We start from the raw sequence: 144,179 nt of genomic DNA, 5'->3' as shown, positions 1-144,179 counted from the left end.
TCTCTTTTGTAGACAGTACATACAATGAATATAAAAGTCTAATAAAAACAGTACAAGATTCTGGAAACACACCTCTCTGCTCGTATTAAGTATGATCTCTGTCATAAACTAGCATCCGAGAGGGAAATATGCTTCGGGTATATGGTCTTTGCCCACTGAGGAAAATGCATTGAATGCATCTGGTTTGTCTTTAAAATGGTTTAGATTATGCTGGCAAAGACTGGACAACATGGAAGGATAATGTGGCACATTTTTTATTCTGTTTTATGAAATGCTTGCAGCTTGTGGTCTCAAATGATTATTTGTTTTGAACCTTTTGGAAAGGTAGGACAAAAATTATAATAAATAAATTTTACTATGTTTCTCCACTAGCTAGGCATGCCAGGTTCAACCCCAGCCAGTCTTCTACCTATTCCACCAATGGGCAGACCTTCTTTCTGCAGTATGGCAGTGGAAACCTTGCAGGATTTTTTGGCTATGACACTTTGACAGTAAGTGCTCCTATGGTTCCTTTTCCGAATGCTAGCATACAGTTCTCGTGTTATCTTTTTGTTAATGGACACCCTTTGGTTGCAGAGTGCCAAGGGTTTTACGATCTAAGACTGAACTGTAAATACAGTATAAAGTTAAAGATCACTTTTTAAATGCTAAAATAAACATACATGGCCACTGTTTAGACTGACTGGATCAGTACATATGGCTGTGGGAGATTTGAACTTTCTCCAAGTCAGAACTGCACATGCTTATTTTAGAATAATAAACAAGTGATCTTTAGCTGCATGTTGCCTGCTTTAGCATAGTATGAAATCTGACCCTGAATTCCAGTGTTATTTGTCCCAGTTAACATGTAAGATATAGCCTTACAAACTAGAGGCCAAGGCTCCTTCCACAGAGCTGAATAAAATCCCACATTATTTGCTTTGAACTGGAATATATGGCAGTGTGGACTCAGATGTTCAAACCAATTGTGGGATTTTCTGCCTTGATATTCTCGGTTATATGACTGTGGGCCCCAAGGTTGTTCATCAAAAGCCTATCTGTCTAGCATAGAGCTGGAGCAAATGTTCACAAATACAGTAGAGTCTCACTAATCCAAGCCTCGCTTATCCAAGCCTCTGGATAATCCAAGCCATTTTTGTAGTCAATGTTTTCAATATATCGTGATATTTTGGTGCTAAATTCGTAAATACAGTAATTACAACATAACATTACTGCCTATTGAACTACTTTTTCTGTCAAATTTGTTGTATAACATGACGTTTTGGTGCTTAATTTGTGAAATCATAACCTAATTTGATGTTTAATAGGCTTTTCCTTAATCCCTCCTTATTATCCAAGTTATTCGCTTATCCAAGCTTCTGCCGGCCCGTTTAGCTTGGATTAGTGAGACTCTACTGTATATGAAAGCTACCAATTTTTCTCAAATTTAAACTCAATTTTTGAATATGAAATTCCACACTCATTTTTTTTGTCTGAATTGTGGGACTGACAAGCTGGCATTTCTTGATAGATTTCCCAGGCATCAAATATACATTTTCATTACTTATTAGCTGTCAGATATTACAGAATCATAGAGTCAGAAGAAACCACAAGGGCCATCGAGTCCAAGCCCCTGCCATACAGGAGGAACATACAATCAAAGCATTTGCTTACCATCCTGATGTTTAAGTGAATCCTCTTTTCCTGTATTTTGAATCCATTGGTCTGTGTCTTAGTTTCTGGAACAGCACAAAACAATAATTACAATAATTACAAAATTGCAATCAGTATATGCTATGTATCAAGTGCTAGTCCTCATATACTGCCAGATACTAAATTGCACTGCATATCAATTATCAGATATACAATATTAGGAGAAGAATTTGGCCAAAATACTGTGTCTCAATTCTTCATGCTCAACCTGTCTCCAACAATAACCGTCAAGGTATTTCTGGAAGCTCACAAGCAGATCATAATGATGATTGACACCAGTTGAAAATACACCTTAGAAAACTCATTTGGAATAAAATTTTGCAGAATACCTCCCATTAGCATGGCAAAGTTTGCTTGCAGAATCTGGAGATATTTTAATCTTTTGACTCTTCCTGACATTTTCTTTCCATCTCCTTAGCTGCAGAACATTGTCGTCACTAACCAAGAGTTTGGTCTGAGTAAAAACGAACCTGGTGCCAACTTCATTTATGCGGAGTTTGATGGTATTCTGGGCATGGCCTACCCCTCTCTGGCAGTTGGTGGTGCTACTACAGCATTAGAAAGGATGCTGCAGGAAAACTTGCTATCACAGTCCGTCTTTAGCTTCTACCTGAGTCGGTAAGGAGCACAAGCTGTCTTTCCCAAGGTATTAAACCCTGTGCTGTATAATGTCTCTATGAAGCTACTGTGTGAACTCATTAGGAGTTGAGTGTCATCACCAAGCTGATGACACATAGTTCTACATCTCCTCATCATTGGAATCATTTGGGGTTCTGCAGGTACTGGATCAGTGCTTGAACACTGTCATGGGCTGGATGGGTGCCAGGAAAGAGAAGATATATAGATCTTTCTCTCTTGATTAGTGGTTTCTGGTCCAGATGTTGGCTGTTCTGAATGGGATTTTACTTGCTATAAGGGAGCAGGTGCACAACTTGGAAGTACTTCTGAATCCATCTCTGTCACTGGGACTCAGGTGAACTTAGTGTCTTGGTCAGCCTAGGGCAATGTTTGACTGGTCTGCCATCTACAGCTTTTCTTGGACTGGGGTAACTAAACCATAGTCATGTGCTGGAAACTTCTCACTTAGATAACTATAATATAATTTATGAAGGGCTGCCTTTGAAGACATCTTGAAAGTTATTGTTAAGGGGAGGTCATTGCACAATTGAGGTGCCACAGCAACTAGTTTTCTGACTCAAATGACATAAAAATAATAGCACTGCTCATAAGGGAATTGTACTGACTGCCAATATTATTCTGTTCTGAATCCGGGCTGCTGGTAATAATATGTAGACCTAATAATATGTAGACCTAAAAGCCTTGGAATTTCAACACCTGAAGAAGCCTCCCCCTATAAACATTGACCTCTGTGCCCCAGTGAGAAGAATATAATATGAAGGGTCTGGAGGAAGATCATCTCTGCTGTTGCACTCTGGTTGTGGAATGCCTGCTCTTTGGAAGGCCAGCTGAATTTAGAAATGACTGCCTATTCTACTCAGGTATTCTTAAATTTCTTAAAAGTGGCCTAGGCCATATCTACACTGATTATATGGCAGTTTAGACTCATATAATCCAGTTCAAAGCAGATAATGTAGACTAACTGATTTGATAATCTGGGTTATATGGCAGTGTAGAAGGGACCTAAGGCCCCATCTACACTGCCATATAATCCAGCATCTGATCCCAAATTATCTGCTTTGAACTACATTATATGTGTATACACCGCCTCATAATCCAGTTCAAAGCAGATAATTTGGGATCAGAAACTGTATTATATGGCAGTGTAGATGGGGCCTTAAACCCCTTCTACACTGCCATATAATCCAGATTATCAAATCGCTTAGTCTACATTATCTGCTTTGAACTGGATTATATGAGACTAAATTGCCATATAATCCACTTCAATGCAGATAATCTGGATTTTATATGGCAGTGTAGAAGGGGCTTCTGTTTACAATTACACACCTCCCCACACACCCACACCCACACGACTCCTTCATACAGGCAGTCCCCAAGTTACTAACAAGATAGGTTCTGTACGTTTGTTCTTAAATTGAATTTATACATAAGTAGGAACAAGTACATTTTAAGTGTAGCTCCAGCCAAATGTGTGTGTGTGTGTAATTTGGATAGCATAGGGAAGGGTTAACACCCCTGTGGTGTCTGTTTTGCTGTCTATGCTCCTGTTCAGAAAACCTCACCTCACTTTCTGTCCCTGTGATAATTGGATTTTCAAAAATTTGGCTTGTTGTAGAAAACGGAGAGAAAGGTGGGGTAAAAGTGATGTAAATAAAATAAAGCTTCAGTGGAAACATCTTTCCCCCATGATAACGCTTCCAGAGTGAATTTCACTTCTTAGGGGTAGATTTCCCGCACTATCTGTTGTCTCATTCTCGTTCTTAACTATGAGTCATTTGTAAATTTGTAATTTGGGGGTTGCTTGTACTATGTGCTTTATTTCTGAGATTCTTGAACAATGGGTAAACTATGAATGTTTAACTTCCTTTTTGCATTTGCAGCCAACCAAACTCACAGTATGGTGGTGAGGTCGTGTTTGGAGGTGTGGATACTCGTCTTTATTCTGGAGAGATTTATTGGGCTCCGGTCACCCAAGAACTTTATTGGCAGATTGGAATTCAAGAGTGAGTAGACCTTATTTGATAAAAATATATACAAGGATGCTGTGAAGAATTTCCCAGAATGTTTGCAGAGGGCTCAAATTCTGAGTTATTAAGAAAGCCTGAACTTTCAAGGCATGCTTAGAAGGGAAGACAAAGGGAGAAATCACCAAAGAAGAATTCAAATGAATAGACAACTCCTGTAGGGAAAAGGTTCGCAAGGCTAAAGTGCAAAATGAGCTCAGGCTTGCCAGAGACATTAAAAACAATAAAAAGGGCTTCTTTGCTTACGTCGGTAGGAAAAGGAAGAACAAGGAGGCGATAGGGCCTCTGCGAGGAAAAGATGGGCTGATGGTGACAGGGGATAGGGAAAAGGCAGAACTATTTAATGCCTTCTTTGCCTCAGTCTTCTCACAAAAAAAAGCCAGCCTCAACCTCAGCAGCATGGAATGGATGAAAGATTGGGGGAAATCCAACCCCAAATAGGCAAACAAGTTGTCCAGGAACACCTGGCCGCTCTAAATGAATTCAAGTCTCCAGGGCCAGATCAACTACACCAAAGAGTATTGAAGGAACTAGCGGAAGTTATTTCAGAACCACTGGCAATCATTTTTTAGAGTTCTTGGAGAACGGGAGAAGTCCCAGCAGATTGGAGGAGGGCAAATGTGGTCCCTATCTTCAAGAAGGGAAACAAGAATGACCCAAACAATTACCTCATGTCAATACCAGGCAAGATTCTGGAAAAGATAATTAAGGAAGTGGTCTACAAACACTTAGAAACAAATGCGGTCATTGCTAATAGTCAACATGGATTTACCAAAAAAAAAAAAAAATCATGCCAGACTAATCTGATCTCTTTTTTCGATAGAGTTACAAGCTGGGTAGTTGCGGGGAACACTGTGGATATAGCCTATCTGGATTTCAGTAAGGCCTTCGACAAGGTCCCCCATGACCTTCTGGGAAACAAGCCAGTCAAATGCGGACTAGGTGGATCTGTAATTGGTTAAGCGAACGAACCCAAAGGGTGCTCACCAATGCGTCGTCTTCCTCTTGGAAAGAAGTGATGGATGGAGTGCCGCAGGGTTCCGCCCTACGCCCGGTTCTGTTCAACATCTTTATTACTGGCTTAGACGAAGGTTTAGAAGGCACAATCATCAAGTTTGCAGACGACACCAAACTGGGAGGGATAGCTAACACTCCAGAGGAGCAGAATTCAAAACAATCTTGACAGATTAGAGAGATAGGCCAAAACTAACAAAATGAAGTTCAACAGGGACAAGTGCAAGATACTTCACTTAGGCAGAAAAAATGAAATGCAAAGATACCGAATGGGGGATGCCTGGCTCGACAGCAGTACGTGTGAAAAAGATCTTGGAGTCCTCATGGACAACAAGTTAAACATGAGCCTACAATGTGATGCGGCGGCGAAAAACGCCAATGGGATTTTGGCCTGCATAAATAGGAGTATAGCATCTAGATCCAGGGAAGTCATGCTATCCCTCTATTCTGCCTTAGTCAGACCACACCTGGAGTCACACTGTGTCCAAATCTGAGCACCGCAATTGAATGTTGACAAGCTGGAAAGTGTCCAGAGAGCGACTAAAATGATCAAGGGTATGGAGAACAAGCCCTACGAGAAGCGGCTTAAAGAGCTGGGCATGTTTAGCCTGCATGATAGCCATATACAAATATGTGAGGGAAGTCATAGGGAGGAGGGAGCAAGCTTGTTTTCTGCTGCCCTGCAGACTAGGATGCGGAACAATGGCTTCAAACTGCAGGAAAGGAGATTCCACCTGAACATTAGGAAGAACTTCCTCACTGTGAGAGCTGTTCAGCAGTGGAACTCTCTCCCCCAGACAGTAGTGGAGGCTCCTTCTTTGGAGGCTTTTAAGCAGAGGCTGGATGGCCATCTGTAGGGGGTGCTTTGAATGAGATTTTCCTGCTTCTTGCAGGGGGTTGGACTGGATGGCCCGTGAGGTCTTTTCCAACTCTACGATTCTATGATTCTATATAATTATTGTTTAAATACATGTAATATTAGCTTTTCTGGGATTTCTTCAAAGAAAGTGATAATAATATTATAGCTCTAGAATCGGAGAATTAGGATTAAGTTGACATCTTCTGTTGCTACTATGTCTTTGTCTTTGGAAAATGTGCACACTCTAGTGGCTAGCCAGTCGTACAGGGCACTCTTGTGTATCTATATCTAGGCAACAAACAAACATACACACAAAACCCTTTCTCATGCATTGTATCTCAACTTTTTATTATTACATAATGTAAGGTGTCTGTGTCCCCAGTTTAGAAAGACAGCAGCTCCCCTAGGGAAGAGGACATTGTATACAAAAGCAAGAAATTACTATTAATCAATAAGTAGATAAAGCATAATATACAGCTGACAAATGAGTAAGAATACCAGTGAAATTGGTCTAGTCTGTCTGGAGTTTGAATCTGTGATCTCCAGTTACTTGATCTATATTTCATGGGGTATACAAATCTCTGTGACTTCTCCCAGTTTCTCATGCATCAGGATTGGTATACAGCAGGGGTCCTCAAACTTTTTAAGCCGAGGGCCGGTCCACAATCCTTCAGACTGTTAAGGGGCCGGATTATCATTTGAAAAAAAATACAAACAAATTTCGATGCACACTGCATATGACTTATTTGTAGTGCAAAAACAACAACAAGAACAAGAACAATGAAAGAACAATACAATATTTAAAAATAAAAACAATTTTAACCAACATAAATTTATCAGGATTTCAATGGGAAGTGTGGTCCTGCTTCTGGCCAATGAGATAGTCAAGTTAATTAGCGTGGTTGTTGTTGTTGTTGTGTGCTTTCAAGTCATTTCAGAAATTTATTTACTGCATTTATTTACTACATTTGTATCACACCCTTCTCACCTCAAAGGGGACTCAGAGTGGCTTACAAATTATATGTACATACAATATATTATATTATTAGCATAGCACAATATTAGCATTATATATTACTATATTGAACTATACCACTATACTGTAATATTATTAGTAATATTATATGTAATATAGAATCTATAATTAATATTATATAGTATTATTATTAGTGTTATATTGTATTACATTATAATATTATTATCAATATTATATGTGAGGGCGGGGGCCAGGTAAATGACCTCGGAGGGCCGCATCCGGCCCCCGGGCCTTAGTTTGGGGACCCCTGGTATACAGTATTCGTTTCACCCATCATACAATCAAGACTAACCATGCTGGGTATTTGGGGTTTTCAATATGTCCTTCCTTCTTAGGTTTTCTATTGGAGGACAAGCAACTGGTTGGTGCAGTCAAGGTTGCCAGGCTATTGTGGATACTGGGACCTCTCTCCTCACCGTTCCCCAGCAGTACATGAGCAATTTCTTGAGTGCTGTGGGTGCCCAGCAGAATCAGTATGGACAGGTAGGTGGGATTTAATATTTTTGTAATGCTAGAAGAGTAACACAATGAATGAACTGATTCTAAATAGAGATAGGCCATACTGTGTGTGTGGATGACCTGAAAGCCTCCAATGACCTTTGCATGGAAACCTGTTGTATTAATTCATCTTTGTGAGTTGTATATAGTTCCAGAAGTCTGTTCCTTTGGGAGATTAACAATTCACCACATTCCTCTTTCACAGTATGCTGTTAATTGCAACAATGTTCAGAACCTTCCCACCATCTCCTTCACCATCAATGGAGTTTCCTTCCCTCTGCCTCCCTCTGCCTACATCCTCAATGTACGTATCATGGGCTTGCATGTCAACATCTTTTATGTTTTTTTAAAGCATTCAAACAGTAAAGAAAACTAGAGACAGGGTTCTGGAGGAAGAAAATTGTTGTTTTCCTATTGCTGTGGGTGCTATAATAATTATTGTTGTTGCTAATATAATCCTCATTATGCAACACGATCCCCATACCCGCTGTTTTGCTTATATGCATCTGACAAAATATGTGATCTCTGGGAATTTTCTAGATCTTACCATGTGATTTTATGATATGTTTCTGCCAGAAGCTACCATAGAGTTCTGTTTTAGAACCTAGCAAATTCCTTGAAATGAGACCTCTCCAGGATTTTTTTCTAAGCCCTCCAGGGTAATTCTATGGTAACTTCCAGCAGAAGACATCCATTTCAAAGGAGTTCTCTGTTATCCACTGTTTCCTTTTCCCACTCTAAGTTCAGGATGTATCCCCTGTGGATACGGAGGTCATACTATAAATATAACATGATGATAATGATGTATACCCTCTTCTCCATAAGAGCTCAAAGCAGCTAACAAGCCTCATAAAATGCACAGTAAAACCACAAATTACAAATATCTTTAAAAATCTAAAAAAAAATACACGTTTAAATAACAAAACTATAAATGCCTACTTACTAAAACACAATACAAAAGTGCAAGAAAGCAGCAATGAAAGACAGAATCAGCACTTGCTTATTCTTCAAAAGCTTGCAGAGACATGTATATTTTTCACAAATTGCATGAAAGGCATACATTTATGAGACTGGATCTGTAAGCAAAGGAAGTTACATAATTGTGATGCTGCTGAGCAGCCTATACGTTTCCTGATATGAAATCTGCCTTTGTCATCACTGGGCTTCCTTCTTTCTGCCTCCCACTCACCAAATCTCATGCTATTCATTATTTCACAGAACAATGGCTACTGCACAGTTGGGATTGAGCCCACATACCTTCCTTCCCAAAACGGACAGCCTCTCTGGATCCTTGGAGATATCTTCCTCAGGGAGTACTATTCCGTCTATGACATGGGCAATAATAGGGTTGGCTTCGCCACTTCTGCCTAAGCCTGCTTGTTTGTTTTATTATTACCTGCCCTGGAAAGGATTCTTTAAAACATGCTTGGCTTCTTCAATTAGAGTGCCTTTCCTTAAGATTCTTAAATAGTGGTTTAAAGCCCCCACACCTCTGTTCTCCTTTCTTCCTTTCAAAGCTTGTATTGGACAAGTCCTTTTGAAGTCTCTGTATTCTGGGAGCCCTGAATTTCTTCTTCCCTTGAATCACTGGGCAATACTCTAATCATATCTGTGGCAGACTGGAAAATAAATGGTTAAAAGTAATACATGTGTTCAAGTCTACTCATTGGTTGTTTTGCTATCCATAGAAGGCGTTAAAGAGGAACAATCTCAACTGGAATCTGTACACCTAGATTTAATCTTTTGGCTAAACAATAGCAATTGTGCAGACACACCTCACTTTCCACTAATAACATTAGGAAGAACTTCATGACAGCAAGAGCTGTCCAATGGTGGAATGGATTGCTTCATAAGTAGGAGTTTTCAAAGAGGTTGGTTCTTCTTTGGCTATTTTTGAACCGCTGTTGGACACCCATCTTTTGGGAATGCTTTAGCTGTTGGATTCCTACATAACAAGAGGTTGGACTGGCTGACCCTTGAGGTTTTTAACAATGTTATGAGTCCTAGGATTTTTTTTTTAATATATGGGAAAGGGTGAGATCTTCAGGTATCCAAATCAGTCTCTAGGAGGTTATATGATCAGTTCAACTTACAGTATACCAGAACTGTCTATTGGCTGGCTGGCAGCAGTGATAATACCAGAAAAAATGGGGTGACAAAAATTAGGTAGTTTTCAAAACTACTTATCATGCTCTTTTATTTGGAACGGTCTCTAACTGAAAGCAGAAAGAACTGTTTTATGTCCCAGGGCTTTTAAAATACAAAATCTGGTTTTTACTCAGATTTGCCTCCCGATGTTTACATACCTCCAACTTGCTTGCTGACTCAGGCCCTTTCTACACTGCCATATAACCCAGATTAACAAAGCAGATAATCTAGATTTTATATGGCAGTGTAGAAACGGCCTCTTTGACTTCATGAATGTAAAGGGGTTTCCTTAAACAAGGAATAGTTAGAGCAGGATTTGCTAGTTTCTTCCTATAATATGTAATCAATAGCACCTGGTATTCATTGGTAGATTCCCATCCACCTACTAACCAGGCAGGGTTAATTCTGCTTAGCTTCCAAGATCAGACAGACGTCTGTTGCTTTTAAGGTATTTCTCTCTGTTCTTGGATTAAACACATATGTTCTTTGATCAGTAAAAACAGAGGCACTAGGCAGTATTTTATATTAACAAAGCTGCAAGTATTTTTAGATGCTGTTATTCATCAAACCATTTGCGTACAAAAGCCTGCTTATGTGTCTGCATTTCCTTTGGCAGATGGGGCAGCAATCTGCAGCCTTTTTCCACAGAGGAAGTTACAGGAGGATCTGTATCACAGTATTGCCACCTGGTGGGCAGTGCTCTCCTTGCCCGACTACAACTTTGATGCTGGCATGCTGGATGTAGGGCTAATTCCAGTGTAGTGCTTAGGAAAAATAATAATAATAATAATAATAATAATAATAATAATAATAAAACTTTATTTATACCCCGCCACCATCTCCCCAATGGAGACTCGGGGCGGCTTACATGGGGCCACGCCCAAAACAATACAATGTAAACAGCATATAAAAGAACAGCACAACACAATACAATAAACAATACAGTAAATAATATCCATTACAAAATAAAACAAGGAGACAATAAAAACAAGGGCAGACCACATGAACATTAAGTTAAAACTCGGGGTGAGAAAGACATAAAAATAAAAACCACAGCGAACAGGGTCATAAGGGAGTGGGGTATTCTGGAGGATAGATATTAGGGGGAGCAACGGAAAAGAAATATAAAATGGTTACTCTCCAAAAGCGCAGCGAAAGAGCCATGTTTTCAATTCTTTCTTGAAGGCTGCTAGTGTGGGGGCTTGCCTAATCTCCGCGGGCAGAGAATTCCACAATCAGGGGGCCACAGCAGAAAAGGCCCTCTAAGAGGATTTAGAGGAGGAGGATAACCATATAACACTCTCTGAAAAGGAAGAAGAGACAATGGAAGGTGGAAAAAGAGAAGAAATACTATGAGAAGACACCTGAAGATTTATTGTTGTAATGTGAATGGACTAAACTCCCCCCAAAAAAGAAATAAAATTTATAACCCCCTTAAAAAATCAGATTATGACATAATATCTTTCCAGGAGACACATATAAGGCGGGACCAAGCAGAACTTCTATCGCAACCAAAATTAGGTAAGGAATTTTATTCTTCAGACATACAAAAAAAAAGAGGAGTAGTAACTTATGTTAGCCCCAAATTAGAAGCTCAACAATCTTTTAAAGATACGGAGGGTAGAATACTGGGAATTATTATTAACACTGAAAATTTAAGAATATTAGTGATAAATATTTACGCTCCAAATGAGCCTAAATCCAAATTTGTGAAAAAACTGAAGGAATTAATACAAGATAAGGAATTTGACAAGATAATTTTAATGGGAGATTTCAATGGGGTGATGAACTGTGAAATTGATAGAAATCCGGGGAGAAACAGCAGGGACAAGAAATTTAAAGGACTCTTATCAAAGGACTTCAGAAATTTTAAAGAAGAGTACGATTTAGACGATGTGTGGAGGACACACCATGGTGAGGAAAAAGATTATACCTTCTACTCAGCAAAAAATAAAAGCTGGTCCCGCATAGATATGGTATGGACCTCCAAATCCCTTTCCCCCCTAGTTCAAAATATTAAGATACTACCAAGGACAGATACAGATCATAACCCCATAGAGGTAATATTAAATAAGAAGGAAAAACACTGGAGATGGAAATTGGACAGTAACCTTCTGAAAAGGAAAGAAGATATAGAAAAAAATAGGGCTCTTCTGGAAGAATTTTTTAAAATAAATGATAACCAAGAAACACCCCTCCACATGGTATGGGATGCCAGCAAGGCTACTATGAGAGGCTACCTAATAGAACAGGGAATTTGGAAAAAAAGAGAAAAACAAAAACAAATTAAAATAATAATGGAAGAAATAGCAAAAATTGAAAAAGAACTTAAAAGGAAACCTAGGGACTCAAACTTGTTGCTAAGATTAGAGATGACACAAAAAAAGAGAGAATACTTTGAATTAGAAGAGAGAGCCAAGCAAATGAACTACATTAAACAGACCCATTTTGAATCGGCAAACAAACCAGGTAGATGGCTATCTAGGAAATTAAGGAAAAGGAAAGAAGCAACATACATAAAAAGAATAAAAACAGGGGGAAAATACCATTATCTGGAGGAAGATATCTTAAAACAATTTGCACAATACTATAAACTATTATATGGGAAAGACCCGATAGAAAAAGAAAAGATAACCGGTTATCTAGGGAAGTTAAAATTACAAAAAATCACAGAAAAGGAGAGAGAAGATCTCAATAAAGAAATTTCTAAAAAAGAAATTCAAGCAGCAATTAGGAAACTAGACAGCTCAAAATCGCCAGGCCCAGATGGCCTGACGGCAATTTACTATAAGGTATTCGAGGGAGAGTTAACACCATATCTGCTCAAAATAATGAATGAAATAAGAGAAAAAGGAAAGATGCCAAACTCATGGAAGGAGGCCCTGATCACCGTAATACATAAGGAAAACTCTGACCCAGAAGATATAAAAAATTATAGACCTATATCGTTATTGAATGTAGATTACAAAATTTTTTCCAATATAATTGCAGAAAGATTAAAAATATTTTTAAAAAAATGGATAAAGGAAGAGCAATCCGGCTTCCTACCAAATAGAAACATCAAAGATAATATAAGACTAGTAGTAGATTTATTAGAATATTATGAATCTCAAAATCAACAGGAGATATTACTCCTGGCCGTGGACGCCGAGAAGGCTTTCGACAGGGTAAACTGGGACTATTTTAAATTGTTAATACAAGAACTCGATATGGGCTATCACCTTCAAAACTCAATTGAGGCCATATATCAGAGACAAAAAGCAAAAATCATGGTAAACGGGAAGGTAACAGAAGAGTTGGAAATTGGAAAGGGAACACGGCAGGGGTGTCCCCTGTCGCCCCTAATCTTTATAATGACCCTAGAGACCCTATTAATTAATATAAGATCGAATGAGGAACTACAAGGAACAACCATCCAAGGAGTACAATATAAGATACAAGCATATGCAGACGACATTATTTGTTTTATAGGAGACCCAGCAAAGAAGGGAGAAAAATGGATTTCGATTATCAAAGAATATGGAGAAGTCGCAGGCTTAATGATTAACATGAATAAAACAAAGGCCCTGGCAAAAAATATTAATAAGGCAAAACAGAAGTTGATATCAGAAAAATTAGGCATTGAAATAACACCCAAAATTAAATACCTGGGAATATACATCTCTTCAAAAAACTCCCAATTATTAAAAAACAATTACGAAAAAACCTGGAAAAATATAAAAATGGATTTAGAAAATTGGAATAACTTAAAAATCTCCCTAATGGGTAGAATCTCAGCGGTAAAAATGAGTATCCTACCGAAAATGTTATTTCTATTCCAATGTCTGCCTATATTAAGAAGCCAGAAAATTTTTACAACATGGAATAAAGATTTGAGTAGATTTATTTGGCAGGGTAAAAAACCCCGAATAAAAAGGATTAATTTAATTGACGATAAAAGAAGAGGCGGCTTCGCAATGCCTGATTTGAAGACTTATTACGAAGCTTGCAACCTAATTTGGATAAAGGATTGGATACAACTGGAAAATAAAAGAATTCTGACAGTAGAGGGTTTTGATTTAAGAGTAGGCTGGCATTCATATTTATGGTATGACAAAATTAAAATAGAAAAAAACTTTGGCAATCATTTTATTAGATCGACACTTATAAAAACGTGGGATAAATATAAATTAAGAATGTACAATAAAACCCCGATATGGATTTCACCCATAGAGGCAGTCCAGAGAAGACTCCTAGGTTGGTCACAATGGCCTAATTACGAAACATTAATAAAATTACATGGATCGGAGCTTAGATTAAAATCCCAGGAGGAATTGAAAGCAGAAAATTTAAATATAACATGGTTACAATATGGCCAACTGAAGGAATATTATAAAAAAGACAAAGTGAAAGGATTTATGGGGAAAAATAATCTATGGGATAGAATTTTATTTACAACAGGCCGCCTAATTTCAAAAATTTATAGGATATTACTGGAATGGAATACAGAGATAGAACAGGTAAAAAACAATATGAGTAAATGGGCCAAAGATATAGGAAGACCCATTCAAATGGAGGAGTGGGAAGCGTGCTGGGGAAGGAAACTAAAATATACCTACGCATATCAATTAAAAGAGAACTGGATGAAGATGTTCTACCGATGGTACCTCACCCCTAAAAAATTAGGAATAATTAACAAAACTAAGAATGGTAAGTGCTGGAAATGTGGAGTAAAAGAAGGAACATTCATCCATACATGGTGGAAATGCAAAAAAGCGAGAGAATACTGGTCTAAAATACATGAAATTATACAAAAAATGATGAATACTAAAATTAGGAAAACTCCAGAACTCTACCTATTAGGAATATTCAATGAACCCCGAAACCCAAATGAGGAAAAATTAATGATATACTTAACCACCTCGGCTAGATTAACATACGCTAGATATTGGCGACAAGAAACAATCCCTAAGAATGAGGAATGGTTAATCAAAGTGGTGGAAATAAAAAATATGGATAGATTGACTTACTTAATGGCAAGGAATCAGGGCAGATCAAGGAAAGAAACGGACTGGCGAGGAATAGAAAAATATCTAGAGGCCAATCTGACTACAAAAAAGAGCTCTAAACAAACGAATAATTAAAAGATTATATAAGAACTAAATAAGTACATATTTATATATACATAGGTAAATATACAAGGAATTAAAATGAATAAATAAGGGTACAAATAAACAAAAGAAATGGATATAGATTAAAGATTTACCAAAAAGAGATAGGAATTATTAGATTTGAAAATAAACTAGGAACTCGGCACCCCACCCAGTGAGGTGGAAACCAAAGCACCAACAGCAAAGAAGCAAGTGAAGAGAAGATGGATGAGTTTTCAAAAGGAGAAAAGAAGCTTTACCGTCGGGAGCAGTGGAAGTCGACTCCCCCCCCCTCACTCCCTATCCCCCCCCATTCCCCCCCCCCAACTGTGTGTATTTATTCGTTTTTTTTTTTTTTTTACTACCACTATTTATTAAACTCACGTTTTTTGTTTTTTTTTTTGTTTTTTGTTTTTTGTTTTTCTTTTGTTTTTTTTTGTTTTTGTTTGTTTTTTTTTTCTTTTTCCCTCTATGTATATGGTGTTTTCTTTCCTTTCATGTACATGTGCAAAACTCAATAAAAATATTTTTAAAACAAAAAACAGAAAAGGCCCTCTCCCTTGTTCCCACAAGGCGGGTCTGGGATATCGGGAGTGGGGACAGGAAAGCTTCCCCTGATGAGCGAAGGGATCGTGTAGGCTTGTGGTAGGAGATACGGTCACGAAGGTAGGTGGGCCCCAAACCGTTTAGGGCTTTATATGTGATGGTATACACCAGGGGTCCTCAAACTTTTTAAGTGGAGGGCCGGATCACGGTCCCTCAGACTGTTGGGGGGCCGGACTATGATGAAATAGTCAAAAATTAGGATTGTTTTTGTGTGCCTTCAAGTCATTTCAGACTTAGGTCAACCTAAAAGGCCAGGTAAATGACCTTGGAGAGCTGCATTCGGCCCATGGGCCTTAGTTTGGTGACCCCTGATCTAGATAATCTCATAAGACCATATGTAAGCAAAGAGACCTCCAAAGACCATCTAGATGGTCTCATAAGACCATAGGTAAGGAAAGGGACCCTCAAAAGCCATCTAGATGGTTTCATAGGACTATAGGTAAGGAAAGGGCCCCCCAAAGACCATCTAGACAATCTCATAAAACCATAGGTAAGGAAAGGGACCCTCAAAGGCCATCTAGATGGTCTCATAGGACCCTAGGTAAGGAAAGTGACTTCCAAAAGCCATCTAGATGGTCTCATAAGGCCGTAGCTAAGCAAAGAGACATTCAAAGACCATCTAGATGATCTCGTAAGACCATAGGTAAGCAAAGAGACCTCCAAAGACCAAGTAGACTTAGGTCAACCTTAAGTCTAAAGTTTAGGATGGGGCCAGGTAAATGACCTTGGAGGGCCGCATCCGGCCCCCGGGCCTTAGTTTGGGGACCCCTGGTATACACCTTGAATTGGGACCGGAAAATAAAAGGCAGCCAGTGGAGCTCCTTGAACAGGGGAGTAGAAAAATAGGCCTGATCTGCCCACAAGCCAGGCCTGAGAGTTGGAAATCATGTTTCAGTATCACATACATATCTATAGATCCCACAAACCAGACAATTCAGGTTCTCTGATTATAGTTGCTGTTTGTATGGGTGCATGGTATTGAAAAGGTATTGATAATAAACTGAGAAGCACATCATTCCATCCTCTATTATATCACACATTCCAGCATTAAAATCTAGACTTCGGAAAAGGTTTCAGTATGTAACCTTGTTTCAAATTAAGCAGAAAAGAAATGGCTAATGTTTAAATAAGCTTTGGAGAAACCCAAGTCCTTGTGATCATAGAATTGGAAAAAAACGTCAAGGGCTAACCAGTCCGATGCTCTGCCATGCAGGAGAAACACACAATCAAAACAACCCCAACAGATAACCATTCAACCTCTGCTTAAAACCCTCCAGAGAAGAAGTCACCACCCTGAGAGGCAGCATATTCCACTGCTAAACTGCTCTTATTGTTAGGAATTTCCTCCTAATGTTTAGGTGGAATCGCCTTTCCTGCAATTTGAATTCATTGCTCCTTATCCTAGCTAGGCTCTTCCACACAGCCACATAACCCAGAATATCAAGGAATATAATTCACAATATCTGTTTTGAACTGGGTTATCTGAGTCCACATTGCCATATAATCCAATTCATAGTAGATAATGTGGGATTTTATACAGCTGTGTGGAAGGGACCCTAGGAGACCGAAACAAGTTTGCCCCCTCTTCAATTTGACTTTCCCCCCCAAAGATAGGTAGAATCATAGAGTTGGAAGGGACCACACAGGCCATCGAGACCAACCCCTACCATGCAGGAAAAGCATAATCAAAGCACCTCTGGACAGATGGTTATCCAGCCTCTGTTTAGAGGATGATGGACTCCAACCCGCATCATCCCTGTCTACTCAGAATGCTGTCCAAGGCTGATGTTAATTGGAATCCAACACCTGAAAGGTTCCAAATTCCATAGCCCCAATTTAATCTATTGGCTACTACTTCTAGCACACACAGGCTCCTTTTCCCACTCTTAGGGTGCATTACATAAGCAGGAGCAAGCAGAGTCACATGAATTACCCACCCTTCTCTCATGTCCATGGTGGAAATATTGTTCCCAAGTAGTCATCTAACAGGGAGCTCCTACTTAGTGTGTCAAGTTTCTCCATAAAACAGGGGATGTGACTTGGCAACGGTTTACGTATCTCTTATGTGGAAATCTCTCTATATATACATTAGTACACTTTGAAAGTGCCATGTTTAATACGGAAGTCATCATCTAAATATGCAGACAACAAATAACCGTTTTTGCTTTCCACAACGGACACCCATCCCCTGTAAAGGATTAAAAAATTTTTTCCATCTTGTTGTTTGTCCCACAGCACTTTATAACAATATTACTGCACTTTAGTTCAAACGTCCCCTCCATATTACCCCCCTCCATTAACCTGGTGGTTCATTCCATTTTACTATGTCTGTACTCATTTTATGCTTTTAAATGAGTTTTATGATCATTGTAATGTATTGTTTTATAGTGTCAATTTTATTGTGGTTTTATTTACTGTAATGTGTTTTAACTGTTGTATTTGTTTTGTTAGCAGCCCCGAGTCCCTGTCGGGAGATGGTGGCGGGGTATAAGAATAAAGTTACTTACTTTACTTACTTACAAATATCGGTGGTAGTGGTAGACATACGATTTTCATTATTTTCATTTCGCATTTTCATTATTGGTGGGGAACAGTGGTAGCTAATCCATATGTGCCCATATCCTCCTCCCACATTCTCCCAGCATATCACTAAGGAAATAGTTCCAATTAGTTAGTTCTATTGTCATTATTGACAAACTGCCTATGGTGGCATCATGAATTTCTGGCATATTCCCACTCAGTATTTTAATGTTTCATCATTTAAATAATGCCCATGAAAAGCATATTAGCAAAAATTATTCCATTTCACCCTAGAAGCTTTATTAGCCCAACATCACCACGCATATTCAATAGTATTTTGTTTAATTGGTGCACATAATTATGGATGGTATCTATTGGAATAAAGACAATATAGAACATTTATTTAGCTATTGAAATGAATGAGATAATATGTTAAACTGGCTGCCCATCAAGAAGAGTGAACACACTCTATAAACTACTTAGAATTTTCCACAGGATTGAGCTATGTATTTTTTAGAATTTTAGTATGATGTAAACATTGAAAGAGTGTGGTATGGCTCAAATGACATCCTTGCTCATAGGGACGTCATTAGTTTGATAATTATTTTATTGTACTGACACATTGTAAGTGGACTGTATACAAGTATGTCATTATTAATGCTGTTACCTGATTAAGACATGTTAATTGGTCAATTAGTGCATGCTGAGTTGATTTTATCTTCATAGGTTTGCATGAGTCAAACCAACACTTTAGAAGTAGATTTTTAAAACTCTCATACATTTTATATATCCATGTTACTGTGGACACTATTTTAGAAGAGGAGGTTTGTCTTTGCTTGTATCAGATTTTCTCTTCTGTGATGTCTTCTGTTTATATTTTTTTCAAATAAGTTTTTCTCTTTAAAGCAACTCTTAAAAATTGCTGCCTCACTAACAAGCAGCGCTGTTCTAAACTAGTTAAAGGATTTCATCCAATTAACCTGTATGACTATATTATGTTGGCCTAATAATTGCGTCTTCCACCTCATTTTCATACCTTGCATAACATTCAGACGGATTCTATCTTAGTCACACTTACAACAGAACCATTAAAATAAAAGGGACTTAAGCTTGTCAATTTTGTGATGTAGTTTCGAAGCACAGTATGACTAAGTGAGAATTCATCCTATTTTGATTTAGAGGTGCCACGTTTTATAACCAAAGACTCACTATTCTGGCATGTCAACCACTGGGATTCATTATTGATAACATTCATGTGCTGGGATCTCGTTGGTGCATTAGGCTAGTGGTTACATTTTTTCAAGGGGTCATAGGGTGCATCCAAACCATAGAAGTAATACAGTTTGGGGTCACTTTAAATGCCATGACTCAATGCTATGGAAACCTGAGAGTTGTACTTTGGTGAGGCACCAGCGGTCTTTAGCAGACAAAGCAAAGGATTTTTTAAAATGACAACTCTCACAATGCCATAGAATATTTTTGTGTGTCCGGAGCAACTTGAGAAACTGCAAGTTGCTTCTGGTGTGAGATAATTGACCGTCTACAAGGATGTTGCCCGTGGGGACTCCCGGATGTTTTTTTGATGTTTTACCATCCTTGGGGGGGTGGCTTCTCTCATGTCCCTGCATGGAGCTGGAGCTGACAGGGGGAGCTCATCCGCGCTCTCCCTGGGTTGGATTTGAACTGGCAACCTTCAGGTCAGCAACCCAACCTTCAAGTCAGTAGTCTGCGACACAAGGGCTTAATCCATTGCAGTACCAGGGGCTCCATACTATAGCATAGAGCCACGACAATTCAAGTGGTGTCAAACTGCATTCATTCTGCAATGTAGATGAACCCATGGAGTGGTGGGCATGGAAGGCAAGGAAAATCTACCACCTTTGATTAACCTTTATTCAGTGTCTGGTGTCCTTTATGGCAGATGGGCCTTCAGTTTTTTTCCTACAATCATATATACTGGTGAAGTTGTAACTTCATAGTACACCAACATAATTTGGGCCATGGTCTTAAGAAATAATATTTGTGGGTGAGTTGGTGTTGGACAGTCGCTCACAAATAATCAAACTATGATGGCCTTTGCCTCCATCATCTCTCCTATGAATATGTGTAATTCTTTTTCAAAAGCCACCTTGATTGCCATCCTATAGAGTAAGTCCAACTGAATGTAATGGGACATCATTAAGCGTATACCTGTATAGGCTTGAACAGGTAGACTAATGGTCATGCTATGCTTATGGAGTCTATACATGTATGAAGTATGTGTGCCTTTACATTTGGCCCACCACTCCTTAAAATAAGATTTCAATATAATATCAAGACAAATATTTTAAAATCCTTTTAAAATGTCACATGTTTCCCCCCCACTTTCCTACTTCATCCTCATCCTCAGTTAGGAAATCAGGGTTTGAATTCCCACAATCTCTCGGCTTCAGAGGATGCTTGCTACAAAACCCCCTCCAAACAAATATTGCCAAGAAAACTCCATGATTGGTTCACTTTAGGGTCACCATGAGTCCTAAACCACAAAGGAACACAGCAGTTATGGTCATGATTGATGCTGATATTAATACAGTGTACTCTTAAGCCCCTTCCACACAGCTGTATAAAATCCACATTGAACTGGATTATATGGTAGTGTGGACTCAAACAGGCCAGTTCAAAGCAGATATTGTGGATCATCTGCCTTGATATTCTGAGTTATATGGCTGTGTGGAAGTGCCCTCAGTTAACCAGCAGCAACGGTAACTTGTGTCTCCTGATATTTCCCCTCCCTCCCTCCACCCTCTGGGAACAGTACTTCCCTTCATTCAGATATTATTTTAACTGATCAATCGTAAAAAGAGAATGGTTCAGTTCTTTATATTTTCATTTTCCTTTGACTTTTTCTATCTTCCCCATTTCAGATCCCAATTCTCTTTGAAAGACTATTTTAAATCTCCCACGAAAGGACATGATGTGAGTTGGTGCAACTGATCACATTGTACATATGTTATTCTGGGTTTAAGAAGAATAAACCACGTGCTCTTTATTGTTCACCTGTGTGGCACATATCTTCTTTCTCTGGCAAGGCAGTGCATGGACTACACATTTTGATTTTTCATTACATCACAAGTGTGAATGTTGCAATTGGCCACCTTGGTTAGCACTGAATAGCCTTTCACCTTCAAAGCCTGGCTGCTTTCTGCCTGGGGGAATACTTTGTTGGGAGATGCTAGCCAGCCCTGACTGTTTTGTGCCTGGGATTCCCATGTTCTGAGTCTTGTTTGAGTCTGGCTTATCTTTGTGATTGCATTTCCTATTACAAACCTACACGATCTTTGAGATCTCCGGGGGAGGCTCTCCTCTCACTCCTGCCACCGTCTCAAACACGGGGACGAGGGAGAGGGCCTTCTAGGCAGCAGCCCCCTGGCTCTGGAACTCCCTCCCAAAGGAAATTAGATTAGCCCCCACCTTGGCCATATTCCAGAAAGAGCTGAAAACCTGGCTATTTTGATGTGCATTTGACTGATTCAGCACCAATTGACTGTGTGCTTTCACTTCCAACTATACCCAGCTGTTGCACTTTATTCTGACCCAGCACAGAAGTTCCAAGATATTGCACATAAATAAATCATATTGCTTTACCTTCAATCCTGATTATGCTCACTGCACCTAGAAGGCTAATGGTTATTGTGAGCATGTTTTTATTGTACTTTATATGCCTTTGATTTTATATGTTTATATGTTTATATGTTTTAAACGTACCTTGTTGTTGTTGGTTATTGTGAGTATGTTTTTATTGTATTTTATATGCCTTTGATTTTATATGTTTTAAATGTACCATGTTGTTGTATTTTGTGGTGTATTGTGGGCTTGGTCCCCATGTGAGCCGCCCCAAGTCCCTTCGGGGAGATGAGGTGGGATACAAGAACTGTGGTGTTAGAGGAAAATCCTGAGAGTGCCTTGGACCGCAAGAACATCCAACCAATCCATCCTCCAAGAAATAATGCCCGGCTGCTCACTGGAGGGAAGGATATTAGAGGCAAAGTTGAAGTATTTTGGCCACAGAATGAGAAGACAGGAAAGCTTGGAAAAGATCATGATGCTGTTGGAAAATGGAAGGAAAAGGGAAGAGGGGCCGACCAAGGGTAAGATGGATGGCATCCTTGAAGGGACTGGCTTGACCTTGAAGGAACTGGGGGTTGTTGTATGTTTTCCGGGCTGTATGGCCATGTTCTAGAAGTATTCTTTCCTGATGTTTCGCCCACATCTATGGCAGGCATCCTTAGAGGTTGTGAGGTATGGAGAAACTAAGCAAGGAAGGTTTATACAGTGTTCCCTCACTACTTTGCGGTTGACTTTTTGCAGATTCGCTGTTTTGCAGTTTTTCAATAAACTCTAAAAGGCTATTATAAATCATAAAGATTACAATTTACAGCCTAAGGAAGGGAGGAAGGAGAAGCCAAAGGGAGAGAAAAAGGAGCCCAAGCCGCATCAGGAAGAGAAGGAGACGATTTATCAACACATGATTGGTTGATAAAGACTTAAAATAGTGTATAACTACTAAAATAATGTATAAACATTAAAATAAATATAGTATCCCTACTTTGCGGATTTTCACTTATTGTGGGTGGTCCTAGAACCTAACCCCAGCAATAAGTGAGGGAACACTGTATAAACCTTCCTTGTTTAGTTTCTCCATACCTCACAACCTCTGAGGATGCCTGCCATAGATGTGGGCCAAACGTCAGCTGTAGCGCAGGCTGGTGAGCAGCCTGCTGCAATAAATCACTCTGACCATGAGGTCATGAGTTCGAGGCCAGCCTGTGGCGGGGTGAGCATCCGTCAATTAAAAAATAAAAAATAGCCCCTGCTCATTGCTGACCTAGCAACCCGAAAGATAGTTGCAGCTATCAAGTATGAAATAAAGTACCACTTATAAAGTGGGGAGGCAAATTTAACTAATTTACGACGTTGGAATGAGAAGTGCTGTCACAGTGCATGATGAAGCAGCTGCTCCCCCCTGTGGCCAGAATCGAACATCCCCTCAGGATAAGGTTAAATTGCCTCTGTGTCTGTCTCTGTCTTGGTTCTATGTATATATGGGCATTGAATGTTTGCCCTATATGTATATAATGTGATCCGCCCTGAGTCCCCTTCCGGGTGAGAAGGGCGAAATATAAATACTAAATAAATAAATAATAAATAAATAAACATGGCCATACAGCCCGGAAAACATATACTGTGTTTCCCCAAAAATAAGACAGTGTCTTATATTAATTTTTGCTCCCAAAGATGCACTAGGTCTTATTTTCAGGAGATGTCTTATTTTTCCATGAAGAAGAAATGAACATTTACATATTATATACTGTACAGTAGTTGTCATCACAAACCAGCATAACCAGACAAACTGTGAATCCTATCAAGAATTTCTTGTATTACCATTATTTCCATGTACAGCAATCTATGGTACGTACATTTACCGATCCTGCATGCTCTGGTGTTCTGTTTGGTGGGCATGCTTCCAAACAAAATTTTGCTAGGTCTTACTTTCAGGGGAGGCCTTATGTTTAGCAATTCAGCAAAACCTCGACTAGGTCTTATTTTCAGGGGATGTCTTATTTTCGGGGAGACAGGGTAACAACCCAGCCATGAAAGCCTTCGACAACACATTGAACTGGGGGTGACGAAGGCCGCCAGGAAGCTCTGGCGTGGGCTGGTTGGAAGCGACTAAACGAATAAACAACAACAAGAAGAATAACGTTATTATTTTATTATTATTCTTTACCCACCGGCCTCCGGTGGTCTAGGAGATAAAAGCCTCGTGACTTGAAGGTTGGGTTGCTGACCTGAAGGCTGCCAGGTTCGAATCCCACCCGGGGAGAGCGCGGATGAGCTCCCTCTATAAGCTCCAGCTCCATGCGAGGACATGAGAAAAGCCTCCCACAAGGATGGTAAAACATCAAAACATCCGGGCGTCCCCTGGGCAACGTCCTTGCAGACGGCCAATTCTCTCACTCCAGAAGCAACTCCGGTTGCTCAAGAAGTGAGGGAACACTGTATAAACCTTCCTTGCTTAGTTTCTCCATACCTCACACCCTCTGAGGATGCCTGCCATAGATGTAGGCGAAACGTCAGGAGAGAATACTTCTAGAACATGGCCATACAGCCCGGAAAACATACAACAACCCTGTGATCCCGGCCATGAAAGCCTTCGACAACACATTAAACTGGTGGGGTTTTGTTTTGTTTTGGTTTTTTTTTTCGTGTCAGGAGCAACCGGCGTTGCTTCTGGAGTGAGAGAATTGGCCGTCTGCAAGGACGTTGCCCAGGGGACGCCCGGATGTTTTGATGTTTTACCTTCCTTGTGGGAGGCTTCTCTCATGTCCCCGCATGGAGCTGGAGCTGATAGAGGGAGCTCATCCGCACTCTCCCCGGGTGGGATTCGAACCTGGCAGCTTTCAGGTCAGCAACCCAACCTTCAAGTCGCGAGGCTTTTATCCCCTTGGCCACCGGGGGCTCCTCAACTGGTGGGGGTGACAAAGGCCGACAGGAAGCTCTGCCGTGGGCTGGTCGGAAGCGACTAAACGAATAAACAATAAGAAGAATAAAGTTATTATTTTATTATTATTATTTACCCACCGGCTGTTTGGAATTGTGTGAGTTGAAGTCCAGAACACCTGGAGGGTTAAGTTTGCCCATGCCTGCTGTCGACGAATTCCTAGAGGAAAGAAAACGAAAGCACCCAAAGTTTCTTCTTACCCCAGTTCTGCCTTCCACTCCTGCTGGGTGAGGAAGCGCCCGGAGGGGGTGGAAGGCGCTGGGAACTACATTTCCCAGGGTGCCACGCCAAGAGAGGGAAGGGGGCGTGGCCAAGCGGCGGCGTAGTGCTGCCCTCTTTTGGGAACACCTAGGAAGTCGGAGGGAGCGCGAGAAGGTGACAGCAGCGGCCGCAAATGAGGCGGAGGGCGCGCGGTGTGCTTTTGCGGGGCTGAAAGAGGAGACGAGGACAGCTTGCAGGAGCGCCTGGTTTTGCCCGGCAGCGTCCAGCGAAAAGGCGAGGGGGAAAAAAAAGCTCCAGGGAAAAAGGCTCAAAGTTGAGGCAAGTTCGCGGAGCGGCTCTCTTTCCCTCCCTCCCTCCCTCTCGCCGCCTTTGAGGTGGTTCCAGGAGGCGCTGACCTTCACGGCAAAGAAGAAGAAGGTAAGGGAAGCCGGACCTCAGAGACTTCCATGTTGGGAGGTGGGGTGTCTCCTTAAAAGTGGCGGGGGTTATACAATAGAGGGCAGTGGGGGCAGCTTATATGCACCTTTCCCTCCCAACTGAGCAGGTGAAAGGAGGACAGCGCCGTCCCGAGAAGTGGTTTGACCCCACTCCTCAGTGCAATGGCTTTACAAGGTCTTTCGTTTTCCCTGCCAGAGAGGCTCCAAGGACTGGTGGTGCGTTTACATCAGGCATGGGCAAACTTGGGCCCTCGCTCCAGGTGTTTTGGACTTCAACTCCCACCATTCCTGACAGCCTCAGGCCCTTTCCTTTTCCCCCTCAGCCGCTTAAGCCCCGCTTCCAACGTGACAGTCTTTCAAATACAGTAGAGTCTCACTTATCCAACATAAACGGGCCGGCAGAACGTTGGATAAGCGAATATGTTGGACAATAAGGAGAGATTAAGAAAAAAGCCTATTAAACATCAAAATAGGTTATGATTTTACAAATCAAGCACCAAAACATCATGTTTTACAACAAATTTGACAGAAAAAGTAGTTCAGTACGCAGGAATGCTATGTAATAATTACTGTATTTAGCAGCAAAATATCACGATATATTGAAAACATTGACTACAAAAATGCGTTGGATAATCCAGAACGTTGGATAAGCGAGTATTGGATAAGTGAAACTCTACTGTAGTTAAAAGCATGGCTCTGGGGTCCCTTCTCGCCTCTCTTTTTCCCAAGCCTCCTTGGAGAGCTTGGCGCCCAGGCCGTTGAAGTTTGTCGAGGCGGAGAAGGCTCAAGAGACCGGTAGTGACAAACTACAATTCCCAGGATTCTCCAGCAATGAGCCAATGGCGGTTCGATCGGTGTCTAAGTGCGTTAAATATGCAACAGTGTAGCCGGAAGCCGAGGTGCAAAACAAAGTCGGGGACTGAACTCTGAGGTGAACGGAGGCAGGAGGGAGATTAGAGGGGAAGCGGGGTTATGTAACCGCGGGAAGCGGGGCTCGGCTGGCAAGTCTTTTCGGCCTTCTCGGAGTGCGGAAGTTCCCGGTGACAGGCGGGCGCCTCAGTATCTCTCGTGAACCGCGGCGGAGTGGTTGTTGTTGATGTTGTTGTTGTGGCGGGCAGTCTCGGGGAGCTCCCACGTGCCGCGCCGGGGAGACTGGGGCGGGAAGGCGCGCCAAGGCATGCCTGCCCCGCGCGTCACCCGCGACACCCGTGGGAAGCAGGCCCTCCTACACGTGTCGCCTGGCTCCCTCTGGGTGCATTGCCGCCGTGGAATGGACCGCGTCAGTCACCTGCCGTGTCTCAGCGCCGTGGGAGTTGTAACTTTATTCGTTCTTATGTTGCATTTACCACCCCGCCTTTTCTCCTAACAATGCGGCTAACAATCTCACACTTTGGTCCCCATTTAACACAAAAGTAAAAGAAAAACACGATTACATAGTACTGTGCGGGTTAGGTTATAACGCAAGTAACATATAATAAATACAGTAGAGTCTCACTTATCCAACATTCACTTATCCAACGTTCTAGATTATCCAACGCAGTAGTCAATGTTTTTGTAGTCAATGTTTTCAATATACAGTAGAGTCTCACTTATCCAACGTTCTGGATTATCCAACGCATTTTTGTAGTCAATGTTTCCAATGCATTGTGATATTTTGGTGCTAAATTTGTAAATACAGTAATTACTACATAGCATTACTACGTATTGAACCACTTTTTCTGTCAAATTTGTTGCATAGCATGATGTTTTGGTGCTTAATTTGTAAAATCCTAACCAAATTTGATGTTTAATAGGCTTTTCCTTAATCCCTCCTTATTATCCAACATATTCGCTTATCCAACGTTCTGCCGGCCCATTTATGTTGGATAAATGAGACTCTACTGTACAACTAAAATGCATTCCGAAAAACAATCCCACCCAAATGGCTCCAAACTACAGGAAAGGAGATTCCACCTGAACATAACTGTGAGTGCTGTTCAGCAGTGGAACTCTCTGCCCCAGAGTGTGGCGGAGGCTCCTTCTTTGGAGGCTTTTAAGCAGAGGCTGGCCATCTGTCGGGGGTGCTTTGAATGCAATTTTCTTTCTTTTTGGCAGGGGGGTGGACTGGATGGCCCGTGAGGTCTCTTCCAACTCTATTATTCTATGAAATGATAATAATATAAGAACTTTATTTTTGTACCCCACCTCCATCTCCCCGAAGAGACTTGAGACAGTGGTGCAGCGGATTAAACCGCTGAGCTGCTGAACTTGCTGACCGAAAGGTCGGCGGTTTGAATCCGGGGAGCAGTGAGCACCCGCTGTTAGCCCCAGCTTCTGCCAACCTAGCAGTTTGAAAACATGCAAGTGTGAATAGATCAATAGGTACTGCTCTGGCGGGAAGGTAACGGCACTCCATGCAGTCATGGCAGCCACATGACCTTGGAGGTGTCTACTGACAATGCTGGCTCTTCGGCTTAGAAATGGAGATGAGCACCAACTCCCATAGTCAGACATGACTAGACTTAATGACAATTACTTTTTAACTTTACCTACAATACAAAAAGTATCATAGAATCATAGAGTTGGAAGCAACCTCATGGGCCATCTAGTCCAACCCCCTGCCAAGAGGCAGGAAATCACATTCAAAATACTGTAGAGTCTTGCTTACCCAACATAAACAGGCCAGCAGAACGTTGAATAAGCGAAAATGTTGGATAATAAGGAGGGATTAAGGAAAAGCTTATTAAACATCAAATTTGGTTATGATTTTAGAAATTAAGCACCAAAACATCACGTTTTACAATAAATTGACAGAAAAAGCAGTTCAGTACACAGTAACGTTATGTAGTAATTACTGTATTTATGAATTTAGCACTAAAATATTGCAATGTATTGACATCATTGACTACAAAAACACTGACTACTAAAAGGCAGACTGTGTTGGATAATACAGAATGCTGGATAAGAGAAGATTGGATAAGCGAGACTCTACTGTACCTCCGACAGATGGCCATCCAGCCTCTGCTTAAAAACCTCCAAAGGAGCCTCCACCGCAACCTGGGGCAGAGAGTTCCACTGCCCAACAGCTCTCACAGCTAGGAAATTCTTCCTAATGTTCAGGTGGAATCTCCTGTAGTTTGAAGCCATTGTTCCACTTCCACTCTGGGGCAGCAGAAAACAGGCTTGCTCCCTCTTCCCTATGACTTCCCCTCACATATTGATACATGGCTATCATGTCTCCTCTCAGCCTTCTCTTCTGCAGGCTAAACATGCCCAGCTCTTTAAGCCGCTCCTCATAGGGCTTGTTCTCCAGACCCTTGATCATTTTTAGTCGCCCTGATTTGGACACATTCCAGTATGTCAACATCTTCCTTCAGTTGCGGTGCCCAGAATTCCAGGTGTGGTCTGACCAAGGCAGAATAGAGGGGTAGCATGACTTCCCTGGATCTAGATTCTAGACTCCTATTTATGCAGGCCAAAACCCCATTGGCGTTTTTAGCTGCCACATCACATTGTTGGCTCATCTTCAACTTGGTGTTCACGGGGACTCCCAAGATCTTTTTCACACGTACTGCTGTCGAGCCAGGCGTCCCCCATTCTGTATCTGCATCTCATATTTTCTGCCTAAGTGGAGTATCTTGCATTTGTCCCTGTTGAACTTCGTTTTGTTGGTTGTGGCCCATCTCTCGTAATTTGTTAAGATCATTTTGAATTCTGCTCCTGTCTTCTGGAGTATTATATAGCCAACCCTCCCAAGTAAAACCAGTAGCATATAAAAAACAATTTAAACTCAGAGCAGTGCTCAATAAGCTGTGGTGACAACTGTGGTAAAACATGGCCAATTGTAAACGAGAGCAAGGGAACCAGATAGTGCAAATTGTAGCTAAGGAACAAGGGCATGGGATGAAAGTGAAGTGCTGTGTCATTAATTGCGCACCATTGGGTCTAGACATTCTCAAAGGCTTGTCTAAATATCCCAGTCTTCAAATCTCTCCGGAAGGAGAACAGTGTGGGAGCCTGTCTAATCTCTCTGGGGAGGGTGTTCCAGAGCCGGGGCTCACCACCGAGAAGGTCCTCATCCACACCAACCGCACTTGTGATGATGGCGAGACTGCCCAGCAGATCTTAACAATCGCATAGGTACATAGGAGGGGATGTGGTCATGAAGGTAGGCAGGGCCTGAACCGTTTAGGGCTTTATAGGTAATAACCTGCGCTTTGAATTGAGACTGGAAACTTATCAGCAGCCAATGGAGCTGCCCAAACACCCAACCCACCTACCCTCCCACCTAAATCCCACCCACAATCTCTGCCAGAGAGTGGGAGCTCTTCACCAACTCCTATGATTTCCATAGCATGGAGCCATGGCAGTTAAAGTGGAGTCAAACCGCATTCATTCTACAGTGTAGAGACCAAACTAGTAGGCTGTTAGAAATTGTGGGAGTTGAAATCCAAAACATCTGGAGGGCTGAAATTTGCCCATGCCTGATGTGGAGACACATTTCTGTTATTGTGTGTCACCTGTCAGTTTATGGCAACCCCATAGATTTCATAGGTTGTTTTTTTTTTTTTCAAAAGCTCCATCTACGCTGAAAGCCATTCGAGGCTAGCTTCAAACTGCAACAGCCAGACAGCAAATGTCCACAAAGCTGTGTAAAAGAAAGCCTTTCATGTGTATCAGTGCTCTGTGATTTGTGAAATCGGACCATCCAGGCCTCAAACTGGTTCTAGGATTTCCTTTGTAATCATATTCACAGTGTAACTGCTTTCTTCAGCATCGGTTTGAAACTGCATTCAGTGGTCAGTGTAAATAACGAATATTGATAGGTGGATTTTACTAGTTCCTTTCTCTAATATTCATTGATGGTCTCCCATTCAAGTGCTAACCAGGACTGACCTTGCTTAGTTTCCAAGATTATATGGATTTGGTGACTTTGAAGTATTGCAGGGATGTGGATAAACCTTTTAACTCTTTTTAATAAAGCTGTCACCTTCTCTTTTCTGACTTGGCCCTAGTGATAGTTAACAATGGCCTTGCAAGTAGAACTTTAGATGGTGACTTCCTCCTCTCTCAGGACTTAAAGCAGATACATTTGTAAAGGGTTTAACTTTGGTTTTTCAGGCTGTCGTTAGAGATAAGGGAATGGGACTGGTTTAGGAGGACTTCTTGTGAACACTCTCAACCTTGGCAAGTCTGAAGGTGGCAAGAATGCGTGTGCATATAAGCATTATAATTTGAGCTGTTACTGTTGCTTTATGACTTAAGGCAGGAGTAGAAAATTGCACGTGGCCACCGAGGTGATCTCGCCGAGGTTATTTTGCGGCACGTAACCCTTCTAGTCTCTTGAAGTGTTCTTTTTCTGGTCATAAAACAGGTGATTTGCTTTCCTGAAAGCATTGAGGAGTGTTAATGTATCTTTTACATAGGTTGTGACCTCTTCTTCTGCACCAACATTAAGAAAACAAAACATGCTTTTTAAAAAACAGTCATGGAATCTGACCTGTTCCCAGTGTTGTCCCTCTTTCTTATATTTTTGGCCATCTATTCAGTCCCTAGAAGAGTCCAGGGACAGAAAATTGCCCTTCAGACCCATTCTAGTTCCCCATCTGTGACTGAGGGGAATGTCATTTGTTGGGTAATCCTCAGAATTTAGCAAACTACTACCTCTTTCCTTAACTTGTTTGTAGTTACTTTCCAAGTATTTGAATGCCTTTTTGCTTTGTGTCCCAATGACTTTCAACTTAAAAGTTCACAGCAGAAATAAAATGAGCAGATGGCAGGTGGGTTCGCTCCTCTCCCGCCCCGCCATGCTGTTAATTTCCTCTACCATATTTGTTTGACTTTATGCATGGCTGCTCTCTGTCTCTGCACTGGGGGTTGAGTGAGGCTGCAGAGACAGGTTACTGCCTGCTTTTTCCTGTGCCTCTTGCTTTTCTTTCTGTTTACAGATACTAGCTATGCAGCTGACTTTGTATCAGAGGAGAAGATCTAATAAGAGTAGCTTTTCTTTTCTTTGAAGGCTTCATTTCTCAGATGCAAACTTTAAACAGATTTTAGATTTTAACTGGGGACTTTATCACACAAACGCTATTCCACTATAGTCGCACTATCATTGATAGCTGATACAAATAATTATTATTAGTGGCTTGAGATGGATGACAACATAATTAAGAACACATAATCACTGGGTTAAACAATGAGTTAAACCCTTGTGCCGGGTGGACTGCTGACCTGAAAGGTTGGGTTGCTGATCTGAAGGTTACCAGAATCCACAAGATGGAGTGAGCTCCCGTCTGTCAGCTCTAGCTTGTGGGGACATGAGAGAAGCCTCCCTGCAGGATGGTAAGACAGCTGGGCAATGTCTCTGTAGATGGCCAATTCTCTCACACCAGAAGCGACTTGCAGAATGTTTTCAAGTTGCTTCTGACATGATAAAAAATTGTAAGCATTCTATAAATTACACTTATTGAAACATATTTCTTTAAAATACACGTATTAATACATATTTCTATATAATACATATTAAAATACACAGAAAAAAGATTAAAACACAGGACATGAGTTTAAAATGCAAAGATTTAAGTCCCTTTGATATTGCACCTCTGTTTAATCACACAGTTGCACCGATTCACCAATTCATGATCCCAAGATTCCACTTTCACATGCTATCATAATCCCTATTCTTCCTACTCTACTGATATTCGTTAAATTTAATTTTTAAAGCAATTGTCAGGTTTTAAAATAAAAAAGAAAAATATAACTTTAAAGTATAAAATAAAAGGGAAATGGCTAGGTTGGTAATAGCAAGGGGGAGAGGAGGGAGGAAGGGGCATGCGGGCACAGAAACACAAGGGACTCTTTGCACCAAGGTAGGTGACAGAAATGTTGTGGCATTGAGAACTATTAGTGGGTTTTACCCATTAATGGATAAGGATCACAGAAAGGAGACAGGCCAGTATTAGTATCCATATGGTATTGTGTAATAGGGAACGTCCACAAATGTGATGGTCCCGCTGCAATACCATTTCAACTGTCTCATGTGACATGTTGTGCCACACTTTGAACCATGAAGAGAGGCGGGTAAGAAATGCAAAATATTCTTATTATTGTGTTGTTGAAGGCTTTCATGACGGGAATCATTGGGTTGCTGTGAGTTTTTTGGGCTGTGTGGTCATGTTCCAGTAGCACTCTCTCCCAACATTTTGTCTGCATCTATGGCAGGCATCCTCAGAGGTTTGTTCAGGTTATTATTATCTATTCTAGAGCACATTTAGCACTTTTGAGGGCCCTTCCACACAGTCATATAACCCAGAATATCAAGGTAGAAAACCACACAGTATCTGCTTTGGACTGGATTGTCTGAGTCCATACTGCCATATATTGCAGTTCAAAGCAGATAATATAGAATTTTATTCAGCTGTGTGGAAGGGGCCTGAGTGACAGAATCCAGATCTGGAATCTTACAGATATGAAAGGCTATCAGGTCCAGATCTCAAGAATAAGGTGGCCAGATTAGTTCAGCATGGAGGCTCTACTCATTTTATTTCTTAATAGATCTTGGTACTATACATCTCTCTCAGATGGGATGCAGGTACCTTTCCTCCCTTTTCTTCCAAACTCCAACTTTTGACCATAGCTGTCCCCTCCCAATGTGGACACTTGTAGGGGCTTGGAGTGATGTCCAGCTCAGTTCCTGTCATCTCAACGCTCTAGTCTTGTTTCAGGCTTCTCCAGGCCCACTCTACCAGTGTTGGGGTTTGCAAAGTGAGGTGGAACAGATATCTTTGTGTCACTTGAGAGAGATTATGATACCTTATCTCACTCTATGATCTGTTAAGATTTAAAATTACAGGAGGCCTGTACTGTATCCAAGCTGGAAATATTACCCAAGAGAGCTTTTATTACAGTTAAGTGTAGCACACGTATGACTTTGCTTACCATCTTGCTAAAGTAGCTGGAATAAACAGTTTCTATATTATTTGTCAATCTATAAAATGCTATCGAAGTGGCTCAATGACTACTGACCATACACAGTTAATGTGGAATTCTGACTATTGAGGGGAATGGAAAATTGGACAGAAAGGGTGAAAGAACAGAATATCATAGAAGAAGGTGTAACTGTCTGGAATACTGAACAGGAACTCCCTACAGCACCAATATGTTTCAAGTCCTTCTTGTACAATCCATTCTAGAATAGCATGGTTCCCTAAAGCATGTTAATATTTCTCTCTTATCTGTTCTGAACAGCTGCCAAATATTCACTGTATATCTATTTTTTTAAATTACTGTATGTAGTCATTACACGTGCAGATATTAAACTTCCACACTGTATATGGAGCTTTCCAAGTGACACTGGGTGGCCCAAGTCCAGGAATTCTCTTATCAGCAGGAAGCTGCAGTACAATTTCGATGTACTTTCCCCCCTCTTTTCCCCCTCTTCCATGTGCCTTTGTTCTCATTCTGTGGCAATATGCTGCCTGGGTGATATAGTGTATGAAATCTGGACCTGGTTTTCCATTCTCTATTATGGTTTTAGAGAGGAAAAGAAATCCAGGCTGATGGAAAAGCCCCAGATTTTGTTCCTGTTCTTTCTTATTTTATGATGGGTTAAAACAAACTAACCTGGGGAGTTAGTGTAAAAAAGTTTCTGAGTGTACCAATACCTGACAAAATAAGCTACATGTATATGGATCTCTAAAACAAAATTGGAAAGAAAAGGAACAAAACATTAGATGTTGTGGTCTTTTTAATTAGTACGGATGTGCCCAAAGAGAACATCCATTGTACCTCCCAGAAGCTAATTAGTCTCCTTATTTATGTGTGTGCGAACTGAACTCCTGCTTTTTTCAGTTTTTTGGGAACACGTCTTCCTATTGATAGCACTAAGTGGTAAGAGAAAAACTTATGATAGAAAATGCTACTGAATTCTTTCTGATTGTAGCAGACAGAATTTTGCTATTCTGTTGTTTTACTGTGGCTAATCTGAATTTTTGAACTGAAGTTACAGAAAGAAGGAATCTTGTGCTATTTAAGATTCACACATAAAATATGGGATGGCTCTTTATGATTCAGGATATTTAGACTCTTTTCCTAGACAACTGGCCTAATGTGGTCATGTTTACAATGTACTTTGGAATTTATTATGGATACCTCTTCATATAAAGACAACAAATAGTTGCAATTCTAAGTAGTAGCAGTTATGCATTTATTTTGCACACACAAAATGCCTTAAAGTAGTGGTTCTCAACCTTTTCTTCACTATGGATCCTCTTTTAAATACTTTTGTGGTTGAGGAGCCCCAGAACTTAACTCAAGATTTAATGCACATCAAATCATTATTTCAATTTAGAGAGAAGGGAATATAAGGTAACCTGTTAATGCTCACATTCCTATTATAATAGGAGTATTATAATATTTTTATTATAATGATTCTATACAAATTTAAAACAATAGTATCATCATTAATAATAGTAATTTAATAATTGAATCCTTTGCGGACACCCTGTGACAACATTGCAGACCTCCAGGGGTCTCCGCACCACATGTTGAGAACCACTGCCTTAAAGTGTTCTGGTAATTAAATACTTTAAAAGTGGTGTAAAACAAAACAGAATTATATTTACAGCATTTTATTCCACGTGTTGAAATGTGTCTTGCTAATTCAATTCTGTTAACATTGTTCTGTTGATTCGAACATGAAACCATTGCAAAATGCCCAGTAAATGAGTAATATGGTAGATACGGAGATCTCGCTCAGTCTCACAGAGTGTCTGAACCTTAAATCTCTAGTACTGTGGAGGCTTTGGTGAAGGCTTCCCTGGGCCTTTGTTCATTGCTTTAATGGCATTAGCTGAGTTTTCCAGAGTTGCCTAGCAGCTACAGCTGTATAGTGCATGTTTGGCAAGAAGCCTATTGACTAAACTGCTGACTGAAACATAAACATCATATTTTGGAGTAAGTGACTCTCAACGCTGGTGCTGCAGCAGCATCACCAGAAACTCAAAATCAGTGACAGGAAAAGCATCTTTTCAGGTCAGGCCTTTTAATTTTTTTCTGCATGTGATACCAGCTTCCTGGGTACCAGGTTGCTAGCTCTGTTGGTGCATGGGATAGTTTTGCACTGGCATCTGTGAATCCATTTGTTCACTAAATTCATCTTAAGGTAATTTCTCAACAAGTTTACTTATACATATACAACCATAATCCAGAAGCATTTGTTTTTCCGGGCTTAAATCCAGAGCAATGATACATTCTTTTTTATCAGAACAAGGAATTTCAGGTTATTTTAGCTGGCATAAAGTGGGCCGTCCTTGAATTTTGCAGGATATACAGACTACTTCTTTATATGTAAAAAGAACTAGTGAAAAATCCATACACCCTTCCCTTCCATCATTTGTATTCTTGCTTTCTAGTTCTCACAAAATTTTGGAAAGTGAGCCAAGTTTGTAAAAAGGTATCCGTGTACCACAGGTTCAGATTTCTCTTGATCTATAAGAACCATTTATCCATTATTGACATTGCCTCATTCTTTATCATACCAATGTGATACAAAATGGATCTTTGACATATTTACTGTTTAAAGTCATAAGCATTTTAGCAGCTGTTATTAGATGCCCAGTCCCAATTAACACTTGTCTTTCACTAATAACTGCCACTCTGTTATTTTTAATGTTTGTATTAAATAACTGAGTCGAAACCAGCTATATCTGATGACATGACAGGAGCAGAGGCTTTTAAATGTAAAATAGCCATGAGAGATCATGGCCAAGATCCAGGAAGCATTCTGTGGTGGAGTGAAAGGCTCTGTCAGCAATCCTATGCCATTTTATACAGATCCTGTGTCATCAAGGGGAGGGGTGGGTGGGTGCAGTGGGTGCTCCTTTATTCACACTTGCTGCCTCAGTGCACAACAGCAGCCATGGACTCCTCCATCCTCCCACCTACTTCCTATCTGTGAGTGTTTCTGAGCACATTTAGCCTGCCTTGCTCACCTTGGGAAGATGTAGTAACCTCAGCCTCCTGCGTAAGGATACTCATTATTGCCTGAATGTGAAAGGCATCTGATAGAACTCTAGGTATACATCTATATCCAGTTAGTTGCTTCTGGGAGCATGCTGACTGCTGTTTCACATTCAGGATGTCCACCTAAATTGTAGGATTAATGCATTTTGACCTCACTTTAACTCAATGCTGTGGAATCCTGGGAGTTCTAGTATTACAATGTATTTTGCTTTCTCTGCCAAGAAGCAATTCAGTGCCCCACCAAACTACAGCTCTCATGATTCCATAACATGGCAATTAATGTGGTGTCAAATTACTTTAATTCGACATTGTAGATGCGTCCTAAGACACAGAGCAACAGATACAAACTGCAGGGAAAAAGATTCTACCTAAACCTTAAGCGGTTTACAGGTAGGAGCTGTTTGGCAGTGGAATATACTGCCTGGGAATCTGGTGGAGTTTCCTTTGCTATAAGGTTTTTAAACAGAGGCTGGATGACCATATTTCAGGAGTACTTTGGTTGTGTATTGTTGCATGGCATTGGGTTGGACTGGATGGCTTTTGTGATCTCTTCGATCTCTATGACAGCTTTGGCTTCTTTTTTTTTCTTTTAAAAAACACAGCCAGTAGTTTTTACATCTTTTTCTTGTTCTACTAGAGTAGCAGGGTTTGTACATCTATTATGCCAGCAGAATTGGAATGGCACCTTTCATGCTTCCATTTCAGTTATTATAGTGATTGTGAGCAGCTCTTTTGCCCATATCTAGTTCACTACTGTGCACCATACTGACCATAATGTTAGAGTGAGGACTTCTCTGCTCTTTGGCAACAAAGGCAATGAATTGTGTCCATCTCCTTTGGGAGTTAGACTTGTAAAGAACAAGATGTCTGCTTTTCCTATTTTCAGCTCATTTTAGCCTCTGATTCATCTTTTCAACCTAATAAACAGATCTGCATACCTGACCAATTATATGCATACTAACTCAAGAGTGAAGCCCGTTGTATGCAATGGGAGCTACGTAAGCATAGAATTGAAGTGAAATGTGTAAACTTCGCCAGTTTGCATATCTCATTGATTTCTGCTCTCATAGCAACACCCACTCTTTTATTCTTTCTCCAATGAGCAGTATCTCCTGTATGTGAAAAGGCTACATAGAATGAGTAGGTCTACAGTCAACTTTCTTGGGAGCATAATATGCAGTCTTTCTAGGAGGATTATCCCTTGGAAGAACGGGTTGTCCCTTTTTTCATTATGATCACATATTTACCCTCTTAGTTGTTTTTGTGTGCCTTCAAGTCATTTCTGACTTATGGTGATCCTAAGATGAACCTATCACAGTTTTTCTTGGCAAGATTTGTTCAAAGGGGTTTACCATTCCCTTCCTCTGATACGTTTTTTTATCATGTCAGAAGCGAATTGAGACAAGTCGCTTCTGGTGTGAGAGAATTGGCCGTCTACAGAGAAATTCCCAGGGGATGCTCGGATGTGTTACCATCCTGCTGGGAGGCTTCTCTTGTGTCCCTGCATGGGAAGCTAGGGCTGACAGATGGGATCTCACCGCATCTCATGGATTTGAACCTTCAGCCTTCAGGTCAACAGTTCAGCCGGCACAAGGGTTTAACCCATTGCTCCACCACGGCCCTCTGATGCTGAGAGAGTATCATTAATTTCAATAAGGACCTCTGGCCCAGGAATACTGTGGATTTGAAGTAGCAAACCTAGAAAATACCCAAAGAGGCTACATTTTGGCAGAAGTGGATACATTCCAATAGGATTTGCTGTTAGCCACCATTTCATATATCCACATGAAGTCTGGAAATGTATCCCTCACCGATATAAGATGCATACTGTATGTATGTATGTGTGTGTATATATATTCTCAGTCTAAAAGAGACAAGCATTAATAAATTTATAGTTTGGGCTTCTTCTTTTTTTTAAGTGGTTGCCATAATCTATATATATAAAAGGGTCATGAAATTTCGGCCTAGGACAAAACAACAAAACTACACATTCCAGAAACACTAAACTTGGCAGCACAACCCGTCATCCATGCCTCTACGTTCATACAACAAAAAGAAAAGAAAAATAAAGTCCTAATTAGAGGGAGAGGAATAATTGTCTTTATCCAATTGCTGCCAGTTAGAAGGCTAAGCTCTGCTCACTTGGTCTCCTAGCAACCCACTCAGCCCAGGGGACAGGCAGAGTTAGGCCTCACTTAGGCCTCTTCCACACTGCCTATAAAATACAGATTATCTGATTTTAACTGGATTATATGGCAGTGTAGACTCAAGGCCCTTCCACACAGCTATATCGCCCATTTATAATGGACTTAATGTCAGGGGAAAACCTTTACCCTTTACCTTAACTACCACCAATTCCTCAATACTTTATTTCCCATACCACCATACTTTGCCACAGCAACGCATGGCTGGGCACAGCTAGTATTATATAATTTATAGTGTATGCTTTTTGAAAACAATCTAAAACCTTCTAAATGCTGAGTTGTGGCACAGGAGCTCTTCCAACCACTGAAGAATGGGGTGCTGATTCAGAGACATAGCATTGTCTCAGCATTCAAAGCCACAATCAAAGTGACTCAGTAAATGTGATTCTTTATTTAGATGGCAGAGCCACCGAACATTATGTGAAATGTAATTGTTAAGGTGTCACATGTAATAATTTGATAGTGACTATGACACCATGACTGAGACTGAATTACATAACTTTATGCACATGTACTCATGCAATTTTGCTGAGTGCTTTGAAATATTTTAATTGTGCTAATTTACAAGGCAGATACTCTCTGCGTCAGCAAGATACATACACACTTAAGCATTTCTGTAAAGAGAGGAAATGTGACACACATGAGCAAGTCTTCCCAGGTAAATGGGAACCAGGAAGGTTTGGATGCTGGACTATAACCCCCACTTGACCACAAAAACCCACTGTGTAACCTTATGCATGTCACACTTGCTCAGTTTCAAAGGAAGGTAACAGGAATCCCTCTTTGAACAAATGTTGCTGAGACAACCATAGGACAGGTTGCCTTAGGATCACTGTAATTTGGAAATGACTCAATGCTTTTTAAGGATGTGTGTGCTTTGTTTTGCCAGCCAGAATGTTCACTGCCAAAAAGTCTTTTATTACTTTGATTGCATGAGAACTGCACTTTACGCATTACATGAGAACATAATTTTAAAAATATAACACTAATGAGCTGTCTGGTGTGTTGCTGATAATGTAATTTTTATTTGATTTACATCCTGCCTTTCTGAAAAAGAAAAAAAGAAAAAAATGTATACAAGTCAGTTCCCAGCTAAAAAAAACCATACAAATAAAAATGAAACAAGATTTTATTAGATCAGCACTTATGAAAATGTGGACTAAATATAAAACAAGAATGTATAACAAGATGCCTGGCTGGATATCAACCTTAGAAGCAGCTCAAAGAAGGCTGTTGGGCCGGTTAAATTGGCCTAAATATGAAGACTTAGTAAAGAAACACGGATCGATCTGTGCACTCAAAATACAACAAGAAATTAAAGAATAATATCAATTTATCTCATGGTTACAATATCGTCAACTTAAAGAATTCTACAGCCAGGACAAGGTAATTGGTTTCATGGATAAAGACAACTTATGGGACAGAATATTATTGGCAGAGGGGAAATTAATATCTAAAATATACAAAATTCTTCTAGAGTGGAACACCGAGACAGAACTGGTAAAAAATTGTATGGTCAAATGGGCCAAGGATATAGGAAGGCCAATCTCTATGGAAGAATGGGAAGCCTGCTGGGGAAGGAAGCTGAATTTCACATATGCCTACTCGTTAAAAGAAAACTGGCTGAAAATGCTATACAGATGGCACATAGCCCCCCCAAAAAACTCGGATTTATAAATAAAAATATTAACACAAAATGTTGGAAATGCAGTGAAGAAGAAGGATCATACCATCATATCTGGTGGAGGTGTAAAAAAGCAAAATAATACTGGACCATGATTCATGAAAGTACACAAATAATATTAGATACAAAATTCCCAAAGTACGCAGAAACATATCTACTAGGCATTTCCAACCCCCCCCCCCCCCCCCCCCCGCAGGAACCAACAAAGAAAAGATACTGATTTATCTCTCGGCAGCCGCCAGAATCACACATGCTAGACATTGGAAGCAGAAAGAAATACCCTCAAGAGAAAAGTGGCTAATCAATGTTTCTGAAATAAAAAATATGGATAGACTAACCTACTTACTCGCTAAATATCAAGGCAGATCAAGAAAAGAAACGAACTGGCAAGAAGTTGAAAGATACATATCTCAAAGACAGACAAAAAAATAGAAAGGAAAATCAGGAACTCAACAACACTTAAAAGAAATTATGGCCTCCTATGAACAAGGAAGAACAAATACAAGACTGAAACTAAAAAACTGAATGAAGTTAAAAGTAAAAGGATTTGTGACACGGAACTAAGTGTAAAATAAAGAGTCTTGTGTGAAGTTCTGTAGGAACTGTTGGTGTTAAGCTACACACTCTGTTAAATATGTAGTGGGCAGCATACACCACTCTATTTTTCTATTTTCTTTCTTTATTTAGAGTAGGTACATAGAGTAGGATTGTGCCAAGGGGTGAAGTCTCTTTAATTTTTCCATGTCTGCTCATCTTTTTCTCACACCCACCCCATGTGAAAAGTAAAACGAAGAACAGAACTTCCCATTTTCCTCAGTTTCTTCTTTGCTATACACGATGGCCTTTTATTAAAGCAGATACAGTAGGAATTTCTAATTTTATAAGGCTCTCAGACATTGAAAGTGCAACAGAAGAGGAGTTTTATGGTGCTTTCCTATCAAAGTGCCACATTGAGTGCAGTGGGCTGCATATGGCAAAACCCCAGATGTGCTTTGTTTTGGATTTAGAAATTTGTGAGGAACTTGACTGTTGCAATAGTTTCCATATTTAACATGAGACCTCACTGTCTTCCTACCTGGGGTAAGGCAGGGCAAGAAAATGCAGCAGAAGGCGCTGAGTTCTTACATTGCTCAGTTTGATGAGAATAAGCAGGCAATATAGTTATTCATAGATGATGAACACTCCTTTGAGACTTGTTCTTGTCTTTTTTACAAAGGCCATTCCATGCATTAATCACATCTGCACTGGGCTATCAAATTATAACAGTCCACATTCTTGAGATATTGCTATAATCTAAGGAGAGCTTTGGTAAAATAGTCAAAGTAGCTCAGGTAAGTCAGCCATTCTATGGAGAGATGATGTTTACACGTGGATTTGTCTGGTCTGGTCTGGTTAAACTATTTGATCACATAGATTTGGAAAATAAAACTCTATGATATTTTCAAAAATTGGGGGAAATGGGTTGAAGGGAGTCTTGGCTGCCTAGTACAATTTATCCCTGCTCAAAATATAACTTTGTCAAACTCAGATATTTCAGAGGACAAAAGGGAATGGACATGCCATCTATATGACATGATGAAAGTGAGATCCATAAAATTGAAGGAGCTTAATAGAAAATCTTGCAGTGCTCTGTCTTCCACATACTTTCCTGCTTGTATAGAGGAATATTTTTTTTTTGAAAAATCCATTCAGGAAATTATCATTGCTGTGCCCTCTATGGAATGATAACCACTACAGCAGGCTTCCTGCCATTTTTCATTGCTTGATTCATAGTCCAAGGATTTGGCTCCACCTACTTACTGGACTTTCCAAAATGCTTGACATGCCAATGTGTTCTGCGTAATTGCAGAAATACCGGGTTGCTTGGCTTCTGTTTACACTGATAGTGTTGCAAATTAGGAGACAAAGGCCCCTTCCACACAATTGAATAAAATCCCACATTATCTGCTTTGAACTGGAATATATGGCAGTGCGGACTCAGACATCCCAGTTCAAAGCAGATATTGTGGGATTTTCTGCCTTGATATTCTGGGTTATATGACTGTGTGGAAGGGCCCAAAGCTGAAACATTAGTTATCAGGCATTAACCAGGTCTTTGGAGAAGGTGGGCAGGCAGGTTTAACTTGGCTCCGTAACCTTAATTTTTTCCATTCACAGATGCTGCACAACATAGTTTGTTTAATCAACTTGAAGTATTGCCATTGGAGACACTGGGATGAAGAGAGAGAAAGACATTTCAAACAAGAGAGTTCAAACTTCTATGTTTAGGAAGTAAAGCTTTTCAAAACCAGCATCTTTTCCCTTAATGCAGTTTGAATTTCTACATTTCCTGCCTAGCTTAAAATATTGTCTAAAGTTATTTGTGCCATACTCCTTGCCTTGGGAGTAGATCAAAAGGGTTTAACGATTTCTTTTTTCACCACTGACTCTAGCTTTTGCAGTTTTTTTGCATTTCAGCTTTGTCAGCTGTTCAGAATCAGGTTTGTTTGGGTCATCCTTTCTCCTCTCCTACAGCCTGCCTGGGCCTCATTTTTTCCTGCCCAAATAATGTTTACTTTTTAATTTCCAAGGGATGATTCTGCAAACATGACAGAGAAATGTCAAGGTAGATTTCAAAAGCTTGACAACCTCTTTCTGACTGTGGAATTACCTACTGACCTGACATGTAAGGGATTTCCCCTTTTAGTGTGTGCTTTCCCTTCGGTCATATGAATTGAACGCGGATGCATAAAGTAAGGAGGAAATGTGTACTGTGAGTTTGGATTGCACCTAGCATCAGTGAACCCTATATCTGTGCAAAGAACATACTGAACTTAATAAAAGATCATACTTGGGCTTTTGGGTTTTCGTATACCCGAATTAAAGTTTTCAGAGCAACATAAAAAAGAAAGTAATTGATCTGCTCTTAACAACATTAATGTCTTTCATAAGCAAAAGTATTTGTAATTATCAGCACTTTTTAAAAAGCATGAACAGTATGACCCCTGTATCTGCAAGGTATATGTTCTCAGACTTTGCATGAATATGTGAAACCATGGGTAATAAGAAACACAATTGAAATGAAGAATTTCTGGCCCAAGAATACTATAGAGTCATGCTGGAGGAACTGGAAAATGACTAGAGAGGACATACTTTGTCCTTTTCCTTCATTTCACCGCCTGAAGTCCAGTGAAAGAAGGCCACCACATATTTTTCCTTGAATATATTGGGGTTTTTTTTGTAATAATCATAATTCTCCCATTACATTGCAATGTCCTAGCCTATTATTATCCCAGACTGGGTAACATTATGGTCTAAAGACACCTGTTTTTTGGCAATCCAGGTGACCAACTCTTTGCCCTGGCTGCTTCAGCCTTATCTTCCAATGTCAACTTTTTAATGCTTCAATAAGCCCAACAATTTAAAATAATGTGCCATTTATTGGTATGTATAATGCCAGTTATTGGTGTATTTTTGTCAGCTATGAAGTATTGCTTTTGTGTGGTTTCAAATGCATATTGTGACAATATCTGAAATCTCCTTTTCTCCTCCCAACTGGGAGCCATGACTTCCATTAGACTAGCAGGAACAATCTACTTTTACTTGGTGGTGGAAGTACATGAGGTAGCATGGAAGCTTCCACGTGATTCACAACTTATTGTATCTGTGACTTTCACCAGTATAGAAGCAGCATACTCAAAGCAGAGAATGCAATGGAGAGTGTTTTAGCAAACTACGAATCAAATGCTGAATTGAGAGTGTTTTAGTATGATGGCACTACAAAATAGTGCTATTACTGTCCCAAAATACTAGTAATGGCAAGAAAAGAAATCAATGTCATGTAGTTTTTCCATCACCCCATGAACTCAGCCAAAATGCCCAGGGCTCTAAAGATCTTCCGGGGAGGCCCTCCTCTCACTCCCACCACCGTCACAAGCGTGGTTGGTGGGGACGAGGGAGAGGGCCTTCTCGGTGATGGCTCCCCGGTTCTGGAATGCCCTTCCTAGAGAGATTCTCTGTCTTCTTTCCACAAGAATCTGAAAACTTGGTGGTTCCTGCAGATCTTTGAGCAGGGCTAATCCTTGGTTCTCCTGGCTATGTTCCCACTCAGCACTTTACCCACTTCCTGGCGCCATGCTATATTGTGGCACCTGACATGCCTAGCACCTTATAGCTGGCCACCCCAATGTTGAACCCTGATCACTGTATCTTGGTTCGTTGGTGGAATATTCTGGCATTAGTTCTTAAGTGTGTGTTAACTGATTGATTTGTATGTCTTGTGCACTTACGTTCATTATTGTATTATGTTTAGTTGTTGTATGGGTTTAAGTTGTTGTATGGTTTTCTGTTATTTTGGAAACCACCCTGAGTCCCTTGAGGAGATAGGGTGGTATATAATTAAAGTATTGTTATTTATTATTATATAAGATCAGATGAACACTGGATCCATACTACATTGATCTAGTAAGGTTGCACAAGTAATGGTAATTGAGACACCACTGCTTTTTACATCATTGTGCTTATTTACTCGTCATGTCTAGTACTCCCTTATGTTGATTGGTAACTTCCCCTTTCCTTCTTCCAAGAACATTTTCACCTTTTCCAAGAAGTGGAGGAAGGTTTTTCATTGAGCAAGGGGCAGAAATCTGGGTGAGGAGAAATCACAACTGTTTGCTGTGAGGTGACTCGTGAAGCAGTATTGTGACTCGTTGCCAAAAACAGGGCCTTATTTGGATTATAGCTGTGGAGAGATAGTGGACCCTATTGCCACTAGATTAAGAATATAGTATTGCAAGGACAAAAAATCTTGTCTAGTTTCTACCATGTAGGAGACAAATATTCTAGAAAGAAATAAGTGATAGTACTGGCTGGAGGTTTCGGGGAGCTGTATTGTAAACAGCAGAGGCGGTCCACTGCTGAGGCCAATTAAGCGGCCGCCTGTGGCGCATTGTTCCCGGGGGCGCTGTCGAGGCACCCCCACGGCGGCGGTGGCAGCGGTGGCAGACAGGCTGCACAGGCCGAGGCGGAGGAGGATGGAGATGCCTCAGTGCCTGATACCACCTCTCCTGGAAGCCCTGCGGCCTACTCTCACCTCCATGCCCATGGTGGCTCCACCGTTGCCACCGCCGCTGCGAGTATTTTTCAACAATTTGTTTGGGGAGTGGAGGGCGTAAAAATTCGGGGCGGGGGGGGGGGCAAATTTCTGGTCGCCTACTCCCGAAAATTACCTTGGGATGGGTCTGGTAAACAGTAACCTTTCCAAGCAAAAGATGACGTAGATTCATAAGGTGAATTGTGTGTATGTGTCTATAGAGGTAAGAGTGCACTAGCAATATACTACTCATGCACTCTTTCCTCTAGTTGGGAAAGTGAAAACAGTTTTAAAGACCATATCAGATAGAATTAACCACACCATCTTAAAAATTAATACATTTTCATTGTACCTTTGTGCTTTGTGTATATAACCCCTACCAAGAGGCATACATTTCCAGAAACCAAAACATTTCACATGTCCTACAATGCACCAAAACAAGCCTATTCTCTTTATTTGTGGACTGATCTGAATGCCAGAGAAGTGGGCCATAGAAATCTGAAATATTTGTAAGTGCTTTCATTAACTGCTGCTGCAAAATTCCTTCCTTCCTTATCTCCTACAGAATAAAGACTGTGGGAGTTGTTCTGGTTGACAAAGGGTAGAATTTCACAAGCGGAACTTCCATCTTTGTATATTTAATAATAGCGCAAACAGGAAAGGGGTAAAACATGACTGTTACACAAACTAGTTTTGTTTCCTTATCCTAAAAATGAAATCAAAGCTCAGAATGATCTTGCCATTTCAGTTTCTTGTAGTAGCTAGACTCATAGAATCAATATTTGTGCATTGGGTTGTGCATTCAGGCAACCCAAGAATTCAGATAGTGAAACCTTTTCATATTTTGTTGAATTGGAGTGTTTAATATTATTGGTAAATATTCCCATGGTATGCTGACACTGAAATAAAAGTCTTGCTCTTTGGTGAGTTAATGTTACTCACCATGTTAATGTCAGGTAATTTACTTATGACAAAGAAATCCAAAAATGGCTACATGCATTATGTATTATGAAGTATCTACAATACTAAAAACTAGATTATTGGCACACAGGTTCACAGTGTATACAAACTTTGTTTCATGCACAAAATTATTGAAGACATTGTATATAAGATTACCTTCAAGTGTATATGTGTTTACATTTTGTGTTTAGACTTGAGTCCTTTCACAAAGATATTCTCTCTCTCTCTCTCTCTCTCTCTATATATATATATATATATATATATATAAACACCAGTGGTTCTCAACCTGTGGCTCCCTAGATGTTTTGGCCTTCAACTCCCAGAAATCCAAATAGCTGGTAAACTAGCTGGGATTTCTGGAAGTTGTGTGTGTGTGTGTGTGTGTGTGTGTGTGTATATATATATATAGAGAGAGAGATATCAGAAAATAAATAAATAAATACAATCTGAAATCCAAAACACCGGATCTGGTCCAAAGCATTCTGGATAAGCGATATTGCACTTAAAGGAAATATCACAGGTCTGAGGTAGAATATGGACAGTTCCTGACTTAGAAATATCTGACTTAGAAATTACTCATAGTTAAGAATGGGAGTAAACAACAGGATGTGAGAGAAATCTACCTCTAGGAAGGGATATTCACTCCTGAAAGAGTTATCATGGAGAAAAAGGTATGACTAAATATAGGACTAGGAGAAATACTGCCTGAAGTACCATCTAACCACAGTGGCTCCATGCTCACTTTCCCAGTCTGCATGCTCTGGCAGCCTCCTTCTTGGAATCAGAAGACTGTGGGTAATCAGATTGAATGTAAGTATCCAGACTGAATGTAATCACATCGGACTGAATTATCCACAGATGGGATATGGAATAGAAATGAATCTGAACTCTATAAACAGCGCCACCATGAACAACAGAACAAGAGACAAAGACATTCTAAGTTACATGCTCAGTTGAAAATGTTTTATGCAACTTTATGTTCTTTTTAATAAGCAAGTATGTGTGTTTCCCCATGTGGATTAGGACCATTATATTAAGATATGGGAAATTTAAACTTTTCCTTCAGCGATGTTTCAATGCTCATCTTGAATGCAAGCTTAAAAAAAGGAATTGAATTTTTGCTGTCATCTTTTTAAAAATGTATATGTTGTATATATGTGTGTGTGAGAGAAAGTGAGCGAGTGAGAGAGACTGAGAAGGAGAGATAATTTAATTGGGGGAGCAAATAAATTAGGGAAAACCTTCTTTATTCAGGTGCAGATATTCTGATCTGGGTCATCCATACTTGCCTGGAGGTAAAGAAGGCTTCCTATGACTTTTAAAATGCAATGTTCCTAAATCTAGGTTAGGGGTTGCAATGAGCCAGATAATGATGGTGAGGCGTAGCAAACTTGAGGCCCATGGAAAGGTCTTGAAGCCTTTTCAGTAGCTTTCCTGCCTAAAGTTAGCATGGGTGGGGGTGTATTTTTGTGAAGATCAAAAGCTTGTCTGCTATTATCAGCAATCTGTGATAAGTGTACAGTCAAAGGTCATTCCCAATCTACTACAGTTGTTTGGATTTCTGGGGCCAACAGAGTCTGCACCGCTGGAAAAAAACTGGATTTAGTGGTCAAGTTCATTTTATTGGGTGAGAAAATTGTCTGCCTTCCTAAATCAACAAAATACTCACAAGCTTTGGTCTTTCCTCCCATGACAAAGGCTGGATTGCTTAACTGTTTGGTTCAGGAAGACGTTTGACACAGGATGGGTGAAACGTTTTTTGGCATGGTGGGTGCTGAAAGGAAGCCCATCCCTGTTGTTCTCCCCAGCTGATGCTGATTTTCCAGTACAAATAGCAGCGTGGGTGATTACATATTATCACCAATGAACAGTGGAGTTATGGGAGGGAAAGCCTTTGGATTTTATAAAGGCTAGAGTACACAAGCAAGAGATTATTTAGGGGTGGTATGAACAACACTTGCACGATTTCCTTTTTAGATGTGTGGCTTGTTCTCTTTTTTTCTCTTGTCTTTGGCAAGAAGAGGCTCTTTTATTACAATAGGCTTTCTACCTTTCACTAATTAGAGCAAAACACTGTTTAATGGCTGTGCTGTATTTTTTATTAAATTCTGAATACATTGTAATCATCTCACTGTTTAATTGTAATGGCTATTTAATGGGTGGTAAACTTTATTTGGCTTTAGTTATTTTGCTTTAACTTAAATTGTAAACTGCTTTGGGTCCCATATTGGGAGAAAGGCTGAGTGTAAGTTAATCAATGGATTAATAAATACTTTAATTGCTGAGGTTGATAACTGTGAGCTTGAAAACATTTGGTGCAGATTTTTTCCAGATATTTGAACTGAAAGCTGAGAGGTGAGATACCGTAATATGCCCTCAAGCATGAGGATGTGTCCCTATACCCAGAGCATTGAAATATTAGCTTTTTGGATTACAATCACCAGAATCCTAGAGGCCATGCTAGCTGGCATATTCAGGAAGCTGCAGTCCAAATCTGAAGGAGGGATATCTAGGAATTGTCTAGAATAGTAACTTTTCCAAGTTACTACTCACTCCTCTCTGCTTAAGACAGTGGAAGCTGTTTTAGAAAGGCTGTATGTAGTAAAGCATGCAGCCAAGTTCTTTCTATGCTGCTTTTACTAACTCGTGGCTGATTGTCATTTGTAAGTATATAGCAGTGAGAAGAAGGTGTTAAAGGCGAAGTAAAGACAAACCTGAATTTGATTAGAGAAACTGTTGAAATCTTCTTGGGACGTCAAGTCACAGGCTGTTCTTTTCACTTGTTTATTATTGGGAAGGGAGGACAGCTGCAGCCCCTGTACACAAGAGAGGGTAATACAACCAAGGATATAATTACATGTTGGTAGCCCTCCCAGCTGGGGACTGCACATTTATAAATATTCTTCTTCTGCCTAGGACTGTGTGGTGTACCTTCTCAATAATGAAGGGAAAGCAAAAAGAAAAAGGTACATATAATTTCAGGAAAGCAGGCTTACTCTAAATGGATTTTTACATGTTTGTCTAAAAATACACATTGATAAATACACTTGAACACTTCACACTGTAGATATCTTTGACGATGTCGAAAACATTGGTTTTTTCTTTCTCTATGGGAACAGGTTAGACTGCAATATGAAACTCACAGAATGGCAAAATATTGGGCAACTAATATACTCATATTGGTATATTCCTGACGTTGATGAGGAATGTTGTGCATGTTTATCAGAACTTTTTGTGACTTGGGATTGAATTGAAAAGTTGCAGACGTCACATCAAAAATTCATTTCTGACACTAATTGTTATGACTTGCTTTCTGTGTAGGAAATGGTTAGCAACCTATATGTCAAAATTTGAGCACATATCTTTTATCTTTCTCCTTATGATATATGCTGCATAATGTATATACAACAAAATATAATCTGATGGCCTGTTATGTATGCATATTCTTTTGTTGTGATGCTTTCCAATTATATTAAAACCGGAGCAGAATAAAGAGTACTCTTCATGTTTTGCCAGTGTCATCAGGGGCAAGAAGGCATCTAGGATTGTTTGTGAGATAAAATTAATTAACTATTTACCCACAATATTGCATGATGCAACTACCTTCCACTTGGTGATAACAATGGCGTTGAAGCCTGGTTGATCATTCATCCCTCCTTCCGCCCTGCAGCCTTATGGTTTGGATTTTGCAAGCAGGAGTCGGCGGGGGCGGGGGGGGGGGGGGGGGGGGAGGGATAGAACGCATTTCAACTTGTTTTTAGACAATTTTTGAACAAGTCATGAAGACCATGGTCAGATTAATGCAGAAGATGAAGTCCAAATAACACTCCCCTATTGGTTTGAAGGTCTGGCATCTTGGCCTCATTCTGAGTGATTGATTTCAACAGAACTTTCTTAGAATAAGTTTGGCATCATCACGAATTTTTAAAGCTTTTATTTAATCATAAATAAAAGTCCTCCCATATCTATTCAATTGTGTTTTCTGAGACTTACCCCTAGATGTTTACATGGCTACCTGTGCTAATCTCTGCCATAGAAAGAGAGAGAGAGAGAGAGAGAGAGAGAGAGAGAGAGAGAGAGAGAGAGAGAGAGAAACATAGTAATTTAGCTTTGAGGGATTAATGTATTCTTTGTTAGGTAGCAGATAATCCTTTTGTCGAGTATGCTACTGAACAATTTGCTGAGATTGCTATTAACACAGATACTTCTGTACTCAAACTACTATAGAGTGTGTTGATTTCCAACAATTGATTAATTTAATTCATTTGCCTCTATCTCTAGGAAGCTGATTACATTTTGTTTAATTTCCTAAGTGCCTCTCAGATCATTTGTATGTTTCTGTTTCCATCCTTTCATTTGGTGTTATCTGAACTAGAGCATTATTTGAATTGGGGTTTGTGTTGATTTCCTACAAGTATTACAAAAGTTGTCAAAGGCACATGGAGTTACAGCAATATTTTAAATTATTGGTAGTGCAAACTAAAGAGATATTTTGTTTTGTTTTCACTATGCCTTTGAATGTTTGTCTGAGGTCTACTCACACCCAACTAGCAGAAATAATTGGCTTTTGAAAATGCTTTCTTACTATTGTGGCTATTATTATTAACCAAGATTGAAATAGATGCTTGATTTGGTTGTGTGTGGTTTGATTGTTGTTGTTTAAAATGGTATAAGAATTGAATAAAACTCTCAAGTAGACATAAGTTGGATTACTGGTCTTCTGTTACCATTCTGTTGGGTCTAAAACACAATATAAACAGTTGTTCCCAAATTTAACAGGAAATGGGCAAAGTCATTTGCAAAAAAACCAAAACAAAACCCCAGGGATTACTTCTGCCACTGGAACCTTGAAGGTAAACAGTGAATACAGTAATATTTAAGGTGCTGCAGGGTCATTTGTTATTTACATTCAATCTGTTTTTAGATTTGGTACTTTAGCCACTTTAGCTTATTTTGTAGATTGAAAACCAAAGTATCTTTTGACTTTCAAGCCATGTTGCAGTGTACCTTTTAGTTCCTCAGTGAAAAGTTGATTGATGGGAGACAAGCTTCTCCGAAAGAGAGCCAAATTTGCTCACTCATTCCCAGTCTTCCTTTGCAATGTGCAACTTCAGGAATGTTTGGAGTGTATTCTAGGTCATGCTCTCAGTTCATGCTGGGCAAGAGCCAATATCCTATATAAACTGAGTCAAGGAAGTTACACTCTAGAGTTTGCAAGACCGAAGCAGATTCTATTGGAGATCTGTCAGTCATCCTCCTTTTTTGGCAGTGCACGAGGAACTGTTATAATATGATCCTTCAACTGGCTTCCCAACATCTTTTTATATATATATATAAAAACAGCAAACAATTGTGTTAGCATGGAATAAATAACCATACCTGCTCACAGGGATGGCCAGCAGTCTGTATTGCTGCCCTAAAGGCATTGTATTCTGTCTGATATTGAAATCATCAGAGTTAGCCCTGGTTAGTATGGATGGGAAACCAACAATGAATACCACATGCTGTAGGATATATTTCAGAAGAAGGAATCTCCGTTTAGTCTCCCTTGCCAGAGAATCCAGTGGGGCTGCCATAAGTCAACTGGTGACTTGAAGGCGTGTGCATACACACACATATGCACAGTGCTGGAACAATGTTATAGGTACACCAATGGACGTAATAGTTTTTTTTTTTGTGTCAGGAGCAACCGGAGTTGCTTCTGGAGTGAGAGAATTGGCCGTCTGCAAGGACGTTGCCCAGGGGACGCCCGGATGTTTTGATGTTTTTACCGGTGTCATCTGTACGCAGATGATGTCCAGCTCTGTCACTCCTTCCCACCTATCACTAAGGAGGCTGTCCAGGTCCTGAACCGGTGTCTGGCCGCTGTGTCGGACTGGATGAGGGCTAACAAATTGAAATTGAATCCAGACAAGACAGAGGTCCTCCTGGTCAGTCGTAAGGGAATAGGGTTACAGCCTGTGTTGGAGGGGGTCGCACTCCCCCTGAAGACACAGGTTCGCAGTCTGGGGGTTCTCCTGGACTCATTGCTGAGCCTGGAGCCTCAGGTCTCAGCGGTGGCCAGGGGAGCCTTTGCACAACTCAGACTTGTGCGCCAGCTGCGCCCGTTCCTTGGGAGGTCTGACTTGGCCACGGTGGTCCACGCTCTGGTTACAGCTCGTTTGGACTACTGCAACGCTCTCTACGTGGGGTTGCCTCTGAAGACGACTCGGAAGCTCCAACTATTACAACGGGCGGCAGCCAGACTAATAACTGGGGCGGCTTACAGGGAGCGTACCACGCCCTTGTTAAGCCAGCTCCACTGGCTGCCGATATGCTACCGAGCCCAATTCAAAGTGCTGGTTTTGACCTATAAAGCCCTAAACGGTTCTGGCCCAATCTACTTGTCCGAACGTATCTCCTCCTATGAACCAGGAAGATCCCTGAGGTCATCTGGAGAGGCCCTGCTCTCGGTCCCGCCTGCCACACAGGCGCGGCTGGTGGGAACGAGGGACAGGGCCTTCTCGGTGGTGGCTCCCCGGCTATGGAACACCCTCCCCAGAGATATACGGCAAGCCCCAACCCTTTTGAGTTTTAGCAAAGCCTTAAAAACATGGCTTTGTGCCCAGGCTTTTAATGAATAAATGATAAAGACGACCCAGACTGTTATATGGATAAAGTTGGAGGATATTGGACGAACGGATTTTAAACACGTTTTATGTTTTATATTTTATACTGTATTTAATTGGTTGTATTTTTTATATGTTGTTGTTTTTAATGATGTATCGGCATTGAATTGTTGCCAACTGTACGCTGCCCTGAGTCCCTCCGGGTGAGAAGGGCGGGATAGAAATATTTGAAATAAATAAATAAATAAATCCTTGTGGGAGGCTTCTCTCATGTCCCCGCATGGAGCTGGAGCTGATAGAGGGAGCTCATCCACACTCTCCCCAGGTGGGATTCGAACCTGGCAGCTTTCAGGTCAGCAACCCAACCTTCAAGTCACTTAGTCCTCTACGCCATGTGGGGGCTCCACCCACCCCTTGAATTACCAGAGAAGGGAACAAAGACTTTTCTAGCTGCCATCAACATCCGCCCCCAAAGGACAAGGAAAAAAAGAGTAAGGAGCAAACCCACATTAAGATCCATCCCAGACACCGGGGAAATGAGCTAAATACTATACCAAAGGATATACAGGGTGTCCATAAAAGTCTCTTTACCATTTACAAAATGTATTCTTATTCTTATTATATTTATTTATACCTCGCTTTATCTCCCCAAAAGGGACTCAAAAATTCACAGTTAAAAACCACAGCACCGCCTGACTTGATCTTAAACATTGCTAAGGCAATTTTTTTTTTCATGTCAGGAGCAACTTGAGTCGCTTTTGGAGTGAGAGAATTGGCCGTCTACAAGGATGTTGCCCAGGCAACGCCCAGATATTTTGATGTTTTTTACCATCCTTGTGGGAGGCTTCTCTCATGTCCCCGCATGGAGCTGGAGCTGATAGAGGGAGCTCATCCGCGCTCTCCCCACTAAGGCAATTGATGAGATATCTTAATCAGATTTGTTCTATGTACTCAATGGTGATCCAAGTTTTTAACCAGATTGCAGTTTTCCAGCAAGATGGTGTACTATCACATTGGGGACTGTATGTTTGTGAGTTCCTAAACCAAACATTTCCAGACTGGTGGGTTGGAAGGGAAATCCCAATTCCCTGGCCACATTATTCACCAGATATCACTTCCATGGACTTCTTTCTATGGGATTCTGTGTATCAAACAAAGATACAGGACATCACTGACCTAAAGCAAAAGATCACTGACGTAATAGTTAAGGGGTAGAGTTGTGAGCAAAATTCATTCCTACAGTTTCTACTGTTTCTTTTCTTCGGGAACATGAAACTGAAAGCTCCCTCCCCACACAAAAATCTTCTTGACACAAAAGCTTGCTTTTGTGTGCACCCGAACTTGCTTCCTTGCCTTGGAAAGAGCATGTGCATGGTGGGATGTGCAGGCAGGCCCAGAGCACGCCTGCAGCTGAGCTCCGGGCCTACCTTTGTACACTTTGCTCACAGACCCCTTGAAATCTTTCCACGGATCCCCAAGGGTTAATAACCCCTGCTCTAGAGGAAGTATGACAAGATCCAAGTATTCTTCAGTGTGCCAAGCAAATCAAGAGCATCTTCAACACAAAACAATGTGTATATCACATAGTAGACAAATGCAACAAATACATTATGAAATAGTTTTCACGGTAGTCATCTTTAGTAGTGGTCATCTTCAGGGGAGAATGATGCTGGCCCCTCAAATAGGACCTTCTGCTTTATTTGGGAAGCAGTGAAGCTTTATTTTTCTGAATCTTCCACCTACCCAGATCACTAATGTTTCACTGAACTGAATGTCTGAGTTGCATCTGACTGTGGTATTTCAAGCATGGAAGGAAAAACATTTGGCTTCTGACCCAAATGCTTGTTAACAGCACAACAGCCTATGTTGCTGAAAAGCTAGGGCTAAAACAGTCTGGTGATTCATTTGCTCACTAGCTTTATCATGCCCCCCTTCCCAGGATCTCCTCTTCTTCTTGTCCTCTCCCCCCCCCCCCCCCCACTAATTTATTTATATAGTACCATCTTTGTACATGGGGCTTTACAAGTAAAAGAACAACAAACCAGTTCTCTGCCCTCATGCTTACAATCTAATTAAAGGCATGTCAGAAAAGGAAAAGGGGATAGCAATGTGGGAGGGGATTAAGGCCAGGAGATAGTACCTCTTCTTCTCTGCCTCCAAGGCTAGGGTAGTGGTAGTTTTGGGTGGAGGGAGGGCCTTTCATCTGCTTATGGGTCTAGGCATAGTGGGACTGTGCATACCATCTCTTCTCTCCCTCTGAGGCCAGAGCAGTGGCAGTTGGGATGGAGGGAAGGCCATTCATTGGTTTCTGTGTTTGCAACATTTCTTCACTCTGCAAAAGCTCCAAAGCTACTGTGGTGGTGACTAATGGGCCACTTCTCCATTTTGAGATGGGTTTCTGTTTACATAGACAATGAGGGCTGCCTGGGACACTATATCTGTCACTAATTTTCTGCAACAATCATGGCATTTCCAGAACCAAGGTCAAAATAGTGAAGATAAAATTTCCTAGGTTGCCCCAGGACTTATATAATCAAGGGCCAAATGATGATTCAAAATGCAAAATGCAAAATGGGATTCAGTCAGCCTCTGTTGTTTCTGGTCCATATGTTATCCCAGTCATTTTTCTGCAGAACCTTTGGTCGTAAAGCAGAACACGTGGTCACCGTAATGACATAGGAGCATCTACAAAAGGCATTCTGATACTATCTCTCTTCTTCAGAAGTATGCAGTCACAAGAAAATATTGAGGCAGCAATGAGATCCAACTGGACAGGTTACCATCTCATGTGAGTTGAGCATCTAGCTTTAGAACTCCACCTTGCTTTCTTCCTAGCAGAAAGGAAAAGTGAAAATCTCTAAAGCAAAGAAAGCTTATAAATTACTGTATTAACCTGGTTCCTAGGGCTTTGTGTTTGTCCCATTGCAGTGTTTTCCATCTTGCTGCTCCAAAGCAAACAGGGAACTCATTCCAATCCTTGTATTATTTTTAAACTACACTGCACCATCTTCTGAGACCAAAGCATTAAGTCTTAGTTTCTTCATTGCTACAACTGTTTCCCATTTATGTTCTGATTCTCTTTGAGACCCAAAGGGAGATGATAAAGTAAACAGGAGCCGTTCCTTTATTTTTTTGACTTCCACTGTCCATTCTGCCTTGCTCACTGGAGGGACGGAGCCCCCAGATGGCGTAGTGGACTAAGTGACTTGAAGGTTGGGTTGCTGACCTGAAAGCTGCCAGGTTCGAATCCCACCTGGGGAGAGTGTGGATGAGCTCCCTCTATCAGCTCCAGCTCCATGCGGGGACATGAGAGAAGCCTCCCACAAGGATGGTAAAAACATCAAAACATCCGGGCATCCCCTGGGCAACGTCCTTGCAGACGACCAATTCTCTCACTCCAGAAGCAACTCCGATTGCTCCTGACACGGAAAAAAAAACCAAAAACTGGAGGGACAGTGAATCCGGTCTCAGGCTTAACTTTAAAGGAACTATCCAAGGTGCTAATTTGGGAATAATGTTCAGTAGTTTTGACTGTTTGTTTAAAGTTCAAGCTAAAACCCAGAATTGATTCCCTGGCCCACTGACATTAGACAACCAGTCAGCACTGGGGAGAGTAACAGGTAACAAATACACAGTCAAGAGTAGCAGGAGGCCAGGGGCTCTTGGAGTACTCTACTAAGGGAGCGAGCCCTGAGAGGTGCTGAGCAATGCCAACCTCTGACACAAAAGAGAGTGGCAGTTTTGCCAATCCATTGTTTTTTGGGTCTGGCATCTGAAACCTCAGTTAATTTCTTCTAATGGGTTGTCCTTCTTACAAAAGATAAGCTATTATGTGGAGAGCAAACTTGTGTGGACTTACCAAGAGAATGGTAAGCTGATTGTGAATAGCCCCCCCCCCCCCCATCTCTTAATGAGCTTTTTGTGTCTGTTGACCAATTACATACATATACCCTCTCCACACTTCATCTTTATAGTTTGCTTTATTTTCTTCCTTGGGTTCTCTGTAATACCTTTCTTGGCCACATTGAAACTTTACTTAACACAGGTTGAACATCCTTATCTCAAATTCTGAAATACTCCAAAGGTGTCCACATAGGTGGGTGAGATAGTGATACCTTTGCTTTCTGATGGCTGTGTGTTCAGAAACATTCTTTCATGCACACAATTATCTAAAATATTGTATATTTGTTTATTTATTTATTTATTTATAGCATTTATATTCTGCCCTTCTCACCCCGAAGGGGACTCAGGGCGGATCACATTACACATATAGGCAAACATTCAATGCCTTTTAACATAGAACAAAGACAAACAAACATAGGCTCCGAGCGGGCCTCAAACTCATGACCTCCTTGTCAGAGTGATTCATTGTAGTTAATTACAGCTGGCTTGCTCTCCTGCCTGCGCCACAGCCCGGGCCTATATAAAGTATATAAAACTTCCTTCAGGTTTTGTTCATAAGATGTACATGAAACATAATTAAAAGGGTCCTGTCTCTAATATATCTCAAAATCCAATCTACTGATCCCAGTCATTCTGGATAAGGGAATGCTTAAAGTGGATAGCTGTCTGTGTCCAAGTGTATGCACACGTAGACACACCTGTCACACCATGTAGCAGATGCAGATGGTTGCTCCGAACTGGTCCCCATCATTTCCTCAGCCTCTGCCTGTTCAGTCTAGCTTATTTGGCTTCTTCTGGCTAACAAGGGAGAACCATGGCCTTCAGTGATTGAACTCGGAGGCAGGAATTCTTTTCTTGTGATGCAGACTCCAGCAAGATCTGTCAGAGTCTGAGAATAGCCCAAGTATCATCAACAAGCCACTTGGTGCCGTCTCTCAACAAGATCTCATGGGATATTGTTTTGTGTTTGCTTCTTTAAGGAGAAGCAGAGTGCATAAGTGAGATGAATCAGGTCTCCAGGTCATAGGCAAACTTGAGAGTAATGTTTGGCTTCTCATTAGTGCTAGTACAGTATTCACCTGAGGCTTCTCTACATTTTTTGGATGCATTTGGGTTGCAGCAGGATAGTTTGTAAGCAGATCCTGCGAATTCATGCTCATTTTGATTGAGCAGAGATTATGCAGAAAGATACTCACTAGGTACATAGAATCATAGGTAACTTTGCTATGCTTTCCTGGTATAAGCGGACCTGCCTTTAAAATGATGTGGTAAATACTTAGCTCTCTGCAGGTTTTTTTTGTGTTAAATCTGGGGTTAATGGCAACTTGCTTCGGTCTGCTCAAAGTCAGCAGTTTCAGGGGATGCCTCCTTGCATAGAACTGTATTCTGTGTTTAGTAACTGAAGCCTTGTGTGTTGTTCATGGTTATTTAAAGCCTCTGATAAGTGAAGAGCTAAAGATAGGTCCCTCAGCTGGCCCTAGGAACATGTCACAGTGAGAGGCCTGCCTTGGGATACTCTTTGAATCCCAAACACAAAGGTGGAAACATAGATATGCTACAAGAGGGCAAGTGTACGGCATTGCTCCCTGGTGTTGAAGCCAGCTGGGCAAGGCCTCTTACACAAGAGCCTTGTTGGTTCTTTATCTTTGCTTGTTTTCGCAGCAGGGCTTCCTAGCATTTTGGGTTGTAAGCATGAGGATTTCTTGGCACTGCAAGTAATCAGTGCCAGGAGACTCTTGTCTCTTGCATCCCCAGAATGTCCCTCTTTCACACACATCCCATTCCTGAATGCGAGACATGGGGTATTATGAGTCAGTGTATTTATCATCAGTGATTTCGCAAATGTGTTCAAATGAAGCTGTCTATCAGAAACTTCCCATACTTTGTTTCATCTTGCATATTTTCTGTGTTGCTGATAATTTGGATCACAATGGCTTTGCTGCAAGCAGACATTTATGTTTTTTAAAAACATGTATTTGAGCTTTTTATATTCTATTTTAAAAGAAAATATTTGAAATCCAGTCAGCTCTAGAAAGAAAGTTTCTTTCAGTAAGAAAGTCATGTCATTAAAGTATTCACAGCAGTGATATAGACTCAGTTCATACCAGGAAGGAATTAAGGCCAGCTGTGTGGTAGTGGCTAGTTGTGAATGGCCAGGAGCACATCTGTATTGCAAACTTTCAGAAAATAGTTAAGTGAGTAGCTAGGGATTCCTAGGGAAGTATTCTCTTTAGGAATCTCTAGGTCAGTGGTTCTCAACCTGTGTGTCCCCAGATGTTTTTGGCCTTCAACTCCCAGAAATCCTAACAGCTGGTAAACTGGCTGGGATTTCTGGGAGTTGTAGGCCAAAACTCTTGGGGACTCACAGGTTGAAAACCACTGCTCTAGGTCCTTCAACATGACTATGTGATCAACTTCCAGCAGAAGTTGACCATAGGGTTGCTGGAGAATCTAGAGATTTCTAAAGATAACATTTTCAATCAAATCCATGAATAATCAAATTTGCAAAGATCAAAACTGCAAATGTGGAAAGCCAACTGTATTGGGCAGTCCACATTGTTATTTTGGGAAATAGTAATTGCTTCCAGTAAACACTAACAGTATATTATTTGTGATAGAACAGCAGAGTGATCTTACTGTCTTTATTTTGGTTTGCACTGCAAGTCAGCCTGGGATAAATATTTTGAAGGGCATTGTGTAAATGCCCTAAAAAAGTAAATAAATAAGTTAGCTAACATGGTTACATCAGTGCTAGGGAAGTTCAGGCATTTACAAACTCTTTGCTCATGCTCAAAGTCAGGAGCTTGTTTGGTTCCCTTTAAATGGGGAACCAGGTAAAACAATTCTCCTTTGTCATGTTGAGGGGGCATTTCTTATCTTTCCAGAAGTTGTTTCACTATAACTCTCATAATTCCTGACTAGAAATACTGGTCAAAGTCGATGGGAACTCTAGTTTTCCAGCAGCATCTCTTGGAGTCTCTCTTGGTCCAGAAAGACTAATAGAATGCTGTATATCAATCAACGGAAGAGTTAACATATTCTGAATACACGGTCTTGCACCTATTCTGGTCATGGTGTCTGCTTAACCTTGACTGGTTACTACTTTTTCATTGCTTTCCACTGACAGATTTAAATAGGTGATGAAAGTTATAGGACACTCAGAGGACGCTGAAAGCATAACCAGGACAGAGAAATTTTTATACAAAGATTTTTTTTAAAAAAAAAATAGTGAGCTTGCTTTCCGTTACTGTTGGCCATGTGCTTGCTGTCTATGTTCCTGGATCCATCATCTGAGTTTTCCACACAAAAGGAGAAAATGTGCAACTTTTAAAAATGAAGTTCTAATACTATGTTCTTAGGAACCTGCTTACAGATGAAAGTAATATCTTTAGTCAAAGTCCCAAATGCTCACTAGTCACTAAAGATGACATTTCTGTATAAAGGACCTGGTTAAATTCCAACATGGATAGCTAGAGTCCACCCTATGAAAGCTCCACCAAATACTCATTCAGAGCTAGGATCTAATCCTTTACATTAGGGGTGCTAATTCACCTGTGGTTCCACAATACTGTTCTTTGCGCATCTCAACACTTTCCTGAGCTATTCTTTTTCTGATGTTTAAAGGTCAATTTCTGGAGGAATAAAGCAATCTTTTAATTCAGTTGTATCCCTGTCTTTCTTTAATATTTTAAAATGTTGTTCCAAAATAAGAAGTGGAATTCTGGCTGCTTCCAGGTTGTTGTTTTTTTTTGGGGGGGGGGCATATGGGACTGCCAGTACAATCTTTTAAGGTCACAAGAATGGACCCCCCAACCAATTTTTTTTTTTTAAAAAATTGCCTGGCAGTTTGCCTCTTTAGACGCACTAGGACTTACCTCTAAGTGAGCATCTATTAGAGAGCGCTGATTGAAGTTTTTTTTTACCAGAATGGTCAAAAGGAAGTGATGGTAACTATAAACATTTGTTCAGTAGATGCTACATGTAGTGCATAGCACAATCAGTTTGAAAACAATTCAAAGTACAGTAGAGTCTCACTTATCCAACACTCACTTATCCAACATTCTGGATTATCCAACGCATTTTTGTAGTCAATGTTTTCAATACATCATGATATTTTGGTGCTAAATTCGTAAATACAATAATTACTACATAGCATTACTGTGTATTGAACTACTTTTTCTGTCAAATTTGTTGTATATCATGATGTGTGGCAGGTACTTAATTTGTAAAATCATAACTTAATTTGGTGTTTAATAGGCTTCTCAATCTCTCCTTGTTATCCAACATATTCGCTTATCCAACATTCTGCTGGCCCGTTTATGTTGGATAAGTGAGACTCTACTGTATCTTGTACCTGGAGTACTCCTGTATCTTTCCAGTTTTCATTTGAAGAGTATATAGGAGGATAATAGCACCCAGATGTCAGATGAAATTTCAGTTGTACAACAACAGATAATGTTTTGAGTCAGGACTATGTAATCGGCTTCCTCTATGTCTCCAAGAAGCCTAGTGGATGGATTCTTTGTCAAGACAATATATACTTATGTATAATTTGTAGGGAGAAAGGGTTGGACAAGGCCCCTGAACCTTTACTGCAAACTAAATATTTCAGAGTTCACTTTATTAATATTGCAAAAAAAAGTCTCCATACCATTTTTAGAAGTTTTGTTTGTAAGTATACATGCATTTTCAGCTGCTTGTTCATTTATTTGTCCACATGAACTGTATTTAAGGAGGATTCTGGGTTATATGTATTTTAAAGGGGTAGCAATCAAATAAATGGATACAAAATCAGTTACATTATGGCCATTTGAATTGCTTTTTACCAGCTACTTGGAATGATACATAACACATATAATTTGCTCAAAACAAAGTACAAAACAAAATATCCTGTAGGAAGCCACACTCCTTTGTGCAAATGAACCAAAGTGAATGGCCCTTTTCACAAATTGTGTTTTCATTTCTATTGTCAACATTTTACCTGTTCTTTTTCTACTTTGTGCCTTAAGTCTATAAAACTGAAGTTATCTCACTTACGTATATGTAACTTTTGTGTTTATTAATGGTTAACCTTGTTTTGCTAACAATTGGATGGGCGAAACATTACAAAGGGTGATTCACTTGAATCTCTGGGAGCATAATGTTCTAAATATTTTAGCACAGAATACTGCATTTGCCAACATTTCACAGTCGAAAATCAAAACACAGGTGGCCAAGAAACATCAGAGTGTGGCTAGTGGAAGTTTATTGTGGAAGAACACATAAACTGGGAAAGGCTGCAGCAGTTTGTTTTTGCCTGACTCTACAAGGAAGAACAAGATCCAGCCTCTCCTCTCCTCTCAGCCATGCTGAGTTAATTGACTGCAAACCATGATATGCTTGCACTTTGAATTCAGGTTATAGTGATAGAAGTAAGCTGAATGCAAGGGAGAAAAATGAGAGGAAGTGGAAGAAATTGGGACATTATAGAAACCGCAAGATGGTAGAGGATTAAACAGGACTGCTCCTGCTAAATCAGGGCAGTTGAATCCAGAAATGGGTTTAGGATTGAGTTCTATGATTAAAACTCTGGATCATACTTTTTCTAGAGAATACTGACTTGGGGAAAGATTCTCAATACAACAGTGAGAATCTCAGCTCACTTTCTAAAATGGAAATGTGTTTAAATATATACCTTGAGTGTTGTGAAGGTGTGGGTGGAGGCTTAGATCTGGGATTAAGAGACCATGCAATCAGTCTTCTGTTTCAGAGCTGCAGATGCTCTGAGCTGTTTGTTGGAGCATAAACACATAGGGAGACCATTTTAGGAAATCCGGTGGGGAAGGAGGAGAGGCAATACTAATAATAATGATATCTTTAAGACTATAGCTTCTTTCCAATTATTCTTGGTAAAATGTCCTGCCCACCTGTCGTTGTATGACCAAGTACAGTGAAGAGAAAATGGAAGTGTATTATCAGCTCTGTATTAGTGATGCTTGGGTTCTTGCTTGGGTTCTTTCTTTCTAACTTCTTGGTCACATTAAGAGAATGAGCTAAGCAGTCCTGCAATTGTTTTGCAACTTCCTCTCCTCACAGCTGATGAGCATTGAATTTTTAAAAATGAAAAATGAGGAAATGCAGGGTGTTGCATGACAACTGGAAAGCAAGAATTCATTTGGCAAAGAGATAATGCTGTGACATCACCATCCTCACCCCCTTACGGGGCTGTGCAATATACATCCTGGCTCTTTGAGCATTAAGGTAATAATATCAGTGACTGTGTTATGTGTTCACACTTTAGGTCGAGGCTGGCCTGGGAGATGACAGTGTATTCTAATGTCTGTTGATTATTTTTGTTGGTGCATGAGGTAACTGTGTGACTGTTCCTGGCATATTTTTGTACAGCTGTAAGCTTCTTGGCAATAGAAGTGTAGGCTGTTCAATTTTCAGAGCTGTGTGGGAGTTACTGGATTTTGTCTTCCTTTTTGGAAAGCTATAGACATGTGTGAGATAATGTCCAGATAAATGCACCCCAAAATAGATTGTCTTATGAATCAGGGAGAAAGAACAGTGATTTTTAATATGTGGTGTATGTTGTGAACCATGGATAGTATTCTATAAAATTGACAAAAATGTGTGCCCCCCCCCCCCCCATCATTTTGCCTCATTACTTTGAAAATTGTATTTAGTTGCACTTTTCTTTCTTGGAAGAGGATCCATAATTTTCACCACATTCACAAACCATTTGACTCAAAATAAAACAAACAAGTTAAGAAGTACTACAGTATAGGTCACAGGTCTTTTTTTTTATCTTGCCAAAGGTGGTGAGGAAAAAGAAATCACTTCTACATTGAGCTGATTTCTGCTGTTTGGAGACATGCACAGAAATAATGGTTTTACCAAAACCGCATTTCAAATCGTTGTATCAATTTCATTCAATCACTGTTTAAATTTAACTTCGCGGTCTTTCCCTGAAGCGGCAATCTCAAGCTAATCAAAGCAGGCATTTTGTTTCCGGAAATTATTGCATGTGTGACTTAGCCAACAGAACAAGCATCTGTGCATGGATTACCCAGACTTGAATTTGCACAGCTATGAGTGAATGTGCAAATAATAGAGAGAGAGCCCCAAGTACAAAATCTGCAGCTGTTAGAAAGAGCTTTGAATTCTGATTATTCTCACCTTGAGAAATCCATTGCTTTGGGATTGTATTCTACCAGTCCAGACATTCAGTTTCACAATCTGCTTTTGACAGATGTTTTAAAAATATCATACACATATTTATTGATAGCTTTGTATGCTTTTAATCTGTACTTGTTTCAATAATGTTTAGGTTAGATAAAGGTTTCCCCTGACAATAAGTCCAATCGTGACCGACTCTGGGGGTTGGTGCTCATCTCCATTTCTAAGCCGAAGAGCCGGAGTTGTCCGTAGACACCTCCAAGGTCATGTGGCCGGCATGACTGCATGGAGCACTGTTACCTTCCCGCTGGAGCGGTACCTATTGATCTACTCACATTTGCATGTTTTTGAACTGTTAGGTTGGCAGGAGTGTTTATAATGTTTAAGCAACCATAAATTCCAGTATTGGGAAAAAGCTGAGATGCAAGTAGTGATGATGATGATTCTCCTGTTCTGGCATGTATACATCTATTTTGTCCTAACCATCATTGTTTTCAGGGAATAGAAGCTATATGGCCTTCACCTTAAATTAATGGCACACAGTATTGCAAATATTCAACTTGATTTGAATTTTTTTTAAAGCATAAACAATATATTGCTAAAACACCTTCCTACTTGCTAGATGCATGCCTAGCAAGCAGGAAGGTGTTTTAGCACCTTCCTGCTGATGGACATAAACTGCTAGATGAGTGTTCATAGTTGGTCTTAAAAATTAGAAAGATTGCTCTTGTCAAAGGATCCTGCCTCTTCCATGTTCATACTTCTGTCAACAGTATGGAACTTTTTACACTTTTTCTGTACTTCCTACTTAATTTGATGGACTTCACAGATTTGTTATTCTTTACATTTTATAGGTTGTGTCAAGTGTTAAGCAAGGAGTGGCACATTGCACACCCTCCCTCCCCAGATGCTATTTGACTATGACTCCCAGCATTCCTCACCATTGAATATACTAGCTAAGGCTAATGGGAGTTGCAGTCTAACAACCTTTAGTGTTTATAAAGGCGCAAACATTTATAAAGGTATAAAGATTTTAAGGGGTTAGTGTAATTTAGTGAAATTGGTGAACTTCATGTTCAAAAATTCATCCAAAGTTTTTGTGATTTCTTTCATTACTTTGGTTATTGGCTATTATAGATCATGTACTAATACAGCCAACTTGGTATAGTGGTTTGAGCATTGGACTATGGCTCTGAGAACCTGGGTAGGAGTCCTTGCTTGGCTTTGGAAACCCACTACACGACCTTGGGTAAGTCACATACTCTCTCAGCCTCAGAAGAAGGCGATGGCAAACCTTCCCTAAACAAATCTTGCCAAAAAAAAGAAAAAAAAAAGAGGAACCGGTAAGGGGGCATCTTAGGGTCACTGTAAATCTGAAATTATTTGAAGGCACACAACATCAACACATGAACTAAAGATGAAATCCTATGCATACTTGCCTGGGACTAAACTCCATTGACTATATTGCAGTGTAATTTATTTTGGTTGACTGGATGTCCCACAGGCCATATTCTGTCATTGCATTATGTTGCTCCAACAGCCGTACCAAGTTCACTCAAGATAATATTTAAAATTAATCACCAATGCTATCACATGTAAAGAAAAGTAACCTATTTCAAACTTTTGATTTTTGTTTTTCCTTTTGCTCTATGTATGCATGTGTAAACATACATATTATTGTGCAATTTTCTGATTGAGGGTGTTTCCAGATGAAGGGTTTCTAGCATTCTGATCCTATTCATCTTTTCATCCTTGATATGTGTATTTTTCCTGATGAGAAAAAAATGATAAAAAGCAGCAGGAGAAAAAACACAAAAGGGTTACAAATGGAAGACACAATCACTTGGAAACATCCCACCATCATAAAATTCTGTCAGTGTGAATAAAAAGTTTGACTGGAAGCACTCTAAGTACATACTTTTATTATCTGGAAACCCTATGGTAAGAACATGTTGGTTTTATCATGGAGCAGGGCCACTCATAAGGGGCATAACTCTGGGTAGCAATTGTAAAAAAAAATACATATATTTTACTGTATTGGTAGCCTCTGAGAGCAGAGATGTTGTTGGTCCTTTGCTAAAGCCGAGATTTTAAAAATTACATTTTAATATAATCCAGCCATCACGGCCACTGCTTGGGGAATTCTGAGAGTTGTAGTCCATTTTCCCCCTGAAGCTCTGCATTTGAAGGCACTTCCAAACCATGGGTGCATCTACACTGCAGAATTAATACAGTTTGAACCACTTTAACAACCATGGCTTAATGCTATAGCATCATGAGTGTTGTTTTACAAGGACTTTAGCCTTCTCTGCCAAAGAATACTGGTGCCTTACCAAACTAAACACCCCGGATTCCACAGCATTGCATTAATTGCATTAATTCTACAGTGTTGATGCACAACTGTGTAGTATGTCTATTCCATGTATTTCTTCATATTGTCCCCAGCCTAAGCATCCTTCTCACTCACAAAAGCAAGAGTATTTGTTTTTCAGCATTTCATCTGTACAGCGAGATTGGCTGGGGCTTATGCCAGCTGGTCATCTCTGAAAGTATTGCAACTGTGTATGTTGGTCTTGGCATAAGTTTGGGAACTTTGCCCCCCAGGATACATTCTCCCTGCTTGCTTCTTAGTGGCACTTGGAAAAGGAAATACAGAACAAAGAAGAGAAAACAACCGAGTGCGGTTCTCCTTCCCCACACTCAAGTCTTTCTTTCTCTTTTGGCTTTTCTTCTCTGAGGACTCACATGTGTCAAAGAGGTATCACAAAACAGAGCAAAGGTCTGACCTCCCCTCTCACTCCTTTCCTTAGGCAGTCTGTAATTATTGGGTCCCTACTGGGACCTTTGTGCTGGCAAAGAATTTTGTAATAGACTCCATGGTGAAATTGATTTTTCCATTCATTCACTGTCAGCTGTAAAGCAAATACTCGACAGAAACTAAGGGAAAGTAGGACATTTTTTAAAAAGTGAAACAGTTCTTCAGATGTTCTTTTATCTTGGACATAGATATATTATGGCCAGTATAGAACAAGTAAAGGCTTTGTCACTTAGAAGAATTTTGAGTCCTGGACACATAAGTACAAAGAGGGCAATGCAGTATACATATTCTCTGTATTCAGATTATGCCTGTCCTATTCCTATTCCCCTTGCCTGGCAGATCCATGACACTGATGGACTAAGGGTTCATCCAGACTGCAGAATAGCCCAACAGTTTAATTGCCATGGCTCAATGCTATGAAATCATGGGAGGTGTAGTTTGATGAATTACCACCAGAAGGAGAAGGCAAAAGGCCTTATAAAAGTACAATTCCCATGATGCCATAGCATTAAGTTAAAGTGGTGTCAAACTGCAGTAATTCTACAGTGTAGATACACCCAAATGGATGGGTAGGTCACTATCAATTGCCTCATCTAAGAGTTTTGTATTTGCTTATTAGTTACATGTGACTTTTCCTCCAATAAGTTCAAGATGGGGAAGTAGCAACCTCCCTTCTCACTGTATCTTCAGAATAAGATTATGAGGCTGATCAGCCTGAAAAAGTGGTTCATTTAGGAGTTGAATATGAATATCCCACATCCCAGTCTTAGCAGTACCACAATTTCACTGCCATGGCAATGCTAGTTCTGTGAAAGCTATGTGTGAAAGGATCTGGGCAGGGATGCTTCACACCTGGAAAACTCCTAGGACTAGAATGACCTCTGAACATCATGCACAATGTTGGATTGGTTCTTGACTGAGAGCTGGTGCTAGGTCCCAGCTGTGAGCCATGCACTGCTGCTGTTGACTTGACTTGAGGATAAAAATGCAATTTGTTCCTTCTACTCTGACCAAGCTCAGGATGAGCTGAAGGACCTAGTTCTTGAACAGTTTCCTTCCTTCCTAAGTCCTGAGCTAATTTTACATGCCAGGATCCTCCGTAGCTAATATGAAGAACAGACACCTGACATGGCTTATGGCCATTTGTGGGAGGTGAACATTACTCTGATTCTGCCTTCACTATAAGAACTTCATCAACCCTGCAGGTCTCCTAATTTTACTACACCCTCTGTATCTGTACTCTGTTTCTCTTTGTATGTGGCCAAAGGCGGTATTCATTATATGTGATAATGAATGTATTGAAATATTCAGGCTTCCTTATTTTAGGTAGCTCTTATGATTATTTTAAAACATGATCTAGCAAACAGACCATTGGCTGAAAATGTTCTCTCTCTTCCTTCTCTCTTTATTAGATGTCCAATGCAACCTTCTTGAGCAGGTTAAAGGAGTCTGTAACTTAACCCATCCCTGAATGTTTTGGCGTGTTATATATATAGTTCCTGTCCTCTTAGATGTTTATTTTTAACCTTCTTAATAAATACATTTTTGCAGGCATTTGCTACCCCTTTCAGATACCAAACAACAAACAGTAGTAGAAAATTCAAATAATAATAATTTAAACTGATACACCAGTAATACCATACTATGTAAGATTTGTTTATATATATATATATAGTGTAAAGAAGCATGTTTACAAACAAACACATCTCCTGAGCAACTGCAAATAGTCTCCACTGATAAACCATCCCTTATAAGTTGCTAAATACAGTAGAGTCTCACTTATCCAAGACTCGCTTATCCAACGTTCTGGATTATCCAACGCATTTTTGTAGTCAATGTTTTCAATACATCGTGATATTTTGGTGCTAAATTCGTAAATACAGTAATTATTACATAGCATTACTGTGTATTGAACTACTTTTTCTTTAAAATTTGTTGTATAACATGATGTTTTGAGGCTTAATTTGTAAAATCATAGCCTAATATGATGTTTAATAGGCTTTTTCTTAATCTCTCCTTATTATCCATCATATTCGCTTATCCAACGTTCTGCTGGCCCGTTTATGTTGGATAATTGAGACTCTACTGTAGTAAGAAAAGCATGCAGCTGACCTGAAGTAATTGGAGGCAGTGTCTTTTGCTAGATTTATGAACTGTGAACTGTGGGTAGATATAACTCCTGGTATCTGTGGTGTTTGTACTGGTGCCTTGAGTCTTTGCTGCTTTGCAACTGGTAGTATCATTCATCCCTTTATGGCATGCTGCCTTGATCCCTTCATTTTCATTAAACAAGTGTGAAAAATTCCTCAGTGGGCAAAGCTCTTTGGAACTGACAATTTGATGCCTCAATCTTCTTGTTGTAGACCAGGGGTCCCCAAACTAAGGCCCGGGGGCCGGATGCGGCCCTCCAAGGTCATTTACCTGGCCCCCGCCCTCAGTTTTATAATATAATATTTTTATATAATTTTAATAATATAATATATTGTATATACATATAATATTGATAATAATATTATAATGTTATACAATATAATATTAATATTAATACCATATAATAATATTAATTATATGTTATATATTACATATAATATTACAGTATAGTGGTATCGTTCAATATAGTAATATATAATGCTAATATTGTGCTATGCTAATAATATAATATATTGTATGTAAATACAGCTGCTCTGAGTCCCCTTCAGGGTGAGAAGGGCGGGATATAAATGTAATAAATAAATGTAGTAAATGAATAAATAAATAATTTTAGACTTAGGCTCGCCCAAAGTCTGAAATGACTTGAAGGCACACAACAACAACAATCCTAATTCACTTGACTATCTCATTGGCCAGAAGCAGGCCCACACTTCCCATTAAAATCCTGATAGGTTTATGCTGGTTACAATTGTTTTCATTTTTAAATATTGTATTGTTCTTTCATTGTTGTTGTTTTGCACTACAAATAAGACATGTGCAGTGTGCATAGGAATTTGTCCGTATTTTTTTCCCCAAATGATAATTCGGCCCCTCCACAGTCTGAAGGATTATGGACCGGCCCTCTGCTTTAAAAGTTTGAGGACCCCTGTTGTAGACCCTGTGGACAATCAGCCTGCTTCTGATTGAAAGTGGGTTTTCCCCCTCCTTTAAAATACCATCTACCCTCATAAAATTGTAGATCTACAAAAAATAAAAATACTTACAGGTAAAGGAAGAACAAGTGGTTTTCAAAAAGGCAAACTCCTTCATTTGAAGCTAGTCCTATTTATGATGGTGCAGGAAATGAGCTTTCATGTCACATGTCACAGGATCATGTGTTGTTGAATCACAATATACAGTTATTCTAGCATTTGTGGTTTTTGATACATAGCATAATTCTTGCTGGAGTTTCCCTAACCAGATCGTCTTCCTCTAGTTTACCCTACTGATGTTTGCTACCTATCTAATAAGTCGGCTCTCACTGATTACTGCAAAGCTTACTACTACTTGAGGATTTCCCCCCTTCCTCCAGCACTGTATTGTAACCTAAAAGACATGGGTTTTAGCTTTGAAGCTTGTCCCTAAAACACGTGCTACTGAATGTCAAAGATTACTGTGATTTTCAGTAGCAGGTAAGAACAAATGCATTGATATGAATGTATGATGCTATACTGTAGATTCACTCCTGGGGTTTTTCTGATTTGTTACTGAATGTTGGTTTATTAAGAGATGTACTATAGTTCCTTGTCATCATTATTGATCGTAATTTCCCCTTATTTTCCCCCTTCTTTGAATGCTAGGAAGCAATACAGAAGGGATATTGAAAGAACACCGCCCTTCCACATGTATCTCCCCAATCCCTGACAACATCAGAAGAGGGTTGTGGGTGCCCTTTTCAACTGAGGTTTGGTAAGTAACTTAACTGCTTTAGGGTTTTCTTTGTGTGTTTGGAAATTTACTTTTTAAAAGTAGCTTTCAGGACTCGACAGGCTATGTACTTCCTAAGAAGGGGGGAGTAGGGGGGCATTCCTGTTGCTCATCACAATGTTACAATAATGATTTGTTGCCTTTACTTATGACAGCAGAAAGCAAAGCTGATGCAGTCCAGATGTTGTTGAACTGCAGCTCCTAACATTCTTCATCATTGGCTATTTGAGGTAGGGCTGATGGGAGCTGTAGTCCTACAACATTGCGCCACATAATTTTCACGCTGGTATTACAGTATGAAGGAAGTGACTTATTCTTGGGTGTTCCATTTTTCTAAGTCTCCAGTTTGTTTTTCCTCTTGGATAAACTAGGAAAGATTAAAAGGATGGGAAAAACTCAAACAATTCCTTTGAATAACTAAAAAAATAGTAATTGTGAAAACTAGCAAAAAAGCTATCCTGTACAGATCCTTTTGAATTGTGATCATGACTTCTTTAGTGTCCCTGCTAGTCTTACATCATTTTCAAATGTAACAAGCAGTCTCTTTACACCTCCAATAATTATATTTTATTGTTTTTCTATTGTGACCTTAATTGGTATTTGTAATCTGTTTGGGGAAGCCGCCGGTGGCGCAATGGGTTAACCTTTGTGCTGGTAGGATTGCTAGCCTGAAGGTTGGGTTGCTGACCTGAAGGTTGCCGCTTTGGATCTGGGGAGAGCGCAGATGAGCTCCCTCTGTCAGCTCCAGCTCCCCATACGGGGACATGAGATAAGCCTCCCACAAGGATGGTAAAAACATCAAAACATCTGGGCATCCCCTGGGCAATGTCCTTGCAGATGGCCAATTCTCTCACACCAGAAGTGACTTGCAGTTTTTCAAGTCACTCCTGACATGAAAGAAAAAAAAAGTTGTTTGGGGAGTAAATTTGGAGGAATTGTAAGAGATATGAATATTGAAGAATCAAGAACACTGGAATGTATTGCATGTGAGATTGACCTTGGAGAAGGTCTTGAAACTAATCCTAGATCTACACTGCCAAATAATGCAGTTTGGATTGCAGACCAGGAATGTCAAACCCATTTTCACTGAGGGCTACATCAGCGTTATGGTTGCCTTCAAAGGTCTGGTTCTAATTGTATGACCTGAAGGCTGCCAGGTTCGAATCCCACTCGGGGAGAGCGCGGATGAACTCCCTCTATCAGCTCCAGCTCCATGCGGGGACATGAGAGAAGCCTCCCACAAGGATGGTAAAACATCAAAATATCCGGGCGTCCCCTGGGCAACGTCCTTGCAGACAGCCAATTCTCTCACTCCAGAAGCAACTCCGGTTGCTCCTGACACAAAGAAAAAAAATTGTATGACTGTATAAATGTAACTATGTGGCTCTGTTATCAAAGCCTCTTGGGCCCCACAAAATGTTGTTTGGCCTGCGGGCCTTGTGTTTGGTACATATGATTTAGATTCATTTAATGCAGTTTAACCGCATTGAAAATGCAGTTTAACCGCATTGAATTGCATTATATGGGTCTACCCTGACCATATAATGCAGCTTCAAATTGCATTATATGGCAGGGTAGATCCAGCCGAAATCTAGTATACAACATAAGCAATTACACTCAGCTACTTACTGGCCAAGTATTGTACTACTATTAAAGGGGCATCACTGATTACTGGTTCATTGGAGGACTTGTTTAAATCACTTGTTTTGGCCTTTAGGTCCTAAACAGATGAGGGCTTAAGTATTTGAATGACTGTTCCCCTATATCCTATATGGATTTCCCTCAGAACTATAAATGGGCATACATTCTTAAATAGTAAATAGACGACTATAATGGAAAGAGTCTGAAGATGTTCAGTTTTCTTTATATTAGACATTAATTTAAATATATGACTAGTAATCCTATTCCATGTTCACAAGACAGCCTTTGATTGTGTCGATAATTACAACTTTGGATTGCTTTCAAAGAAATGGGCCACAACATTTGCTTGTCCTGATGTTCAACCTGTACTTAAGACACAAGACTACTGTCAAGATCAAATATAGAGGAACCAAATAGTTTCCAATTGAAAAGGGGGCCAAGGAAGCTTGTATTTTATGTCCCTATCTATTTAACTTGTATGCTGAACATATATGTAAAGCAGGACTAGACTCAGAGGAAAAATATGTGAGAATTGGAAGAAGGAATATCAACATTTAAGGTATTTAGATGACACCATGTTACTAGCAGGGCTATTTGTTAATGACTAGGTGACTTGACTGTAAGTCAAAGTCAATTAAACAGCAATCAATAACAAAAAGACCTAGATTTATTATCTTGTAAGTTCTGAGATTCATATTTATAGCCATTATGACTGAAGATGATCACTCAGACTTATCTCTTAACCCAGGCAGCTGTCCAACCAGTTTCTGAAGCACTTCAGATTGGGATGCAGGGAAATTGTAATTGTATCATTCTCCTAGTAGTGGGATTTATTGCGAGAAGCAGCTGCATGCAGCAACCAGTTTCATTGCTTCCTGCAACTGGGAGTAATCTGTTCTCTCCCGGCATCCTGATCTGCTGTGCGTGAGATCTCTTTAATTGGGGTGCTGCTTGGATCAAATTGTAGTTTTTAGAAGGATGGCATCAACAGACATAACTGTGATTGTGGAGCTTTGTTCTCATAGTTATATCCGCCAGGGCAAAATCTTGGCCTTTATGTGCCAACTGTTGGTTTGGATTTATTTTTAAGATATTCAAACTTTAGTGCATTTTGTTGACTTTTGTGAATTTTAATTGAGATATAAAAGAGAAAGCAGGTTATCAGTTCATAGAAAACACGAGAAAGCAGAGTTAGAGGTATTAGGGAAGGAAACAGGTTTTCTGACATGCTTCCAAGAGGTTTCCTGCTGCCACCAGTGATTGTATAACATAAATAGGCAATTATAGTGGAGATAAAGCCATATTTTGCACCAGGCCTCCACTGCTAGGTCAAATTGACGAGGTTTTCAACCCTGAAATGATCAGATATCACTTTTGGTTTTCGTTCCTGAAGTTTGGGAGTTGGAGTATCTGTTTCAGGGTGAAATAAATAATGTGTCACTCCTGTGTGGTTGTTGTCAGTCTGGAGCTTCAGGGGTGTTAATGGAACTAGGGTTAATGGAACTACAAAAGGTAGTGGCCCCGCTTTGCCCATCCTGATGCATTGAATGGGCTAATTATGGGTATAATTCTTTGATCTGCACTGGCCACTAATTCATTATGAGCTCAGATAATGACTATGTTTCTGACCTCTTAAAACATGAAATACCTTGCAACCCAGATTTCTTAAGTATTGCTATGTTCCATCCCATATACTTCACTCATTAAGTAGCTGTTGTCTTCAGACTTAATTTCGGAGTAGCCCAAGGTGCATAGTCTTTTTTGTTGTGACGGTGATCACTATCTGCCATCATTCTGAGTAAGATTTTACTACATACACTCCCCTGATTAGAAGTTTAGGGAGCAATAAAATAGTAAAATTATTTTCATACTAAATTAAATAGTAGTACATTTTGATTTGTAAGTGTTCATAATAATTAACACTATGCCATTTCTGCAAGGAGAGTCCAAAAATGCAGGCAGCTGGTGTCATCCATATTGCCACACCAATTCTAATATTTTTCATCTTCATGAATGAAAGCTCCTTCATAATTCCAGCAGACCACCTCAGCTTTAGTTCTCTATAGTATCAGGCAGATACTGCATATAAAATATTGAAAAAAGAAAACCAAATGCAGAATTTACAATGATGTGAATTATTGCATACAGTCTTACATAAAAGACTACCTACTACATAGTTTTTCAAGATGATATAGGGGAAAATAGAGGAATATTTGCATTCATTATTGTATCCATCATTTTTAAAGACAATATTACATAATCCCCTTTAAATTTTTTCGAGAAAAGAAACTTTTCTTGAGGAAAAAAAAAAGAAAATTATTTCCCCCATTTTCCTCTCTTTTTTCCTTAGGCCTTCATATCTGTTTTCTAGAGGACACACTTTAGTCCTACTTTAGTTTCCAAGAGAATAAAGGACATCTGCCTTATAAATGCAAGGCAGCCCCTTTTCCAAACCTCTCTTATCTGAAACCAGAAGTTTTTGGTCTTTGGGATCTCTTTTCAATTTGTGGTCTATCTGTATTTGCCTATACATGATTAGTGAGGGATGTGGAAAGGAGGCTACTCACACATCCAGAGCCCACTGAATTTTTCCTCAAGGGCAGTCAGTACACTTTCTGCCTTTTTAGAAAAATATCGGAGAAAAGAGGAGAAAATCCTCTACCCATAAATCTCCCATGTGCCTTGGGCTGGATAGAGGCAGTGGCCAATAGAGTTGCTCTGCATTTGCCCTCATGGCTATTTCCAAGGTCCCGCCCTGTCAGGTGCCCTATTAACTGAGTGGAAGGTAAATTCATCAGTGTCTGGGATTTCTACTTTTTACAGAGACTTTGTATTAGTAGAGTCCTTCCCTCTTTCCCCTGTTCTCTTTCCTCTACCGGGGAGGAAAACTCTGAACACTGGATATCTGACTAGCCCCCTTTCTCCAAAGGCAGAAGTGGGTGGCTGGTGGAAGAAAGTTTCAAGTTTTGGAGTATTTCAGATTTCTGGATAAGGGAGAATCAACCTGTATCCCAACAATGCCTTGAAAATGTGGTGTATTTTTAGGAATACAACTGCCAGAATCCTCCAGGCACTGGTCTGATATCATCCTTTTGTCATGTCAGAGGACTCAGAAATGAAGTTGAGTGGAGACAGTGATACATTTGGCTTCCTTGCCCAGTGGGCATAGAACTGTGGATGCCTCTTCCTTGCTTTTAATCCTCTACATGGTTTTAGCTCTGAATCAGTTTTAAGTATTTTAATTGCTTATTCTTCATAAGGTTAATATTTAATTCTATTTTAATGTTTGTATATTTTGGTATATTTTGTATTGAATTGGTTGTATTGGAAGTCGCTTTGAGTCTCATTTGTAGAGAGAAAAAGTAGAGTATAAATAGCAGCAGCAGCATGTTCCACTGGATTCAGTGGGGCTTATTTCCTAAGAAGAGGGCATAGAACTGCTGTCTTAATTTTTCTGTGGGGGAAGGAGCACATACCAGCAGAATGTGGTAATTACCTAAAGCTTTACATCCTGATGCTAATCACAATAGAAACAGTCAATTAAATGCCACAGAGACTTAGGTCATATACTTTTGTTATGCCTGTAGTGTACAAGAAATGCAAGGAAGCCAGCAAGTGATTTAAGGATTATTATGCTGCTTCATCAAAGTGCTTTATATGCATCTTTGTATTGATTTTTGGGTGGTCATGAATAAGAAGATCTTAACCGGAACTGTGGCTTGACATCCCATTATACAATTTGGAATGTTCTTTTTCATTCACGGGAGACGAATTTTCACCCACAAAAAAGGAAGCCAATTTAGGAGATTCCTGGGTTGTGTTGACTTATAATAAAGATGAAGCAGCTAATGGATAGCTATACTCCTTTATTTTACAAGAAAAAATAAGGTAAAATTTTGGACTACTTCATAGGTCATCATACAACTTTAAAATATTACTTTTGTGTCTATTCTCCCAGAGTTTTCAAACATCTTTAGGTCACATTGTCTCACTCTTACACATAATTTGGCCAAGCTCAAGTCTCATTGCTGAAAAGGGCAGGTCTATCCCATTTAGATAAATGCAATATATGACAAAAACACTTTCAACCAGTGACTGATTCTGCTACATTGTGAAGGGCAGTCCTTTGAAGTTAAATTCCAGTTGTCTTCAGTTAGGCCCATTGAGCTAGATTAGGAATGGGCAAACTTCGGCCCTCTGGGTATTTGAACATCAACTCCCACAATTCCTAATAGCATACAGGCTGTTAGGATTGTGGGAGTTATAGCTCAAAACACCTGGAGGGCTGAAGTTTGCCCGTACCTGAACTAGATAACTATACCCCTTTGCTGGAATTCAGATTACGTATACCTGCTGAGAGGTAAATATGACTGAACACAAGAGAAATAATCTCTGAGTAGAGATCTTCCTCAGTTAACAAAGTAGATGAGTTTCTGGGCATTACTACTTGAAAATAAATGTTGGTACCAGACGCAAAAATAATATGGAAAGGATGGGGATAGGCTTGTAAACCACAAAAAAGAGCAGTTCAGTATGTTTCATCAGACTTTTTATTCAAAACTAACAATATGCTCATAGGAAATGAGATAATTATGTGCATGTCTAGTAAGGGATTCTTGAGGCAGGAACTGTTGACCTTGTCTGTAATAAACAAATGCATACAATTATATATGTATTAGGATCAGCTTTCATTACATTAATGTAGACTTGCTGCTGTTTCACAGCAGAAAGTCTGTGGCTGCATCTGCACTGTCATATAGTGCAGTTTGGAACTGCATTATATGGTTCGTGCAGATCCATAGGATGCAGTTCAGTGCAGTTAAACGGCATTGTATGGATCTATACTGACAATATACTGCAATTCCAAATTGCATTATATGGCAGTGTAGATCCAGTCTGTGTTTCTCAAACCATCTTTCAATATCCTGCCCATGCTGTTGCCTCTGAAAATACTTCCAGCTAGGCAGAAGACAATGGGGATGAAGGGGTCTGGGCAGGCATGAAGACTTTGTAAAAAGGAGCTTTTTTGTTAGGAAGTTTTGTTAATACAGGTATACCTGTGTTAAACATCTGGAGGATTGCTGTGTTAGTGTTCCCTGAGCCTCCTGCTTTTCATTTCCCTCCCTTTAGACCTCCTGTCCTGTATACCCGCCCATCCTGTTGAGTGAGTCAGAGTGAAAGCAGAAGCTTATGAACATTGCATAGGGTGAAGCCAAGCAGAGCCAGCAGAGCTATTTTAAAACGGTCTTGGTTTACAGTTCTCCGTGCCTTTCATTGCTAGTCCTATTACTCTAGATTAAGTTCTCATTCTGAAGTGAAACGCAGGAATTTCCTAAAAAGGAAAATCTGCCTTAGAATGTTCTGCTTGTTATTGGATTGTTGAATCCACCTTTATGATAAAACAGTGTGGAGAAGACACTCCTAAAACCACAACAAAAGAAATGACTGTGATTCAACTGGAATTTGCAGATGCTAAGAATATCCTAGTTTTCAACTAAAAGAAAGTTCCATGCTAGCAAGACTACAGCTGATCTTCATTTATGGAGACAGTATTATTTGTGGAGCTTCCATCTGTAAGAGCCTTGACCTGTATATGGTTCTTGATGAAGTTTCATCTGGAGGAGATATTTGGGTTGAATTCTGACCTCCAATAGCTGGCATGTTCTTGAGTTAGGATAGTAGTGCCATCTACTGATGTCCCAGTTGTTAGACTTTCACAATTTAGCCAAGGGATTATGTCATAGCAGTGATTGGCATGCCTTGTCTTTGAAGAAAGAATTCACTGATTCACTGAAAGCCATTTGTTTGTGTCTGGCATAAAATACAAATTCTAGTAGTTTAATGCAGCTCTTATTGGATAATATTTTTCTACACAACCCATGGTATTAATGAAGACAGATACAGTAGAGTCTCTCCTATCCAACATAAATGGGCCAGCAGAACGTTGGATAAGCAAAAATGTTGGATTATAAAGAGGGATTAAGGAAAAGCCTATTAAATGTCAAATTACATCATGATTTTACAAATTAAGCACCAAAACATGTTTTACAACAAATCAACAGAAAAAGCAGTTTAATTCGTGGTAACGTTATGTAGTAATTATTGTATTTACAAATTTATCACCAAAACATCACAATGTATTGAAAACATTGACTACAAAAACACTGACTACTAAAACATTGACTACAAATAAAGATAGAGTTGCAGAAAATGAACTTACAGCAACAACATTGCTGGAAGTTAAATCTGTAAAAAGTTCAGTCCTGTGAAGATTTCAAAAAATCTGTGATCCTTGCCTGCCTAGGGAAACAGCTGTGGATCTGGGCAGGAGGAAGACTGAATAATACAGAACATTAGATGAGCGAAGGTTGGATAAGCGAGACTACTATATTAGTGATCTTTGTAATTCAAGGTGGAGCCCCCGCTTGCGTAGTGGGTTAAAGCCTTGTGACTTGAAGGTTGGGTTGCTGACCTGAAGGCTGCCAGGTTCGAATCCCACCCGGGGAGAGCTGGGATGAGCTCCCTCTATAAACTCCAGTTCCATGTGGGGACATGAGAGAAGCCTCCAACAAGGATGGTAAAAACATTAAAACATCCGGGCATCCTCTGGGCAATGTTCTTGCAGACGGCCAATTCTCTCACACCAGAAGCAACTTGCAGTTTCTCAAGTCGCTCCTGACACGGAAAAAAAGTAATTCAAGGCACAAATAATATTTTTCTTTGAAATAAAAAAACCAATCCAGCCAATCACTGCAAAATAGTCTAGTGTTAATTTTCTGATGGATCAAGGATGATTTCTCTGTCACAATCCTAGCATGCAATCGCTATAATTTCTGGATATGTTGGCTTTTTTATAGGCAAAGACAGTGGAGAGACTGTGAAGTTGATTCTAGCAGGAGCATCATTTATCAAGAGATAGAGGGCCTTTTAATAGGATGAATGGAACTAGGGAAATAATCAACGGTAGGCAAAAAGACATTTCCCAAAGATAAGGTTTGTTTGCTGAGGGGCAGGGGGACAGAACAGAGAAGTACAGCTAGTATATATTTCTCAGATGTGCTGCATTGAAAGGATATTAGTGCAGTTCAAAGTTCAAGTAATGCAGCAATGCTTTTATGTTAACTGATGTACAAATATGGCTAATGCCAATTAGCTAATAACAAGATTCAACAGGTGAGGACATAGGGAAGAGCCTTCTCAGTGACTGCTCCTAAACTTTGGGATTTGATCCAGAGAGAGGTTCAGTCTCTCCCCTCTTTACTTTTCTGATAATAAGCAAAGGTTTTTTGGTTTTTGTTTTTGTTTTGCTTTAAAAGCCTCCAGCCTTAAAATGACTAGGATGGGGTGACATACAATTAAGTGCTGGTTTTAGTATGTAACATATATTTTAATTATCTTTTAAAAGTAGTGTTTTAATTGAATTTACTATTTTTTGTGTTGTCGAAGGCTTTCATGGCTGGGATCACAGGGTTGTTGTATGTTTTTCGGGCTGGATGGCCATGTTCTAGAAGTATTCTCTCCTGTCATTTCGCCCACATCTATGGTAGGCATACTCAGAGGTTGTGAGGTATGGAGAAACTAAGCAAGAAAGGTTTATATATATCTGTGGAAAGTCCAGGGTGAGAGAAGAACTCTTTGTCAGTTGGAGACCAGTGTGAATGTTGTAGTTAATCACCTTAATTAGCATTGAATAGCTTCATCTCCTGGCTTCCTGCCTGGGGGGCATCCTTGTTCAGAGTCATTAGCTGTCCCTGGGGCTCCTCTGCCCTCCAAGTGTTGCTTCCCATCTACTGTTCTGATTTTTGAGTTTTTTAATACTGGTAGCCAGATTTTGTTCATTTTCATGGTTTCCTCCTTTCTGTTGAAGTTGTCCACATGCTTGTGAATTTCAATGGCTTCTCTGTGTAGTCTGACATGATAGTTGTTGGAGTGGTCAAGCATTTCTGTGTTCTCAAATAATATACTGTGTCCATATTGGTTCATCAAGTGCTCTGCTATGGCTGATTTCTCTGGTTGAGTGAGTCTGCAGTGCCTTTCATGTTCTTTGACTCTTGTTTGGGTGCTGCGTTTGGTGGTCCCTATGTAGACTTGTCCACAGCTGCATGGTATACGGTAGACTCCTGCAGAGGAGAGAGGATCCCTCTTGTCCTTCGCTGACCATAGCATTTGTTGGATTTTCTTAGTAGATCTGTAGATAGTTCGTAAGTTGTGTTTCTTCATCAGCTTCCCTATGTGGTCAGTGGTTCTCTTGATGTATGGTAAGAACACTTTTCCTCTGGGTGGATCTTTGTCTTTACTCTCGTGGCTTGTTTTTGATCTTGCAGCTCTTCTGATGTCTGTGGTGGAGTATCCATTGGCCTGTAGAGCCCAGTTTAGGTGATTCAGTTCCCCTTGGAGGAGGTGAGGTTAACAGATTATTTTTGCATGTCTGCCAGGGCTTTGATTGTGCTTCTTTTTTGACTTGGGTGATGGTTGGAGTTTCTATGTAGGTATCTATCCATGTATGTAGGTCTTCTGTAAACTGTGTGGCCCAATTGTTGATTGGGTTTGCGGATGACTAGAAATGGCAGTTTTCCTTCATTTTCTTTTTCCATGTTGAGATGGCCCAGGAACTTGTTTAGTTCTTCTTCTCCATGGCTCCAAATGGTGAAGGTGTCATCCACATATCTGAACCATATAGTGGGCTTTTTGGTGCTGTTTCCAGGGCTTGTTTTCTGATCTTATAATTCATTGTCTCTCTGGAAGTAACTTGTGGTAAGGCGATGGTGAAACAGGGCTACAATGTTTTCTGGGAAATTCTGTTTGATTAGTGCGGTGGTGTCTGCTACTGAGACCTTGGTAAATAGAGACATCAGTTTGTCATTGGTGTTGAGCTTGAGGTTGCTGATTCTTTCTATGAGGTGGACTGAGTCCTTGATATAGTGCTCTGGTTAGCACTTTGATGGAAGGCCACCAATGAATATCAGGTGTGGTAGGCAATAGTTCAGAGGAAGGAACCGGCAAAACCATCTCTGACCATTCCTTGCCTAAGAAACCCCTGTGAAATGTATGAGTTGCTATACATTGACAGGCGACTTAAAGGTGCACACACACGAGTCCAGCATTAGATGTTGGGATTTAATAGAGAGTGTTTTGTTTGGGGCTACCTCAGACCTAGAAAAGTTCCTATTATGCCATTTTTCACTTCTAAAGAAAAACTATTCTGATGGTCTGCTATTCACAATCCTACAAATATGAAAAATTACTTCCCTGAAAATATAGCAACTTATGAATGTTCTTCTGTTCCAATCAGGTTTTGAGCAGGTGAATGGCCTCTAATGTGGACTAGAGGTCATGGTGCACTAAAGGACCACAAAAATATGGAAAAACCTCTGGGCAAAAATACATTCGTATAACACAACACTTTTTGAAGTATCATTATTTGGTCCCTGGTTTCACATTTAAAAATGAACAAGGAGTGTATATGTTGCTATCCTTAACAGTATTTTCTAAGCAGACATTCAAATGTCTAAATGATAATATGAAGCAGTTTTCCCATGGGTGACCCTTCCAGGCTTTTAAATCAATTCTCTGCTATAGATAATTAATTCAATTCTTCACACCATCCCATAGCTTTTGATCCATGTAATTTATTTATATCCAGGCTGGCTTAGGATAGTACAGGAATGAAGATTGGAAAGCCTTTCTAAAATACAATTCATGTGTCAAAACACCAATCATGTTTGCTTGCATAGATTTATTTCATACTTTTATTATTTGAGAGAAAGGACCTCCAAATAACTATTAAATATATGTCTCTTTATTTCTAAAAGTTCATCACACAGATGGTAGGAGGAAAGTTATATTAAGGCCAACCCACAGAGGCCAGTTTGGGCAGGTTGTTGAGGACTAGCAACTATGGGGGGAAATGGGAAGAATGTAAAAAAGAGCACTCCAGCAACCCTTGCTCAAGACCTCTGTTGTCCATCTCTGCACACTTCAAACTTTATTGAAGATGGAAATGGAAACAGAACTGAAAAAGGATTATATGATTAAATGGGCACAAAACATCAGGCACAACATAGAACTAGATAAATAAGAAAAATGTGGACTATTGGCTTAAAAAAATTCTATGCTATGATATTAGAGAATTTTTTAAATAAAATGACGAACAGGTGGTATCTGACCCCAGCAAAACTAGCTAAAACGTATAAGGAAAGAAATGGCAAATGCTGGAAATGTAAAGAACAGGAAGGAACTTTGCTTACACATGTGGTGATCTTGTAAAAAAGCAAGAGAATTCTCGGGCAAGATACAGAAAATGCTGCAAGAAATTTTTCAAAGATACAATTGAAGCCCAAATTAACATCGCAACTTTAAAGATTTGTATCCAAGGGTGATTTTTTAAAAAAAGTTTTCAACTGCTTGGCTTTATTGCTGCAGTTTTATATAACTCTGTCAAGTCTTTTCTCCCATATTACTGACTCTTGTCTAAGGCCCCTTCTACACTGCCATATAATCCAGATTATCAAATCAGATAATCCACATTATATGCTCTGAACTGGATTTTATGAGTCTATACTATAAATGTGAAGTACAATACATAATATTTGACCTCAATCAAATATTACTTGTTTCGCTATGCAATGAGATATTTGGACAGGATCATATTCTCCAGCTGTCCCAATTTGGCAGGGACAATCCCAACCAATCTTTTGCCATTCCACTTTTTATGCTGCTTTTAAAATTTTCCCTTCTGTTGTCTACCAGTTGTTACAAATTGAACTCAAAGTGCAAAAGTGGTTTGTGCTCAATTTAGCATGGAGGACAGGCGAGAAAAGAGTGGAATTATTATTATTATTATTATTATTATTATTATTATTATTATTATTATTATGTTTATTTATACCCCACTTTTTCTCTTCACACAGGAAACTCAAAGTAGCTTGCCCTTCCCATTAAACTCAGACAAAAGCAAACTGCTGTAGGCACTGCTGGGTTATTTGTCCTTCCTCAATCATAATTTTTGTTATCTCGATCACACTCTGTCATTGCTTGGTCACACCTGCTCCAATTTTCACTTGTGAAATGTAAGAGAGTATGTAGTAAGAAGAAGAAAGTGAAAAAGTCAGGGAAGAGTCCGAAGGAAGTTTTTAGACTGCTGCTTCTTATACTGTAGGTCCTGACCCCAAATGGGGTCCCCTTAGCTCAACATTGGGGTTACAACCACACAATTTGGTAACAGTAAAAAATTTGCCACTTAGTAGTTCTTTCAGACATTTACACGAATCTGTTGGCAACAATCTGCAGCATTTACAGTGAACTCTGCAGAAAATGTTTCAGCTATACTTCATGAAAAGGAAAATCAGACTTTTAGCAAGCTTTGAATATGTTGATTTATTGGTAAACGTTTGATTTTTATACTTGTTTTATATATACCTGGGATCATTTTAAAAAGTGTTGTGCACCAAGGATTTGGGGGTTGAAAAGTTTACGAATCCCTGTCCTAGACTGTGATTCAGGAGATTTTTCTTACACCATGGATCACTTCCTCCTGTCCATTTGGGTAAAAGAAATATTACAGTTTGTAGGAGGTTAAGCTGGTTTCTGAGCCGTCTTGTGTAGCCTATGAATAAACCATCTTTTGTGTGTTGGTTGTTATGTACTGCTTGTGTTATGATGGCAAAAGGGAATAAGATAACTTAATCTGTGCCCAGATAGAGTCTGTAAGCTTTCACACTCCATGACTGAAGGAGGCTGCTAGTAAAAGAGCCAAGGCACCCTGGGGACAAAAGCTTAACCGGCAGGGTGTCAAATGCTGTGTGCATATTTCAACATCTGAATAAGCAGCTGGATCCATTCTCAGAAATGCAGAGCTTACACTGCAAAGTCACTATGAAAGTGTATTCCCTTTAAGGACTTTCATATTACAGGTTCTTGTTACTGTCAATACATTTATGACACAGGAAGATTCCAGTCTGAATAGAGAGATTCAAGCAGCCCCATCCATACTGCTTGAAATGTGTGCTGGTATATGTGAACATTTACCATGATTCTTCTTAGCTTTATCTGATATAGCAGCTGGCATATGTTAAATGAATTGATGAGCCAGAAAAGTCCTCCGTTGGAATCTTACCTCATTTGTGAACTCACTGGAAGGGCTATGATCACATCAACGTATCCTAGATCCCACTTCTATGAAGGTCATAGTAGTAGTCAGGCTAGGCTGTAGTGATTTTTATCATTCTTGCTGTGAAACAATGCTCTGTGTAGGTTACTTGAAAACAGCCACAAAGGGAAAGTTTTTGTGAGATGGAGAACCAACAAGTTGCGTGGGAGGCACCAGAATTAATAGCTTTGACTTTCAAAAAGAAAAAGTCTAGATGTCTGCATGCTTTTTCTTTTAAAGCTGCTGGGTGGGATTCTGTCTGTCATTTCCTCCTAGGGAAAAATGGAATAGAAGGTGGAAGTTCTGAAATAAAAAAAAGATGGTACAGTAAAACAAGATCTGCTTAGTACAATTGGCAGATTTCTCATCTGTGTTCCTAGGCCCTGCCCACATTTTGGTGCCCCCTTAAGTTAATGAAATAGGAAGTACAATTTTTACTCCTACCAAAATAACATTGGTCCAATTCCTATAGCTTTATGAAGATAAGCAAAATGAGCAATCAGAAGACAGGAATAACAATGACAGTACTTTGATAACTGGAAACTTGGGATGAACCTGATCAACACAATTCTACAGAGACAAATGCAAGTGTTCTGCCTTTTTTTTGTTGATGACAGGAGTTATCTGGCTTGACAAAAGGACACGTAAAAAAGAATATTTGAACTGCACCTGATTGTAGCTTGAACATGAACCAGCAATGTAGTCTGCCTGCAAAAAGACAAATATGATCTTAACAGAACCAAAATTTCCAACTCATGGATCTACTGTATTCCCTTGAGCATCACATTTCAAGAAAGTTTGAACTGGTTCAGAGGAGGCTCAGTGATATGAAAAGCACGTCCTCTGAAATAACTGCAGAAATTTGTAAAAAAATAGACTGAAGAAAAGAATGGTATCATTTTTGAAATGTCTGATGGGCTGTAGCATAAAAGAAGATAAAGACTATTCTTCTGTTATTACAGATATCAAAACTAGCCGTAATGTAACAGAAGAATAATGTCCAGTTGAACATTTTGAAAAATTATTAGCATTTAGTTTTACACTTATATTTTCCCTTCTTTTTTGGTTTTAAATTCCACTTGTATCACATGATGAGAATGCATTTGGGGGGGTCACATTCAAGATCACTCTGGCTCCATTCAGTAAAGTTTAATATGTGTCTCTTGTCATCTGACTGGAGGTGAAAACAAAATAGAAGGAGGGCAGTAGGCTTTCATTCCCCGGGTTATTCCAGGGCAAAGTTTAATGTCAAGGGAATGGGGATTATTAACTCACTTTAAACTCTTGAATGTGGGAGGGTGCCGTACCAGTTGTTATGTAATCAGGGAAGAGCAAGATAAAATAGTATCTTCCCATTTGAAGAAGTAAAAAATGTGTTTATAAAAAAAGTCAATAAATTTACTGTGCTGCAAGGTTATAAAATAAAAAATAAAATAAAGCATAAAATAAAATAAATTATAATAGGAAGAGCTAGTCTGGGCTAATTGAAATCCTTGCTCGAGCTGTGACAACTCACTGGGTGACCTTGGAAAATCACTTTGGAAAGGGAATATGCACCCTTCTTTTAATAAATCATGCTAAGAAAATCCTGTAAATTGTATTTGCCTTGAGGGCACACAGCAGCAACAAAATTATAATTTTGAGTGGGGGTTCTGTTCATAGGTTCTAACTTGCATCATGCAGGTATAGCAAACCTACAGTGAACAAGGTATGATCTGGTCTCTTCCAGAAGCAAAATCTCTGGATTTGCATAACAGTTAATTTCTTGTAAACCTTATCTTGATTGCCACTAAAGCTGATGTTTGTAAAACTCAAGTGAAAAAAAAATACTCTGATGACAAATTGCTATATGGTTGAAAAAAACCTATTTCTGGAATGAAGAATTTATGGCACTCTGTATGCTGACCTTCAGTTTCCCATCAGCATCAAGCAATGTGGCCAGGGATGATGGAACTTTGGAAATATATCCCACAGCATATGGAGGTCTGCAATTTCCATACAGTTAACCTCTCCTAGGTGTACTCTGTGTTGATATTATTACATTGTTGAATCAGTGCTGCTTTTGCACCACTTGCAATCATTCATGCAAAATTATTCTTGCTTTCTCTGAAGCACAATGCACAGTTTCTAGTGGTGAGAATATTTATGCCATATAGGTAAGACTACAAGTAAATCCTGAATTGTTGTGTCTAAATCTCTGTACTTTATTTCTCAGGATTTTAGGTGTTTCTTAGGAAGATTTGACAGACATAAAAAAACAAACCATGGCATCACGCATTGGTCTACGGATGCAGCTTATGAGAGAACAGGTACAACAAGAGGAGCAACGGGAGCGCATGCAACAACAGGCAATGATGCACTACATGCAGCAGCAGCAGCAGATGCCAATGGCTCCAACTCCTGCCATCAACACACCAGTTCATTTCCAGTCGCCGCCCCCTGTTCCAGGAGAAGTCTTAAAGGTACAGTTGGCCCTGCCAAACAAGTCAAACAGTCAAACTGTTGTCAATGGCTAACAACAGTTAGCCATTGACATAAGAACAATTGTGAAAATCAACATGCTTTGCTTGCAAGTCAACAAATAACTTACAGACATTTCAAACAAAGCTGAGAATTCCTAATTCCTTCAGAAAATGCATACTTTACAGCTCATTATGAAATAGTGTTGCCCTTTTTGTTAAGAATAGTAATTGTTTTAAAAAGAAAATACTGAGATTTTTATCCAGAAAAAGAAACAATGTTTTCTAAAACAGTTGATGTGATGAAGATTTCTTAACATTTTCAAATGATCAGACTTCTACTTTGGCAATAGCAACTCAGCTAGATTCCTTGGTCAAAATACTTCTGGGAACAATACTAAATCATGAGGTGCTACCATTTGAAGCAAGGATAAAACTTTGGGTGTTGCTGGAAAGAGATAACTAGAATCTGTCAACCAGTCTCATTTAAAAGTAAGGTTACTGTCACCCCAAAATTGTAAAAAAAATTTGGCCTAAATACATCTCACTTTTGTGTGAGATTATTTAAGCTTCAAAAGTGGCAGAGGACATAGTTTATTCACCTCAGTCTAAAGATTATTATTGACTAGGGAACAAAAGGATAACTTCTGCCTCTTAATACAGAGATTTGTGTTGGAGCTGTCATTGTGCATAGCACTTTGCAGGATTGCCAACAAGGTCTTTATCCCTAAGGAGTTCACAGTCTGAGATATGCAGCAAAGAAATCAAATATGATTGGGAAGAATGCCATTTACATGGGTTTCAAATATGGTTGCAGTTGATGAACCAATCAGCCATAGATCTGTAAGTCAGTATGCTATGTGGAAAAAACACAGCTTTCCCCCTCCCCGCCAAAGACATATTCTGTTAAAAATTATTGCCATTTTTCATACAGATAGTTCTCTGTCTCTTTTTTACTGATCTTTTAATTGTTACTTTTAGGTTCAGTCTTTCCTGGAGAACCCTACCACGTACCACTTGCAACGGTCACGAGACAAGAAGGTCCAAGATTTCCTGTCTGAAACCTATGGGAACAAGTTTGCTCCGTTGCTCAGTGCCCCTTCTCCCAAGCCTCCCCCTTCTGCCTCACCTGGTGTGAGGCCAACGCCGAGCCATGTCTTGTCCTCTTCTGCAGGCAATAGCACCCCCAACAGTCCGATGGCAATGCTCAACATTGGCTCTAACCCAGAAAGAGAGGTGTGTATATGTCTTAGAAACAGGAGGACTTTTTGGAGAGGGTACTGGTAGATATTTTCAAAGCTCTTACTCTTGTTTCTTATCTCTGCTACATCTGTTTGTGGGGAAGCCTGCGTCTCTTTCAGGAGGCACAGCTCCTCTCAGACAGCTGCTTACATAGGATTATTTTAATTCATCAGAAAAGGATAGTACAGAAAGGTGGGCTAGATCTATTCTGAGCAAGTTTACAGCAGGGAAAATTCAAATATGCAGGCCTCCTCATGCAGTGTGAAGTGGTAAAGTCCTTTCAGAGCAGTGCTACATGATTCTTCTGGTTGCATAACTTAATGTTTGGGAGGTGGGGAAAGAAAGTCTGAATTTCACTCCACAGTATAGGAAATGATATATAAACACTAGCTGTGGTGGAGCTTTTGCCCCATTTCTTTTCTGGCAAGGGATGTTGTAGAGACATGTGAAAAGGATCCTTCTCCATTAGATTCACATATTTATCATTGCGTCACCCATGCACAAGCATGCATTTGAAAAATGGGAAAAACTCTTCTGTATCTAACAAGCTGTAATCTAGGAAAAGTTTATCTCATAATACATGTATTAGTCTTTAGGGTACTACAAGATTTCTGTTATTTTTGGTAAAACAGAATAACTAATTTACTTGTCTGGAAACACTTCTTTTAGATAGATGACGTTATTGAAGATATAATGCAGCTGACGACAACGGTGGGATGCATTAACCCAGAAATTCATATGCCCAATACTGTGAGTGTTTCTGGTTTTGCCTTTTGCTGTTTTGTCCCTCTCAGCAAAATTTGTTTCTGAGGTTACCTATTGCTGCTTATTTGGCTCTTGCTTCCTTGTTTTTGCACAATGAAGACCAAGGGTCTTAAGCCAGATGAACTATAAGTTGTAACTTAGATACAAAGGATAGATTGACTCTTTGATTTCTTTCCCAGCAAGTGATTTGGAGCCATCATTTGGCAGGAATTAAAGAGATCTTTGATCTCATTCTAGCATTTGGAAAGCTGCTTTCCTGAGGCAAAATCTTGCATTGCTGTGTGCACGTGTGTATACAAGAGCTGTATGGATAGTGGTTATGCTGCCTAGCTCGGGAAAAGGACAGAAATTAGCAATGAATAGCTTGCCCACTGGGCCCTTCCTATTTTGTTCTTGTACTCATACATTTTACACTGGCACAGAATCTCTCCACAAGGAGGCAGGTTTTCTGCAGCTGATACCATATAAGTTGCCTGGACATCTGAAACAGGCCATACATACATCATATTTGAAACTGGCTTCAAGTTTCATCTTACGTTTTCTGTACTAAGATAAAATTTTGTTTCCACATCTTTGTTTTGTAGCTGCCACTCTCCAGCAGCCATATGAATGTGTATAGCAGTGACCTTCCAATGACTCCCTCTGTGGTGGGCATGACCAGCAGCTCCTGTCCTGCTGATCTCACCCAGAAAAGAGACTACACAGGTAACTTATGATGATCTTCTAAATGGGAAAATATTCTGCTTCAGCTTTGCCTCAGAGAGCAAATGAGGGGATGTTTATACAAGCTCTTCAGTCTTTTTTTGACTTGCTGCTTTAACTTGGTCTTTGTCTCTAGATGCTGAAAGCCGTGCTTTGGCTAAGGAACGGCAGAAGAAGGACAATCACAATCTAAGTAAGTTTTAGCTGGAACAAATTCCCAATTTCTTTTCAGGGCTTCCTATTCTATTATTATCTTTCTACTTGGGATGTCAACAGTGTCTCTCATGCACCAGTATCAAAATATAAAATTATACTTACTTTTTTCTTTGTCAAGGTGAAGTGTGTTAGGCAATTTTAAATTTCCCTTTCTTTGTCTTTCTCTTTGTAGTTGAAAGAAGACGAAGGTTTAACATCAATGATCGCATTAAAGAACTAGGAATGCTCATCCCAAAAGCTGGAGATCTGTACGTTCTGGTAAAAGCTGCATGTTTTCTTGGTACTGGAATCCATGCCGAGAAAGAAGCAATGGAAAGAGGGTTATCTCATATTATGTTTTGTATATAACACGATTAGCTTAGATCCTGCAGCAGTCATGGCATATTCTGTCTTCCAATCTGATTTTCCAAATCCACCTTACAATTCAGCCAGCCACACTGGAGGGTGGCAATCTCTGGTGCTGGTGAGCAGAGTATTGAAGGATGATATATCCAGTCCTCCTTCCTTTCAGCAAGCCACATTGCACCAAAGAGTTGCAACAGGACCCCGTAGGGACCCCTGCTTCTGATTGTGACACCATTGCTCACTAGCGAGAGAGGGCTGACATGTCATAGTGCAGAATTCTGTTCCTCAATGTGACTGGCTAGATTTCTATTTAAAAATATAAGAATAGATTAAATCAGTAAACAGTAACATATAAAACTTTATCCTTAGGGCCAACCTTGGCATTGTGGCCCTATATCCATGTGTCAAGTTTCAGCTGCAGCTCAATCCCTACAAAGTCGGACTGGGAAGTAGATCATCAAAGTATTGGAAGGGCTGGTCTTTTTATGCCTGTTACCCTCTTGCCAAATTGATATTTCAAATCCATTTTATCCTACTGGATCCTTGTGACAAGAAGCAACCTTTGCTAGAATATTAAAAAAGCCAAAGAAGTCATTTTTGAAAGGAGAAATTTGATTGGAAATAAGAATAATACACAAGATAGTTTCTCAAAATATCATGCTCTATGGCAGCTAAATTGAATGACAACATAAGAACTTCAACATCTGGCACATCTGGAGAAGTAAACTCCAGTCACAGTACTGGAAATCAAAGTAACCAATGGTGTCTCAATTTGTGGCACATGACTAATCAATTATATCAACTCAATGCTGACATGTGGCCACTGACAGATTGCACCTGAGGGAATGTGGACTTCAATAATTCTAAGGTTACACAACACATTTAGGGGGATTTTTTTCTTGGTTTTGAGACAAGTAAATGGTGCAACATATTTGACATGGATCATTTCAACTCCTCCGTCCATTTGGTTGAAAACAGCCAGCTCTAAACCTGCTGTCAGGAATTTTCTGAATCTGGAAGTAGTTCTTTCAGTTGCTAATGTTCTGCTTGTTCCCATGTCTCAACGCCAGGGATGTGCGCTGGAACAAAGGGACAATCCTGAAAGCCTCTGTTGATTATATCAGGAGGATGCAGAAAGACCTACAGAGGTCACGAGATCTTGAGAATCACTCTCGACGCCTGGAAATAGCAAACAAGCAGCTATGGCTCCGTATACAGGTAGGTTCCGCTTTTTTGCACTCTGCTAATAACTCTCTAACCTCATCACACTAGAGCTTGGATCCACTTTAAATCCACTTTAGGAAGGGGACTTTAAACAGCTCAGCCAAACGGGTCCTGGGCCTAACCAAACCACAAATAGAATTCTGCAGGAGGCAGAAACCAGATTTAAAGTGGATTCATGCTCTAGTGTGATGAGGCAGTCATCAGTTACCTTCACACACTTATAGAAATTGTATTTTTGTTATCCCATCATAAAAGATATACCAGCTTCCATCCATTGCCCACCTGTCTCATATCCTCTTGCCCTGAGAAAACATATAGGAATGCTTCACAGCCATGCCTACAGAACAGATACTTTTTGTGTCTTTCACTCATTTGACAGTGTTTTTCTAAAGATCATGTCATATACTTATTATCACATTAACCAGATGCAGGGTGCTAAAGAAACACAAATATCCCATAAATCAAAATTTAAAACTACATTATCTCAATAATTTATAAATAATGTTTTATTTCGGTTTTTGTTTCAAAGCTATGGCATTCAGTATGAAGTTGGCTGCAATTTATTGATGACTAAAATATAAATTGAAAATAATAACAGTGATGGAATTGATGTTAAAACATTATTGCATTAAATAAATTGGTCCTGAGTGAGAGAGGATCTACCCTATCAAACCTTTTATATTGTTATCCCAATACCCCCATGCATATGGGGTATATTGAGCATGGTGATCAGATCATGATATGAATAAACATAAAAGTTTAAATAATAAATGTAAGGCCTTCTCTCGGACTACCATGAGAATTTCTGGGGGGGGGGGGAGGCTGAAGCCTCTCAACCCCCCCCCCCCCCCCCCGCTACATGCCTGTCTGTATGCATGCACTATATAGATTGGATCCCTCTTGTTTCTGCATTCCTGTCTTAGTATAGCCCTGTCTGAAGTGTGTTCACTCTTACTCTTTGTGTAAGAACCTTTTCTCTGTATGTCTTATTAAAGGAGCTGGAGATGCAGGCTCGGGTCCATGGGCTGCCAACCACTTCTCCCTCTGGCATGAACATGGCTGAACTAGCTCAGCAGGTGGTCAAGCAAGAAACCTCTGGGGATGAGGGGACACCAGAGATCCAGCAGCAGAAGCAGCAACAACAGCAGTCATTGCCACCTCAGCCACCGCCACAACTCCATCCTGAGCTGGAAGCTCAACAACAACACTCTCACTTTGCTCCTCCACAGTCTCCTTATGATCAGCTGGACTTTACCCATAGCCTGAGCTTTGATGACAACTCTAGAGGCTTCCATGACTCTCTGGATCCCAGTCAAAGTGTCTCTTTTCCCTCTTTGTCCAAGAAGGAGCTAGACTTGATGCTAATGGAGGATACCATGCTGCCTGTGGCTTCTGACCCCTTGTTTTCTGCCGTCTCTCCAGAAGCCTCAAAGGCCAGCAGTCGCCGAAGCAGTTTCAGCATGGAGGACACAGACATGCTGTGATTTGAAACCTCCAAGGCAGAACAGACTAAGAGTCAAATATTAGTTTATGGAGATTTCTCCTTCTGCCTTAACTCTGCAGACTTATTTAGGGGCTTGTGAGACTAAAAAGATATGCATCCTAAAATATGTGTGCAGGTGAGGAGGATCCTCAGCACAAGGTTCACCCCTTCCCCCCAGTCCTGATTTGCCAAAAACTGAAAAATCCTGCTTCATTGGTCATGATCAGAGGATATTCAGTATTTGCAACCCCTTTCCAGACTTTGATTCCTGTGCCTTCATACTGCATGTCCTGCAAAGCCACTTTGCCTTTTTTGTTGCTTTTTTTTTCTTTGCTGCAATGTGATTTTGGTGTAGATGGCCAAGCAGTAGTTCATCCGGTCAAAAAGGCAGGTTTGAACAAGGTTTGGTGCTAATCTGTTTTCACAGACCATCATGTCCCATCTGTGTCCCTCACTGTTCCTTTCCCAATGCCTCTTGAGCTACAATCACCAGGTCACAGCCTGCTTCAGGGGTGCTCCCATATTGGGGCTTCTTTCCTTATATGAGTCAGGGATGCCCAGGAGACTCTGAAAAAGGGAGAGTGTGGTGCTACTGCCAAAACATGTGTCCTGTGTAAATGGTGATTTTGTATTTATCCTTTAGAGGGATAAAGATATAGGGTAGAACACCTTTAAACCTAGAAGCCCAAATGGAACACTGTAGCCTTAATGAAGTTTCTGCAGTTTTCCAAAATAATATTCCATTAGGCTTTGAAGTGAACCTCTAATCCAGAGCTTTCCAAACATTTCATGTTGGTGACATACTTTTTAGACATGCATCATTTCACAGCACAATAATTCAGTTTTACTAGCAAACCTGAGGTTAAATCAACCTCTTATAAGAGATACGGACACATATATAAATTGTAATGACAAAATGTACAGGGACACAACATTTCATGAAAACCTTTCATATTTTTAAAAATATATGTTTTGTAATATAATCTACATTTCCAGGATTTTTGTCATTTTTTGTTATGTTTGTGTGACACACGTATCCACTGCAGCCGATACACTAATGTTTGGAAAACTCTGCTCTAATCTGACACCCACCCCAAAGCTCAGGTCACTGCAGTCTATTTTTGGCTCCGACCCTTCCTCTCTTTTTCTGAATTTCTTTTGGCTACAACCCTGTGTAACCTCATAAGCATATGTAGGGCAGGATGGGTTTATGTGCACACCTGTAGTCTTTTGGCAGCAGCCTTTCACCATGAAGCATTATCAGGTTGTTTTGCCATATAAAACCATGCTTGGTTTCATTAAAAAACCTACTGCATTTCTGCTTTTTTCATACCACTGCACACAGGATCTCACTCTTTATCCAGATGAGGTTTCTATATAATGTACTGAGGACATAGCCGGTCAGGTTAACTAGGAGCCATCTTTATTTCAGTTGATTCTGTTGCCCTTTAGCCTGTATGTTTTTTTCTATTGCTTTGCTACAAAGAAAAAATCATTTCTTTAGACGCTTACAAATTCTAGCCTTTCAACAAAGCTTTCCTTGTTCTTCATTTGCATTAGTTGATCTAAAATACTGTATATTTAGCTAAGCTAATGATGAAGTTTTAAGGGCAGTTGCATACGTGCACTTGTTTATGCTAACTATGTGGATTTTGAGGTCTGTGTGATGCTTTCTTTATACATATACCTGAGGTCCTTATTTTCAATACCATTTACAAAGCAATACATCACTGAAATGCAGCTACTTCTCTGTGACATGATACATTTAACTAATAATAATAAATTTGAAGTTTTGCACATGTATCTGTGGAGGGAAGCACCTAGCATACCTGCCCTTGCATATCCTATTCTGCACTCTCTCATATGTAGCCCAAATGAAAGTGGAGACCATGCCCAACAATGCTGGTGATATGTTACTGCTCTGAATTATTTCCTATCCTCTTATGAAGTTTTGCATCTCTTGTCTCCTAGAACTGATAAAATCCATACATGGTTCTTTTTGCAATCTTAAATCCCTTCATCTCTACCGTGTAACCTGGGAGTTTGAGAATGAATGGATTTCATTCCTACCATCAGTTTCTCAGGCCATTTTAGATCAGGGCTTAAGGATACCTCCACGTAGGAATTGGTGGTACTTTGCAATCCCAGCCCTGGAAGCTTTGGGTGATTGTTTTCTCTGCAGTTCCTAATCCTTTTTAGTAGCTCAGGAAAATCAAAAGACGCATGGACCTCTTTATTTCCAGCCTTGGTTGTGTTTGCATCAGGTAGCCTTCAGAGGCTTGGCCTGAAGTTTTTGACAAGAAGTTTGTTCAGTGCCTAAGAGTAACTCATCAAGGGATAGTTCTTATGGGGAATGTATATTTTTGAATATTGAATGATCTCAGGGTAGACAGTGGCCCTTCTTCAGTTTGAGCACTTGGTATCATCAAGCTCGTGAAATGTTAGGTAGATGAAGCCTCCTATTGAAGGGTTTGAGATGGTTGGTTTGCATTGGACCTGCTTGAATGTGAATTATCTGATTCAAATGCTAGAATATAGAATATTATTGCTTTTTAAAGGAATTAGTAAGATCCAGTCCAATGGGGATGAAAGGAATAGTGTTTGTGTATTTGGGTGATTCTAAATGTGACACTGTTTGGATTGTTATATTAAGTTTGTTAGTCTAGTCCTTTTGAACTTGTAGCATGTATGCCTTAACGTTTTGTTAATGCTTATAGAATCTATGAATTTCAATCTGTGGAGAAAGAATTTCTTCTTCCTCACATTTAACATCGAAATTTTGCTCAGCCTGATTATTGAAGGGGTTAAGAAGAGATGGTTCAGCACAGGGTTGGCATATATGGAAGCCTAGCGGGATGCATTAGCCTCCCAGGTAATCTTGGAAAATGCACCCCACAACGTACTCCCCATAAGAAAAAGTCAAAAACATTTACCCCCTAAATGTCCACAAATTACTTCTAGGGGGCATGCGGGCATTTTTGCCATGTTTGTAGTTCCTTTGAGCCATTTTAGAAGTTACTTCCTGTTTCAGAAAAGGGCCTTTCTTGCACACAGAAGAGCCTAGGTTTGATCCCTGGCACCTCCAGTTAAATAACTACCAGGTAAAGGGAAAGACCTCTGCCTGATTAACTAGGGAACTTCTAATGGGTATGTCCATGCCTTCAAGTAACCAGTCGATTTATGGAAATCGTAGGGCTTTCTTAGTCAAGGTGATTTTTCCAGTTCCTTCCTCTGAAATATAGTCTACAGCACCAGGTGTTTTTTTTGACAGTCTCCTAACCAAGTATTAATGTGTACTGACTCTGCTTGCCATCCAAGATCAGGGGTTTTTTTTGTTGTTTTTTTTTTGTGTCAGGAGCAACCGGAGTTGCTTCTGGAGTGAGAGAATTGGCCGTCTGCAAGGATGTTGCCCAGGGGACACCCAAATGTTTTGATGTTTTACCATCCTTGTGGGAGGCTTCTCTCATGTCTCTGCATGGAGCTGGAGCTGATAGAGGGAGCTCATCCGCGCTCTCCCCGGGTGGGATTCGAACCTGGCAGCCTTCAGGTCAGCAGCCCAACCTTCAAGTCACAAGGCTTTTATCCCCTAGGCCACCGGAGGCTCCATCCAAGATCAGTTGAAATACTGGGATTGATGGACTAATTCTCTATCCTGGCATAAGACAGTTCCACAGAGTTAGCCCTCTGTGTCATGGCTTGAAAATATTCCAAACCAAACTTTATTTGTCATTTTATAAATGGGATACCATTTTCTACACCATTGTATATAATGGGACTTAAGCACCCACAGATTCTGAATCCTCGGAGGTCCTAGAACCAAACTCCAGCAGATACTAAGAAAGAGAAACGATTTCTGGTGACAGCTTTGTGAAACAAATCTTATTTATACAGTTTTGGATTCCAGAACTAGGAATCATTTGCTGTAGAATAATCATTTGCTGTAGAATAATCAAAATCCATCATGGTTCTGGGAATTGTAGCTTTTTAAAATCTTTCTTTACAATTAACATGGTATTCTTGCAATGCCATTCTTCCCACAATTACAAGGAGGCAATGTTCTTTCAGCATTGATTAGAAACATGGAAGGAAGATTCCTTACTAGAGGAGGAAAACAGATGCACGAGAGAGAAAGGTCTTAGGGACAAGTGGAAGACATGGTTTCTAAAGATTTTTTTAAAGAGTTGGCTAAATAAAACACCTACCAAAGAGTAAAGTGTGATCTTTCTATTTGGATGTGAAATCTCCAACGAATACCAGGTGCTATAGGCTGTATTTCAGAGGAAGAACTTGGCAAAACCACCTTTGAGTATTCCTTGTCTAAGAAAACTCTGTTCATGGGGTTGCCTTAAGTTGACAGGTGACTTGAAGGCACATATATATATACACACAGACACAGCTTTGTGTGTCCAGAGAAAGTGCATAAAAAGACTAGGTGAGCATTCCCCTACTGAAATAGAAGAGTGTATAGCTTTGAAAAAATGGAAACAATTATCACGACAGTAAATTTATTGAGTTCACAAAATGGAGATAGAGAGATAAAGTAATTCATCAAATCACAGCATAAACAAAATCCACCTGCAACCTTTGGTAAGTTTGCAAACAGCAGTCTCAAAACCAATGGATAAAAGCTGTTTCAGAGGAAGATGGCACCTTTTTCATCTTCTGGCTAGTTGCTGAATTTCATTAACAGTAGCATTCATGTGGGAGCATGTGGTTGCATCAAACATGAATGTTGCAAATTGCTGGTTTTGATAAAAACAGTGTCCTGTGCTTGGGTGAAATCTGCAAGTTCATCCAAGGGAGTTTTTTTAAAAAAAATCTTACTTTATTTGTAGTGTTTTTTCTAAGATAATTGTATTATGAAAATATTTTAATCCTTTTATGACAAAGCACCTCCTGTGGACACATGCACCACAAAGACCCATTTCAGCTTTAGACTTGTTCCTATTTCCCAACTTAATTCTATTTCATTTTGAGATGAAAAAACAGACTATTTTAAAACTGTGAAACCAGTTATACTGTGTGATGCCATATATATGAATTTGAACATTTAAGATTTTGAATAACTGAGAAAGCTGTGAATGAATGAGGTGCTGTTGAACTGCGCAGTATGATCAAGAGATCTTATAGAAAATGCACTTTCCCTTTATCCACAGCAATGACCACTGCTGCAGTCATTCACATTGCACAGATGTTGTATGCAGCATACTTGCAATAATATCATGGGCACTTTCCTCTGGCATCATTACAGCCAGTGATACAAGTTTCTCCTCTTCTTCCCAAAGACTATTTTAGATATTTAATGCTATGCCATTTTGTATCTCCTCCTCCTTTTGACTTTTGTTTGCCTTTAGAAGGTGTGAGCAGCCATGGCCTTCCAGAGTGTTTTGGCCTACCGCTCCAGTTAGCCCCAGTATATACACCCAATGATGAGGGCTGATGAAATGTGAAATCCAGAAATATCTGGAGGGCCACAGTTGCCCATTCCTGGTTTAGATGTTGTGCACACCCACTCTTGAGCAGTGCAGCACACATCCACCCCACTATTTGTGTGTGTGTCTGTGTGTATTTGCATAGCAAGGCTACCTCTGCCTCTCTCCACTATGTGGGGATGAATATTGTAACAATGGTGCTGGATAGGAGCTTGCATTACGTTAGCATTTACAGCCACAAGCATCATTTTGCCCATCTGGAAAGGCACATGTAGAGATGCAGGCATGTGAGACATTCTAATTGATTCTTAATTTTGATTTTGCATTATAATGGCTGTTGCAAAATTAGAATGTTATTATAAAGGTGGGTGGATGAAAATATTCATACATATACAGAGGCCGGAAGGCTGTTGTTAGTCCTGACTAAAGAAGAGCCATTAAATCAGGTGATTGCTTCAGTCGGTCTACTCTAGTTGGGATTAACTGGCAGGGTGCCAGCTACAGAGTTTTCACAGAGAAGAGATTTATTGGAAGTGTAGAAAGTGTTGGTCTAATTCAGATTCATGGGGACTCTTTGAGGTAAACCAACCTAGCATGGGGTTTTCTTGGCAAGATTTCTTCAGAGAGGGTTTGTGTCTGCGGCTAAGAGAGTTCAACTTGACCAAGGTCTTCAAGGCCCATGGTTTCATTGGCTGAGCAGGGATTTGAACCCTGGTCTTCAGAGTTGTAGTCCAATGCTCAAACCCCATCATGCCGGGTCCTGCATAGATTGTATAGCCTAGATGAGCAGCATTGAATAACTTTCCTAAACATTTTGTTCTCCAGATGTGTTTGGTCATGCTCCACATGGCCCTTCTGACTGGATTGTGGGAGTTGTTGGCCCTGTTTAGCACAGTTGGAAAGTATCACATTGAAAAAGGCTACCAACAGAGTTTCAGTGCTAGAAGCTCCAAGATCCATTGTTCTGCATTTGTTGATTTATGTGCCTGAAATTATGATCCAAAAAGTACAGCTATAAATATATGTGAAATATCTGTGGAAGAGTAGTGGGCATTGTCTAAATCAAATGTGCAGGCTCTGGGACATTGTGTTTATATATTCTTGAGCTAGATAATATTGTAAAATCTTGCCAAATGCCAGTAGGTGCACAGATTATATTCTCTGCATCATAATGTATAGCAGCTTGAATGCAGATGTCTAGTCCTTGTTGGTGCTGTGTGTCCTGAGGTCTCACAATTTAGCTCTTGCAGATAAGTAAGGAAGAAAGTATGTGGCACTAGAAGCCCTAGCAGGCAAAAAGGAAGTATTTTAAAGGTTTAGTATTGCTCTAGTGAAACAGAATGCAAGATGTGAATCGGCATTAAGAAAAAGTGTCTGTTGCTGCAACAAATATACTGGAAGATAGATCTGGTGGCCTTGAGACTCAAAGATCTCGAAGACTTTTTGATGGGAGGAATGAGGAGAATAACTTACTTGAAAGTGTTACGTATTGGACCCTTATGAAGTATGTTTGCATGTAAAATTATTACAAGTATTATGCAGTGTGCTTAACTGATTTACAAGGTACAGCATAAGAATGAGGCATGAAAGCAATCTTTTGCGGAAGAAGCCCATTTTCCCTCTTTAGTGCCTTGTCTTCTCAGGATTTAATTGAAAACTTTTATGACCAGGACACCAGTCTGTATTTCCTCTTTATGTAATGATTTAATCTGCAAAACAAAAACTACTTAAGCCAATAGATTTTATGGCAAAATCCTGGGCGCATCTGCTTAATAGTAAATCTACCCAAATGTCTTTGTGTTATGTTTGTGTATGAATCTCACTTGCCCACTTCTAGGTAAGTGTGTACCTATTGTAGCCTTAATGTTTGATCTGCTTGTGAACATTAATTCAGATCCAGAAAGCTGCTAAAAGCAAGTGAATTTGGAGAGATGTAGAACCAAAGTTTTTTCTTCAAAAATGTATTTAGTTAGCTTTTGGGTACCTTATCTTCCAGTAAATGAAAAAGACCTGATTTTTTTTTGGGGGGGGGGGGGGGAACCCTCAAGCTTTTACTGATCTATTTTCTTGTGGTAGAGGAACTTGAAATCAGTTTTGAAACTTTGGGGGCAACGATGCTTATACCACATTTCTTCCCTTCTTTCCATCCTAGTATATGCCATAACACAGTATGTCCTGTTGCCTAGCTTGTATACAGAAGGAATAAATATAAATTGATAAGGTGTATATTTTATCTGACTCCTAACTGGAATTGCTAAAAGGTACACTTTACCAAAATCTCTTCCAGTGTTAGAATGGAGGGGCTGATACTTTTTTTGGTGATAATTGGTCTCACATTTTTAAAGAAGTTTTTTTTGTTATTTTTTAAAAAGGAAGACGTGCATAATGTTCTGATTATGAATTGTTACTACTGTTTTATAAATAAATGTAAAAATATATAATGGACTGGAACAGAGAGAAAAATCATTAAAATTTATTTATTTATGATTGATTGATATATCTGCTTGTTTTTGGGATGGAGGGAGTGCAAAAATGTATTTCAATGGCAATGCCATGCTATAGCACTTATTTATTTATTTCTTTATTACAAGCATTTATATCCCACGCTTCTCACCCTGAGGGGGGACTCAGGGCAGCCTTACAATTAGCAATCATTAGATGCTGCAAAAATATAGTATATAAAAGCAATTACAATTAAAATAAATAACATTAATCAAAACATCCATATAAACATACATTCAAAGGCGCATTCCGAGTCGTAGTCTAGGTCTGTCCACTATTTCCCCACATTTTTATGGTGAGAAGTCATCTACTCAGCATAGTTTAATGAAAGTGGTCCTCTTTGTCCATTCCTCAAATGATGTCTAGTTTCCATTTATTGTAAAGAACAAAATCCACTGCTTGTGGTGATATGAAAATAATTAAACAAATTCAATATATATATCACAATAACATATATCCAAAAAACAGGACTGTCCCAATCGCATATAAGTAGAAATCAGCGGTTCTTCTCTTGAAGTATAAGGCCAAGTTTTTCATGTGAGTAAATGTTCTGTTCTTTATTATATATGAGTAGACTCCAGTTCCCATATAACTTGACTCAAACCTGCAACCGGTTTTGATTCACAGGAGTCTTCGTCAGGCGGTTAGGTCTACAAATAATACATATCATAAATATATACTTGCAATCAAACAATTTGTAAAGAAAGTTTACAATTTTTTTTTACAACAAAGTATATTCACTTAAATAAACAGAAAATGTTCTGTCACGCTCTGGGCCTGTGACTGACTGTCTGTTATGTAGGACGTACGCTTTACGCCCAGCGGGAAGCCAGGGGCCTAAAGAAGGGTCGTTGAGGAATTTTCCTGAAAAGATGGCCTTGAAGTCTTTAAAGAAATAACAAAGTCTTTATTGACTAACAAATAGGTGAAAACCCTCTTATAACCCCTCCCAGGCTATCTATTATCTGGGCCTAGCTGGTCTGGGACCCACTGCCAACTCCCAAGTGCGTCTGGTTGTTGAGTGGACCTACCAGCTGAGGCTTTCAGATGTTTCTATGCTGTTGTTCTGTATCCTGGGACGGTCAATATCCCTGGTATACTTTAACCCTGGTGTTCTTTATCCCCGGTGGTCTTTATCCCTGGTATTCTTGAACCCTGGTGGTCATGAAATAGGAAGCCTTTTACGGGACAGGCTGGTCTATGTCCTACAGCTGAACTTCCCAAGAGAAACTAACTTAAAAATGGCTCCTTCCCTCCCAGAGCCCTGAACAGGGGGCGGAACCAAACTTAATGGTGATTGACAGGTGGCCTGTCCTATGGCTGCAAACACTTGCAGCAAGAAAGTAAAATAGAAGGTTCTGGTACAGCTGTACCAGCACAGAAAAGGTTCAACTTTTGAGAAATTCACCAACATTTTTCTGGATAGGTGGATCCTAAGGGGACATAGATAGTGGCTAAAAGTAGTATTACATTATGACATGTATAATACAACATATATGGAAGAATATAAATCCTGTGAACCCAAAAAACGACTATGATACTCACAGCTTGTCTCTATTGAACTATGTACTCTGCATTTTCCATTTATTGCAAGAAGGATGTGGGGCAGAAAAGTGAGTCTTAAAAATGAATTATGGCCCACATACAGAGAAATTTTGAAAAAACAAAATGGAACATATGAGATGAGAACACAAACTGAGATAAATCAATTACTGTATATAAAAATGTTTCTTGGTTCCAATGTATGCAGCTCAATGAATACTATGGAGCCCCTGATGGTACAATGGGTTAAACTCTTGTGCCGGCAGGACTGCTGACCTGAAGGTTGGCGGTTCGAATCCAGGGAGAGCACAGATGAGCACCCTCTGTCAGCTCCAGCTTCCCATGCAGGGACATGAGAGAAGCCTCCCACAAGGATGGTAAAACATCAAAACATTTGGGCAACATCCTTGCAGATGGCCAATTCTCTCACACCAGAAGCTACTTGCAGTTTCTCAAGTCACTCTTGACACAAAAAATAATGAACACTATAATAAAGACAGAAAATAGTCATCACTGACAAAGATTCCTTTTGGAATAAAATAATACTAACAGAGAAAAAGATTCTGACAAAGATTTATATAAAAAAACAACGTTTGGAATGGTCCACCGAAACAGAACAAATAAAAGAATGCATGATAAAATGGGCAGCCAACATAGGCCACCCAATAAAAATAGTTGAATGGGAATGTATGTGAAGCAAGAAGCTAAAATATACATATGCAATAGACCTAAAAGAGAACTGGTACAAGATGATGTACTGATGCTATATGACTCCACAAAAGCTGGGAATATTCGGTTAAAAAAATGCAAAAACAAATGTTGGAAATGTACTCAAGGGGCACATTCTACCATATGTAGTGGACATGCGAGAAAGCAAGGAAATATTGGAAAGAGATACAGGAAGCATTCCCATAAGATAATACCAAAATTCATATGAAACCAGAATACTTTTTATTAGGAATAACAGACATAGACACGTATATAAATAAAGATATCCTCTTCAATTACTTAACTACAGCAGCAAGAATTGGTTACTCTAGAAACTGGAGAACAGAAGAAGTACCGATTAATGGCTAACAAAAATCTTGGAAATGATGGATATGGATAAATTAACACAACTGCTAACAAAGAATCAAGGGAACCCATGAAAATAACTGATTGGAAACTATTTAAAGAATTTAGAGGAAAAGGTAATATTACTATAACTCAACCTATAGAAAGAAAAGAAGACAGTCTTAAGAAGAACGAAAAGGAGAAGCATACTATCTGAAGAATAAGAGACTAATGCTTACAAGTTAACCACAAAGAAGATTGGAAGACAACAAAACATCCCATCCCCTCCAATCTTTCCCTCTCCTTCTCTCTATTCCCTTCTCCCAGATTCCTCCCTTAATTCCTCTTTCCCCATTGAAGACCAAACCCGCCCAGCCCCCAACCCCCCCCCCCCACCCCATTTCCTTCCCCTTAACAACTGTAATCTCTATCCCCGTCTACTCTTTCTATTTACCCTTACTCTCCTTTTGCTTGTTGTGACGGCGCGAGTGGCGCCATCTATATGTTGGAACTATAAGTTTCAAGATTTGAATTGTTGTATCATGCCTGATTTTGCCCTTACCCTGTAAATGTAGTTGGATTGGTTATTTATATCTGTCAATCAATGTTGTTTGTACCTGTTATATTGCTCACTCAGCAAAACTGTTTGGCTCCACCTCTTCCTGGAGTAGGACTGTGTTCCCTCCTTTTCATTCCATTCTATCGGATGGACGTGAAAGAGAGGCTTGGCTCTGAAAGCCCTTCAAAAGTTACCTCTCAGCACCAATTCTGAGGTTCTTACCCTTGGGACTCGCACTTCATGTTCAGGGCCAACCTGAACAACGTTGAGGAGTCTCAAGCGCCTTCACATCAGTCCTTTGGCAACAGAGGAAGACTCTTGTCTTCAGATATAGGTCATTGGACTGAGGCTGAGTTTGCTCCGGCATTCACAGCCAGAGAAAGAGGGATCTGGACAAGCTTCATGGACTTAAACAACCAAAGACTGTAATGTATATTTTCTTTTACCCCCTTTGTGAAGAATAAACCCAGTTTTTGAGTTAACTACAGTGTTTTGGTCCTTGGGAGTTCCAGTTTCCCTAAAGGAGGGCAAGAAGCAATCCCCTGGGGAAAGATGTCACGTCCATGCCTCTTTCACTAAGGGTTTACAGCCCCAGGCGCGACGGCACAGTGCTGAGAGGACCCTTCTTTTCCAGCAGTGCTGAGAGAAGCCTTCTTTTCCAGAAGTACTGAGAGAGGAGCCTTCTTTTCCAGAACTGCTGAAAGAAGCCTTCCAGAAGTGCTAAGAAGGGGAAAGAAGGAGTGGAAGGGCCTTGAATTTGCCAAGCCCATAGTCTCCTAAAGATAAAGAAGTCAAAAGAAGCCTGCCTTTGCCTCCAGAGGGAAGCCCAGCCTTCACAAAATTGAGTCATTTGCAAGCTTTCCCGCTCTTTTTGCATCTCAAGCCACCAGCAAATTGCTACATTCAGCTCTTGTAGCTGCAGCAAGTTCAAGCCTTCTGCAAAGTGGATACATTTGCTAGAAGCCTAGCCTTTGCAAAATTGAGACATTTACAAGCTTTCCCGCTCTTTTGCATCTCAAGCCACCAGCAAATTGATACATCCAGCTCTTGCAGCTCTGCAGCAAGTTCAAGCCTTCTGCAAAGTGGATACATTTGCTACAAGCCTAGCCTTTGCAAATTGAAACATTTGCTAAGTTTCCCGCCTTTTCTGTTTCTCAAGCCAGCAAATCGCTACATTCAGCTCTTGCAAGTTTATGAAAGCCCAGGCTTAACTTCTCAGTTAAGCAGCTGTTTTAATTGTCTTGCTTAAAGTATTGCATTGCCCTTTTGTGTGCCTTTAATTGTATAGTTATATAGTATTGCATTTTGTACTGTTTGAAACTTGGGATAAGTTTCCTTTTGAATTTCATAATGGCAAGTCATAGCAATGAGATTTTGCAAACAAGGGTCAAATCCCCCCTTGTAGAAGGTGCAGAAGAAAGGGTTCAAGGCTCCCCATGTGTAAGCCTTAGATCCAGTCTGCTCAAGATTCCATCTAATGATGCTAGCCTTAAATCCAAGCATTCATCTAGGCGTAGCAGTTCCTCCCAATCCACACACTCATTCATCAGTACTTCTTCCAAAGCAGCCCACTACAACAGAGAGGCTGTCCGTTTGAAAATTAGAAAAGAGGTTTTAGAAGCACAGGCATCTGCAGAAATGGCTAAGCAAGACTTTGCCTTCAATGAAGAGGAACTCCTCCTTCAACAGGCTAAAGCCAAGCAGAAACTGCTTCTAGCGCAGGCTAGGGCCCAACAAGAAGCTGACCTAGCGCAGGCTAGGGCCCAACAAGAAGCTGACCTAGCGCAGGCTAGGGCCCAACAAGAAGCTGACCTAGCGCAGGCTAGGGCCCAACAAGAAGCTGGCCTAGCACAGGCCAGGGCCCAGAGAGAAATAGAGCTTGCAATGGCTGAAGCCAAGCAAGATGAGCTGCAACGGGATCTAGATCTGCTTCAAGTAAAAAGAGACACAGCACAAAAGATAGTCAGAGCTAACGTTCTAGCCAAAGCCCTATCACAGGAACTAACCCAAGAAAACCTTAGTTTCCTGCCAACACAAGAGCCTACAGCAAAGGTTTCAGCACATCTGCAACTGGAATCACCTGTAGTGCAGAGTCATATCTCCTTTCGCCACCTTGAAGATTGCTCACCTGTTCCAGTGTTCGCAACTTCAAGGCCTGCCCATTCCTCAGAAGTACAGCAAAGCACGGCCGGGAGAGTGCCATCATCTCTGTCAGAGTCCATTCCTGCACTTAGGCCTCAGAGATACCACCTGTCTACTTGGGAACGAAAGGATGACGTCTTTCAACAACATCCAGATGTCCATCCACATTGGCAAGGCATGGCCGGGAGTGAACCACCACATTCATCCCTGCATACCAAGTCAATTCTCCCATCGCTGAAGATGAAGGCTTCAGAGGTGCTGCCTGCCAGCAATCTGCTGAACCCAGCATCGCCTACCATCGCGACAAGATGTGTTCAACCGAAGAACATTGACTTCGTCGGGCCACATCACACTCCTCAGATGTACCCTTACACACTGGAGTCTCAATTGGGTTCCCTCTTGAGAAATCCAAGAAGAGACATCAGAGACAAAGGCGTCCAGAAATTCACTGACCGACCAGATGACTACCTTCTGTGGAAAATCACCTTCATGAGGGCCATTCGAGATTTCAAGCTAGAAGCGGATGAAGAACTGTCCCTTCTTATGGCGTGGCTTGGACCCAGCTCAGCCGAGCAAGTAAAAAGACTTTACGCTGCTCATGTAGCAGACCCCCAAAGAGCTTTGTCCACAGCGTGGTCTCGCTTGGACCAGCGCTTCGGTGCGAGCACTGAGATAGAAGCATCCCTCATGGATCGACTCAACAGGTTCCCATCACTGAAGATGAAAGATTGCAAACAGCTTTGGGACTTTAGTGATCTTTTACTAGAGCTAGCATCAGCCAAAGGAAATCCAGAGCTGCCAGGTTTAGCATGTCTGGACCAGCACACGTCGCAGAGTGCCATTCTCTGCAAACTTCCTTTTCCTCTTCGAGAAGCTTGGGGGAAACAGGTGTTCAAGTACAAAGAGGAGAATGCAAATGTATACCCACCCTTCACCTTTTTGGTGGATTTCGTCACTAGAGCAGCCCGTGAGAGGAATGACCCTCAAACAGGTCTTCTCGCTTTGTACCAAGACCTAAAGCCTGAAAAGACCTCCAAAGAAGACAAAGCCCAGGGCAAAGATCTTAGAAGGAACCTGAGTGTCAAGATGACAGACGCAACTCCTGCAACTTCTGCTCAACCAGTCAGCAACAACACCATATCCTGTCCCATTCATCAAAGGCCACACAGCCTAGCTGAATGCAGAGAGTTCGCAAAGAAGCCTTACAAAGAACGACTCCAAATAGTTCAAAAGGCCAAGGTGTGCTTTAGATGCTGCGGCGCCACTATTCACTTCTCCAAAGACTGCAAAGAAAAGGTTAAATGCCAACACTGCAACAGCATCAAGCATTGCTCTGCAATGCACAACTTCGATTCCCCTCAATTCAAAGCAAAGTCAAATTCTCCTGCCAAAGAAGAAACCAAAGAAGACCAAAAGCCTACAGAACCTCAGGTAGCCCTCAAGGCTCCTGCGGTTGCCTGCACCAAGCTTTGTCAAAATAGCCACAAGCCCAGGATTTGCCACCCAATCTGCCTGGCAGAGGTGTATCCAGACAAGCAGCCGTGGAATAAGAAAAGGGTCTACGTCGCCTTGGATGCCCAAAGTGACGCATCTCTTGCAACCCCAGAGTTCTTCGACATGTTCGACCTTCATACAGAGACAATAGAATACACCATATCCACTTGTTCTGGAAAGAATAAGATGAATGGCAGAGTTGCAACAAAGTTCAAAATCTCACCTGTCGGACAAAAGGCCAGGTACGATCTTCCCGACCTTATAGAATGCAGCCTGATTCCCAGGAACAAAGAACAGATAGCGACGAAGGAGGTGGTACAAACCCATGCTCATCTCAAAGGTATTCAAGATCTAATTCCAGCTTTGGACTTAGAAACAGACATCATAATGCTTATCGGTGCAAATTGTCCCACACTGTTCCGTGTTAGCAACCAGATTGAAGGTCCTAAGGGATCACCCATGGCCCAGCAGTTGCCTTTAGGATGGACGGTGTTAGGCCCAGTCTGCCTGAACAAGATGTTCCAGCCTGTCACTAAAAGGCCTTCACTAATGCAAGGATGTGCCAGCCACATCTCAGTTTGCTGCCAGGGAGTAATGCCCGATTACTCTTCCATCTTTGAAGTCACAGAGAGAGATGAGCAAACAGCCTTCTCTAAAAATGAACAGAAGTTTCTTGAGATGATGAACAACCAAGTCACTCAAGACCCTGAAGGTAATTGGATAGCACCTTTACCTTTCAAGCCGGAAAGACCATCTCTACCCAACAACAGAGATGTTGCCCTTCATCGTCTCCTGTCCTTAAGAAGAAGGATGCTAAAGGATCCGAAGGTAAAGACCCAGATCACCCAGTTTGTGGAAGACCTCTTCAGAAGCAACTATGCTGAACCAGCCAGCGTGTGTGCGGAGGGAGAAGAGCAGTGGCATTACATATCCACTTCAGAAAATCCGGCAGATGTGACATCCCGAGGAACATCAGCCGCAAAGTTGTCCAAGTCATCCTGGATCACTGGACCCAAATGTCTTCAAAATCCTTCCTTTCCAGAAAGCATTTCCGTGCTCAAAGACACTGAGTTGCCAGAAATTCAGTCCTGCAAATCTACCATCGATGGCCAAGACTTAATCAAGGCAAGGTTTAAATCCAGCCAAGTTTGAAAGATTTTCAAAATGGACTAGACTTCAGGCAGCCATTGCCAGGCTCATACATTACATCACTACAAAAAACAGTGGTGCAATTCAGCCCCAAGATCTTTCAAAAGCCTCAACAGTCATCCTGAGATCCACTCAAAGACAGTGTTTTTTAGAAGAAATAACTTGTCTAGAAAGAAAAGCTTCCTTGCCCAAAAATAGTTGTTTAAAGGACTTGAACCCCTTCCTGGACAATGAGGGTCTCCTTAGGGTTGGAGGTAGACTAAAAAGAGCAAAGATTAGATCCTGTGTTAAAAATCCTTTTATTTTGCCACACCATAGCCACATAGCTCTGCTGTTGACACAGCATTTCCACGCAAAGGTTAAACACCAAGGAAGGTCAATTACTCAGTCTGCCCTAAGAAACTATGGGTTTTGGATTGTTAGGTGCCAACATAAAGGTTGGGGATTTGGTGTTACTTAATCAAAGATGCTCCTAGATACCAATGGGCTTAGGGTATTGTGTCAAAATTATATCTTAGCTCTGACAATAGAGTGCGCAAGGCCCAGGTTAAGGTCATCTCTAACGAAAAGGTGTTTTTTTTTTTATTTGACAGGCCTATTAGCGACATGGTTGAGTTATTTTCACAAGACGTACAGTCTTAAAGTTATTAGAGTTAAAGGTATTTAACTCCATTTTGTTTAGATTTCCGAAAGTCCGGAAATCTAGGCCGGGAGTGTGACGGCGCGAGTGGCGCCATCTATATGTTGGAACTATAAGTTTCAAGATTTGAATTGTTGTATCATGCCTGATTTTGCCCTTACCCTGTAAATGTAGTTGGATTGGTTATTTATATCTGTCAATCAATGTTGTTTGTACCTGTTATATTGCTCACTCAGCAAAACTGTTTGGCTCCACCTCTTCCTGGAGTAGGACTGTGTTCCCTCCTTTTCATTCCACTCTATCGGATGGACGTGAAAGAGAGGCTTGGCTCTGAAAGCCCTTCAAAAGTTACCTCTCAGCACCAATTCTGAGGTTCTTACCCTTGGGACTCGCACTTCATGTTCAGGGCCAACCTGAACAACGTTGAGGAGTCTCAAGCGCCTTCACATCAGTCCTTTGGCAACAGAGGAAGACTCTTGTCTTCAGATATAGGTCATTGGACTGAGGCTGAGTTTGCTCCGGCATTCACAGCCAGAGAAAGAGGGATCTGGACAAGCTTCATGGACTTAAACAACCAAAGACTGTAATGTATATTTTCTTTTACCCCCTTTGTGAAGAATAAACCCAGTTTTTGAGTTAACTACAGTGTTTTGGTCCTTGGGAGTTCCAGTTTCCCTAAAGGAGGGCAAGAAGCAATCCCCTGGGGAAAGATGTCACGTCCATGCCTCTTTCACTAAGAGTTTACAGCCCCAGGCGCGACGGCACACTTGTAACAATATGTATATGAAGCAAACTCTCAAAAAATGAATTATGAAAACTTTTAAGACAGAAATGGATACTTATGCCCTTCTAACGATTGCAGTCCATAGTAACATCTAGGAAGAAAAATGTGGACGTAGAGATATGTACAAATGTGGAGAATTTAAATATTTTTGGAAGGTGCTGGTCTTGGTTGCCACAACAGATGAACTCCCCCCTCTAACACATCTTGAAACTAGAAAGGATTTATGCACTTAAAAAAATTGTGCTTGAGGATTAAGAGCACAAGGTGGTGCTGTTGGCATGGCAATCCAGGAATTTATAACTCCCATTTATCTGGTTTGTAGATGTAGGTTACCTTTCATTCAGAAATGAATGGAACTTTCCGGAATTACATTTTCTTTACTGCATATAAAATCAACATGCCATTCTTTGTTATTGTATGGCCTTTCAAAAAAGCAAGGTAAAATATTGAGATTGCTTTACGTTTGTGTACAAATGGTAATTATAACAAGATTTGTTATTCTTACCTTCCTTTAATTCTCACAAATCCCACTGAATTCTCATAGTTTCAGAAGAGTGAATAGTGAAGAAATGAGTTAAATTGTGAATATTTAACAATGGCAATGCAAGTTTGGCTCACTGAGTCTTTTTCTAGAAATTGTGGTTATTAATAAGGAATCTACATTAGCTATGCTCTGCATAAAAATAAAGACGTGCTTCTTTCATATTTAAAGTACATAGACTGATTGAGGTAGAAGAATCTTTGGCAGCACAGAATAGATGTAGTATAGTAAATAAATAGTGCAAATCTTTCTTGAGGTCTTTACTCTTACACAGATAGAAATCTGAGTTGTTAAAAATTGGAATGAGTGACTTGTAATGCCCATGCATTCCACAAAATGGAAAGACTTGCAGAAGTTTTCAAAAAAGCAAATTTACTTCCCATATCTCAGTAAACAGAGCACAAAATAAGGCCCAGACTAGCACTCCTAAGAACAGCAAAAATCACTCTTAAAAATCACTATGCAATATACAGATTTGTTGTTTCAGGCTGTATTCACAAGCTGTAGAAACTCACAGTCACTGAAGAATTTATCGAGCTAAGCAAGTACAATGTAGGAGGTCTTGAAAAATAAATTTTGCTAGCATATATCTTACCCAGATGGTGCAAACAGCAACCACAGTGATAGAAAGCCAATTTTTCTGAGGCCCAGTATATTGTAAAGCCATTAGACACCCACTGCTCTGAGAACATACTAAACTATGTGGGACAATCGATTTCTAAATAGATTCAGAAGCTGATGTTATTTTAAAGGAGACCTTATAGGACACCCTCCTCGCAAAAACCCCAAATTAGGAAGAAACACTTTTTCACAGTTCAGGAAATATCCCACAGTGTATTAGATGCTTTAAAAGCACTGACAGGGAGATACTATTTTCAAATTTGATGCCAAACTGTATAGCAGGTGTGAGCAACTCCAGAAGTTGTAAGGGACCATTTTCTACTCTTGAGACTGGTGACTGCCCCAAATGCTGAGAAAAAACAACAAAAAGGAAGTTACTGAAAATCCAGTAACAGTGTGAATGAGGGACACACATTTATGGTGGATCCAGCAGCCGACTGTTGTAAACTATGTTAAACCTAGGGCTACATGCCACAAACTAGCCTTTGGTAGCCACATGCAATGTCCATTGCGCTCATTTTACCTACCCATCATGTAAATTCAAGTATATTTATTTATTTCGGGAATTTCTATGCCACTTTTCTCCCGGCGGACCCAAGGCAGTTCACAACGTATTTAAAATATACAGTGTATAAAACAAACCACAAGAGTTACATGAATGCTCCATAGCCTCATCCATCTAAACTGTTTAAATTAAATTAAATTAAATTAAAATCCGTCTAAAATTCCTGTATGAACCATCAGGTGCTAGGACTTGGTTAAAATTCTTACTGCTTTCTGGGGGGCCCATCTTCCTCCATTGAGGTGGGTGTTAAGTATCTACAGAGATAACCTATTCAATTGAAGAGTTCTATGTTGTTTCTTAGCTGGGGGGCTGATGATCGGTCCCCCATACAATTGCCCTTGTGATTAGTAGAGACTTCAACATTATTATAATTATCATTATTGCCATTATTCCCCTCCCTCCCAGGTAATAGTATGCTCTAGAGCGGTCATGGGCAAACTTTGGCCCTCCAGGTGTTTTGGACTTCAACTCTCACCATTCCTAACAGCCAGTAGGCTGTTAGGAATGGTGGGAGTTGAAGTCCAAAACACCTGGAGGGTCGAAGTTTGCCCATGCCTGCTCTAGAGTGTCATTAAGTACCAAATTTACGATGTTGTGTAGATGGTCCACTTTCCTGAGTTATAGTCTCATATATAGGGTTCGGAGCAGGACAGTATGCTTTACTAACCATATTCACCTTCCCTTTATTTTTTACTTTGGGTTGCTTATCTTTTTAAAAATGTATTCCACTTGTGAATATTTTTACTTTTAGCCACTGCTTTTTACCTAAATAATCTGGCTGTAAACCATTTGTTATTTTTGTCTAGATGAGCATATTGAAACTAGTGAGCTATTGCCTTAAACTCACAAGAATGTACCCTAGTTGTAACTTGTCAAAAACCAAGAATGAACTATATATACACAAGAGGAACACACTGTCCCTAGAATTTCACTGAAGCTGTTAGCAAGAAGCGGTGGCACCACTAACTACCATGGGATTCCAAGGATTCCTAATTCCAACTTCACACTCTTTAGCGGTAACTCTTGTAAAGCTCCTCATAAGCCCACTTCTGCTCCCATGGCATTCCCTACTGCCCTTAACAGGGCCTAATCACCAAGCTTGTCAGAACAGAAGCTAATCACATCATTCCATGTGGCTCAGAACTGGCATCTCAAGTGGCTGTTGAGTAAAGAGTTGAGTGAGAACCCTTCTCGATGGCAGGGCTGAGCTGCCTGTAGACTCCTTCATTATCCTTTCCATAATTGATTTGGTTGAGAGGTAGGGCTTTGAAAGCTCCTTAGGGTAGTGACTCGCACATCACCAAAAAGGAAGATGAAAGTTTGCATAGAATTTACATATGCTAATTAATATGTATAGGTGCAACGAAGGTCCACATAGTTAAAGCAATGGTATTTCCCAAAGTAACCTATGGATGTGAGAGCTGGACCATAAGTAAGACTGAGTGAAGGAAGATAGATGCTTTTGAACTGTGTTGGAGGAAAATTCTGAGAGTGCCTTGGACCGCAAGAAAATCCAACCAGTCCATCCTCCAGGAAATAATGCCCGGCTGCTCACTGGAGGGAAGGATATTAGAGGCAAAGATGAAGTACTTTGGCCACATAATGAGAAGACAGGAAAGCTTAGAGAAGAGAATGATGCTGGGGAAAATGGAAGGGAAAAGGAAGAGGCAAGATGGATGGATGGTATCCTTGAAGTGACTGGCTTGACCTTGAAGGAGCTGGGGGTGGCAACGGCCGACAGGGAGCTCTGGCATGGGCTGGTCCATGAGGTCACAAAGAGTTGGAAGCAACTGAACGAATAAACAACATGTATAGGTGCAAATTTGGACCAAAATATTATAATTTAACTGAAAATAAAATTTGCTGTTACCTGTCTCCAAGTTGTTTTTGACTTATAGTGACCCCATGAATGAGAGACCTCCAAGTCTTCCTTTCAGCAGCAGCTCTGCTTAGTTTTGCAGAAGGCCGTGACTTCCCTGATTGAGTCCATCCATTTGGAAGGTTTTCTTCCTCTACCTAATGACATCTACTCTACCAAGCATTATCACATTTTCTAGTGAGACATCTTTTTTCATGATATAGCCAAAGTAAGATAGCCTCAGTTTAGTCATCTTGGCTTCCTGGGAGAACTCAGACATGATTTGTTCTAAGACTCATTTGTTTCTTTAGCTGTCCACAGTATCCATAGAGCTCTTCTGTAACAACACATTTCCCATAAATTAACTTTCTTCTTATGTGTTTTCCGGCCTGTATGTTCTAGAAGAATTCTCTCCTGACGTTTCGCCCACATCTATGGCAGGCATCCTCAGAGGTTGTGAGGTATATTGGAAAAACTAAGCAAGGAATGTTTATATATCTGTGGAAGGTCCAGGGTGGGTGAAGGAACGCATGTCTTTTGGAGGCCAGTGTGAATGTTGTAATTAATCACCTTGATTAGCATTAATGGCCTTGTCAGATTCATTTCCTGGATTCTTCCTGCCTGGGGGAATCTTTCGTTCAGAGGTGTTAGCTGCCCCTGATTGATTCATGTCTGGAATCCTCTGTTTACTGTTCTGATTTTAGAGTTTTTTAAATACTAGTAGCCATATTTTGTTCATTTTCATGGTTTCCTCCTTTCTATTGAAATTGTCCACATGCTGTGGATTTCCTCAGGAGAGAATGCTTCTGAAACATGGCCATACAGCCCGGAAAACACACAACAACCCTGTGATTCTCAACCATACTTAGCAATAAAAAACTTAATGGCATGGACCATTCTAACATTAATATTCAGGGATCTATCTTTACACTCCAGGATCTTGTCTGGTCACATCAGAGTTGCCTTTCCAAGTCCTGGTCTTCTGGAAGACTTGGGGCCCTTCCACACAGCCCTATATCCCATAATATCATGAAAGAAAATCTCATAATATCTGCTTTGAACTGGGTTATCTGAGTCCACACTCAGATAATGTGTGATTTTCTGCCTTGATATTCTGGAATATAGGGCTGTGTGGATGGGCCCTAGGAAAGGCAACTTTGGTTGCCTTTGGTTGCTCACATTTCAGATTTGGTGCAATACATTATCTGAAACTCTGAAGGATTGCTAAATGCCTCAAGCGGAGGATATGTGCATTGTAAAATAGGACACACTAGGTTGGAGTCTTCAATTCTGCTTCCATTGTCCCAACTCGTTTTACCATGAAGGCCCTTTTCCTTATGGGAGAGCTCCACTTAATGCTCAGCTGGAAGTGCATGTTGATTAAGAAACCCAAACTGTCATTATACTTATTTTGGTAGTGAGCAGTTACAATATACATGCTACGAAGGGTGTCATTAGAATAGAATGGCAATCTTAATTGGAACATAATTGGGACTGAGACGTACACTTGAAAGAGGAGGGGTTAAACAATGATTAAACATGTCCATGTCTTTTGGTATGGAGATCAGTACCAAACCATAGTCTATCCCAGGCATTGGCAAACCTTGGCCCTCCAGGTGTTTTGGACTTCAACTCCCACAATTCCTGGCCTCGGGCCCCTTCCTTTCCCCCCTCAGCCGCTTAAGCGGCTGAGGGGGGAAAGGAAGGGGCCCGAGGCCAGGAATTGTGGGAGTTGAAGTCCAAAACACCTGGAGGGCCCAAGTTTGCCCACGCCTGGTCTATCCTAAAACAAAGTGCCACTGATCTGACTAATAACAGCCTTATCGCTCTACACTGTTATAGCATGATTCCACTTCAACTGCCATGGCAACATCCTATGGAATCCTGGAATTTGCAGTTGAGCATTTTGTGTTCTCAGTCAGTTTTTAGGCCTTCTTACGCTACAAGGCCCAAAATTTCATGGGATAAAGGCATGGCAGGAATGTGGCATAACAGCGCTATTACAGCACCATGTGATAATGCTGGAAGTGCAATAACTTTTTATTCAATCCCAAACTTCTCCCTTCCTCAATTGCCCATTCCCATCCAGGCCCTCCCAACATGATGCTAAGGAGTAGAGGGGTCTGTATACCTAGGCCCTGTAACCATGGCAACACCTTTTTCTGCTGCAGACCTCTGATTAGCTGCCCAGCGCAGTAATTAAACCCTCAGGGAAAGTGGTGGGTACATATCTGACACAAGCAATTCAGATAGGAAACTACCTGAGGAGCCATCTGGGTGTCTTATATCCTTCACAGTCTCCGAAGGAGGAAGTACGAAAGAGGAAGATCTTCTGCTTCAACTGTGTGATCATTTTACTTTCATCAGAAATCATAGTCAATTTTGTAAAAGGGTGATGTGATGTCACTCCATCCAACTTTCCCACAAGTCTTTCCTTTTGGGGCTTTTCAACAGAGCTGGTGGGACAAATCTCCAGCTATTCTCTCTTTTCTGGGCTAAACATCTTGGATGAGTTATGAAATAATCCTCTTTAGCATCGTTTTCTCTTGATGATTTAGTCTGCCATGGCGGTAACCATAAAGTCCACATTATAATTTTTATGAGACCTAACTTGTCCAGGCAAAAATGAACTACAGTAAAGTCTCGCTTATCCAACCTAAACGGACCGGCAGAATGTTGGATAAGCGAGAATGTTGGATAATAAGGATGGATTAAGATAAAAAGCCTATTAAATGTCAAATTATATTATGATTTTACAAATTAAGCACCAAAACATCATGTTTTACAACAAATCAACAGAAAAAGTAGTTCATTACACAGTATGTAGGAATTATTGTATTTACGAATTTAGCACCAAAACATCACAATGTAAGGAAAACATTGACTACAAAAAACATTGACTACTAAAAAATAGACTACAAAGAGAGATAGAATTGCATGAAATGAACTTAAAGTAACAACATTATCGGAAGTTAAATAAGTAAAAAGTTCAGTTCTTGCTGCCTTGAGAAACAGCTGTGGATCTGGGCGGCAGATTGCGTTGGATAATCCAGAACGTTGGATAAGTGAAGGTTGGATAAGCAAAACTCTACTGTACGTTAATATTGAAATTTATTCAGAAGGAGCTAAACTGAGACTGGATGCACACTGCAAATGATGCAGTTTGAATTGCAATGAACTGTATTATATGGGCCTATGGTGACCATATAAATGCACTTCAAACAACATTATTTCACAGTGTCCATCCAGCCTCAGTTTACCTCCTCCTGAATAAATGTCAATAGTAATGCAGAGACAGCCTGTGTTAGAATCAAGGAGACCAAGGGATGATCTGCCTCTGCTCCACCAGTAAGATAAGATCCAGTTAGAATCATAGGATCATAGAGTTGGAAGAGACCTTGTGGGCCATCTAGTCCAACCCCCTGCCAAGAAGCAGGAAAATCACATTCAAAGCACCCCTGACAGATGGCCATCCAGCCTCTGCATAAAAGCCTCCAAAGAAGGAGCCTCTACTATACCCTGGGGTAGAGTTCCACTATTGAATGGCTGTCACACTGAGGAAGTTCTTCCTAATGTTCAGGTTATGGAATCTCCTTTCCTGTAGTTTGAAGTCATTGTTCAACGTCCTAGTTTCCAGGGCAGCAGAAAACAGGCTTGCTCCATCCTCCCTATGACTTCCCCTCATATATTTGGACACGGCCCTCATTATGTCTCCTCTCAGCCTTCTCTTCTGCAAGCTAAACATGCTCAGCTCTTTAAGCCACTCCTCTTAGGGCTTGTTCTCTAGACCCTTAATAATTTTAGTCACTCTCCTCTGGACACATTCCAGCTTGTCAACATCTCCTTTCAATTGAGGTGCCCAGAATTGGACACAGTGTGATTCCAGGTGTGGTCTGACCAAGGCGGAATAGAGGGGTAGCATGACTTCCCTGGATCTAGACACTATACTCCTATTGATGCAGGCCAAAATCCCAATGGCTTTTTTAGCTGCCGCATGACATTGTTGTCTCATGTTTAACTTGTCCTCAAGGATATACAAACATTAAAATAGAATTAAATATAAAGAGTATTAAAAATTCACACTTGACAACCATTCAAAAATATTCAATGCATATTCAAAGTTAAAACCACAGCACACCCTGAATAACAACAACAACAACAACAACAACAACAACTACTACTACTACTACTACTACTACTTTATTCTTATACCCCACCACCATCTCCCCCAAACAGAACCCGGGGTGGCTTACATATGGGACAAAATGCCCATAGACACAAATACAAACAATCCATCAAAGCAAGATCTTAAACACCGTCATCTTTAAAAGCCTGCCTGAATAAAAAGGGTTTTAGCCTGCTGCCAGAAGGACAGCAGGGAGGGGGCCATTCTGGCTTCCCTGGGCTGGGAGTTCCAGGGTCGAGGGACAGCCACCAAGAAGGTTCTTCCACTATTTATACAATTTCGGCAATGTTTCTAAGTTAGGGTCAGTGTGACAATGAAAAAGCAGAATATCTCCTTATTCTTCCCATTGCTTCTTTGAAGAAAGTCTTGGCTATTTCAGTCTTTCTGATTAATTATTTTCTTTCTCTTTCCTCTCAAATTACTGAAATGCTGACAAACATTTACCACATACCCTTCACTGGTGTGTACTCACACGTAAATAGGCAGGGCACAAAATCAAAGAAGAGGAAAGCAGTGGGACATTAACTTGTTTAAGGCTGTTTTAGGGGATTACTGTAATGGTCTTGACAAGGCAGCTAGCTTGCTGGAATCCTTTTGAAAGAAAATGTTGCTTATTGGCTTTTAATCTAAATATGGGACTCAGAAAAAAAAATGGGTTGAATTGTCTAAATATTCCCTTTGCAGATTATAATAAATTAGCAAGAGACTTGGTTAAATATAATGGATTATTTGGTGGAAAGGAACAAAGAATTTGCTGAATTTATTGTTATGTACCCTTAAACTGTTTCTTACTTGTGGCTACCCTAAGGCCACTTTGTTTTTGACTTTTTGTTTATTTACAAGATTTGTTTAGAGGGAAGCTAAGAGAATGTTATTTGATCATAGGCTGGATCTACATTGCCACTTAATGCAGTTTGGAACTACATTATATGGTTAGTATAGAACCATTTAACACAGTTTAACTGCATTGAACTACATTATATGGGTTTAGGCTCTAGACTGATCCTATAATGTAGTTCCAAACTGCATTATATGGCAGTGTAGGTCCAGCCTTGGTTTTTGTGGTTGAGTAGGGATTTAAATCCTAATCCAGACAACACCAAATCACAGGTTTTCCACGAGGGGCAAAAAAACCCCCAACAGGTCCTCACACAGACTTGTTGGTCCTGGGATTTCTGCCTGTGATGTCCAGATTTGCTGCTTTGTTACGGGATTTCGAAGCCTGCAATATGGCCACTGTGGGATGTCCGTTGGAAATTTTGGCTTAAAAAAAAGTTTGAATGTGCTGATGCAAATATGCCCACGGTTCATATAAGTTTTGTTCCTGGGTTATATGTCTGTTCTTCATTGCTTTTATCCTGAAAAAATGGCAAAAGTTGACTAGAGGGTGAAAACTTTGTCCTGGCATGAGACCATCATCCACACGTTTAATGAAGTTTGTGGCACACAAACAAAGTTTGTGGAGTAGGACCACTACTTTCAAAGGCAGGGCTATACTGTTAAATAGGAACTGACACTTTCAAGCCAGGAATAGAACTTCATCATCATTATTATCATTCAGAGGCTGCACGGTCATCTGTCCAGACAGGTTTGGTCGTGTACTTGTGCCTGGGAAGAATGGAGTGATGTTCCTGAGTTATATTTATCTGTTCCTCATTGCTTTTATCATAAAATATAGGGAAAGTTAATTACATGGCAAAACCTTTGTTTGTGTGTCCCAAACTTCATTAAACATGTGGAGGGTGAAGTTTCTCTTACCAGGATAAAGTTTTTGCCCACTAGTCAACTGTTGCCATGTTTGCAGGATACAACCGATCAGGAACTGACATTTATAACCAACATAAAAAATCCCATATTTTCAGAGTGTAGGGATATACAGAGATTTGAATATCTGCGTTTTCCAGCCAGAACCAGGATATTCCCGCAACGGAAAATCTCATGTTTTTACTGTTTTGTAGTGATTTCTCCCATGTTTTCAGGGACTGTCATTTGGCCACCTTCCATTTTGAACTGGGAGTTCCTGGGATAAATATAGTGTATGGATGGGCTCTCGGTGTCTTAGTCTAATACTAAAATTGCTGCACCATGCTGGTTCTTTGGAATTTATTAATTTGGCTAAAACGTTTTAAGCATTTCCTTGTCCCTCTTGTGTTTGTAAAAAACCATTCTTGACTCTTAAAAAGTATTTAATGCCAGTCAAAGTGTGTGCCAATGTATATACTCCCTGAAATCCCTCACATTTTATTTTACATTTTAAATTGATGGCATTAACTTCCAGGAATGCCCCTTTAAAAAGGCTAAGCCATCCCAAGCTACTCAAAGCTTGTGCAGCACAGAAATATTTGCAGTGAAGTGTGCCACTTTCTCCCCGAAAAACCACAATTACAATCTAGATTGGTCTGCTGCAACAAAGCCCCTAAAATAGACTCACTAGGATGATGTGGGTAATTTTTTTATCAAGACTAATATTGGAAACTTTATCAGAAGAGAAGAGGGGTAGGGGAGGAAAGAAAAAGAGTTCAGACACTTTAAAAAACCGCTCATACTGATTTGATTTATCTGGGGAGTGTGAACACTAAATAGAGAACAACGCCTGAAGTGTGAATTATTTCCTATATTAACACAGAGGAAAAACTGATAGCCTTTTCATGTCAGGAGAATAGCAAGAAGGGGAGGAGGGGAAGAATGACATTGTTCAATCTCAGGGTTTGCTCACTCTTTATCAGGCGGAGATCAAAATTTATTCCCAGGATGAGGCCTGCGGCCTGGCTGAGGCCCTAGAGATTTTTAAGGGCCTAATTAAGAAAACAGGATGAAAATGGTGAAATAAGAGGCCAATTTACTTCTTGCAGAATAGGGAGATCAAATCAACTTATGAGCAATTAATGTGCACAAGGAGAGAATAAAAGAATGCTGGGAGATGGTAGAGGGCCTCATTTTAATGACATGCTCTGGTGTTGGTATAGAGGATTACTCTGAAGGTCAGATGTAGATTGAAACGACCTTGCAAATTCTTAACCCTCCTTCCAATTAATAGAACCAATGCAGAAATGCAAAAGACCCGTCGAACAGTGCAGGCTTCCCTGTGCGATCAGAAGGGAGAAAGAGAGGACGAAAGGGGGTTTCCTTCCTCCAAACAGCTGTCACTAAATAAAGGGCTTGGAAAGGGCTGTTGATGACAGAATACAAGCCACCTGAAGCAGGGGGGGGGGAATTCGTGTCAAAGTCCTAAGAGGGATATAAGAAGGCAGCAAAAGGCTGCTTGGGGTTGTGATTCTTATTAACTTCCCTGCAGAATTTGCCACATGAACATGGCACATGAGTCCCAACTCCTTCCATTGCAGGGACCTAGTCCTTAGAGATGAGGAAAAGGGTAAAGACAGTAACTATTGCAGATGTATTCATTTATTTTCCCTCTCCCTGTTTTTCTTCTTTTTTGGGGAGAGAGTTGCTGAAACTTCTGTCCTTGTTCCTGCCTGTATTACCGTATATTGGTTACATACAAAGAGGAATATTGGCCCTTCCCTATTACAAAAAGCATCTTTTATTGTTGAGCCATCTTAGATCCCATGTTGATAGAAAGGAAGGATATAAACTAATTGATCAAATAAAGACAGATTTATTTGATCAATCAGTTTATATCCTACCAACATGGGACCCAAGGTGGCTCACAATGAGGCTGAAACGAAATAAAGCTCAAAACCTGATGACAGAAAGTTGAAGTTAAACAAGAGATCATCATATCAAAATACTATCAATTTTTAAGGGTGTAAAATAATTTAGAAAATATAACATTAAAGATTAAAAATGCACAATCCACACACCACAGACAGGCTCCTCGAAACCAATTAACCATGAAATGCCTGCTTCAATAAAAGACCTTTGAATGCTGGCAAAAGGAAAGCAGGTAAGCCTCCCGTGGAAGGGAATTCCACAGCCCCATGTCTTTTCTCCATGAGTCAAGGCTTCTATTTTACCATCACTTTGTTCAAAAATTGGTTTACAGCGGTAAATTTCATTATTTGTACATGGCAAATTCTCATATAGAAGCATATATGTATGTTTATGTGCCTTCAAATTGCCCCTTGACTTATGGCGACTCCATGAATTTCATAGGGTTTTATTAATTAAGGAATCTTCCACGGTGGTTTTGCCAGTTCCTTCCTATGAAACAGTCTCTCATTCAGGTACTAACCTGGGCTGATTCAGCTTAGCAGCCAAGATTAGATGTGATCTGGTGTCTTTAACATATTTTGCACCCCCATGAAGGACTACGGATGCTGTACGTATCCTTTGGAGAGACTGTTTTGACTAGAGTCTAATAATGTAGATAGATCAGAAATTATTTTATTGATTGTAAGCCAGCCTTACATTGAAACATTTTGTTAATTGTTTCAATAAAATATACATATAAACTTAGCCACATTTCAGTGAAACTCCTGAGGTGGTTTACAAAACAAAGCCAAATTGATAAATGTAACAGTAACCTATGAAATACATTTATACTATATCTTAAAATCTGAGAGTCAATATGTTTTCCCCTGATTTGAAAGGATGACAATATTAATTCCAGGTTGGCCTCTTTGGGGCAGTAAATTCCTGAGAAGGTTTTCTGTTTATCACCTGACTGATTGCAGGTGATGGAGTTACTTGCAAAAAAAGCCTCCGCATATGATCTCATTGCACACATCATATGTATAGAATGCAGGGTTTCTTCAGCTGCAGTTCACCAGGATACTAAGTTATGTGGATTTTGAACAGTGGGCACAACACCTTTAACCTGGACATACAAATAGAAAGGAATTTATCCCTGTCAACCCGTTCCTGTCTCTTATCCTGCCAGCTGTATTTTGACTAAACTGAAATTCCTGAACCGTCTTTAATGACAAACCTCATACAGAGGAATCTAGCAGCGAACCCTAGAAGCTACCAGAGCATAGTCAAGTGTAGCCAAACTCTCTGCAGATTATGAAACTGAATGAAAGAAATCTTGTTACATCCTGACTACAGATTTGATCTTTTAAAGGAAATTCAGCACCACATTTCCTCTCTAGATTCTTAAAGAATATTTTTGTTCGTGCTTTTTCAACTTTCACTGATGTCCTGGGCCCCTAACCCAGCAAATGTGGAGGGCTGATTCCCAACCTTGTTTTAATGTATCTGAATGACTGGACTCAATCCAAAGAACTAGGGAAACAGCAAAGAGAAGCAACAGACCATTGGGCATAATTACGAAACTGCACTTGTGCAGGAAGAGCACTAAGCCATACCAAGCTTCCTTTGGTATGAACTGCACATTCAGTTCAGCATTTGGATGTGTGGGTGATATATCACAATAACACACACACTTATAAAGTTCACTGAGTTCGTTTCCCCACTATCAATAATATTCTTTATCATTGTTGGGTTTGTTTTGTCTTTAAGCAGGTTCATTCTTCTATAAAGCTCAAACTGTACATCTTTGGGATTCTCAAGTGAAATACATAGAAACGGGCTGTGGCGCAGCTGGTTAGTAGCCAGCTGCAATAAATAATTACTGCCAAAGAGGTCATGAGTTTGAATCCAGCTCGGGTCGGAGTGAGCTCCCAACCATTTAATAGTCTAGCTCGCTGTTGACCTATGGAGCCCGAAAGACAGTTGTATATGTCAAGTAGGAAATTTAGGTACCGCTTTATGCGGGAAGGCTAATTTAACTAATTTACAACACCATAAAACCTTCCAGCAGCATGTGAAAGAATGAGGAAGTACTCTATCAAGGACTCGGTGTCACAAATGGACGGTGAAGCAGCAACTCCCCCTGTGGCTGGAATTGAGCATACCCCTCATGAAGTCAAAAGCTGGAATGTTAAATTGCCTCTGTGTGTCACGACCCAGGCTGCAGAGCACCAATAACCATACACAGAGGCCAGATTCTATCTAATATCTTTATTAAGGAAATATATAAAGTTAATAAAAACAAGTATAGGAAATAGTCCAGAAATAGACCTTTCAGGAAAGGTCAAAATTAGTCCAAAAAAGCAATGTCCAATATGAAATATTAAGGTCCAAAGTTGTAATCCAATAACCGAAACACTCACTTGCCAAGCAAGTGAGGGGAGATGACAAGGTCCTTTAGTCCATGAACTTGAGCAAGGCTAGGAAATAACTTGATTCTTGGCACACAACGCTTGATTCAAGGCAACAAGGAAACGAGGAGCAAGAACAAGATCCGTGGTAATTACTTGGCGAGGTCCGGGAAACAAGGCAAGATCCGGGGAGAAAACAAGGCTGAGAACGAAGGCTTGGAACAGGAACAAAGGCTTGAAAGCAGGAGTAGCTGTCCACACACGCTGCTCCGGTAGCTGACGAATTGACTCCGCAAGATCCCTTCGTGGGCAAAACACCTAAATAGGGTCTAGTTTTCCCGCCAAAGAGCAGTTCTCTGGAGAACCAGAAACGAAAGCTATTCTCTGAGTCCAGATGCATGACTCCTTAAAGTTTCCCATGGAAAGCAGGCTTAATCAGCTGAATGCTTAGCAGCTATCCTAGCACTCCTGCGAGACGCCTGTTGAACTCCCCTCTGTTGTTTACAAAAATCATGGCGAGGAAACGGGGGAGATTTTGGCTCGGGGTTTGTTTGACAGACTTCTGGAAGACAAATCTCTTGCAGGTGCAAAGGCTCAATTTCTGGCTGGGATAGTTCCTTTTCTGGCTGAAATGGTGGAAAACCCAAGTTTTCCTCTTCATCATTCACAACAGTACTAGGAACGGGACTACATGGCCCATGAGTCATCACACTATCCCCCTCCTCAAGCCCCCTCTCAAAATAGAGCTCTCTCCCCGAGGCGCGAGGCCGCGGCTTGGCGGGATAGGTCAGATGGAAGCGGCGGGTTAAATCGGGGGCATGGACTGTGGAAGCGTCTTCCCAAGAACGTTCCTCGGGGCCAAAACCCACCCAGTCAATGAGATATTGTAGACGGCGGCGGTGAAAGCGAGAATCCAAAATGTCCTGAACCTCGAATTCCTCCTCCCCATCCACCAAAACAGGAGGGGGGGCCGGCCGGTCTGCATCAGGGCGCACACCTTCCGCCGGAAGGAGCAGAGAACGATGAAACACTGGATGAATGCGCATAGAGCGCGGAAGTTGGAGTTTGAAAGTCACGGGGTTAAGTTGCGCCACCACTGGGTAGGGCCCAATGAAACGGGCATCTAATTTCCGGCAAGGGCGATGGGAGGGCAAAAAGCGAGTGGACAGAAGAACCCGGTCTCCTACCTTGATTTCGGGGCCCGGCTGGCGATGTTTGTCAGCGTGGCGTTTATAGTCCTCCTTGGCTTGGTCCAGTTGCTGGAGCAAAAGTTGTTGCACCGCTGTGAGTTCCTGCAGCCAGTCCTCTGCTGCGGGAACTTCTGAGGTTTCAATGACAGGAGGAAAGAAACGTGGATGGAAGCCGTAGTTTGCAAAGAACGGGGTTTCTTTAGTAGAAGCCTGGACCCCATTGTTGTAGGCAAACTCTGACAGCGGTAACAGGGAAACCCAATTGTCCTGCTGGTAGTTCACATAACAGCGAAGGTATTGTTCCAAAGTGGCATTGGTGCGCTCAGTTTGCCCATCCGTTTGGGGATGGTGAGCCGAAGATAAACGAGAGTCTATGCCCAATAGTTTTTGTAGTGCTTTCCAGAAACGAGAGGTGAATTGGGACCCACGGTCTGTGACCAAACTCTTGGGCAATCCATGTAATCTGAAAACATGTTGAAGGAATAGATCTACAGTTTCTTTGGCCGTGGGAAGGCCATCACAGGGAATGAAATGGGCTAACTTGGTAAAAAGGTCCACCACCACTAGGATCGTGGTGAATCCACAGGAAGGTGGTAGATCAGTGATAAAATCCGCAGAGATTATTTCCCATGGGTGGGATGGGGTAGGGAGGGGATGTAGAAGCCCTGAGGGTCTTTCCCTTCTTGTCTTGGAGCGCTGGCATACTGGGCAGGTGTTGACATATTTCTCCACATCCTTGCGGATCTTGGGCCACCAGAAGTCTCTTAGGATCAAATGCATGGTTTTGAATAGTCCGAAATGCCCTGCTGGCTTGCAGTCATGACACAGACGGAGTGCTTTTTCCCTGCCCGGTCCTGGGGGGATGTAAACATGATTTCTATAGCAAAGTAGCCCATCCTTGAGCGAAAAGGGAAAACGTAGCCCTTGGCGAAGTTGGTCTTGTGCCCAAGCATCTGTTTGCTGACTAGCCCTGATTTCCTGAGCACAAAGGGGCCCTGGAGTAGAGGGAGTTGATTCAATGGGAGTGGATTTGGTGTTTCCCACTGTGAGCGTGGCAAAGTTCTCGGGTTGTAGCAGCTGGGACTCAGAGGTCTCCTTGCGCCCTGCAGCGTATTCCGGTTTCCGTGACAGGGCATCTGCTTGCTTGGTCTGGGCTGGGGTTACATAATGAATTTGGAAGTTAAAACGTTCAAAGAATAAAGCCCAGCGTTGTTGCCTCTGATTTAGCTTGCGGGCAGTTCTTAGATGCTCTAGATTCCGATGATCAGTATGTACTTCAATGGGAAATTTGGCCCCTTCTAACCAATGTCTCCAAGTTTCAAAGGCTGCCTTTATGGCCAATAGTTCCTTTTCCCAAATAGTGTAATTTCTCTCGGGTGCGGTCAATTGACGGGAATAAAAGGCACAAGGATGGAGATGATCTCCCACTGGTTGTAGGAGTACAGCCCCAATCGCCACATCGGAGGCGTCCGCCTGCACGACGAAAGGGGTTTCAGGGTCTGGATGCTGAAGGATTGGCTGGGACGTGAATAATTTCTTTAGTTGCCGGAACCCTTTCTCTGCTTGATCTGTCCAGCGGAAAGGCTGTTTCCCACGGATGCAGCTGGTGATTGGGTCAGACCAGCGGGCAAAGTCTGGAATGAACTTGCGGTAGTAGTTCGCGAACCCCAAGAATCGTTGCACCTCTTTCTTGTTGGTTGGCGCCTGCCATTCCAATACTGCTGTGACCTTTGCCGGGTCCATGGTGAGCCCTAGTGGCGAGACACGATATCCCAGGAAATCTACCTCTTGCAGATCAAAAGCGCATTTTTCCAACTTGGCATAAAGTCCGTGGTCCCGCAATCGTTGTAACACCATTCTGACGTGATTCTCATGTTCTGATTGTGATCTAGAAAACACCAAAAAATCGTCCAGGTAGATAATCAGGAACCGATCTAGATAATCCTGAAAGATATCGTTGACAAAATGCTGGAACGTTGCGGGAGCTCCACATAAACCGAAATTCATAACCAGGGTTTCGAATAAACCGAATTTTGTCTGGAAGGCAGTCTTCCACTCGTCCCCTTCCCTGATGCGAACTAGATTATAAGCTCCTCGAAGATCCAGTTTGGTGTAAACTTTAGCCCCTCGAAGCCGGTCTAAGAGGTCTGAGATCAAAGGCAGGGGATACCGGTTTCGTTTAGTGATATTGTTCAATGCTCTATAGTCCACCACCAAGCGTAGGTCCCCTGACTTCTTTTTCACAAACATCACTGGGGAAGCGGCTGGGGATTGAGAGGGTCTGATAAACCCCTTGCGGAGGTTTGTCTCTAAGAACTCCCTGAGAGCTTCTTGCTCTGGTTCAGTCAGGGAGTAGAGGTGTCCTCGCGGAATCGGGGCCCCCTCCACCAAGTCAATGGCACAGTCATAAGGTCTATGTGGGGGTAGTCTCTCGGCTTCTTTTTCATTGAATACATCCCAATATTCCGAGTACTTCTTGGGCAAGGTGATGATGGGTTCAGCGTCTGTGGCATGGCATACCTTGGCTACAAGGCAATGGTTTTGGCAATATTTTGAAGCAAACTGCAGTTCTCTGTTGGACCAGGAGATGCTTGGGTCGTGGAGTGTCAGCCATGGAATTCCCAAAATCACAGGGAAGTGGGGAACCTCGGTAACAAAGAAGGAAATCTCTTCCATGTGTTCCCTTATCCACATTCTGGTGGGTTCCGACCACTGGCTTACTGGACCTGTCTTGAGGGGGCGGCCATCGATGGCTTGCACCACACGGGCGTTCTTGAAGTCGTGATATTGTAATCCCAGAGAGTCGGCATACTCTCTGTCAATGAAGTTGTTTGTGGCTCCTGAGTCTATCATGGCATGGACCATGACGGGTCCTTTTTTTACTGACCACAAGGTGACCACTAGAAGAAATAGGACCCCGGTTGGCGGCTCTTGAGTGGGTTTTTTGACCGGGTTGGCGAGCCTCTCTACGCCCGGTCGCTGGCTTCCCCCGCCGGCTGTGCGCCAGCCGCCTCAGACGTCTTCGTCTCCGTGGAGGACGCCGCCGCCAGACGAGCGGCGGGCTTCCCTTTGGCTGGACACTCTCTGGCCAAGTGGCCCCCGTTTCCGCAGTACCAGCAGAGATTTAGGCGTTGGCGACGGGCCTTCTCGGCGGCATCTAATCTGGGACGCACATTGCCCAACTGCATCGGCACCTCCTCGCTTCCTCTGGGGTATGGGGCTGGTGGCGGGGGTCTCCACACTGGGCGCGGCTGGACGCCGGTGGGAGCGGGAGGTCTCGCTCCGGTCCTACCGCTCTGGCCTCGGATCCATTGTCTTCTGTTGGCAATCATGACTTCAGCTCGTAAACATTGATCAATGAGTGCTTCAAGAGAGTGTGGAGGATCCACCTTGGAGATTTCCTCCAGCATCTCAATGTTGAGACCCTCCCGAAATTGTCCTCTGAGGGCTATATCGTTCCATCCGGTGTTATGGGCCAACACTCGGAACTCGGCTATGTACTGGGACATGGGTCTGTCCCCTTGGGAGAGGCGCCGGAGTTTGTGGCCGGCTGCCTCCAAATTGTCCTCAATCCCCCAAGTCGCCTTAATGTGATCCAAGAATTGTTGCGCTGATCTTAGATGTGGGGAGTCTTGGTCGAACAGTGCCGTCGCCCAGTTGGCCGCTGGCCCGTCTAGGAGACTGTAGATCCACGCCACCTTGATGTCTTCTTGGGGAAACTCGGCATTACGGGCCTCTAGATAAGCCTGGCATTGGCGACGGAAAACATGAACCTTAGAAGCTTCTCCAGTAAACTTGGTTGGCAGCGCCAGGGCCGGGAGACGGATTCCGCGTTCCTTCAATCCCCTTATTTCTCCCTCCTGCGCATTGAGCTTATCACGGATGCGGTCCACTTCATCCTTGTCGATGGTGTAACTGAGTGGTTGGGCCCCCGGTCCGGCTCCGGTAGACATTCTGGCCTAGGTTAATTGGTGCTTAGGGTGGCGGAGTCAAACTGTCACGACCCAGGCTGCAGAGCACCAATAACCATACACAGAGGCCAGATTCTATCTAATATCTTTATTAAGGAAATATATAAAGTTAATAAAAACAAGTATAGGAAATAGTCCAGAAATAGACCTTTCAGGAAAGATCAAAATTAGTCCAAAAAAGCAATGTCCAATATGAAATATTAAGGTCCAAAGTTGTAATCCAATAACCGAAACACTCACTTGCCAAGCAAGTGAGGGGAGATGACAAGGTCCTTTAGTCCATGAACTTGAGCAAGGCTAGGAAATAACTTGATTCTTGGCACACAAAGCTTGATTCAAGGCAACAAGGAAACGAGGAGCAAGAACAAGATCCGTGGTAATTACTTGGCGAGGTCCGGGAAACAAGGCAAGATCCGGGGAGAAAACAAGGCTGAGAACGAAGGCTTGGAACAGGAACAAAGGCTTGAAAGCAGGAGTAGCTGTCCACACACGCTGCTCCGGTAGCTGACGAATTGACTCCGCAAGATCCCTTCGTGGGCAAAACACCTAAATAGGGTCTAGTTTTCCCGCCAAAGAGCAGTTCTCTGGAGAACCAGAAACGAAAGCTATTCTCTGAGTCCAGATGCATGACTCCTTAAAGTTTCCCATGGAAAGCAGGCTTAATCAGCTGAATGCTTAGCAGCTATCCTAGCACTCCTGCGAGACGCCTGTTGAACTCCCCTCTGTTGTTTACAAAAATCATGGCGAGGAAACGGGGGAGATTTTGGCTCGGGGCTTGTTTGACAGACTTCTGGAAGACAAATCTCTTGCAGGTGCAAAGGCTCAATTTCTGGCTGGGATAGTTCCTTTTCTGGCTGAAATGGTGGAAAACCCAAGTTTTCCTCTTCATCATTCACAACAGTACTAGGAACGGGACTACATGGCCCATGAGTCATCACACTGTGTCTATTTATATATGTCATATTGTCTAAATGGTATTGAATGTTTGCCATGCATATGTGCATTGTGATCCACCCCGAGTTCCCTTCAGAGTGAGAAGGGTGGAATATAAATACCGTAAATAAAACAAACAAACAAATAAATAAATAAATAGTTCACAAAGATAGTTTTAGCTGCCCATCGTACTATACTTTCCAGAGCATCTTGGATACAGGAATTTCCATAATGGTACAGGAAACTAGTTTAGTTCAAAACATCATCCAGTTTTCCTGTGGTTCATAGCATCTACTAGGGATATGAATGCATATTTTTCTATCCTCTCTTTCCAACACTATGTGATCTTTGCCATAAGATGTGGTGAAGTTAAGTAGATGCCAGATACCATCTGCTAACTATATTTCATGCAAATACTCTCAGATTTACACAGATGGATTTTAATAACTTGATTGATCAGATACATAGCCTTCTACAAGAAGAAGTTGTACGTAAATTTACAAGAAGTTCTGTGTAACTCTGTCTTTACTATAGCTCCACAACTATAAAACTCAAACATGTAAAACTTGACATGCATAGTAAGCACTCTGAGGCTGTGCATCTCAGATTTATTTCCTTTGTAACATAAATAAATACATAAAATATATAAAAATCTGTCTGATTTGCAGTGCAGGATGAAGCAATTAGGTGAGGTTGAAATACGGGGCCACCAGGTGGCACATTCCTCAGGAGTAAAAGTCTTCACACACTTAGTTCAAATACTTGCCACTAGTTTCAAATCAGCCTGCTGTTTAAACTCCTGGTGAAGGAAACTCAGGAAATATAAAAAAGATTTTATTCCAAAAAAATGGTCCCACATATTTTGTCCAAGAAATATTTCTATGATGAGGGACAATATGCATAGCCTACACTAATAACTGTGCATTAAGCAGAACAATCATGCACTATTAAACAGCCATAAATGCACCCCCAATGCAATAATGTCATCTAAGAGGACATGAACTGAGTTAAGTACAAGAGTGCATGTGTACCTATGTCACAGATTGTTACATATAAAAGAAAATATAAGAATATAGTTGTTACATGCTTTACAGATATATAATCTGAAAGCAATGTTTCAATATTTGGAAAGATGCCATAAGGAAGAGGGAGCAGGCTTGTTTTCTGCTGCTCTGGAGACTCGGACTCGAAGCAATGGGATCAAATTAAAGGAAAGAATATTCCACCTGAATACTAAGAACTTCCTAACTGTAAGAGCTGTTTAACAGTGGAACTCACTGCCTCGGAGTGTGGTGGAGGCTCCTTCATTGATGGCTTTTAAACAGAGGCTGAATGGCTATTTCTTGGGGGGGTGCCCCGATTGTGCTTTTCCTGTGTGGCAGGGGGAGGGACTGGATGGTCCGTGGGATCTCTTCCAACCCTATGATTCGATGAGTCTACCTTTCCACAGTGGTGGGATTGCAAACTCCTGTGAAGTAAGATGTTATGCTGATGGCACCAGTGCTGCTGGTAGGGTCTCCCATTTCACCTTAAGGGTAGTGTCAGTTGTGATCACGTTTTATTTTTTATTATTTATTTATTTATTTATCAGAAGCAACTTGAGAACATACTGCAAGTCACTTCTGGTGTGAGAGAATCAGCCATCTACAAAGACATTGCCCAGGGGACACACGATGTGTTACCATCCTGTGGAAGGCTTCTCTCATGTTGCTGCATGGGAAGCTGGGGTTGACAGACCGGCGGACCTTCAGGACAGCAGTTCAGCCGGCACAAGAGTTTAACCCATTGCGCCGCTATGGATCCCTTATTTAGAAAGATGATTACACTTCATTAAACTGAAAATAACAGGAAAAATAGAAGACTGGAAGACGAGCAGCTTCAATCAAGGAAAGCAGGACCTTGGGTTTATAAGACACAAATAGAACTATTAATAACAGGACCTCTTGCAGATTTTTTATTCATAGATATCAATAAGGTAAGTCAAAGCCAACTTTATAACATAACAATGATGACAACATGCCACTATTAGGGACAAAGCCAAGGTTTTATACCACTCAATAGCTCTATATAACTCCATCCTAATTCATTAATATATTTGTTATTTTACAATGTAGGATCTTAATTTTTCCTGCTTTCCTGCTCAGAAAGGATCTTTCCTTTGATGTAGCCATCACAGCAATAACAGATTCCATGTTCTGTTATCTTCATCTATTCTAGACCCTTGAGGTATTTCTCAATGGGAATAGTTGTGATTGATGTGCATTCCAGTGCCTGAAAGAGTAAAAACAGAAGCCAAGTTAACTACATGTAAATGTGTGCAGCAGCAGCATGAAGGCCCTTTTAAAACTGGGAGGACTGCCTTGGGAGGGGTGATAAGGATCACAGAAGTGTTGGGAGATGGGGCATTTTCTCTGTAACCATTTTTCAAATCTAAATCCCCCTCCAGCTATTTTCCTCCCTGTTGGGTGATCATAATCAGATTACATTAGAATGTAAATGCATATAGATGACTTTTTCCACAAGAATTTTGCCCCTAAAGAGACTCAGGATACACAATATAAAGGACATAACCACTGAATCACTAAAAAATAAAAAATAAAACCAATGTACACATTTAAAATGCCATGGGAAAGAAACTGCTATTTCTGGTGTGTGTATATATGCCTTCAAGTCACCTGATACCTTACGGTGGCCCCATGAATTTTATAAGGTTTTTTTTTTTGAAAAAAGGACTTACTCAGAAATGTTTTTGTCAGTTTCTTTCTCTGAAATATAGCCTACAGCACCTGGTATTCTCTCATCTAAGTACTAAGCAAAACTGGCCCTGTTTAGCTTCCAAAATCAGGTAGGATCTGGTGCCTTTGGGTATTTAGTTGATGCATGCTAGGAAAGAGCAGGTGGGAAAAGGACCTCGGTGCCCCTTCCTCTCTAATCTCCATTCTTACTGTTTAAAGTTTTGTTGGGATACTTTTATACAGGTCCATCATGTTAGTTTGGTGAGTATTTATTCCACAGTAATTGGGGAAGCCCCGTGGATCAATTCAAAGGTGTTTCAAGAGTAATTGTTATATGAAATATTTCATTGTCTCAATTACGCTTCATATGTCAGAACTTTTGCTGCGAGTATTTCGAAGAAATGGCAAGAAGAGACAGCAGCATCCAGAGAAATATCTATGTTAGTCTGTTTTAATATAAAAAGAATTGCGATAATTATATGGTACATATTAACCAGTATATTTCATTCATGAACTTCAATGCATCTGAAGCACAAGGATCAACATACACACACACAAAAAAACTTCATGCATCCGAAGAAGTAACCTGAAGCCCACAAAAGGGAGAAATGAAACTAAGCCCAGTTGCTTCAGCGTTGTCAGTGCCCAATATATTTGTTCTCTGTTTTGCAGGAATCACCAATAAGTAGTGATGGCAGGAGACTAGAAATTTGATAGGGAGAGATGTCAGGCTTGTTTTCTCATCTTGTAAGGAGAGTACACTCTGAGGAGGAGGCTTGTATGGAACATCTATGGCCACAAGAGAGAGCCAGATAGCAACTGGAAAAATTAACTGAGGACACACACAGTATCTTGATTGATTCTTAACTGTGCCACTGCTATTAGAACCAAACTGAATGGCTGTTGAGACATTTGTATGTGACAAATTTAGCGGATTTGCATTAGTGACAATCTGGACATGAAGCCCTTAATTATATGAATTTCAGCTGCAAAATGTGAATGACTAATAATTTTAAAAAGCAAATCAGAACAAAACCATTGGGAATTTTGCATTTGTTTATTTAAGGGCATAATCTACTTGATGTTCCCCTATGTTATTGAAATGAATTCTTGCACAGGAGATTTTCTGTTTTTGATTGGTGATCTTGCTGGCAAAAGGCAACTCCAGTTTCAATTGTCTGATTTATTGTGCTGTTGTGGGATTTCCTGGTCACCTTGTTGTATTGTTTCTCATTCCTTGTGTCTAATTTGAGGTAGTAGTGTGAGAAACAAGGAGCCTCGGTGGCGAAGTGCGTTAAAGCACTGACTCTGGAGACCGAAAGGTCCCAGGTTCAAACCCCGGGAGCGGCGTGAGCAGCCGCTGTTAGCTCCAGCTCCTGCCAACCTAGCAGTTCGAAAACATACCAATATGAGTAGATCAATAGGTACCGCTCCGGCCACATGACCTTGGAGGTGTCTATGGACAACGCCGGCTCTTCGGCTTAGAAATGGAGATGAGCACCAACCCCCAGAGTCAGACATGACTAGACTTCATGTCAGGGGAAACCTTTACCTTTAGTGTGAGAAACAAGGAGTGAAGGGACAGCTTTAAGCTGCTGTCCAGCCTCCATTCCTACTATTACTATTAACTGATTTATAAGATAAAGTATATGTTTCCCCCAATGATGCAGCGGGTTAAACTGCTGAGCTGCAGAACTTGCTAACCGAAAGGTCAGCATTTTGAATCCAGAGAGTAGGGTGAGCTCACGCTGTTAGCCCCAGCTTCTTCCAACCTAGCAGTTCAAAAACATGCAAATGTGAGTAGAGCAATATGTACCACTCAGGCGGAAAAGTAACAGTTCTCCATGCAGCCATGCTGGTATCGCACCTCAGCCTTGATTCACCTTGCTCTAACACACAAACTCCACAGCAGGTTTGAGTCTTTTTAGTTTATTAAAGATAGATAGTAAAAAGTTCTTCAAAAAGCAAAAGTAAAGCACCAAAAGTCAGTTACAAATATAGTCTTGAGATAGAAGTCCAGAGCTTACAAGGAATAAACAACATCCAAAGAGAGCATGACGAATTCCAAGAAACATGGATACATGGGCTGCAATATAATCCAAAGCACAGCAGGAAAACTGGAGCTTGCTTTTCCGGTAGCGAGAAAGTTGCTTTGACAAAAGCTTTTCCCTCAACGCACCCCTTTTAACACTCTTTGCAAAACATGAAAGCATTTCTCTGCCCCCTCACCTCCCCCCGCCTGTTTGCAATTCTCACACTATGCTGTACCCTCAATTCCAGATGCTCAGCTCTATCTAAAGAGACCTCTATCAAGGTCAGCTTGCTCATTATTTCACTGAGACTCATTATTAAGCTGGGAACTTTCTATATCCTCCCTTCCTCCCTTCCCATGTCAGTGTGCACCTGGCTGGCTTCAGTGGGTTCAAGGTCATCAACTCCAACCCTCCCTGTGGGAAACTGAACCGGCACTCTCTGTTCCTCATCTTCCAAATCTACAGGTCTTTCGGGAGATTCTGAACCTGAATCCCTCTTTCCTCATCAGAGTCAATCCTAGATTCAAGCCTAGATTCAAGCTGAGTCACAACAGCCGACCACATGACCTTGGAAGTGTCTATGGACAACGCCGGCTCTTCGGCTTAGGAATGGAAATGTGCACCAACCCCCAGAGTCAGATTAGACTTAATGTCAGGGGAAAACCTTTACTTTTACCTATGTTGATTCATGGTGACCCTCTGAATTTCATAGGCCAGGTTTTCCTTGGTCTTCCACTAGACACATCCTGCAGTGGTGCCTCTAAGATAATATGATCTGGGGGCCAACATCTCCTCTCTTCAATATGCCAGGAACCAACACCATGTTTGTGCCCATTGGCTACAATTGTTTGTTTCTTTTCCGGAAAGTTACAAGGGACTCGCACACAATTGCTCAGGGACCGGCACTGGCCTACAGCACCTGATACTCTTGAGAATCTCTCTTCTGGGATTCAAGACCACTTATAAAATATTAAACTCAATACAGATTTAAATAACACCAATAAAATATATAAAGGTAAGTATATTATGTGTTTGTGCATGTATAATGCTATCAGTGTAACGGCATCAATTGCCACTTGTAAGCCGCCCTGAGTCCCCTCGGGTGAGGAGGGCGGGGTATAAATAATTGAAATAAATAAATAAATAAATAAATAAATCTGTATAAAATAACAACTACTCTAAAGGTTCTTTAAAAATAGAAAATAAGAAGTCAATAAGATGGCATAGCAGTTGAAGCCATTGCAGTTAATTCTGAAAAGCCTGTCAGAATAAAAAAGCTTTCACTTCTCAGCAGAACAAGAGCAAAGAGGAAGCCAACCTAGACTCCCCAGGAAGGGAGTTTCAAACTCTAGGGGCAACCATTGAGGAGGCCCACTTCTTGTTTCTACCAGATGTAAGGTAAAGCGTGGGACTGAAAAAAGGGCCCCACCTCGAAATCTCAGAGTAAAAGCAATGTATCAAAAAGTTGGTGTAGACTGCTTTGGAATGGTTGCTGTAGGGTCTCAAGCAGGTACCCCTGGCCCATCTCCTTCTCTTCTCAAGCAACACTTGGAACCATGCATAGGCCTCAATATTTTGGCTTTGAAATTTATGGGGCTAGGATTATTGTGATCTGGCAATCTTAAATACGTCTGGTGCCACCTTGTGTGGAATCAATGGGTTGTATCCAGTATTATTGATTGATCAATTAAATTGTTTCTTCTTCTTCAGTGCAATGAATTCCCTTTCCCCATAGTATCACCTCTGCATTCCTCCTCCATTCTCCTTCCCCAAAATCTATATGGAGGTTTGAGGTTTGTCTGAAGAAATTTTTCAGGGATGCTATGAAATGGAGGAAGAGAAGAAGGGCATGGATAACTCCATCATAGTAAGAGAACTCTACCTATATGATGCTGGATCTTACCCAGGGATCTGAATCAGTATATCAGCACAGCTTTTTCATATGATAGGTTTTATTCTCTCAATCTGCAGGACTTGAGCTTCAGATAGCTTTTCAAACATTGGAAGAACTCTAGGATGCTCAAAATCTGTGCACTTTCAACAGGAATTACCTGGACAAACTAACTTGGACCGAAGAAGCAGAGCTGAGTACCAGGTGCGAGGCAGGGAAAATAGCCAATTTTCCCCACCTCTCATGAGGCAAATTACTCAAAGCCTGCCAAATTCCTTTGCCTCAAGAGACAGAAAATCCATAAAAGGCAGTAAGACACAGTAATAATAACCATCAATTAGTAAGAAATAGTTTTCTATCTTCATTATACAAACAAGCTACTTCCTGAGATGTCTACCTCACTCTGCCTTTTGGCAAAGCCGGCTCAGAATTTTTTTAATTCAAGGAATACAATGCCAGCAGAACTAATCCAGATATTTATTCCTGGAGATGGGGTAAAGGTGAAGGAATCACTTTCGAGATCAAGGTGACAGCACCCTTCCCTGGCAAAATCTCCCCCCTCTGTATGAAGAACCTTTCCAGAAGTCTTTACTGTTATATTGATGAAACTACTAATCTTTTCTTATTGGAGCTTGGAAAGTTGTTTTCTAAAAGGAACTCATTATGTTACTTATTACTGTAATCACCCAATAGCTCACTACATGCTCCTACACTCCATAAAGTAACTCTGGATTACTAATCACTAACTCTTTAGTATTGTTGTTATGCCATTGAAAAATACTGTACAAAAACATGTAATCTATTTGAACTGCACACAGAAGCTTTGAGTGGGTGTTCAAATGCAACAATTCTTTCAGGTTTTCACTTCAACTCCATCTCCCTGTTCCTTACACAATAATTTAAATCCCATGTCTGACCTGGTATCACCTGTGCAAAGAAACACCCTTTCTTCTTTTTAATTCTGTCACAGCACACCAACCCAGTTGGTCCAAGCTTACATCCTGTACTCCTGTTTGCATCAGCTCCCCTGGAAAGTATGTCCTTTCTCCCGATGCCAAGGTCCTCACACCAACCTCCTAATTCTGGATCTGGTGGTGATGGTAGCAGCAAATAGTAGCAGCAACAGTTGTCTTCTTCATTTGGGCAGAATGGATAAAGACAGAAAAAAAACAGCTTACTTTTCAGGGGGACACAAACAATCCAATGAACCATGCTTTAAATAATTTACATTCTGCTCCAACTGGTAAATAATTGTCTGCAAACATGATATAATCCAGTTTTCATATGAGGAGTGTCTTACTTGAAATCTATTCTTTTGTGAAGTTACACCCATGTTTAATCAGGACTGGTCAGTAGTACCTTCCTATTGTTGTATGAATAGTGTCCAGAAGAGATTGTGGAGGGGGACTAAAGTCCAGACACCCACTTCTCAGCTCACAGTATTAATTTGTTTGTGAAAAGATACTTTTTTTTCTTTTTGAGCTATTTTTTTTTAAAAAAACCTTGTTTTTACTATATTATCACTTTACATTAATGAGGAAACTAGTCTAGAAAGGTAGGTGGGGAAAATATTAAATTGATTAATTCATGAATAGTTGATGCTGAACAATAGTATCTGATCAAGACAAAGACCATGACTACTTTATTTTCTAGTATAATCAATACCAAAAAAATCTGTATGTTCCAATCATTTTGAAATATAGATTCTTCTCAGGATGGCAATGTATCAGAAATTCTGTGCTTGGGAGGGCCATAGGTTGAAGGCATTACCATTAAAGTGGTATCAAACTGCTGTAAACTGTGATGATATATATGAAGCAGAAATGGAGGCTAGTCAGAGCAGTATGTCTGCCAGCTGAAAGGGGCAGAGGTGACTTCTATTTTGAAATGATGGAAAGTGTTTTAATTCAGATGTCCTATCTGTTATCAAGAGCATGCTTTTGAGCTTCACGCTTCTCCTGTCTTTTCCACTGTTACGAATCAGTTCCCTCTCCCTTTACTTGTTTGCCTAAATATGGCTTGGCTTGAAGACAAATTTCAGCAAAATATGGTCACTGTTAACAAAGTTTTGAAAAGTCTTTTTGGAACCTCAGTAAGGACCATCAGAACAATTCATGCTCAGTGAGGAGTCCTATTTAGGAAACCACATTTTCCTAAAACAGTTTGAACAGTATTTTATGTTTGTTCAACATATAATAGATGTTTATGACAGAATCTTTCTCTGAGTGAATCATAACATTTGAGTTCTATGTAAGAATTTACTTGGATCATTTTGTAAGCAAATTATGTGCTTTACCATTGAGCCATGGTACCTCCTTTATCAAAAGAGGCCAGACTTATGCAAGATAGATATGCGCAGAACTTTTGGGTTAAAAAACCCTGATTTACTCCTCGGATAAATGTGTCCATGTGGTTGTTTTATATTGCCTGTATTAACAGGAAAAATAGACTCTATAGTACCTTACAAAAGTATTTAGCCTACGTTAACTGTTGTTACAGATGGAACTGAAATGGACTGAATGGATATTGCTTCCACTTGATATGCACAACATATTCAAAACAATAAAGGTCCAATATATGTTTTTATTATGCCCAAAAGTCAAATAAAGAAAAACAAACTGGCACTTGTTTGTTTCATGAGTATTCACACTTCTTTGCTCTAACATGGCATACCTAAAGAAGGCATACATTTGTATCTCAATATTTCTGCAAGGCATCGGAGCTGTTGCAGTCCAAAAGATAATATGGAAAATGTAGAAAAATCAAGGGAGAAGAGTACATATGCAAAGCACTGTGATTATAGTCCAAAAGGTGACTTTTCCAAGCATACAGTATGCTGGCATTTTGCAAGTTGGAAATGCCAAGTTTCCCCAATGTCTGTGCTTTTAAAAATAGCTAGTGGAAATGATCCCATCCATCCCTTTATTTATATCCTGCATTTCCCTCAAATAGGACCCAAGGCAGAACACAGAACACAGGCAATTACAGATAAAGGCCTAAATGTTATTGTTAATCCTTGAGTAGAACCACTTAATTGATTAGATTTATCTATTGACTGACTATTCAATAGTCAATCTATTTGGTCTGCTCCAGTTGAGATTAACCAAGAAGATTCCAGCCAAGTGGAGAACAACTATCAGTAAACAATATTGGGTTAGATGGACTGATAGAGTTGGTATAGATAGTGTAATATGATTCCTCCCCCACACCCTTTTTGTTACCATTTCATAACAATTATTTCAAAGAAGAGAGTACAAAAGTGCTCTTAAAAGGACTTGTATCAGTTCTGCTCCTGTATGTGCTAGGAGCCAGCAGTCCCTACAGGCCTATATATATAAAGATGTGGTAAAATTGTGGCAGCTAGTCAGATGTGAAAAAGCTGATTAGCTGACTTGTAAGTTCTTGTAAGTTTAAAAGCTTCGCAGTAGATCAATTTTATGAGTGACATAGGGATTGGTCATCTAGAGTCTATCTGATACTGTGGTAGAATGAAGCAAAGCAAAGTTACTCCGTTTTAATGCCGGGGCTTCGACCTGTAGCTCAGCAGGCTGTGCAGTGACCTTCACGTGCTCAAGTGCATATGACCATCACTTGTGAAAGTTCCTTTTAGGGATTTCTCAGAATATTCCCAGAGGTCAAGTTGTTCCAGGAAACTGGGAGATGTAGTTCAAAAATAAGACTTCCAAACTCTACTTCCAACTTACTTTCCAGCAGAAGCCTCATGTGAGATATGATGGGTTTGCTTTTGACATTAAGAGAGATTTCAGGATCATTTTGTTACATAGTGGAATGGACTTGTACTAGAGGGAGACGGAGGAAAAGAAAGAAGGCAAACCTCATATCGTTCAGTTACAATTCTTTTCACATACTCGCAGGGCTCACTGGACCAGAAAGGGGAAACAGGTAAGCCAGTTTTCAGAGCAATTGGTTTTTTTAATTGTTTTGACTTTCCTTACCAGTCAATAGTGCATGTGGTACTACTGGAAGAAGAAAGAAAGAAAAGAAACCATAATAGGCCTGAGAGGTTCCTGCAGTTAAATATTATATCTTGCTTTTCTATCTATTTGACATGCCTCATGGTATGATTAAAATCAATTAAACAATTAAACAAAGTTCTGGTCTCCAGGGACAGACGGATTACAAACTATGGTTCTGAGGTACTACTTGTAATCTTTGTACATTCTTGAGGACTGGGTAAAGTGCTAGAATACTTGAAGCAAGGAAATATTATTCCTGTCTTCACAAAAATTGAAGGGAAAATGGTGAACGATCTGGAAAACAAGTTCTATCAGTAACTATTGGAACAGCTGGATATGTTTAGCATGTTTGTAGCTTATTTGTTCAGTTGCTTCCAACTCTTCATGGCTTCATGAAACAGCTCACACCAGAGCTCCCTATCAGCTGTCACCACCCCCAGCTCCTTCAAGGACATGCCAGTCCCTTCAAGGATACCATCCATCCACCTTATTTATTATTTTATTTATTTATTTCCAACATTTATATCCCGCCCTTCTCACCCTAAGGGACTCAGGGCGGCGTACAAAATTGGCAACAATTCGATGCCTATACATAATTAAAACAGCTATAAAAATCCAATAAAACAATTAAAACAATATAAAAAATATAAAAACATATAATTAAAATCCATTCCTCCAAAATCCTCGTGCTGTAGCCGTAAATCAGTCCGGGTCGTCATTATCGTTTAATCTTCAAAAGCCTGGGCACATAGCCATGTTTTCAGGGCTTTTCTAAAACTCAAAAGGGTTGGGGCTTGCCGTATTTCTCTGGGGAGGGTGTTCCACAGCCGGGGAGCCACCACCGAGAAGGCCCTGTCCCTCGTCCCCACCAGCCATGCCTGTGAGGCAGGCGGGACCGAGAGCAGGGCCTCTCCAGATGACCTTAGGGATCTTCCTGGCTCATAGGAGGAGATACGTTCGGACAAGTAGATTGGGCCAGAACCGTTTAGGGCTTTATAGGTCAAAACCAGCACTTTGAATTGGGCTCGGTAGCATATCGGCAGCCAGTGGAGCTGGCTAAGTAGGGAGGTGGTACGCTCCCTATAAGCCGCCCCAGTTATTAATCTGGCTGCCGCCCGTTGTACTAATTGGAGCTTCCGGGCCGTCTTCAAAGGCAACCCCACGTAGAGAGCGTTGCAGTAGTCCAAACGGGATGTAACCAGAGCGTGGACCACCGTGGCCAAGTCAGACCTCCCAAGGAACGGGCGCAGCTGGCGCACAAGTCTTAGTTGTGCAAAGGCTCCCCTGGCCACCGTCGAGACCTGGGGCTCCAGGCTCAGCGATGAGTCCAGGAGAACCCCCAGACTGCGAACCTGTGTCTTCAGGGGGAGTGCGACCCCGTCCAACACAGGCTGTAACCCTATTCCCTGTTCAGCCTTGCGACTGACCAGGAGGACCTCTGTCTTGTCTGGATTCAGTTTCAATTTGTTCGCCCTCATCCAGTCCGACACAGAGGCCAGACACCGGTTCAGGACCTGAACAGCCTCCTTAGTGACAGGTGGGAAGGAGTGACAGAGCTGGACATCATCTGCGTACAGATGACACCGAACCCCGAAACTCCTGATGATCTCTCCCAGCGGCTTCATGTATATGTTGAACAACATGGGGGACAGTACTGAACCCTGCGGGACCCCACAAGTCAATGGTTGTGGGGCCGAGCAGGTGTCCCCCAATGACACCATCTGGGAACACCCCTCCAGGAAGGACCGGAACCACTGCAAAACAGTACCTCCGAGACCCATCCCGGCAAGGCGCCCCAGAAGGATACCGTGATCGATGGTATCGAAGGCCGCTGAGAGGTCCAGCAGAACCAGCAGGGACACACTCCCCCTGTCCAGTTCCCGGCGTAGATCATCGACTAAGGCGACCAAGGCTGTCTCGGTACCATGCCCCGGCCTGAAACCAGACTGCGCCGCATCTAGAAAATCAGTGTCAACCAAGAATGCCTGGAGTTTTGCGGCCACCACACATTCCACAACCTTGCCCAAAAAGGGGAGATTGGAAATAGGCCGATAGCTATCCAATTGAGTGGGGTCCAGTGATGGCTTCTTCAACAGCGGTTTGATCACAGCCAATTTAAGGCTCGCTGGAAATATGCCTTCCCGAAGGGAGGCATTCACCACCACCTTCACCCACTCGGCCAATCCCCCTCTGGCTTCTCTCACTAGCCAGGATGGGCAGGGGTCTAGGATGCATGTGGTAGCCCTCACCTCTCCAAGCACCTTGTCCACGTCCTCAGGCTGAACCAATTGAAACGAATCCATCAAAATAGGACAAGCAGGTGCTCTTGCTACATCCTCGGAGACCACCTTGCCCTTGGTCGCCCCCTCTTCCTTTTTTCCTTCCATTTTCCCCAGCATCATTATCTTCTCCTCTATGTTTAGCATAGAGGAGAAATAAATTAAGGAAAGACATGTGTGGTGCCTGGTGGCCTCCATGTTGGCGGGATAGTGTATCCTTTCCATTCTTTCAAACTTAATTTTTAGGAAACCATCCAAAATTGTGGATTCTAACCCTAAGAAAAGTTGTGTAGATCCTTTAAAGTTCAGACAAAATCCTCAAACAGATTAATCATCCCACTGACATCATGTGGAGAAGGTCAATTTGATCACTGTTATTCTAGGAGGAAAAGGAGGATATTACAGGGGAGCAAGACTTGGATAAATCTTCTGACAAACTTCCTAATGGAACATGTTTAAGTTATTCTTCATTGGAGGTATTGAGAAAGACGTTGGGTGGCCACCTGTCAGATACAACAGTTTTACTATCTGTTGCAAATCCTGCTTTGAGTACAGTGTTGGGCTAGATGGCCTTCAAGATCTTATAATAATTATGAGTACACTACTCATATAAAATGTCATAGTTTAACACCTCCATTATTGTAATGCCCTAACAAAATTTAATATGAATCCCAAAACTTGTCTAAATTAGAAAGTTAATACTTTTCTCAAAGCCATGACAGAAATTCATCATTTCACTTTAAAGGAGGGCTCATTCAGCAAGCCTGGGGCTACTGGCAAAGAGATTTTGCTCAACAGTTCTCACTGGATTTTTTAAATTGTGAAAATATAGTTAGCATATAGGGATGGGAAGAGAGAGGGAGTGAGGGAGAGACAAAAAAGGGCCACAAAAGGTACTTACTCTCATATGTGAAATTTCCAAATCATGAAACTTTAAATTCAAAAACAAGACATTTGAACTAGTGTTGTTGACCAACAGTATATGGTTCCACTTTCCCATTCCTTCCAGGAATTATATCCTGCCTATTTCATTTTTAGCATTACTAAGACCTGTATGATTGTTTACTGGTGATGTTTCAAAGGTTTTTGATCAGATTTCATAACCACTTAGAAATATGTTTTTGGTGTCTGATGAGTTGA

The 144,179-nt window shown here is 40.7% G+C and overlaps 2 protein-coding genes and 1 long non-coding RNA gene across 3 annotated transcripts in view; 2 read left to right on the top strand and 1 right to left on the bottom strand.

Annotated features, from left to right (window-relative positions):
* The window catches only part of LOC100567523 (gastricsin), a 15,935-nt gene extending 6,529 nt beyond the window's left edge, over positions 1–9,406 (top strand). The window contains exons 4-9 of the mRNA XM_062978489.1: positions 377–491; positions 2,111–2,310; positions 4,212–4,334; positions 7,600–7,747; positions 7,968–8,066; positions 8,981–9,406. Coding sequence (XP_062834559.1) covers positions 377–491; positions 2,111–2,310; positions 4,212–4,334; positions 7,600–7,747; positions 7,968–8,066; positions 8,981–9,133 — 838 coding nt within the window. The 3' untranslated portion in view covers positions 9,134–9,406. The remainder of the gene's footprint in view (positions 1–376; positions 492–2,110; positions 2,311–4,211; positions 4,335–7,599; positions 7,748–7,967; positions 8,067–8,980) is intronic.
* Positions 9,407–25,053: 15,647 nt separating this feature from the next.
* Positions 25,054–100,816, top strand: tfeb (transcription factor EB). The gene is made up of 10 exons (XM_008109690.3): positions 25,054–25,345; positions 70,546–70,654; positions 86,677–86,923; positions 87,902–88,156; positions 88,832–88,912; positions 89,512–89,632; positions 89,766–89,822; positions 90,018–90,093; positions 91,261–91,408; positions 92,410–100,816. The coding sequence occupies exons 3-10, from the start codon at positions 86,726–86,728 to the stop codon at positions 92,896–92,898; spliced, it is 1,425 nt and encodes a 474-aa protein (XP_008107897.1). The 5' UTR covers positions 25,054–25,345; positions 70,546–70,654; positions 86,677–86,725; the 3' UTR covers positions 92,899–100,816.
* A 31,239-nt stretch (positions 100,817–132,055) lies between these two features.
* The window catches only part of LOC103278708 (uncharacterized), a 14,413-nt gene continuing 2,289 nt past the window's right edge, over positions 132,056–144,179 (bottom strand). Inside the window, exons 2-3 of the long non-coding RNA XR_506276.3 lie at positions 137,782–137,916; positions 132,056–132,395 (exon numbers count right to left, since the gene is read on the bottom strand). This is a non-coding gene — a long non-coding RNA (uncharacterized LOC103278708). The remainder of the gene's footprint in view (positions 132,396–137,781; positions 137,917–144,179) is intronic.

Source organism: Anolis carolinensis, chromosome 4 (assembly GCF_035594765.1).
Source record: "Anolis carolinensis isolate JA03-04 chromosome 4, rAnoCar3.1.pri, whole genome shotgun sequence".
In the NCBI taxonomy this organism is placed as follows: Eukaryota; Metazoa; Chordata; class Lepidosauria; order Squamata; family Dactyloidae; genus Anolis; species Anolis carolinensis.
Note: the sequence above shows the minus strand (reverse complement) of the source record. Positions and strands in the feature narration are given on the sequence as shown.

Bases quoted from the DNA above. Each gene is read 5' to 3' on its own strand.
- tfeb (XM_008109690.3), top strand. From the start codon at position 86,726: ATGGCATCACGCATTGGTCTACGGATGCAGCTTATGAGAGAACAGGTA. The intron at 88,913-89,511 runs GTGAGTGTTTCT...TTTGTTTTGTAG, and splicing joins AAATTCATATGCCCAATACT to CTGCCACTCTCCAGCAGCCA. The intron at 89,633-89,765 runs GTAACTTATGAT...CTTTGTCTCTAG, and splicing joins CCAGAAAAGAGACTACACAG to ATGCTGAAAGCCGTGCTTTG.